Source organism: Lactuca virosa, chromosome 5 (genome assembly GCF_052849685.1).
Source record: "Lactuca virosa cultivar CGN04683 chromosome 5, Lactuca_virosa_CGN04683_v6, whole genome shotgun sequence".
Lineage (NCBI taxonomy): Eukaryota > Viridiplantae > Streptophyta > Magnoliopsida > Asterales > Asteraceae > Lactuca > Lactuca virosa.
This window is the reverse complement of record NC_136430.1, coordinates 279,005,116-279,149,294: the sequence shown is the minus strand read 5'-3', so window position 1 is coordinate 279,149,294 and position 144,179 is coordinate 279,005,116. Positions and strand designations below refer to the sequence as shown.

At 36.8% G+C, this 144,179-nt stretch overlaps 7 protein-coding genes across 11 annotated transcripts; 1 reads left to right on the top strand and 6 right to left on the bottom strand.

Annotated features, from left to right (window-relative positions):
• Positions 1-64,877: 64,877 nt before the first annotated feature.
• Positions 64,878-66,819, bottom strand: LOC145117363 (uncharacterized). The gene is made up of 3 exons (XM_079053659.1): positions 66,376-66,819; positions 65,798-65,821; positions 64,878-65,339 (listed from the first exon to the last, which is right to left on the bottom strand). Exons 1-3 carry the CDS (start codon positions 66,569-66,571, stop codon positions 65,038-65,040), a joined length of 522 nt encoding a protein of 173 aa, XP_078909785.1. The 5' UTR covers positions 66,572-66,819; the 3' UTR covers positions 64,878-65,037.
• A 15,539-nt stretch (positions 66,820-82,358) lies between these two features.
• LOC145111562 (VAMP-like protein YKT61) lies at positions 82,359-84,297 on the top strand. Of its 2 annotated transcripts, XM_079047830.1 has the most exons (7): positions 82,359-82,510; positions 82,682-82,896; positions 83,220-83,317; positions 83,423-83,527; positions 83,633-83,698; positions 83,771-83,857; positions 84,035-84,297. In XM_079047830.1, exons 2-7 carry the CDS (start codon positions 82,698-82,700, stop codon positions 84,083-84,085), a joined length of 606 nt encoding a protein of 201 aa, XP_078903956.1. In that variant the 5' UTR covers positions 82,359-82,510; positions 82,682-82,697; the 3' UTR covers positions 84,086-84,297. The 2 variants fall into 2 exon arrangements, with proteins under 2 accessions (XP_078903956.1, XP_078903957.1); XM_079047831.1 differs by lacking the exon at positions 82,359-82,510 and having other exon boundaries at positions 82,517-82,896.
• A 5,058-nt stretch (positions 84,298-89,355) lies between these two features.
• On the bottom strand, positions 89,356-95,171 carry LOC145115829 (glycerophosphodiester phosphodiesterase GDPDL7-like). 2 transcript variants are annotated; one of them, XM_079052184.1, is made up of 8 exons: positions 93,528-95,171; positions 93,107-93,403; positions 92,747-92,859; positions 92,138-92,645; positions 91,592-91,912; positions 91,373-91,512; positions 90,045-90,525; positions 89,356-89,857 (listed from the first exon to the last, which is right to left on the bottom strand). In XM_079052184.1, the coding sequence occupies exons 1-8, from the start codon at positions 93,685-93,687 to the stop codon at positions 89,547-89,549; spliced, it is 2,331 nt and encodes a 776-aa protein (XP_078908310.1). In that variant the 5' UTR covers positions 93,688-95,171; the 3' UTR covers positions 89,356-89,546. The 2 variants fall into 2 exon arrangements, with proteins under 2 accessions (XP_078908310.1, XP_078908311.1); XM_079052185.1 differs by lacking the exon at positions 93,528-95,171 and having other exon boundaries at positions 93,107-93,214; positions 93,295-93,341.
• A 4,181-nt stretch (positions 95,172-99,352) lies between these two features.
• Positions 99,353-100,216, bottom strand: LOC145112795 (uncharacterized). The gene has a single exon (XM_079048916.1). It carries the CDS (start codon positions 100,214-100,216, stop codon positions 99,353-99,355), a length of 864 nt encoding a protein of 287 aa, XP_078905042.1.
• A 3,640-nt stretch (positions 100,217-103,856) lies between these two features.
• Positions 103,857-118,129, bottom strand: ABCI1 (non-intrinsic ABC protein 10). Of its 3 annotated transcripts, none has more exons than XM_079053510.1 (3): positions 117,973-118,129; positions 117,001-117,695; positions 103,857-104,420 (listed from the first exon to the last, which is right to left on the bottom strand). In XM_079053510.1, the coding sequence occupies exon 2, from the start codon at positions 117,677-117,679 to the stop codon at positions 117,002-117,004; it is 678 nt and encodes a 225-aa protein (XP_078909636.1). In that variant the 5' UTR covers positions 117,680-117,695; positions 117,973-118,129; the 3' UTR covers positions 103,857-104,420; position 117,001. The 3 variants fall into 3 exon arrangements, with proteins under 3 accessions (XP_078909636.1, XP_078909638.1, XP_078909637.1); XM_079053512.1 differs by lacking the exon at positions 103,857-104,420 and adding an exon at positions 115,967-116,516; XM_079053511.1 differs by lacking the exon at positions 103,857-104,420 and having other exon boundaries at positions 116,804-117,695.
• Positions 118,130-118,758: 629 nt separating this feature from the next.
• On the bottom strand, positions 118,759-121,849 carry LOC145115173 (actin-interacting protein 1-2-like). Its single transcript, XM_079051397.1, has 6 exons — positions 121,307-121,849; positions 120,811-120,972; positions 120,478-120,664; positions 119,945-120,370; positions 119,470-119,877; positions 118,759-119,370 (listed from the first exon to the last, which is right to left on the bottom strand). The coding sequence occupies exons 1-6, from the start codon at positions 121,696-121,698 to the stop codon at positions 119,113-119,115; spliced, it is 1,833 nt and encodes a 610-aa protein (XP_078907523.1). The 5' UTR covers positions 121,699-121,849; the 3' UTR covers positions 118,759-119,112.
• A 13,826-nt stretch (positions 121,850-135,675) lies between these two features.
• Positions 135,676-141,174, bottom strand: FIP1[V] (FIP1[V]-like protein). Its single transcript, XM_079054042.1, has 8 exons — positions 140,056-141,174; positions 139,474-139,733; positions 139,240-139,366; positions 139,063-139,131; positions 138,827-138,958; positions 138,603-138,704; positions 137,092-138,516; positions 135,676-136,341 (listed from the first exon to the last, which is right to left on the bottom strand). Exons 1-8 carry the CDS (start codon positions 140,938-140,940, stop codon positions 135,847-135,849), a joined length of 3,495 nt encoding a protein of 1,164 aa, XP_078910168.1. The 5' UTR covers positions 140,941-141,174; the 3' UTR covers positions 135,676-135,846.
• Between the last annotated feature and the right edge of the window lie 3,005 nt (positions 141,175-144,179).

Below are 144,179 nucleotides of genomic sequence, written 5' to 3'. Positions count from 1 at the left end.
ATCACATGTGATTATATGAATATAATCACATATGATTTATGTCGCTAAGATTCATTTTCGCGTTCTCGATTCAATAACTGTTTTGTCCACTTTACTCATATGTGATTAAATACATTTAATAAGATGTGATTATATGTTTCTAATCACATATTATATAAATCATATGTGATTAGATACATATAATCACATGTGATTATATACACGATAACAAATATTGAATCAAGAATGCGAAAACAAATCTTTATCCACATTAATCATATTGATTAAATACATCTAATCACATGTGATTATATGAATCTAATCACATATGATTTATATGGACACAATTCATTTTCGTTTTTTCGATTCAATAGTTGTTCTCATGTATTTTATCATATGTGATTATATGTATAATCGTATGTGATTAAGTAGAGGAGCACACCTATTGAATCGAGAAGGAAAAAATGAATCTTTGTGTGGGTATTGAGTATGCTGCTATGCTATAGAAATCAGTAGGTCTGTCCCCAAGTATTGGACATGCTGATGGAGTATGATGAAGAATTTACATGGTCCGTGTTAGTTACATGATCAGGTTTTGAGTATATATGTATTACGGGGTAGCAACTTGTTCTGCAAGTGGATAGTGTCAGGTGAGGTTCAGCATTGTGACACTTGTTGGTGTTGTGAAGGACATTGTTTAGGCCTTCTTGGGAAATAGCGGAGGTGAGTACCTCCAGGATGGAGAGTTGGACATCCGTAGTGACGAAAACGATGTCGATAGGTTATCAGGAGCATTCCAGTCATGAGCTGAGGGCCGGGGAGGGCATACCAGACTCATGATGTGGGCTCAGAGGTAATCAAGACCTATGCTGAGGACTGAGTAAGGGTATTCCAGTCATAGGCTGTGGGCGTAGGGATTGTGTTGGTTATCTCTCTGGTAGGAGCGCACTCGGTTGTGACGAATCAGAGGATTTTGGATGAGACGCGAGGATAGATCCTTGGATTCCAAGTATGGTTGTAGACATGGGTTATGTATGTAGTGGTATTACAATCCAGGGTATTCCATCATGAGGATGACCGGACCCTATGATTGATTGGACCTGATGTGTTTGGTATTCCAACCTGAGGGTTGATTGGGCCAAACAGGCGTGAGGATACGAGGGTATACCATCCTAGGGATGACTGGACCCGTAGTAGGCGTACCTGGTATTCCAGCCCAAGGCTGATTGGGCTAGGTATGAGTGTTTATGTGATATAGCTGGTTGTTCATGGGAGTTGCCCGGAAGCTGAAGGATGCATCATCCTGTCAGCGCGAAAAAGGACTAGATTCAGGAAGGAGACAGGGTGAGTTTCCAATATTGCAAGTTACTCGGGTTATCGCCAGTTTTGAAAAGGGGAAGATAGATTAGTTTTGTGAGAGAGCCCAGTGAATTATAGTAGTGTCTAACTTTCGCAAGTCACGAAAGTGTGTTCATGACAGGTAGGTGGCAGTATCATCGGGTGATACTTAGATTGATGTGTGCTAATATTAAGGAGAAGAGGCCGGTGGCCGGCTTGGAGCGTTAGGCAGGGATCCTGCACAGGAAGGAGTTACCGTAGAAAAGATGCGGTGGTAGAGTCTGAAGAGACCTGAGTTGGCTGGGGGGTCGGAGGCTGCAATGCAGGAGTGTTATCCCAAAAACTATGTACTGCAGCAGGCTTCGAGGACGAAGCCTAATTTAAGTGGGGGAGAGTTGTAACATCCCAAACTTTAGAAGTATGATTTAGCGGCTTATGTGTAATTTTAGGAGCCTACTCGGCGAGTAGGTATGCCTACTCATCGAGTCAGAGCGGGTTTTGGCCACGTGTTAAGTGACCAACTCGCCGAGTCGGCGGCTGGACTCGACGAGTTGGTGCTGGGTAGAGAAAACCCTAATTTTAGGGTTTGCACCCTATTTAAAGGACCTTAAGTCCTTACCTCAGCCCCCTTATCACCCCTTGAGAGCTAGAAACCCTAATTTCCGTGAGTGAGAGCTTGGAGAGTGTTTTGGAGCTTTGAGAGGTGACTTTTATGAAGGAAACTTGTAGATCAAGAGGCTAGCATCAAGGATTTTGTGTGGATCCAGAGTCTACTTCAGTTTGGGGCACGCCTTGAAGGTAATAAGCTGTTACCTTAATCTCTTTTCTTCTAAAATCATTCATATGTGAAAACTAGGGCTTTCTTTAGTTATTCATGAAGGGATTTTGGTATGGGAGCTAGATCTGAAGTTGAAACTTCAGATCTGAACCTCTTTTGAGTCCTAAGTCCATAAAGTTTCCAGCTCTTGCAAGGATGAGACTCTCCTAAGGTGTAAAGCTCCATTAGAATCTTAGATTGGTCATTTAGAGCCTTTAGGGCCTTGCATGCGCATAAAGTTTGCAACTTTACGTGATAAACATGTCTTAGAAGCTTGGATCTGTAATCTGGAACCTTGTTATGGCTTAAAAGTGTCTGCATGGATGAAGGTCTGCAAGGACTCGACGAGTTGCATAGTCAACTCAGCGAGTCATATGAAGATGGTCATGAACTCGTCGAGTTGATGAACAAACTCGGCGAGTCCGTTGAAGATTACCTTGAACTCGGCGAGTCGTTCGAAGACTCGGCGAGTCGGCTAGGGTTTCTCCCAATTCTTGGACACGTATGAACTCGGCGAGTTAAAGGGGAACTCGACGAGCCAATCAAGGATTTCACGACTTCTCGAGTTCAGGAAGGACTCGACGAGTCGGTGAACTACACTCGACGAGTCGAGTCAACATGGACTGTTGACTTTGACTGTGGACTTTGACTTTGACCAAGAGTTGACCAGTTGACTTCTGAGGGTATTTTGGTAATTTGGAGATTTATGAAAAAGGGTTTCATGGTAACTATAGGTGGTAGAGTTCGTGTTGGTGATCCGGGAGTTGAGCTTTCTAGTTCAGTCGATAGTTGCGAGGTGAGTTATCCTCACTATACTAAGGGGTCTAAGGCACCAAGGCCGGCCCATTGGATATGTTATCATAGCAGTGTTAGATGTTGAGTATGAGTTAGTGTTGCATGCTAGTGATTATGCCAGTTAGGTAGACCTTTAGGACTACCTGTGATGTTATATAATTATTGCATGCTCAGTGGTTATGTTGTATGTTATATGTTATGTGGGATGGGTTGAGGTTGTACTGCTTCGTGCAGTAGCGAACAAACCTTAGGAGCATTCCAGTTACAGGCTAAGGGAGACTCGTACTGTGGGCTCGATGGCAAGCCAGATGTGAGCTGTGGGCCCGTAAGACAATCCAGACTCACACTGTGGGCCCAGGGGTAATCCAGTCTGTAAGGCTGTGGACCCATTACATGTTGTTTATTATGTTATGATATGTTATTGCTGACATGGTTATGTGGACTGTTTGTGTATCGGTATTTTGGGGGAACTCACTAAGCTCTCGGGCTTACTGTTTCAGTTTATTGTTTTAGGTACATCAGGGGATCGCGGCAAGGCGAAGGCGTGATCGTACAGCTCCTCATGTTTTGTCTATGTTTCTGGGAAAACTCTGATATTATACATTTTTGAAAACAAAGTTGTAATGATTTTTAATGGTTTGAAATGTTTTTAAAAGTTTAAATTGGTTTGGATTTTTGGGTGTTACAAGTTGGTATCAGAGCCTTGGTTTGAGTGAATTGGAGGAACATTCGTGTGAATCCAGTCTCAAACCAAGGAAAAGATTTTCAAAATGATTTCTTAAAAAAAATTTCAAAATAAGAAAGGAGGATGCGAAGTGTACGATCAGCCGGAGCCAGTAAATAGACCCCAAAATACCATACAAGTTATTGATCTTATGTGTTAGAACAGCATGATAGTAATAAGATAGGGATCCTCAGGAATCGTATGATAGAATTTCCTGATCTTTGATGCCTTATCTTATGTAGAGTACCTCAGTTGATTGTTTGTGACTCTTTCGCGTGTGAACTAACTATTGGGTGAATACTCTAAGTCACATGCTACATGGGTTAAATGGTATTAGGGTGAGGGATTTGGTCCTGCTGCGCAGCTCTTGTCTGAGTCCAACCGTTGTGGGATTAAATCTTTTAGCCTAAGATTGTTTAAGCCATGCGGTATGTGATTGTATTCACGCAATAGTTAACTGGCACCAAAGGAGGGTCATGTGGCAGTTGGTGGATGGGTGGGTAGTGAGAGGCCGGGAGGCCAGTTATGAGATATTTATCATTCCTCTAGGAGTGAGGACTTAGCGCTCGTTATGTATATGTACATGGTAGGGTGTTGTGGTGATACTTGAGACAAATATGGGTAGGCGTGGAAGGTAGTATGGGCTATGGGCCCGTACTACTGAAAGCACAGGACCCATACACGTGTCAAGGAAGTCACAAGCCCTAGGGTTTGGTGGGAGTAGGTTCCCCGTCATGTATGCGGATTATCTGATATTTTCCTGGTATATGTTTAGTATGGTGATGGCAAATCGATTTGAGGCGGGATCCGGATCAGGATCGGGAGCGAGTGGCCAGGATAGGCCAGTATTGTCCGTCGATCAGATACGGGAGATGGTTTCTGTGGAGGTTTCTCAGGTTTTGCGAGAAGAGTTATTCAGTGTCGTGGACCGGGTCACCGCCAAGGTGATCGCCAAGTTCGAGGAGCAAGTTGCAGCGTTGCAATCTGTGAGAGATGTTGCTACCGGGATGACTACTGGGGGAGTGCCGGTGGTGGGGTCACAACTAGGAAAGAGGAGGAGGGACTGTTCAGTAGAGGACGAAGAGTTGGAGACAGCTAACTTGAGTACTGGAAGTCAGGAGGATCACGAGGTGTGTGGCAAGTGTGGGGGAACCCACGTATTTGCTTGTCACAAATTCAGGTGCTACAAGTGCGGGGAGAGAGGGCATGTGCAACGGGATTGCAAGAAGGATCAGATATGCTTTCACTGTCACCAGCCAGGTCATTTCAGGTCCAGCTGTCCTACGCTAAGGACAGAACGAATTCAGATTCCAGCGATCATCGTTCCTCAGGAGGTCAAGGTCGAGCCGCAAGAAGTCTCTGGTATGTAATTGGAAAAAAAACCCATTATGTAATAATATTGTGGTCAAGTCGTCTGTGATCGGTGTTTATTCTGTCTTGGAATTTGTTGAGTGTAGATAAGCAGTAATTTCGGGTTAGTTGCCTGTTCTGTCTGAACTATGTGTTGTGGAGTTTCATGAGTTGTTAGGCCATTGGAGATGTCAGGAGAAATTTATTATCAAAGGATTGTAGGTGATTAGAGTTCAGGGATTCATTAGAGGATGGGAAGTAGAGTGGTTGATTAGAATTCTTTTTTCATCTATGGCAAGGGTTGTGCCCTTTCAGTTTTTCGAGCTCAAAGGAGTGAGCAGGCTTGTATTCCAGCTCGGGGTCAGTTGGTTGCAGGGATTGGCGATATTAATTCAGCGTAGATGGGTCGATGTGACATAAGTATTTTGTGAGGTCCGGTTTACCTTGGATTTCTTGTATCAGATGGTAAGGATTGATAGTGCGACCTATTGTAACCTTGGGATTATAGACTATGTCTTGGGAATCTTTGCAGCCCGATTTAGGGAAGAGGTTGCTTCAGCTACTGCAGTTCAGCTGTGAATGTTTGAACGGGAAACATGTTTGGAACATCTTTGGAAAAAGGGGGCATTACGTGGGAGGTCTGCGAAGGGATCCCACAGAATGGTTATTCAACATTGTCAGGATTCAGTGGTTTTAGTAACCGCCATGGGTTGACGGACGAAAGCACCACGGGAAGTAGCTTGTCGCCGAGGTATTAGTTGGAGCATATATCTTGTGGTCTTCAGGACTTGAGTGTGAGGTCATTTAAGCATTAGTGACAGTCAGTCTCACTGGGATTCAGGAAGTGTTCATCTAGTTCTTAGAAGTGTGTGATCAATTGGATTGGCTAGTAATGGAGCACCAGCGAGAAGGAGTTAATTGTCATCGGGTCGATCGTTGGGAAGTGAGAAGGATTGAGAATCCTCCAATTTTCATGTATTATGAAGGCTTAGTCGAATCTAAGTGGGGGAGAGTTACCCCAGGATGCAGAGCGGGAGAGGTTTTGAAATGGGGATAAGTTTCACAACCTGACGGGAAGAATGGAGGCCCTAGTGGCTGCTTGGTTTGAGGGTTGTGTTGATTTGGGATTCGGCAAAACTTCCCATCATTAGAAACACGTCTTGTTAAGTGCTTGATAACATAAGTTGGGGAACCAGGTTGGAGCTCTAGTCAGGAATTGAGTTCAGTTCGAGTATTCGGACGAGGGTGTGCTCGACTCTGAGGGTTTTTGGATTGGTAGATTGAGGATTTTGCTAGCTGTCAGGGCTCGGCGGTGCATTCAGCACGGGAGTGTAGGTATTTAGCGTATGAGGTAGACGCGCGGGTCAGGAAACAGACCACAGATTTCCGAGAGGGTGGACGATTGACATTAGGCCTAGGGTTAGGCTGGGGTTAGAGTCCACGGAATGGATCAGGAGTTCGGAACCCTAAGTGGGTGAGAACAGTCTGCATGAGAGAGATCACCAGGATGGGTGGTCTAGGGAGATGCTCAACAGGTTAGAGCGGTCCGGATAGACTGAAGGCCGGTGGGGCGTACCAGTCAGGCCGAAGGCTCGGGGAACGGTCCAGACACTCTGAAGGCCCAGAGAGGCGGTCCAGACATGCTGAAGGTTCCGAGAGTGGTCCAGGTAGACTGAGGGTCTGGTGAGGCGGTCCAGTCATGCTGAAGATGTTGGATATAATGTCTAAGTCCATAACTATATTTGGTATGTACTTGACCCGACCCAACATGGTCCATTTGGGTTGCACTTCACCCGAACAATTTATGGATAATCGTTTGAGAATAGTATAAGTTATGATTTATTAATATATTATAAGTCCTAATATATTAATATAAAATCATATTATTTAATTAGTATTGATCTATAATTAATTTAGAATTAATTTAGAGATCAAAAGTATGACTAATTAAATATGGGCTCTTGTATTTATATAGTGTGGGCTAATGCTTATTTGGAATGGGCTAGGCTTGCATGGAAAGTCCATGGATAGTCCATGGAGCTTTAACCCATGGATCTCATGGAAATGAAAAGACATGGGTATTAGGGTTTACATGGATGTAACCCTAATCCACCACACTATATAAAGGAGGCTTTGGTTCTTGAAATTGCACTGGTTGATGTGTGTAAACTAAGAGGGCCGATTTCAAGAAGTTTGTGACTATTCTCTCAAGTTTCCAAGTTTGTGGTGATTTGTGACTTCCATTTTAGGCATCCACATTATTGGTGCTAGGCTCTCAAACTCCAAGCAATCAACTACTACTACAAGGTAAGTAATTCTACTAGTTTTATTTGATTCAAGTACCCCATGCCATGCTAGTTAGGATAAGAACCTTGGAAAAATAATTATTTGCATGTATCTTAGTCAAACATAGATCCAATGCATGTACACCATAGGAGTGTTAGAATGCTCAAAAACCCATCAGTGGTATCAGAGCCTGGTTTGTTTATTTGATACTTGATGCAAAAAAAAAAAAAAAAACTTGAAAATCGAAGGTTTGTTCAAAAGCTCGTATCAAAATTTTAAGTTTTGTATATGTACTTACGATTCTTGAAATTTTTGATATAAAAATTCATAAACATATGAGTTTAGAAGATCATAGAAATTATGTGCTAATAATTGATTAGATTAATTCTTGATCTTTATGTGTTTTAATGAAGTCCATAACTAGTTCTTAAGTTATGGATAACCAAAAGTCACATTTATAAATAACCATTAAAAGAACACATAGGTTACAAAAAATGAAGAGTCTTCATTTTTAATAACCATTAACTCATAAGTTATGAGAAATAAAAAGTTTTGAAAGTTTACAAAACTTGCCCTCAAGTTTTGGAACATGTAAAGTCATATTAAAAACTTTAGTTCCAACCCCTAGAATTTGAAAAGTTAAAATTCAACCCTTATACTTTATAATATTATAAGTTTAATAATATTTATATATGTATAAGATCAAGTCGTCTTACCGCTAGTACGCCTCATTCACGAAACCGGTCTACAAGGTGGGTATAAGGTTGTTGCCTATAAAATGGCAACTTAATGGGTGTCCACTCTCACCCACCGCTTCCTTGATCGGTGGAGGGTCGTTAGCCGAACGGGTAGGACAAGGACTTATAAATTCTCATTAAAAGTATAATGATAATACTAAAGTAACTAAACTTTATTGAATTCCCAATCTTAGTTATTTTAGGAAAATGTGAATAAGGTGCTAATCCATGAAATTACACTTTACACTTTGTTTAAGTCGTTAGTGGAGCGTGTGTGGTTAACCGGCACACTAACTTGAACTTAACAAGGTAGGTAAAGGGTGACTTAATGTTTATCATAGTATCGATGGAGCGTGTGTGGTTAACCGGCACATCGATTGAGGGGTAATACATTAAGGGTACCAAGTAATTTGCATGGTTACTTCACACCTTGTTTTGTGATCCTCGGCATCCCAGTCACAAAACTTGAAGGGCACACTCGAGATTGAAACATGCCATTGAAGAAAGTTCAATGAATCTCAAAGAATCTAGGAGTTTCTAAACCAATTAAAACCTAATTAAATATTTCGTTTTTCATGGTGGAAATTGGTGAATCGTCATTCACCTACCTTCAAATATCTTATGGCTTAGATTACAGCATCCCTCTTCTAAGTTATAAAATATTGTGTTGGGTCCTAGCCTTAATATTACATTTGGGTGTTTTGTTAAGGACTATATCTATATCTAATCTAATCTATTCCCTCTTCTTTTCAGATGTCTTCCAATAACAATGCTTCTGGCTCAAACCCTACTAGCTCCTTCTCTCTCATGAATCTTTGTCGGAGAGTCATCTTTGATGGGTCTAACTTTACAGATTGGATCAGAAACATCAGGATGGTCACTCGGTATGAGAACAAAGGATATGTTCTCGACAAGGAGCTGAAGGTACCCGAGCCAACTGCTACTCCTGAAGAGCTTGCTGAATATGAGGTACATGAAAGAGATGCTACAAAAGTGGCATGCATCATGATGGCCACCATGACAGCCGAGCTCCAAAAGTCCTATGAGGACTATTATCCTTTTGAGATGCACCAGGACTTGATGGACCGCTACCATCAAAGTGCTCGTCAAGAGCGATATGAAATAATATCCTCCATGATAACAACCCGAATGAAGGATGGTGAACCCATCACGGGCCACATGCAGAAAATGCAAAGGTATGTGGACCGTTTACTGAAGCTGAATGTGAACTTCCCTGAGGAGTTAGCAATAGACATCATTTTGCACTCCTTGCCATCGTGTTATGATCAATTCTGCATGACATATCACATGAACAAGGAAGAAGTCACCCTCAGCAAACTTCAAGGACTCTTGAAGACCGCCGAAAGTGGTCTAAAGGGTAAGTCGGTTGTTACTACTCCTACTCCTACTCCAACTGCGGCCAATGTCTTGGCAATCGGGCATGGCAAAGGTAAGAAGAGAAAGAACCCTTCTAAGGGTACCAAGGGTAAGACCCTTGAAGGCTCCTCTTCAAGCAAAACCAAGAAAGGTTTTGTCACTCCTTCTGCTAACCCTAATGAGGCTGAATGCTTCTATTGCCATGAAAAGTCGCACTGGAAGCGAAACTGCCCAAAGTACCAGCAAGATTTGAAGGATGGGAAAGTAAAACCCAACCATGCAGGTATATACACTTTATTGTCTAATAACTCACCTCATTCTAAGTCTTGGGTCCTTGATACAGGTTGTGGTATTCACATATGTTGTGATTTGCAGGGACTAAAAAGTAGTGAGAATGTGGAGCAGGGAAAGATAAACTTGATCATGGGAAGCAGGAAAGCTTCACCTGTCACCAAGATAGGAGTTTATTCCTTAGTGCTAAATAGTGGGTTTACATTAGATTTGAATAAATGTTATTATTCGCCAGAAATGGCAAGAAATGTTATTTCCTTTCATGCATTGTATAAACAAGGTTTTACCTTTTATTTTGATAATAATAATGGTAGTATTGATGCTTTCTTTAATAATGTTCTTTATTTTAAAGCATTACCTTGTGATGGCGTATATGAAACTGTATCCGTTGTAGATAATCTAGGAAATAATGTATTGTGTATTAACTCTTCCACTAGCTTAAATAAAGCATCCTTATCGCATTGTCGTTTTGGACATGTAAGCAAGAAACGCATAGGCCAACTCCAAAATGATGGAGTCTTGGAGTCATTTGACCTAAAGTCAGATGATAGTTGTGAATCTTGTTTGCTTGGTAAAATAACAAAGTCACCTTTTACTGGCACTTGTGCTAGGGGTGAAGGTTTGTTGGACCTCATACACACGGATGTGTGTGGACCCTTTAGAACCACCACAAGAGATGCTAATCGCTTCTATGTGACTTTTACTGATGATTTTATTAGATATGGATATGTCTACCTAATCAAGCATAAGTCAGAAACCTTTGAGAAATTCAAAGAGTTTAAGCAAGAAGTGGATAATCAGTTGGGCAGGAACATTAAGATGCTTTGATCCGATCGTGGTGGTGAGTATCTTAGTACTGAGTTCCTTGACTATATTAAGGAATGTGGGATTGTCTCACAATTGACACCTCCTAGGACACCACAGTTGAATGGTGTAGCTGAGAGGCGTAATCGGACCTTGTTGGACATGGTTCGTTCCATGATGAGTCGAGCTTCGCTAACAATCTCATTTTGGGGGTATGCCTTAGAGACTGCCGCCCATATCCTTAATCTAGTCCCTACAAAGAAGGTTGCCAAAACACCTCACGAGGTGTGGACTGGAAAAGTTCCCAATCTAGACCACAACAAGATTTGGGGTTGCGAGGCTTTCGTGAGACGCGAGACTCACGATAAGCTCGAACCCCGAAGCGAAAGGTGTATTTTCATCGGCTACCCACAGAAATCCTTTGGTTACATCTTCTACAGACCCAGTGATAATGTGGTCTTTGTAGCAAGAAGAGGATTCTTTCGAGAGAGAGAGAGAATTCATGAGCCAAGGAGACAGTGGGAGGCAAATTGACCTTGAGGAAATTCAAGAGTCAAGTGGTGAAGGAACCTCAAACCCTAGCCCTCAACCTGAGGAGGAAACTCCTGTTGAGCCGATTGAAAAATCTATACCTCTGAGGCGTTCCACCAGAGTTAGGAATGCACCTGAGCATTATTATGGTTTTCATATTACTGCAGAAGGTGAGACACTTATCAGTGATAACACACTGGTAAATCTGGATGAGCCTAACAGCTACACGGAAGCCATGGCAGGCCCTGAGGCTGCTAAATGGAAAGAGGCTATGGATAGCGAGATACAGTCCATGTATGACAATCAAGTTTGGAACTTGGTTGACAATGTACCTGATCGTAAGATAGTTGGGTGCAAATGGATCTTCAAGAAGAAGACCGACATGGATGGTAATGTACACACTTATAAGGCACGACTGGTTGCAAAGGGTTATTCTCAAACTCCGGGAGTTGATTATGATGAGACCTTTTCACCAATGGCCAAGATTAAGTCTATTAGGGTTCTGTTAGCCATTGCTGCATTTCATGATTATGAAATATGGCAAATGGATGTCAAAACCGCTTTCCTTAATGGAAAGTTGGCTGAAGATGTTTACATGGTTCAGCCAGAGGGTTTTGTCAGTACAGAGTACCCCAGTAGAGTGTGTAAGCTCGAGAAATCCATTTATGGATTAAAACACGCACCTCGCAGATGGAATCTTTGCTTTGATGAGAAAGTCAAAGAATTTAGCTTTTCAAGGAGTGAAGATGAATCTTGTGTCTATATCAAGGCTAGTGGGAGTATAGTCAGCTTTTTGGTACTGTATGTGGATGACATACTACTCATAGGAAATGACATGCCAACCCTGCAGGAAGTAAAGTCCTGGCTTGAGAAGTGTTTCGCTATGAAGGACCTTGGAGAAGCTGCCTATATCCTAGGGATAAGGATTTTGAGAAACGGGAGTAAAAGACTAATTGGACTTAGTCAAAGCACCTATGTGGACAAAGTGTTGAAAATGTTCAACATGCATAAGTCCAAGAAAGGAGAGTTACCCATCCAGAGTAACGCCAGATTGAGTAAGACACAAAGCCCTAGTACTGAGACTGAGATAGCAGAAATGAGTCGAATACCTTATGCTTCAGCTGTAGGATCGATCATGTATGCTATGACGTGTACTCGACCTGATGTAGCCTTTGCTTTGAGCATGGTTAGCAGGTATCAGGGGAACCCTGGCAAGGCACACTGGACTGCGGTAAAGAATATCCTCAAGTACCTACGGAGGACTAAGGACTGGGTCCTTACCATCGGTGGCAGTGAGGACTTGAGAGTTGTAGGGTACAGTGATGCTAGCTTTCAGACTGACAGGGATAATTTCCGCTCTCAGTCGGGCTGGGTCTTTACTCTAAACGGAGGGGCAATTGCTTGGAAAAGTTCCAAGCAGGAGACAGTGGCTGATTCCACTTGTGAATCAGAGTATATAGCAGCAAGCGAGGCAGCAAAGGAGGCTATATGACTAAATAACTTTATCGGAGACCTTGGAGTTGTACCAGCTATAAAGGAGCCAATGGAGATTTTATGTGACAGCAATAGTGCGGTTGCCTTAGCCAAGGAACCAAGAGATCATGGGAGATCCAGACACATTGATAGAAAATATCACTTCATCAGACATCGAATAGAAGAAGGAATCCTCGTGGCAAAGAGGGTATCATCAGATGAGAACCCAGCAGATCCCCTCACGAAGGGACTGACTCGGGCTAAGCATCTCCAGCATGCTCGGAGCATAGGGCTGAAGGATGATATTAGTTTTAGTAGTTAGATAATCTTGAAATTTGTAAAATGTAATTGACATTTGATGATAAATAAAAGTTGTTATTTATGAGTAAAGTGTTGCTATCTCTTGTCAATCGTTTACTATTATTTCTTTTTGCATGTTTTGACTTCCAAAATAATTATGTTATGGTTTATATCATATTATTCAAACTCTCCACAGTCGGTCATATGTTGGAAGTAGATATGAATCAAGACTGGCATGGGTTGGCTTGTAAAGGTCTAAGATGTTAGACAAAGCGGGGCTACAACACTCATGAGTGCTCATAAGTTCTGAGTATTGGACTCAACCCACGCTCACTTGTATCACTTCATGGAATTTATCTCGAGTGATCGTGAGACGGTAATATCATATAAGTCTTCAAACCTAGAGATATGATTTGTTGCCTATGAGTTGGTTATGCATTGATTGCACGAAAACGCATTGGTAACTCGATGTTATAAACCGTGCTTTTGTGTGTAATTCAACAAGTAGTAGAGCAAACATATGAGTCGAAGTTTATCTGTTCCTTCTAGGATTAGAAGCGATATCTGGGCCCCTCGATGATTTTGTTTTGACATATGTACCGGGCCCGGTCAGAACTAAATTGATGTGTTCAGTTAAGTTCTATGTCAAACAAATCGGAAATCGGGAAACAAATGCTGGACAATAAGCAAGACCATGTTCCATGTATTTGTCCGGCTGATATCTAGAACAGGGATTATATGATCACTTATCTAAAATGGCGCTTCATAGTTCAACAGAGTTTAAAGAGCTACGATTGCTGATCGGTTCCTGAAGTCATACTTGCAACTATAGTTATTAGACTTATCCAAGTGGGAGACTGTTGGATATAGTGTCTAAGTCCATAACTATATTTGGTATGTACTTGACCCGACCCGGCATGGTACATTTGGGTTGCACTTCACCCGAACAATTTATGGATAATCGTTTGAGAATAGTATAAGTTATGATTTATTAATATATTATAAGTCCTAATATATTAATATAAAATCATATTATTTAATTAGTATTGATCTATAATTAATTTAGAATTAATTTAGAGATCAAAAGTATGACTAATTAAATATGGGCTCTTGTATTTATATAGTGTGGGCTAATGCTTATTTGGAATGGGCTAGGCTTGCATGGAAAGTCCATGGATACTCCATGGAACTTTAACCCATGGATCTCATGGAAATGAAAAGACATGGATATTAAGGTTTACATGGATGTAACCCTAATCCACCACACTATATAAAGGAGGCTTTGGTTCTTGAAATTGCACTGGTTGATGTGTGTAAACTAAGAGGGCCGATTTCAAGAAGTTTGTGACTATTCTCTCAAGTTTCCAAGTTTGTGGAGATTTGTGACTTCCATTTTAGGCATCCACATTATTGGTGCTAGGCTCTCAAACTCCAAGCAATCAACTACTACTACAAGGTAAGTAATTCTACTAGTTTTATTTGATTCAAGTACCCCATGCCATGCTAGTTAGGATAAGAACCTTGGAAAAATAATTATTTGCATGTATCTTAGTCAAACATAGATCCAAGGTTTCTAGGGTTGCATGTACACCATAGGAGTGTTAGAATGCTCAAAAACCCATCAGAAGACTCTGTATGTGTTTGTAGATCTATGTGTGGGTATTGAGTATGCTGCTATGCTATAGAAATCAGTAGGTATGTACCCAAGTATTGGACATGCTGATGGAGTATGATGAAGAATTTACATGGTCCGTGTTAGTTACATGATCAGGTTTTGAGTATATATGTATTACGGGGTAGCAACTTGTTCTGCAAGTGGATAGTGTCAGGTGAGGTTCAGCATTGTGACACTTGTTGGTGTTGTGAAGGACATTGTTCAGGCCTTCTTGGGAAATAGCGGAGGTGAGTACCTCCAGGATGGAGAGTTGGACATCCGTAGTGACGAAAACGATGTCGATAGGTTATCAGGAGCATTCCAGTCATGAGCTGAGGGTCGGGGAGGGCATACCAGACTCATGATGTGGGCTCAGAGGTAATCAAGACCTATGCTGAGGACTGAGTAAGGGTATTCCAGTCATAGGCTGTGGGCGTAGGGATTGTGTTGGTTATCTCTCTGGTAGGAGCGCACTCGGTTGTGACGAATAAGAGGATTTTGGATGAGACGCGAGGATAGATCCTTGGATTCCAAGTATGGTTGTAGACATGGGTTATGTATGTAGTGGTATTACAATCCAGGGTATTCCATCATGAGGATGACCGGACCCTATGATTGATTGGACCTGATGTGTTTGGTATTCCAACCTGAGGGTTGATTGGGCCAAAAAGGCGTGAGGATACGAGGGTATACCATCCTAGGGATGACTGGACCCGTAGTAGGCGTACCTGGTATTCCAGCCCAAGGCTGATTGGGCCAGGTATGAGTGTTTATGTGATATAGCTGGTTGTTCATGGGAGTTGCCCGGAAGCTGAAGGATGCATCATCCTGTCAGCGCGAAAAAGGACTAGATTCAGGAAGGGGACAGGGTGAGTTTCCAATATTGCAAGTTACTCGGGTTATCGCCAGTTTTGAAAAGGGGAAGATAGATTAGTTTTGTGAGAGAGCCCAGTGAATTATAGTAGTGTCTAACTTTCGCAAGTCACGAAAGTGTGTTCATGACAGGAAGGTGGCAGTATCATCGGGTGATACTTAGATTGATGTGTGCTAATATTAAGGAGAAGAGGCAGTTGGCCGGCTTGGAGCGTTAGGCAGGGATCCTGCACAGGAAGGAGTTGCCGTAGAAAAGATGCGGTGGTAGAGTCTGAAGAGACCTGAGTTGGCTGGGGGGTCGGAGGCTGCAATGCAGGAGTGTTATCCCAAAAATTGTGTACTGCAGCAGGCTTCGAGGACGAAGCCTAATTTAAGTGGGGGAGAGTTGTAACATCCCAAACTTTAGAAGTATGATTTAGCGGCTTATGTGTAATTTTAGGAGCCTACTCGGCGAGTAGGTATGCCTACTCGTCGAGTCAGAGCGGGTTTTGGCCACGTGTTAAGTGACCAACTCGCCGAGTCGGTGGCTGGACTCGACGAGTTGGTGCTGGGTAGAGAAAACCCTAATTTTAGGGTTTGCACCCTATTTAAAGGACCTTAAGTCCTTACCTCAGCCCCCTTATCACCCCTTGAGAGCTAGAAACCCTAATTTTCGTGAGTGAGAGCTTGGAGAGTGTTTTGGAGCTTTGAGAGGTGACTTTTATGAAGGAAACTTGTAGATCAAGAGGCTAGCATCAAGGATTTTGTGTGGATCCAGAGTCTACTTCAGTTTGGGGCACGCCTTGAAGGTAATAAGCTGTTACCTTAATCTATTTTCTTCTAAAATCATTCATATGTGAAAACTAGGGCTTTCTTTAGTTATTCATGAAGGGATTTTGGTATGGGAGCTAGATCTGAAGTTGAAACTTCAGATCTGAACCTCTTTTGAGTCCTAAGTCCATAAAGTTTCCAGCTCTTGCAAGGATGAGACTCTCCTAAGGTGTAAAGCTCCATTAGAATCTTAGATTGGTCATTTAGAGCCTTTAGGGCCTTGCATGCGCGTAAAGTTTGCAACTTTACGTGATAAACATGTCTTAGACGCTTGGATCTATAATCTGGAACCTTGGTATGGCTTAAAAAATGTCTGCATGGATGAAGGTCTACAAGGACTCGACGGGTTGCATAGTCAACTCGGCGAGTCATATGAAGATGGTCATGAACTCGTCGAGTTGATGAACAAACTCGGCGACTCCGTTGAAGATTGCCTTGAACTCGGCGAGTCGTTCCAAGACTCGACGAGTAGGCTAGGGTTTCTCCCAATTCTTGGACACGTATGAACTCGGCGAGTTAAAGGGGAACTCGAGGAGCCAATCAAGGATTTCACGACTTCTCGAGTTCAGGAAGGACTCGACGAGTCGAAGAACTACACTCGACGAGTCGAGTCAACATGGACTGTTGACTTTGACTGTGGACTTTGACTTTGACCAAGAGTTGACCAGTTGACTTCTGAGGGTATTCTGGTAATTTGGAGATTTATGAAAAAGGGTTTCATGGTAACTATAGGTGGTGGTGTTCGTGTTGGTGATCCGGGAGTTGAGCTTTCTAGTTCAATCGACAGTTGCGAGGTGAGTTATCCTCACTATACTAAGGGGTCTAAGGCACCAAGGCCAACCCATTGGATATGTTATCCTAGCAGTGTTAGATGTTGAGTATGAGTTAGTGTTGCATGTTAGTGATTATGCCAGTTAGGTAGACCTGTAGGACTACCTGTGATGTTATATAATTATTGCATGCTCAGTGGTTATGTTGTATGTTATATGTGATGTGGGATGGGTTGAGGTTGTACTGCTTCGTGCGGTAGCCAACAAACCTTAGGAGCTTTCCAGTTACGGGCTAAGGGAGACTCGTACTGCGGGCTCGGGAGCATTCCAGTTACGGGCTAAGGGAGACTCATACTGTGGGCTCGATGGCAAGCCAGATGTGAGCTGTGGGCCCGTAAGGCAATCCAGACTCATACTGTGGGCCCAGGGGTAATCCAGTCTGTAAGGCTGTGGACCCATTACATGCTGTTCATTATGTTATGATATGTTATTGCTGACATGGTTATGTGGATTGTTTGTGTATCGGTATTTTGGGGGAACTCACTAAGCTCTCGGGCTTACAGTTTCAGTTTATTGTTTCATGTACATCAAGGGATCGCGGCAAGGCGAAGGCGTGATCGTACAGCTCCTCATGTTTTGTCTACGTTTATGGGAAAACTCTGATATTATACATTTTTGAAAACAAAGTTGTAATGATTTTTAATGGTTTGAAATGTTTTTAAAAGTTTAAATTGGTTTGGATTTTTGGGTGTTACAATATGTGATTACATACATATAATAAGATGGTGGATTGTAGGTGGTGGTGTTAGTGGGTTGTGGGGTGTGATGATGGGTGGTGGTGGTGTTTAGTGAGTGGTGATAGGTGATAAGTTATGGTGGTGGTTGGTGGGTGTTAGTAGGTGGTGGTGGGTGGTGGGGTGGTATTGGCGGTAGTGTGTAGTGATGTTTGGTGGTGGTAGGTGGCTGTTGTGGGGGAGACATATAGGTAGTGGGTGGTGGTAGGGGTGGTGATTATAGTATGTGGTGGGTGGTGGTGGGTGGTGGGCGGTGGGTGGTGGTGGTGACAGGTGATGGTGGTGTCTGGTGGTTTTGGTGGGTGATCGGTGGGATGATGGTGGTAGCTGGTGGTGATGGGTGGTGGAAGTGGGTACTGGTGATGAGTGGTGGTGGTCGGTGGTGATGATGATAGGTAGTGGTGCTCTTGGTGGGTGGTGGTGATGTGTGGTGGAGGCGGGTGGTGGTGGTGGTGGGTGGTGGAGGCGGGTGGTGGTCATAATTATGGGTGATGGGTGGGTGGTACTAATGGGTTGTGGAGGTGGGTGAGTGGTGGTTGTGGTGGTTTTGGTGAGTGGTGGCTGGGGGTGATGATGGCGGGTGGTGGTTGTCACACCCCCAAACCAAGGATGGTGGAAACGTCCGGGGGTGGAGGACTTCATGTATAGTATCATAACAACAATTTCAATAGTGATCAAAGTAAACATAACCAACATAAATATAATTAAAACAGTTACATCATTGTATGAATTACATGTTTATGAATCAATTACATTATGTTGATAAAATATGAAATGTTTGACGCCTTAACGTCCCATCCTCAAAAGCACTTGTTTACCTGTTTAGTGATTTCCTGAGAATACAAGTAGTTTTGAAAGAGTGTCAACAATTAAGTTGGTGAGTGCATAAGCTTTTGTATGTAGTTATGAAACCTTTTCTTGTAAAAGTAGTGTTCGTTCCAGAAAATCCAATATTTTCCTTAATTTGTAAATGTAGTCTTAAAACCCAAAGACCGAAATGTACAAGTAATTTGTCATATTTATAGTAAAACAATGCAAGTTTAAATCGACATAAACTCGTTTGATTTTAGTGAAATCCCCGTAAATTCTATGTTTGTTTATATTTAATGTGAGTTTATGAAAGCCTTTTCTTGTAAAAGTAGTGTTCGTTCCAGAAAATCCAATATTTTCCTTAATGTGTAAATGTAGTCTTAAAACCCAAAGACCGAAATGTACAAGTAGTGTTCGTTCCTTATAGTAAAACAATGCAAGTTTAAATCGACATAAACTCGTTTGATTTTAGTGAAATCCCCGTAAATTCTATGTTTGTTAATATTTAATGTGAGTTTATGAAAGCCTTTTCTTGTAAAAGTAGTGTTCGTTCCAGAAAATCCAATATTTTCCTTAATGTGTAAATGTAGTCTTAAAACCCAAAGACCGAAATGTACAAGTAGTGTTCGTTCCTTATAGTAAAACAATGCAAGTTTAAATCGACATAAACTCGTTTGATTTTAGTGAAATCCCCGTAAATTCTATGTTTGTTAATACCACATGTGAGTTCTTATAACCATGCTATGACCTAGTTGGCCTGAAACGACGTTCTTCAGGCGTCGGAAATGTTATGACATTTGTCACCCCAGACCTATCGGTCTAACTGTTGCATGCAGTTTAGGTGTGGGTTTGTCAAACCCAATATAGATCTATACACAAGTATCACGCTCTCCCTCGAGGAGACTCTGGTTATAATACAGGACTTATTTGTAAATTGAATCGAATGTCTCACAGAAGTCATTAACGAATTTACGTGTAGTGTAATGAAAACTGGGTACCGTATGGCCGTACCTTGCTTAATGAAAATATCCTTTGTATAAATGTACCATTTTTAAATGTATGTGTTATGTAATGTTTCATAAAGTCATTAACGGAATTACGTGTTATGAAAACTTGGTACCGTATGGCCGTACCTTGCTTAATGAAAATATCCTTTGTATAAATGTACCCTTTTTAAATGTATGTGTTATGTAATGTATCATAAACTATACCTATTATAGTTTATCAACCAAGGGTAGTACGTAGTAATGTATGCAAACTATATTCAAAATAGTTTATTAAATGTTTGAATGTATCGGTTGTACTTTGATTATAATCACTTGTTATTCTTTATATTTTATATGTAAAAATCCATTTGTAAACTGATGTGTGTCTAAATATTAAGATAAAATGTCATATATTGCAATAACATATAATCACATAAAGATATACACCTTGCTCAACATGTTACAAGGTGAAATGAAATTGACAGCAACTTTTTGTTGTATACAGTTTCTGTTACTGTTCTTAGAAAATTTATAAAAAAATCATCAAAGCTCTAAATCCAAATCCGCAAATTCTGAGAGTTTGGAATATGAGTCTAGTTTGTTCGTAAATTTTATCATGATTTTTAGTGATCTCTAACAGAGATGAAAATGTTCATAATCACAGACTGGTCCGGGTTTGCCTCTGAAATGATAGGCAGTTTTGTAAAAATCACCATAAATTGTAGAAAAATCATATGGAGATGTGCAAGTAGCCATTTTAAAGCTAAGAGTTTGAACTACTTGAAACTGGAACAGTTTTGAAAACTAAAATATTTAAGTTAACCAAAACAGTCCGTGATCGAAGTTCATCTTTTCTGATGTAATCTGATAGAAAAAGTTTAATTGTGTTCTTGATGATTTTACTTGTATTCCCCCCTTAAAACTTAAGAAAAACATGTAAATGTAGGGGTATGAACTCACCCTATGTGGTTTCAGTAGATGAAAGTAAGAGAGAGGAAGTGTTCAACCCAAGAACACTAAGAAGATGTCTTGATGATTCGAGAATCTAACACCGAATAAGATGGAATTTGTGTAAGATATCAATGATTTGAGTAGAATGGAGTGTAATAATTATATGAATGATGAAGATACTTACTAATTGAAGAAAGAAATCCCTGGAGAAAGCCTTGAAGTTCTTGAAGTTGAGAGAAAAGATGAGAGAATTTTGGAGAGTGTTCTTTGGTTGCTAAGTGTAGAATGAAAGAAGTTAATGAGAATGAGGAGAGATGACCAATTCTCCAGCTCTTAGAACGTGGGAAGAGCTGGAGATTGGGTGCAAAGGTCCACCAAGGTGACAAGGGGTAGTGGGAAAGAGTGGCTGATCATAGAGTGAGGTGGTGGTGGTTTGCTTTTGTCATAAAATAAGGAAAAGCAAATATTCCCTCAATAATTAGTTCAACCACTAATTCTTTTAATATATTTTTATAAAAACCCTGGGGATTTATATATTTTGGGGCCTTAGTTTATAAAATAAAGTTTTAGGTGAAAATCCCACGTTAAAATAATGAAAAACGGAGTTAAAACGAAGTCGTAGTCGAAAAACCGGTAAAAATAGGCTGTCTGCGAGATCTCTCGGATGGGGGCCGAGACTTCGGATTTGGACAAGGACTTCGGTCCTGGGGCTTCGGCCTGAGAGCTTCGGATCCTGCGAGCTTCGGATCCTGATCCCTTCGGATGAGAGGCTTCGGTCATGAAGTTTCCGTTTTGGGTCCTTAAGGCTATTTTACCTGTTTTTACCCCGTTTCAAGTGGTTTTTGACCCGGTTAAGGGTCGGGATGTCATCGTCAATACAGAAACATAAGCATAAAAAGAACTTACATTCATTATCACTAGTGATTTATATCTCCTTAATCCCTCAGTATAATGTAACCTCATATCGACACCTGTGATACAAATAAACTGAGTGGGTCAGGTTGGGAAACCTGGTGAGTACATAGGGTTTTCAACCCACAATAATATAATTATTATGTTTAATCATCAAACAATTAACCCAATTACCCATCCCCATTATCTTCTTTACTCTTAAGGATTTACCCTAAGAATCAGCTATTCCTCGTTCATTCTTTCCTAAGGATTATCCTAAGGAATCGGCACGAAGTCCATCGTCGCCACGGTTTATCCAATAGGCACTAAGTCCATAGTCACCAGGGTTTAGGCACTAAGTCTGCATAGTCGTCAGGGTTTATACAACAGGCACTAAGTCCATAGTCGCCAGGGTTTAGGCACTAAGTCTACATAGTCGCCAGGGTTTAGGCACTAAGTTTGCATAGTCGCTAGGGTTTATCTCGTTTATTGACAGTACTATTTTCGAGAGTCCACTCGCAATACATGTCAATGGTTTTTTTAGAGTACACCGGGTGAACACATCGTTCACAACACCTACAGGTTGCGAGCCTGCTAGTGTTCCACTGGACTGTCTAGAATATTCCGTGGTTGTCATCCATACTCTGCTAGATGACGGGGACAATGCTTGGGGAAAAGGATTATCTCATTTTTCACCTCTCACCCTTATCTCATGGTCTATATCACCTCTCATCTCATCCTCCAACTCATATTTCATTACCCATGTTTTACCCAACATATTTTGTAGATATAAAATACATATACAGTTTAAATCATACAAAACATGTATAAAAATTTTCATCCAGCATAGACAACAAGTATTCAGACAATATGCACACTTAGCACGTAATTTATATAAAATACTTCATATCTATGTGTAAGATGAAAGTAACTATGCACTCACTTGTTAAAGTGATGATTCCAAACTCGGACAGCGCTTCGCTTCTTAACAATATAATTTCATTCGACGAAACCTAGTATTATTACCACTAGATTTTAGTCTAATATTTACCGTGACTAATTATTATTCTAGATTCGTCATTAACTCAGAGTCTACTTCGTGATCTATCAAGTAAGTAACAACCAGGTAGAATCATATCGGAGGTAGGGTCCGTTTGGTATGCGGAGTATACTGTTTGGAAATCCCACTTTAAACACCTCACTAAATCACAGCTTAGACATCATCCCCGTAAGTAGATCAATCACTATAATGACTTTGAATCATTGATAAATCTTATTTATAGGTTCATAATAACGATATTATATTTATATATAAGCTATATTTAAAGTATGGTAGGCGTATCTCACTTACAACGGGTTTTTATTAAAAACCGGGTTTCGCTGGGGCAGCATTTCCGAGCTGAAAAGCTCTTTTCTTGGAGCCTTCGGGGTGCTCCGGGGATTCCTTCGGGTGATAGGGGGTTTCCTAGGCTTTAGGGGGGTTTTAGGAGGCTAGAGAGAGAGAGAGAGAGTATAGAGAGAGAAAGAAGCGGGAAAAGGTGTGAGAATGAAGGCTGTCCCGTACCTCTATTTATAGGCTGAAAATCTGATCAACTCTCCGAGTTGGAATACCTACTCGCCGAGTCCATGCCACATGTCACCATCTGGTGGCTAGCCGTGAGGAGGAAGCTACGGCCAGGATTGCGCCACGTCACCCGATTTCGCACAGCTCATTCCCGACTTAGAAATATCATAACTTTCGCATACGAGCTCCGTTTTCGACGTTCTTTATATCCACGCATAGGTGGGATCATACTCTACAACTTTTGTTTAGACTCCGTTGGCTAATTTTGATTTAATTTTTACAGTTATATTTTTAACAGGCCGGGACAGGAAAGGTCCGTTAAAAATTCATAACTTCTTTATCCGACGTCCGTTTTCGTCTGTCTTTTTACCATTGCACTACTAATAATGAGATCTTCAATTCTCATTTAGGTTGCATTGGCCAAAAATCGATCGATCTAAAATTCGAAATTTCAGGCTGTGCACTACTATGCCAAATCTTAGAAAAATCATAACTTCCTCATACGAAGTCAGATTTGGGCGTTCTTTTTATGTATGTTCTCGGTTTAACGTATACTACAACTTTCATTTAGAACTCTAAGGCTAAAAAGTAGTTTATCAAAAAATCACTTTTTACGATTCCCGGTGCCGTGCCGGTTTTGCCGTAAAACTTCGACATGTCATACTTCTTCGTTATAACTCGGATTTCGGCGTTATTTATATGTACGGAACCCTTGTGACATATACTATAACTTGGTTAAGATTATTTATTCTAAATACTCTTCTATTAAAAAGTCATCTTTGAGGCTTATCTTCTCTAAATTGACTAGCCCGAATCTGCGGACGTTACAATTATCTCCCCCTTAGGATGATTACGTCCCAGAATCATCAACGAAATAGGGCTTCTATAATGACTCCACACGTTATCTCTTCATCCTTGGTGATAACTGTAACTTCTATGTTCCTTCAAATTAATATCTAACTCTCGGACTTCTTTAACTCCAGGCGGTGCTCGATCTCGAACCCGCTCTCTACCTCATGTTAGACTTTCAATAATGACCTTCAAGTCACAATCTTGATCCTTATTGGAGTCTCCTTCTTTTTCTTAACAAACTTGAGATAAGTTCTTTGATTACCACAATGGACCAATGGATCATGTTCTAATGACCTCTCATCGTATGATGCGACGCTTAGACTCAGGTCTTTTAGAGTCGAATTCCAGACTTGAAGACAACTTCCTTCATGTTCTAATGTTATATAATCACATTCTAACATGTAGCACTTATAGCTACAAGCTCTTACAACGATCGTGATACTTCTATTAACTTTCACTTCAACTGTCTGGCTTAAGTCAGATGCTACATCGAACTTGGTTCTCTGAACTGGGTAACATACTTATCTTAGACGGACTCAATTTCTCAAGACCACTAAGGTCGGAATAACAATCATCTTCTTAGTCATTACCAAAACAATGGTAACGACCTACATGAACAAAACGGAATCAATTATTGGCTTCTTGGTAACCTTGTTACTTTCTCTGGTCCACACGTGAGTCCTGTGCTTCTGGTAGTATAGGCCTCTACTACCATTCACACCTAGTCATACTCGTCCCAAGTATTGTCTCTCAGTTTTCCAAGTCACCATACAAGAAAATCACATAACCACTTAACATACTAGATAACAAAACGAAAGTTTTATATTATTCCTTGAAATGATTACATAGGTCTTCAAGTTCGCCCTAGACTATGCCTCTAATAGGCTACACCATACGATACTATGGTTACCGCATAACTCGATCTTCGGATATGAAGTCCTCATCCTCGATTCCTCGCGTTGTTATCTGCTTCGTCGAGGATCATGTGGAATGCCCTTGGCCTTGGTGGTGTATCTGGCCTTGCTGCCTCGTTTTTCTTTGGGCAGTCTCTAGAAATATGCCCTTCTTTGTTACATCCGTAGCACACCCTCTTGTTGGATGCACAGTTGCTGGCGTAATGCACCGTCTTTCCACATTTGTAGCAATTCACCTCCTAGCTACATTCCCCCGAAGTGTTTCTTTTTACACTTCTCGCACCACTTAGCTTCACCACCACTCCCTCCTCCAGATTTTGAGAATTTGCTCTCATTGTTGGGCTTTGAAGATCCTTCATACTTCCTCTTCTCGCCAACTTCAGCTTTCTCCAGACCCTTTTCCCTTATTTGGGTCTCAACATTCTTGGCTGCCCAGATGGCGGCTTTCAAAGTGGTTGCTTGCTTGACCATTGGACCAAAGTCTGCTGGTAATCCATGGGCAAACTTGTTGACCTTGGAGAGTTCTGTTGGAACTAGGTAAGGAACAAGCTTCATCTTCTCCGTAAAACTTGCAGCATACTCGGTAATGCTCATTCTTCCTTTCTTTAGGTTCTGAAACTCGTTGTTGATCTCCAGTAGATCCTGCTCAGAGTAGTACTGCATCTTTAGTTGTACCAAAAAGTCTTCGCAAGACATCTTGCTAGCTTCTCCCTTGGGCATCGTACTAGCTAGTAGCTTCCACCAGCTCAGTACTCCAGACTTTAACAGGGGAACCGCGAGAGCGGTCTTCTGTCTGTTGCTACATTCGCAACTCTCAAACATTGTCTCCATCTCGGAGATCCAGTCCATAACTTTCACCGGTGTTGGGCTTCCAGAAAGACTCAGTGGTTTGGATGCCATGAAATCCTTGTACTTGCATCCCCGTCCGTCGTTTCCTCCGTCTTGGATATTCCTTCTAACCATTGGCTGTTCAACTTGACCAACGGTCCCACTGTAGTTTCCTTCCTCCGACTGTCCATCATTCAGCTCGGGCTGTTCAACAGGCACCGTAGGTTCCTCCCGATTTTGTTGAAGTAAACGCGTTGTTTCTTCCATTTGACGATACAACATCATCTGGATCATTGCTTGCACTCCAGCCATCGTGATTGGCTCAGGCGCAACTACCACTACAAGTACTTGCCCAATTACTTAGGGTTGAGGTTGCTGATTCCTATTTCCGTTCGCGTTTCCGACTCCGCTTCGGGTTCTTGCCATTTTGATCTATACACCAAATCAGACGTTTGGTGTGTAATGACGAGAATTAAGATAGGAGAGATTTTATTTACGATCGACGTGTAAACCTCCCTATCACTCCAAAAAGTTACATGCCAGTTCTAATACCGTATTTAAACGTTTAGAAATCTGAACACATAAAATTTCCAGATCCGGTCGGCAACAGACCATAGATCCGATCAGACGATAGCATCATAAAACATCACAATTCATTTAGCACATAAAAGCATGTGATGCATTTTCTCTAAATTAGCCAGTGCTTGTGTCTATTCAGGTATATTACCTAAAATATATTAGACACACTCCTCACGATCATCGCTTAGCATTCTAATTTTAAGTCTAGAAATAAATCCTTATTCCTAGTTCGCTTAAACTAATGCTCTGATACCAACTGTGACATCCCAATTTTCACGGTCAGAAAAGACCGATTTGTTTATGCTTACTTTGAAAATCAGAGTAACCTTTTAAAGAAAAGTTTTGCGGAATTTGTTACCAGAAAAACATGATAAATACGTTATCAAAGCATTTCCGAAGAAATGTATTTTTATTCGTTTTAAAACATTGGGATGTCATCGTCAATACATAAACATAAGCATAAACAGAACTTACATTCATTATCACTAGTGATTTATATCTTCTTAATCCCTCAGTATAATGTAGCCTCATATCGACACCTATGATACAAATAAACTGAGGGGGTCAGGTTGGGAAACCTGGTGAGTACATAGGGTTTTCAACCCACAATAAGATAATTATTATGTTTAATCATCAAACAATTAACCCAATTACCCATCCCTATTATTATGTTGAATCAGCTATTCCTCGTTCATTCTTTCCTAAGGATTATCCTAAGGAATCGGCACGAAGTCCATCGTCGCCACGGTTTATCCAACAGGCACTAAGTCCATAGTCACCAGGGTTTAGGCACTAAGTCTGCATAGTCGCCAGGGTTTATACAACAGGCAGTAAGTCCATAGTCGCCACGGTTTAGGCACTAAGTCTGCATAGTCGCCAGGGTTTAGGCGCTAAGTCTGCATAGTCGCCAGGGTTTATCTCGTTTATTGACAGTACTATTTTAGAGAGTCCACTCGCAATACATGTCAATGGTTTTTTTTAGAGTACACCGGGTGAACACATCATTCACAACACCTACAGGTTGCGAGTCTGCTAGTGTTCCACTGGACTGTCTAGAATATTCTGTGGTTGTCATCCATACTCTGCTAGATGACGTGGACAACGCTTGGGTAAAAGGATTCTCTCATTGTTCACCTCTCACCCTTATCTCATGGTCTATATCACCTCTCATCTCATCAGCCAACTCATATTTCATCTACCCATGTTTTACCCAACATGTTTTGTAGATATAAAATACATATACAGTTTAATTCATACAAAACATGTATAAAATTGTTCATCCAGCATAGACAACAAGTATTCAGACAATATGCACACTTAGCACGTAATTTATATAAAATACTTCATATCTATGTGTAAGATGAAAGTAACTATGCACTCACTTGTTAAAGTGATGATTCCAAACTCGGACAGGGCTTCGCTTCTTAACAATATAATTTCATTCGACGAAACCTAGTATTATTACCACTAGATTTTAGTCTAATATTTACCGTGACTAATTATTAGTCTAGATTCATCATTAACTCAGAGTCTACTTCATGATCTATCAAGTAAGGAACAACCATGTAGGATCATATCGGAGGTAGGGTCCGTTTGGTATACGAAGTATACTGTTTGGAAATCCCACTTTAAACATCTCACTAAATCACAGCCTAGACATCTTCCCCGTAAGTAGATCAATCAGTATAATGACTTTGAATCACTGATAAATCTTATTTATAGGTTCATAATAACGATATTATATTTATATATAAGCTATATTTAAAGTATGGTAGACGTATCTCACTTACAGCGGGTTTTTATTAAAAACCGGGCTTCGCTGGGGCAGCGTTTCCGAGCTGAAAAGCTCTTTTCTTGGAGCCTTCGGGAGCTCCGGGGCTTCCTTCGGGTGCTAGGGTGTTTTCCTAGGCTTTAGGGGGGGGGGGGAGGGGTTAGGAGGCTAGAGAGAGAGTATAGAGAGAGAGAAGTGGGAAAAGGTGTGAGAATGAAGGCTGCCCCGCACCTCTATTTATAGGCTGGAAATCTGATCAACTCGCCGAGTTGGAATACCTACTCGCCGAGTCCATGCCACATGTCACCATCTGGTGGCTAGCCGTGGGGAGGAAGCTACGGCCAGGATTGCGCCACGTCACCCGATTTCGCATAACTCATTCTCGACTTAGAAAATTCATAACTTTCGCATACGAGCTCCGTTTTTGACGTTCTTTATGTCCACACGTAGGTGGGATCAATATATACAACTTTTGTTTAGACTCCGTCGGCTAATTTTGATTTAATTTTTACAGTTATATTTTTAACAGGCCGGGACAGGAAAGGTCCGTTAAAAATTCATAACTTCTTTATCCGACGTCCGTTTTCGTCTGTCTTTTTACCGTTGCGCTACTAATAATGAGATCTTCAATTCTCATTTAGGTTGCATTGGCTAAAAATCGATCGATCTAAAATTCGAAATTTCAGGCTGTGCACTACTATGCCAAATCTTAGAAAAATCATAACTTCCTCATACGAAGTCAGATTTGGGCGTTCTTTTTATGTATGTTCTCGGTTTAACGTATACTACAACTTTCATTTAGAACTCTAAGGCTAAAAAGTAGTTTATCAAAAAAATCACTTTTTACGATTCCCGGTGCCGTGCCGGTTTTGCCGTAAAACTTCGACATGTCATACTTCTTCGTTATAACTCGGATTTCGGCGTTATTTATATGTACGGAACCCTTGTGACATATACTATAACTTGGTTAAGATTATTTATTCTAAATACTCTTCTATTAAAAAGTCATATTTGACGTTTATCTTCTCTAAATTGACTAGCCCGAAATCTGCGGGCGTTACAGTGATGATGGTGGTGGATGGGGTTGGTGGTGGCAGGTGGTGGTCATGGGTGGTGGTGGTGGGTGGTGGTGATGGGTGATGGTGGTGGTGGTCGTGGTTCGCTATGGCGGGTGGTGGTGATGGTGTTGGGTGGTGGTTTTCGTGGGTGGTAGGTGGGGTGGTGGAGGTGGGTGGCGGTGACGGGTGGTGGTGGATGGTAATTTTTGGGTGGTGAGTGGTGTTGGTTATTGGGTTTTTTAATTTTTTTTTACTTATTTTTTTATTTATATTAATATTATTTGATGATTTTAATCTAAAAAAAAATTGTGTGGTCCAAATTTGTTCTCAAATGTTCTCCCAATAAGAAATGTTCTCGCTTGAACGCTCCCCTATATATATATATATATATATATATATATATATATATATATATATATATATATATATATATATATATATATATATATATATATATATATATATATATATATATATATATATATATATATATATATATGGCTTATGAACAGTGCAAGTTTAGAGCCGGTGGTTTTTTGGTTTGGCGTATGTAGCTAGTTTTGGTTTTCATCTACTTTGGCTAAAAATATCTTAGTCATCGGCTTCTTCTACACTCGAACTCTTCTGCTTTACCACCGCAACTTCCACTTTTCCTCCACTGAAAATCACCGCTTTTAATCTTCTCTAAACCTCTCTCTATACATCTCGCCATCACCACTTTTAATCTTATCCAAACCTCTCTCTATCCCTTTCGCCATTTTTTCTTCCCCAGGGTTTTTTGTGGGTATTGTTTTGTGTTTTTCTATGTATTTTTATCCACCCTTGTATTTTCGTCTTCAACTATGAGCTTAGGTTACATCATCGACTCTATTGCTACCTGTTGCTCTTGTGTAGAATTTAGCCCCTCCACAGCCATCATCTACCGATTTCTCATGCCTATTGTACTCGATTACGGTTCCATATTTGCATACCAATAGAATTTAGCCCCTCCACATCCAACACAGAGGAGATGGTTTCATCCGAAGTGGCTAAATACATCTGTAGTGTCTCCCCTGGTAATGGACAAGCGAGAGCTGGTAGTTGGTGTAGGGCATCTTTCAGGCGCTACAATGCTTCATCTGCTTTTTTCGTCCATTTGAACTGCTTTTTATCTAAGCACCCTTTGAGATTTTGGTATAGAGGAAGTGCCTTTTCCACTGATTTGGCAATGAATCTTCCCAATGCGGTCAGCCTACCGTTGATCTCTTGTACCCCCTTGAGATTGTGAGGAGTTTTTGACTCAAAGAACTCTTGGATCTTGGTGGGATTGGGCAGAATCCCTTTCAATTTTTTTTTTCATTTTTTAAGTAATCAAATCATTTCCAATAAACTACAAAATCTCAAGAACAATTGTTTTCAAATTCATAACATTAACATTTTATTTCAAACATCAGAGTATCCCATCAAATCAAATGCCGGAGAGTGCATGTCGCGCCATCAAGCCTTGCCCTTGCCCTTGGGCTCAGAAGTACCTGAAACAAATCAACAAACTGTAAGCTAATGCTTAGTGAGTTCCCCAGAGCATACCCCACACAATCCACATAATCACATAATCCATATTAGCTATAAAAGCTACATAAACCATATAAGCCATGCATACAACATATAGGGATGTCGTGGGCTCCCCCCAGGGTCTTACTACAGGATGCCATGGGCTCCCCACATGGTCTTACACCTAAGTGCCATGGGCTCCCCCATGGTCTTTAATAGGAAAGTCATGGGCTCTCCACATGGTCTTACATCTAAGTGTCATGGGCTCTCCCATGGTCTTTAATAGGAAAGCCATGGGCTCTTCACATGGTCTTATATCCAAGTGTCATGGGCTCTCTCATGGTCTTCCATACAAGCATACCACATATACAACTAGCATACCTCCTAGCACATAACCAACTAACATGCCACATAACACTACTTCAACTAGTGTACCACATATCATAAAATGGGCCGGCCTTGGTGCCTTCGACCCATTGGTATGGTGAGGAGACTCACCTTCTCAAAGTCCAAACCAATAGTCAAGGTCAACAGTCCATGTTGATCCTAACTCTTCGAGTGTATCTAGCAACTCGTCGAGTTCCTTCAGAGTCCAGAAAACCAGGATAAACCCTAGCCAACTCGCCGAGTTGTCTCATCAACTCGGCGAGTTCACTCAATATCCGGTAGACGGGGAAACCCAATCCAACTCATCGAGTTGCCAGGGCAACTCGTCGAGTTTTTGCCCCTGTTTACTTATTCGGATTAAACGTTGATTGCAGGGACTCCAGGGCTTAGATCTGAACCCTAAAGGCATCTAGAAGGATAAAGTTTCGAACTTTATCCTCTAGAATCACTCAAAATGCTCTAAAGCCCTTAACAAAGGTTGGGAAGCTCAAAAGCTTAGCCATGTGGTTCAAGACTCTAGGGATCTATAGTCCATCCTTTCCAGAAGAGGTTCTAATCCTCAAAACGTTCCAAAGATGGAGACTTTATGGACATACATGTCCACTTCATGTCTTGAAGTCAAAAGGGCCGAAGAGGGAAAATTGTTGGATTAGGTGTCTAAGCCTATAAGTATAATTGGTATGTACTTGACCCGATAGTAGCATGGTCAATTTCGGGTTGCCTTCACCAGAACAATTTGATAGATGGATATTTGAGTAAGAGGTTATTTATGATTTATTAATATATTATAAGTATGATATATTAATTGAGGAATCATATTATTTAATTAGTATTGATCAAGAATTAATTTAATGATTAAAAGAGACTAATTAAATTGAAACATATGAGTTGGGCTAATAATCTATGGTTTAGTTTGTGATGGGCTTATGGATTAATTCATGGAGCATTTATTCAAATCAATTGGATGGGTCATGGGCTAATGTGTATGGATTAGGGTTACACATGACCCTTCATATTCTACATATATATATATATATATATATATATATATATATATATATATATGTTGTGCTAAGAAGAAAATTGACCACTACTTGCATTCCAAGAAGAGAAGTCGATTTCTAGTCTCCTTAGCCTCTCTCATATCCATCTAATTGTAATTACTTAGTGTCTGTGACTTGTTTGAGGCACAACACTTGGGGTGCTAAGTTCTCTCAAGGCCAAAGTCTTACTAGCTACATCAAGAGGTAACTTTCTAACTTGTTATATGATTCATATGTTAAATTTTTGTATGCTAGTTTAGGCTCTATGCTTTGGAAATCAATGTTGCATGTATAATTATAGAAAACTTAGATCCAAAGCATTTGGTTTGCATGTGCACCATAGGAATGTTAGATTACATAAAACCCAACAGTGGTATCAGAGCCTAGGATGTTTTCTATTGTATTGATGCAACTGTGTAATTTTCAAAGCTGAAAAAAACTGCATTTCGGGATTCTGCCAGGGCCAACTTGCCGAGTCCATCATTGAAATCGACGAGTTGGATGATGATTGCCTTGCACTCGATGATTCCTTTATGTTACTCGATGAGTTAATGCATCTGTTGGCAGAATCTTCGAGTTTTTGGCCTGTTTTGGATTAGGAACATTACCACAAACTGTTTTGGTTTATAAAATTCGATTTTAATGATATGGTAATGTTAATCCCCATCCAATAACATGATGTTTGTCAAATTCTAAGATAACTACTTGATTTTTTTGAAATACTAGTTATTTGTAAAATTTGAAACTATCTTGAATATGAATCAAATTAGGTCAAATTGGTAAATGTTCTTCCTATCATAATTGGATTAGTTAATTTGATCTATATGTGTTCTTGAAGAAGTTCCATAACTTATCCTCAAGTTATTGAATATGAAAAGTCTTCATTTATGAAACCATTAACTAATGTAAGTTATAGAATTCTATGAGTCGGCTCATGTTCTTTTTGATTCGGGGGCTACCCGATCATTTGTATCTCTTGCACTCAGCAAGAAGTTTCGGGATGCTCCGGGGACTTTGGATTCCCCACTCGAGGTGGAGATTGCAGATGATTGTATCGTAAGCGTTGTGAGGGTATTTCAGAGGAGTATTATGAATATGTTCAATAAGAGGTTTCCTATTGATTTGGTCCCGATTCCTTTGAGAGGACTGAAAGTAATCATCAGGACGGACTGGTTGGGGCCCAATAGGGCCATGATAGATTGCAAGCGCCAGCTGGTGAGAGATCGAACCCCAAGTGGAGGAGAACTAGTTATTCATGGAGAAAGAACCTCGCATGGGCTAACCCTCTATTCGGCTCCGAAGGCTAGGAGACTCCTTCAGCAGGGTTATTCTGGGTTTTTGGCTTATGTCTTAGATACGAGGGTGGAGGCTACGACATAAATGAGCAGGGTACCTATTCTACGCGATTTCCCTGATTTATTTCCAGAGGGGTTACATGGGGTGCCTCCCGAGAGGCAAGTGGAGTTTCGTATTTATTTGGTGCCTGGTGCGGCTCCGATGGCCAAGGCCTCATATCGTCTAGCTCCGCCTGAGATGCAGGAGTTGTCTACACAGCTACAAGAGCTGCTAGACAGGGGATTTATTCATCCGAGTAGTTCCCTGTGGGGAGCACCGATCATGTTTGTGAAAAAGAAGGATAGGTCGCGCAGGGTGTGCATTGATTATCGGGAGCTGAACAAGCTAACAGTGAAGAACCATTATCCGCTTCCGAGGATTGATGACTTATTTGATCAGCTTCAGGGTGCATCTTGGTTTTCCAAGATTGATCTTCGGTCAGGGTATCATCAGATGAGGATCAGGGATGAGGATATACCGAAGACGGCTTTCAAAACTCGTTATGGTCATTACGAGTTTGTGGTGATGCCATTTGGGCTCACCAATGCTCCAGCGGCGTTCATGGATCTCATAAATTGGGTTTGTAGGCTGGTGTTGGACCGGTCTGCGATCGTTTTTATTGATGATATCCTGGTCTATTCTAAGACCAAGGAGCAGCACGAGCAACATTTGAGGGAGGTGTTGGAGACCTTGAGGAGGGAGAGGCTATACAACAAGTTCTCTAAATGCGAGTTTTGGTTGCGTGAGGTGCTGTTTCTATGGCACATCACCAACCAAGAGGGTATTTTGGTGGATCCGGCCAAGATTGAGGCGGTGATGCGTTGGGAGGTTCTGAAAAATGCATCCGAGATCCCGAGTTTCTTGGGTTTAGCGGGGTACTATCGGAGATTTATCCAGGATTTCTCCAAGATTGCCATACCTTTGACCCTCTTGACCAAGAAGAGTGTGACCTTTTGGTGGGGTCCAGATCAGCAAATGGCATTCGAGACTTTGAGACAAAAATTATGTGAGGCCCTGATTCTGGCACTACCCGAGCGATTGGATGATTTTGTGGTGTATTGTGACGCTTCTATTTCGGGTTTGGGAGCTGTTCTGATGCAGAGGGTGTTGGGTTTTGAGCATTCTAACACTCCTATGGTGTACATGCAACCCTATAAACCTTGTATCTATGTTTTCTCTATTATACATGCAAATATTAACTATTCCAAGGTTTCATCCTAACTAGCATATTATGAAGCACTTATACTACAAAGTTCTAGTTAGATGAAATACCTTTTGATGTAGCTTGATGTCTTCAAGCTTTAAGAGCTTAGCCCCAATAGTGTGGAAGCCTCAAATGGAATCACAAATCACCAAAACACCTTGGAAGAACTTGAGAGAATATGTATGCACACTAAAATCGGCCCACTCTTATTTTCACACACTTGTGCCAATTTTGTGAGCCAAGGACCCCTTTATATATTATGGAGGATTAGGGTTACATCCATGTAAACCCTAATACCCATGACCTTTCATTTACATAGGATCCATGGGTTAAAAGCTCCATGGACCATCCATGAAAGCTTAGCCCAACCTAAATGAACTTGGCCCATTCCATATATATAAGAGTCCATATTTAATTAGTTCTTTTTGATCACTTAATTAATTCTAAATTAATTCTTGATCAATACTAATTAAATAATATGATTCCATATTAATATATTAGAACTTATAATATATTAATATAAATCATAAATATACTATTCTCAAAAGACTATCCATATAAATTGTGCCGGTGAAGTGCAACCCAAATGGACCATGCCGGGTCGGGTCAAGTACATACCAAATATAGTTATGGACTTATACATTAATCCAACAGTCTCCCACTTGGATAAGTCTAAAACTATTATTGAGTATGACTTCAAAACCTAACTGGAAATCGTAGCTCTTAAAGCCGCTGTCGAACTCTGACCTTGTCAATGACTTGTCCATTAGATAAGGGATCATATATTCCTCCATTCTAGATATCATATGGACTGAGACATGGATTATAATCATTATCTCTGTCCATTTATTGTTTCCCGATTTTCGATTTATGATGACTGACTGATTGAACAAATCAAATCAGTCCTGGCTTGGCCAAGCACTCACATGTGTCATCACTAAATCATCGAGGGGCCCATAGATATCGCTTTTATCCCGAAGGTAAAAGGAATGGATAAAATTCGACTCATATGGCTTGTTCTACTACTTGTTGAATCATACAAAAAGGCACGTTTTATAACATCGAGTTACCAAATGCGTTTTCGTGCAATCAATACTTTATTGACTTTCTTACCAAAGTTCAGATTTCTGATACGAGATGCTTTGATAAAACTTTATCAAAATCATACACCTTTCCTTAGATAGCATGCATGTGTGTCTAAACAATTTCAGAACTATGAAAAGGGATGCCGTAATCATAGTCTCAATTGTTTAGACCTTTTGCCATCTGCTTCAAATCTACTTGGTGGAAGTGTTTCCTCACCATCATTTTCATGAATCGGAGAGAAACCTTATGACCCTTAGATTTTATGGTGTATGTGTTCTTATCCATGTGAATCGTCAAAACCATAGTCACAAGACAAGGATAATGACAAATCCAAACTCATATGGACTGAACTTATGCAATCTTAACTTCTTGCCACCTGGCAGTACAGGGCCTGCCATTGCTTCCAGGTTGTTATGCAACCAATTGAGAACTTTCAGAACTCCTATGCAAAGCCAACTTTAACTGGAATGGGCACAGAATATGTCAACACGATAGGTTATAAACCTCAAGTCGTGTGCTAGTGAAGAACCTCAGGTTTTATTCTTGATTAGTTCTTGAAATTCTTTTTAGGATCTTTAAGACTCCCACTATCATCTTGACATATAAGACTATCTTGCCAAATATTCAAGAGATAGTGCGGATTCTTTATCAAGACAAACACTTCACACAATTGGCCTTAGTTGGTCTTTGTTTTATCCAAAACATCACAACTTACCAATTTCAAATGTACAAGAGTAGGACACTTTTACTCTTACATTTGACAAGTGTTTTAAACCTTTCTTTAAGATATGTCACTCAAGTTACAATCTTGGAGTATGACTCTAAGAATTGTTTTGGAACGAAGTATGACTCATCTTCCTGATCTAACCATTTCAACATTCATGACTCCTCTTCTTAGTTATAAGAATGCACTAAGATGACCTTTAGAGGACTAATTGTGATATGATTTCTAAATCATTAAGATGATCACAAACATGATACTAAAGTACTCTCCCATCTTTTCAGATTTGAGAAACTTTTATCTTTCTGCCTAATTTGATTCTTTCCATTCGTTCTGCCATACATTGAGACTTTTCCAATGTTTCAGAATTATACTTAAACTTGTAAGTATAGCCATATTTACTAAACTTTAGTAAATCAAATAGTCTTAACGAGCTTTGTGGTGGACATGACCAGTGCACAAGAATGTTTACTCGATCCCTTTAGTCCTTCACTTGACTCACACATCCATGTGAACAAGTAATTAGTCTTGATTTTCCAATGCTTGAAAGTTCTCATTCGCCATACTATTCAACTTGCATGATTCCAAGTTTTGGTCCAATTGAAACTTGGGCGATGAGGAACTTTCCTGATTTGGTAAATTTAGACACTACCACAAATGAAAGAATCAAATCCATTTTCCAATATTGCTGTCAGTGGAATCATATAAGCAACAATTTTCCACAAATGCCATTGTAAGGATACTTCAAATAAATAAAATTAAACAATTTTCTTTTATTTTAAAACTTTGCGGAAAAACTTATCCTTACAATCCACATGGAAAATTGTTGTTATCTATTCCTTAGCAATATATCATAACTTCTTAAGCAACTGCTCAAAATTCTGATGCGATCAAAATCCACCTTCGCGATCACATCATGTAATGAGGATCTCAGAATAGAACTTAACAGAGTTAGATAATGGGCTCTACCTGATGTAGAGTCAAACTTATTGACTTTAACATCCTTAGGTAAATTTGGCAGCTTTGCAATCAACGCCCCTTCCTTTGGCAAAATAAACATATGGACCCTTTGGTAATGGGACTATCTCAGACTTAGCCTTTCTCTTTACCATTTGGTCAACCGGGTTGACTATGGCCAATCCCTTTCAATTGGGAAGAGAATGCTTTTTCTGGATTTCTAGTGTCACCATTGTCACTGTCCATAAAGTTTTTGGGAAGTTGATCTTCTAATCAAATTTGCTTTACTATCGTTCCAAATCATTGCTGATTCAGCAGCACCAAGCAAATAGATATGATCATTAGGGTTCATGTCATAGTCTGTTTCATAGTAGTCCTAAAGGAACTCACTATGTGACTTAGAAAGTGATTGAACGTCCAACTTTCCCAAGACTTTGACACCCAACTCTCCCGGCTTGTCAATATGTGACTTCATCTCTAAGATGTGATCACACATAGACCTTGCTTGCCATTAGGGCTTGAGTGACCTTGAACTTGTGGGTTAGGGAGAATAATTGGAGGAGGTGAAGGAAGAGAAGTATGACTTCCATGAGCCAAACTCGGGAAGTCATATTCATTAGGAAAGCTTGGTTTGGGAAGATCATTGTTGTCTAAACCAGACATCAACAATGGGAGAAATTCATGTAAAGTTGATTTAAGTCCTTAATATAACACCCAATATGATATATTAAGGCTAGGACCCAACAAACTATTTTATAACTTGGAAGAGGGATGTCGTAATCCAAACTATAAAATATTTGAAGGTAGGTGAATGACGATTCACCAATTTCCACTAAGATAAACGAAATGTATTATTAGGTTTTAATTGGTTTTGAAACTCCTAGATTCTTTTGAGATTCATTGAACTTTTCAATGGCATGTTTCAATCTCGAGTGTGCCCTTCAGGTTTTGTGACTGGGATGCCGAGGATCACAAAACAAGGTGTGAAGTAACCATGCAAATATACTTGGTACCCTTAATATTTACCCCTCAATCGACGTGCCGGTTAACCACACGAGCTCCACCGATACTATGATAAATATTAAGTTACCCTTTGCCTACTTTGTTAAATCCAGGTTAGTGTGCCGGTTAACCACACACGCTCCACTAACGGTTTAAACAAAGTGCAAAGTGTAATTTCATGGATTAGCACCTTATTCACATTTTCCTAAGTAACTAAGATTGGGAATTTATAAGTGTTTAGTTACTTAGTATTTATCATTATACTTATAATGAAGGGAGAATTATAGTCCTTGTCCTACCTGTTCGGGTAACGACCCTCCACGTGGACACCCATTAAACTGCCATTTTATAGGCAGTAACCTTATACCCCCCTTATAGACCGGCTTCGTGAATGAGGCCTACTAATGGTAAGACGACTTGCTCTTATACATATAATATATTAAACTTTTAATATTATAATAGTATAAGGGTGTATTTTAGACATTTAAAATACTTGGTGGTTTAATCTATTAATTAAACTAGACTTTTAATTTAATTAAACTCAAACCATATATTTATGGATTAATAATACGCTTTTAATTAAACGCTTTAATTAACTATTAATAAAGTCCATAAGAGTTAATTTGAACTATTCAACAAAACATCATAATTCCAATTATTAAACTCAAAATTAAAACCATTTAATTAATTGTTTAAGTTATGAACCCAAGAGTTTTAGAATTCAATTCTTTTTTTCATAAAAACTTTTCTCAAATTCCAAAACTTGAGGGCAAGTTTTGTAATTCTTGAAAACCTTTGAATTCCATAACTTATGGAATTAATGGTGTTTTATGATGAAACTTTCCATGTTCCATAACTTAAGAACAAGTTATGGAATTCTTTAAAACATTAACACCAAATTTTGTAATTCCATAAAAACTTTGAATCAAATTTTTTTTTTTAAAAAAAAACTTTCATATCCATAACTTATGGAAGTTTCAAAAACCCTTAAGATCACAACTTTAAAAAAAACTTTTGAGCTCCAAAATTTTATGACAAAATATATAACTCCTTAAAACATTTAGATCAAACTTTTAAAACTAATAAAATAATCATATCATTTTATCTTTTACTAAATTTGACCTAATTCAACTCATATAACAAATGATTCAAATTTTACAAATAATTCGTTTTTCACAAAACCAGTAATTATCTTAAAATTTGACAAACGTCATGTTTTTTTTTCCTTTTTTTTTCCAACTTGAAAATAAAACATTTGCATTAATATAACAAAAAACAACCCATGGCTCTGATACCACTGTTGGGTTTTGAGCATTCTAACACTCCTATGGTGTACATGCAACCCTATAAACCTTGGATCTATGTTTTCTCTATTATACATGCAAATATTAACTATTCCAATGTTTCATCCTAACTAGCATATTATGAAGCACTTATACTACAAAGTTCTAGTTAGATGACATACCTTTTGATGTAGCTTGATGTCTTCAAGCTTTAAGAGCTTAGCCCCAATAGTGTGGAAGCCTCAAATGGAATCACAAATCACCAAAACACCTTGGAAGAACTTGAGAGAATATGTATGCACACTAAAATCGGCCCACTCTTATTTTCACACACTTGTGCCAATTTTGTGAGCCAAGGACCCCTTTATATTTTATGGAGGATTAGGGTTACATCCATGTAAACCCTAATACCCATGACCTTTCATTTACATAGGATCCATGGGTTAAAAGCTCCATGGACCATCCATGAAAGCTTAGCCCAACCTAAATGAACTTGGCCCATTCCATATATATAAGAGTCCATATTTAATTAGTTCTTTTTGATCACTTAATTAATTCTAAATTAATTCTTGATCAATAGTAATTAAATAATATGATTCCATATTAATATATTAGAACTTATAATATATTAATATAAATCATAAATATACTATTCTCAAAAGACTATCCATATAAATTGTGCCGGTGAAGTGCAACCCAAATGGACCATACCGGGTCGGGTCAAGTACATACTAAATATAGTTATGGACTTAGACATTAATCCAACAGAGGGGGCATGTAATTGCTTAAGCCTTGAGGCAGGTGAAGCCTCATGAGGAGAATTACCCCACTCATGACATGGAATTGGGGGAGGTGGTGTTTGCCTTCAAGATTTGGAGGCATTATTTATATGGAGTCCGATGCACCATCTTCATTGATCACAAAAGTTTGAAATATTTGATGGATCAACAGAATCTGAATATGACGCAGAGAGATGGTTAGATGTGGTAAAAGATTATGACTACGAGATTTTGTATCATCCCGGGATGGCCAATGTAGTGGCCGATGCTTTGAGTCGCAAGGCGACAAGTGCTCTGATCCTAGATGTTTGCTTGAGGATGATGATTATCTCAACTATGATGGATATGATCAAGGGGGAACAGGTAGAGGGGCTGAAGAAAGAGAATTGGAAGACCGAGCGGATCAGGGGCCAGATTCCTTTGTTTGTTCGAGGCAGCCGGGGATTATTGACTCAGTGTGGCAGGGTTTGGGTTCCGGCATTTGGGGGAGTGAGGCAAAAGATTTTAGAGGAGGCGCATAGGTCTAAGTTTTCTATCCACCCGGGGGCCACGAAAATGTACCGAGACCTGAGATTGAGCTATTGGTGGCTATGCATGAATCGGGAAGTTGTGTGGTTTGTTGAGCAGTGTTTGACCTGCAGGAAGGTCAAAGCCGAGCATCAGAGACCTCACGGAAAGGTTCAGCCGCTACCCATCCCCATGTGGAAATGGGAGGAGATCACCATGGATTTTATCACGAAATTTCCCAGGACAGGGCGGGGTGTTGATTCTATATGGGTTATTTCATGGGTTTTGAGCATTCTAACACTCCTATGGTGTGCATGCAACCCTATATGCTTTGGATCTATGTTTTCTCTATTATACATGCAAATATACAAAATTCCAAAGCATCATCCTAACTAGCATATTATGGAGCAACTATACTACAAAAGTCTAGTTAGATGACATACCTTTTGATGGAGCTTGAAGTCTTGAACCTTTAAGAGCTTAGTGCCCCAAGTGTTGCACCTCAAATGGTTCACACAACACCACCACCAATTGGAATAACTTGAGAAGAAGGTTACTTTGGTTCACTCTTAGAAATCGGCTTTGCTCTATTGTGTACACACTAGTGCAAATTTCATTAACCATGGGGTCCTTTATATAGTGTGGCTCATTTAGGGTTACACCATGTAACTCATGACTTTCCATTTCCTTCATGATCCATGGGTTTTAACCTCCATCGAGTACCCATGGGTTACCACATGGGTTAAGCCCAACATGAAGGACAATGGATCACATCCCACATATATAACAATGAATGATTTACATAATCAATCCCCATATATTTAATTAGTCTCTTTTGATCACAAAACTAATTCCAAATTAATTCTTGATCAATAATAATTAAATAATATGATTTAATATTAATATATTAGAACTTATAATATATTAATATAAATCATAAATAACATTTTTCTCATTTTGTCTATCCAATTGTTCCGATGCCATGCAACCCAAATGAACCATGCTACTCTCGGGTCGAATACATACCAATAATAGTTATGGGCTTAGACATCTAATCCAACAGTCTCCCACTTGGATAAGTCTAAGGTGTTGTTTGTTTTTTGTCTGCAGATCTGCGTGACCACTTCTGTCTGCGCCGCGCAGACATATGACCTCGCAGACCGTTTGTTTTTCGAAAGTGCGCAGACCTAAAAACGTCTGCGCGAGGTCTTCTTGGCACATACATGGACTAATGTCTTCTAACGTCTTCACAAGTCCAATAAACCTAAACCAAAACAAACAAAAAAACATTTGCATTTTTTTTTCTTCCGGCGCCTCCCAAATCCATCATATTGAAAGAAAACACATTTTAGATTTATTCCTTGCCATTATAACTTTTTTATTTTATGTTTATTTAATTATTAATGTATACATTTGCTTATTGATTTTTTTCAATAATTAAAAGAAAAAAATAGAACACAAAAACCATGTTTCTACTTTTATGATGTGCGACCAAAATTAAAAAAAAAAATGTGATATGCCTATTGTTTAAGACCAAAAAACTGAGTTATATTAAAGTATTTATAAAAGCATTGCATTTCGATTCTAATATAAATTATATAAGCCATTCATAATCTTTGTATATTATATAACTTTTGTATATTAATAATTCCGATTCTAATATGAATTGTATAATATATTACTAATTTTCGCACTTCATAATTTTATAAGGAAAAAAAGACCGAGTGATGAGTATTTTCGCAAAATACGATGAGTCCAATGTCTTGTTTCGAAATAACAATGTGGTCGTTAATGCACAATATATATTGAATTGTTTTAAATGAAATTGTTATTGTAAAACCAAACTTTTTTTTATTGTAAGACTAATTTAGTTGTATGAATCTTATTTTCGGTGTTGTATAACTATTATTATTAAAATTTTGGTGTTGAAAAATCATTTTAAGTTTGTAAAATCATTTTATTTAAAATTCAGTTTATTTTAGCACCCTGCAGACGTTAAAAAACAAACAGTCTTTTTTATTGCAGACTGTAGACGTTTGGTCCATCTCTTATGCTGTAGAGGCTTGCAGATGTGGTCCGCAGACTGCAGACTTTTTGGCTTCAGAAAAACAAACAGCACCTAAAACTATTATTGCGTATGACTCCAAGACCTCGACTAGCAATCGTAGCTCTTAAAGCCGCTATCGAACTCTGACCTAGTCAAATGATGTGTCCATTAGATAAGGGATCATATATTCCTCCATTCTAAATATCATATGGACTGAGACATGGATTATAATCATTCTCTCTGTCCATCTGTTGTTTCCCGATTTCCGATTTATGACGACTGACTCATTTAACAAATCAAATCAGTCCAGGCTTGGCCAAGCACTTAGGGGTATCATCACTAAGTCATCGAGGGCCCCACATATATCACTTTTATCCCTTTAAGGGTAAAAGGAATGGATAAAATTCGACCCAAATGCTCGCTTGTACTTACTCATCAAATCACACACAGCAATATGTTTTATAACAACCAAGTTACTGGTTGTGTTTACATATGTCAATGTGCAACCAACTCGCAACTACAACTCACACGTCTCCGTTTGAAGAATATAAGATATTATCGTCTCATCATCACTCGTGATAAAATCCATGAAGTGATTCAAATGAGCGTGGGTTGAATCCAATACTCGAATCTCATTCCAGGAGCACTCATGAACACTGCAGCCACTTTGTCCCAGACAAACTACAGACCCATTCATGACAGTCTTGCCTCAATACCTGCTTCCAAAGTATGATCGACTGTAAATGGTTTGAATAACCTAGTTATTCGGGAAGTCAAAACATGCAAAGTGAAACACAAGAATAATACTAATCCTATATGGCCCCAATACTTGTGAGAGTAAATAAAACACCTTTTATTTAATCACCATATTGATTACTCATTATTCATTGTATAATGTTTCGAATAATCAACTTAATACTTGAATTAAAAACAATAGTTGTACCATGCTCCAAGCATGCACACTATGTTTTCTAAACAATAGTTATGCCATACTCCAAGTATGCACGCTATGTTTGTCTATGATCATTACTTTGTGAAATAGATCAATTGAACATGATTCCAATGATGCTCATTTCACAATCCCAAATCCTTACCGTAAATGTAAGAATATCAAATTCTTGTCATTTACTGTAATCTGTTAGATTTTAAACTCATATGCATTGATCCTCTTGTAATGACTATGCACAAAAGTCACAAAGACTTGGCAACAGTCATTACAAAGTATTCCAATGGAGATCAATTCCATGGAAACGAAGTCTCACATTCAAAGTACAATCCTTTGAACATCCTTCCTGCATTAAGTTTTCTAATCTTACACAAATTTATTGAGTAACTTCCACTTATGGAAACATTTCCATATTCCTATTTTGACTATCACTTATGAACAAGAGTTGCCTCCTTCCAGAATATGTCAATATGGTCCTTCCAAAATTAACACTTATACTTCCAATTGTCCATGAGCTACCAATCTTTGGAAAACCTCAGATTGTCCTCGACAAATGCTTAATCATTTTAGTCATATCCAGTTCTATTACTTTTTCCCTCTAAATGCCCTAGGCATTTGGAAAAAATTAGAACAGATGAATATTACAGCACATGTAATCGATCCTATATCCGAAGCATATGGGACACGATTCATGATGTCTCACATAAGTACATGATACTAGACCAGTCTTTTGCTATAATATTTCTATTTCTATTTGCCATGTTCTCATAATTCATATTATGAAAAGGGTTGCCGTAATCATAATCGAATTTTAGAACGCAAATAATGTAATTATGACTAAACTTGATTAAAAACTCAATCTAAACTTTTAGACTTGAAATGAAGTATAAATTCCTCTCCCTTAATTATAGCAAAACAACCTTTTCAACCACTGCAACTTCACGAATTGAAACTTTTGTTTTCTATAATTAACATTGCTAACTTGCAATACTAAACATAATAATCATGTATCCAGAAATCAGTTGGACTTCTAGAAATCAATACTTGATTGACTTTCTTACCAAAGTTTAGATTTCTGATACGAGATGCTTTGATAAGACTTTATCAAAATCATACACCTTTTCTTAGATAGCTCACACGTGTGTCTAAACAATTTTAGAACTATAAAAAGGGATGTTGTAATCATAGTCTCAATTGTTTAGACCTTTTCCATTTCTCACAAGTCCATGTTAGTGTGCCGGTTAACTACACACGCTCCACTAACGACTTTGAGAATGCAAATTGCTATCTCCTTAAAATCTTCTTAGTGAAAGCGTTTCCTCACCATCATTTTCATGAATCGGAGAGAAACCTTATGAAACTTAGATTTTATGGTGTATGTGTTCCTATCCATGTGAATTTGTCAAAACCATAATCACAAGACAAGGTTAGTGACAAATTCAAACTCATATGGACTGAACTTGTTCAATCTTAATTTCTTGCCACCTGGCAGTACAAGGGCCTACCATATCTTCCAAGTTGTTATGCAAGCAACTGATAACTCATAGTACTCACATGAATAGTCAACTTTAACCAGGATGAGCATAGAAACAAGGATTATGTCAGCACGATAGGTTACAAACCTCAAGTCGTGTGCTAGTGATAAACTACAGGTTGTATCCTTGATTAGTTCTTGAGACTTTCAAGACCTTTAAGACTCCCACTGACCTCTTGACATATAAGACTCTCTTGCCAAGAACCATTCCTTGACAAACAAATATTCAAGAGATAGTGTGGATTCTTATCAAGACAAACACTTCACACAATTGGTCACAGTTGGTCTTTGTCTTTTCCAAGACATCACAAGTTGCCAATTTCAAATGTCCAAGAGTAAGAAACATTTTACTCTACATTTGACAAGTGTTATAAACCTTTCTTTATATCACTCAAGGTTACAATTTTGGAGCATCACTCTAAGAATTGTTTTGGAACGACGTACGACTCATCTTCTTGATTTTAACCATTCCAACAATTCATGATTCCTCTTCTTAGCCATAGGAATGCACTAAGATGTCCTTAGATGATCAATTGTGATATGGTTTTACATAATCATTAAGATGATCATAAAACATGATACTAAAGTACTCTCCCATTTTTTCAGATTTGAGAAACTCTTATCTTTCTGCCTAATTTGATTCTTCTCATTCGTTCTGCCATACATTGAACCTTTTTCCAATGTTTCAGAATTATACTTAAACTTGTAAGCATGACCATGTTTACTAAACCTTAGTAAATCATGACGAATAGTCTTATCGATCTTTGTGGTAGATCTTGATCAGCGCACACCCAGTGTACTCGATCCCCTAGTCCTTCACTTAACTCACACATACATGTGAACAATGAATTAGTCTTAATTTTCCAAAGATGAAAATTCTCATTCATCATACAATACAACTTGCATGATTCCAAGTTCCTGTCCAATTGAAACTTGGGTGATGAGAATCTTTCCTTATTTGGTAAATTATGACACTACCACGAAGGAATCAAATTCATTCTCCAATATTGCTCTTAATGGAATCATATAAACAACAATTTTCCATAAATTCTATTGTATGGAAACTTAAAATAAATAAAATCAAAAAAAAATTCTTTTATTTTAAAACTTGCGGAAAAACTTATCCTTACAATGTATTTACAAATGAAAAACATGTTGTTATCTATTCCTAAGCAATTTATCATAACTCTTAAGCAGCAGCTCAAATTTTGATCTTCGAACCATGCGATCGAAATCCATCTTCGCGATCAGAATCAGCTTACTCTTCTTTTAAGCTTCCTCTCTTTTCCTTCGATTCTACAAAACATCAAAATGTGACCTAGTCACATCATGTATTAAGAATCTCCAAATAGGAACTGAATTGAGTTAGATAGTGGACTTTACCTGAAGTAGAGTCAAAACCTTTTGGCTTTACTATCCTTATGATCTTTTAGGTAAATAGGGAAGCTTCGCAACCAATGCCCCTTCTTTTGGCAAAGGAAATATATGGATTCTTAGGAAATGATACACGAGACTATCTCAGACTTAGTCTTTCTTTTTACCATTAGGCCAAATGACTTGACCATGGCCGACCCCTTTCCATTGGGAAGAGAAAGCTTTTCTGGAATTCTAATGTTACCATTTTCGACGTCCGTGGAAGTTTGGGAAGCTGATCTTCCAATCAAATTTGCTTTACCAGTGCTCCAAATCATTGTTGATTCAGCAGCAACAAGCAAATAGGTAAGATCATTAAGGGTCATGTCATGGTCTGTCATACAACAATCCTTAAGGAACTCACTATGTGACTTAGGAAGTGATTGAAGAACCTACTCAACAACCAACTTCCTCAAGACTTTGACACCCAACTCTCCCGGCTTGTCAATATGTGACTTCATCTCCAAGATGTGAGCACACATAGACTTTCCATCTTGCCAATAGGGCTTGAGTGACCTAGAACTTGTGGGTTAGGGAGAATTATTGGAGGAGGTGGAGGAAGTGAAGTATGATTTTCTTGTCCCGTTAATGCGCAACAAAGGGATTAATCTTTCACCTTTGATTGTCATGTGGGATATCATATTCATTAGGAAAGCTTGTTTCAAGAGATTTGGGAAGATCATAATTGTCTAATCTAGACATCTACAACGGGAGAAATTCAAGTTACTTGATTTAAGTCCTTAATATAACACCCAATATGAAATATTAAGGCTAGGACCCAACACAATATTTTATAACTTAGAAGAGGGATGCCGCAATCCAAGCTATAAAATATTTGAAGGTAGGTAAATGACAATTTACCAATTTTCACCATGAAAAACGAAATTGTTCATTAAGTTTTAATGGGTTGAAACTCCTAGATCTTTTGAGATTCATTGAACTTTTCAATGGCATGTTTAGATCTCGATTGTGCCCTCTCAAGTTTGTGACTGGGATGCCGAGGATCACAAACAAGGTGTGAATAACCATGCAAATTAGCTTGGTACACCCAATGTTACAACCACCTAATCAATGTGCCGGTTAACCACACACACTCCATTGATCTATGATTAACATCAAGCTACCCTTTGCTACGCACTGTCAGTCCCGATTAGTGTGCCGGTTAACCACACACGCTCCACTAACGGCTTAACAAGGTGCAAAGTGCAATTTCATGGGTTAGCACCATATTCACATTTTCCTAAAGTAACTAAGATTGGGAATTTATAAGTGTTTAGTTAATTTATATTTATCATTATACTTTTAATGAAGGGAGAATTAGAGTCCTATCCTACCCGTTTGGCTAACGACCCTCCACCAGTCAAGGAAGCGGTGGGTGAGAGTGGACACCCATTAAACTGCCATTTTATAGGCAGTAACCTTATACCCCCTTATAGACCGGCTTCGTGAATGAGGCCTACTAGTGGTAAGATTGACTTTAATCTTATACATATATATATATATATATATATATATATATATATATATATATATATATATATATATATTGTGACAACTCGAAACTTTTATCCTGTACAATTGATCTTTATATCAATATTAAACTCGATTTTATCATCTTTTAACGCCATTTAAGGGTCCGTTTAAGTGTTCTAAGCTTGAGTGCACTTGAGAATGAGATTAGAAATGAGTCAACATGTCGTTTAGAAGCAAAAACCGGGCCATACACCCTCCTGAGAGGTGTATACGGCCGCACACCCACCCTCCAGCCGCACACTCCCCCTCATATATAAGGAGACCCCCTACACTCATTTCTTTCCTTTAGCTGCACTCTACTTTCTCTCACTAAAACAGTGAGTTCATACCCCTACGCTTTTTTCGAAGTTTTTCATGTTTTCAGGGGGGGATACAAGCAAAAGTACAAGGAGACTTGTGCTCGAATTATCTCATTTTATAAAACATGATCTTATGTCAGTATGCTTTTAACTCAGAAAACCGTTTTACCAATCGATTAAGGAAATCAACTCGTAGAAACAGTTTTCAAATCTAAAGCAAGAAACCTGTGAATCATGTTATAATATGTACCATCTTATAAAGGATTCATATAAATCATAAACCGGATTTTCGTACTATTACTTGTAAATTTGTTAGGCTAAGTTTGAGATTTGTCCTTGGTAACACTCCCTCGGATTCGTGAGTGGAGGACTACGACTTATAACCAGAATCTCTTGGAGGAAGAACGTGACTATTGTGTATAGATCTATATGGGACTGACTATCCCGCACCCTCGCTGCTAGCTACAGCGGAACCGTTAGGTTCAGGGGTGACAAAGTCATAAAAGATAATGGCCCCGTTTCGTGCCTTATCCAGTCTAAGTACGGTTATGGCACTCACAACTTAGGTAGCGGAAATTTACTTATGTAATACGGCTAATATACTCCTCTGGGTGTAACCAGAGTTTCGATAATACGGCTAATATACCCCTCTGGGTGTGACCAGAGCTTCGAAAATACGGCTAATATACTCCTCTGGGTGTAACCAGAGCTTCGAAAATACGGCTAATATACTCCTCTGGGTGTAACCAGAGCTTCGATAATACCGCTAATATACTCCTCTGGGTGTACCAGAGTTTTGAAAAGAAAACTGCTGTCCGAGTATGGTAAATACTCGCATATGGGATAACTTAACCTTTCATAAACAAGACTGTTTAACGTGTAATCAATGGATAATCAAACCTCTTTCATAAGAAAATATAGGATTTTCTTGGGAAAACAACTTTTCAAAGGATCAAAGAAACATTTCTTTCACCAGAATTAAACACTTATGAACTCACCAGCTTTATGATGATATTCTTTAAAACTGCTTGTATTCTCAGGGCATCGATAGACAGGTACTCTTGTCAACTTTTGGAGAAGACGGAACATTCTGAAGACACGTCTTTTACTTTTGCTATATACTGTTATGTATAAACCATGATTTTGAACAATGTAAATATTCATATTATAATGTAATGGTTGTGTTTACTTCGCTTACTATGATACAACTGTTGTGATACTACGCATGACGTCCTCCGCCCCGGAACGTTTCCGCCATCGGTTTCGGGGTGTGATAGATATATATATATATATATATATATATATATATATATATATATATATATATATATATATATATATATATATATATATATATTAAACCTATAATATTATAATAGTATAAGGGTTGAATTTTAAACAATTTAAAATTCTAGGGTTTGGAACTAAAGTATTCAAAAGTGCAACTTTACAAATTCCAAAACTTAAGGGCAAGTTTTGAACAATTCAAGAAACTTTTGGAATCCATAACATATGAGTTTAATATAGGTTTTAAAGACTTTAATGAAGAGACTCTTGAACATCCATAGCTTGAGGACAAGTTATGGAGTCCATAAAACTATTTATGAGAAAAGACTCTTCAAATATGTAACCTATAGCTTTAATGAAGATTTAACACAAAAACTTTTGGTTATCCATAACTTGAGGACAAGTTATGGAATCCATTAAAAAATCAGTAAGATCATCAATTCAACTAACAAGCATGTCAAGAAAAACTATGATCTAGATTAAACTCATATGAACAAGACAATTCAAATCAAACAATTTTCATGTAATTAGCCTAACCATTAAACTAATACAAAACATGAAACTTTTGATAATTATATTTTGAATTGGATTAGAATGATCATTACCACATCAAAAACAGGTTTATAAGTTCAAAAACAGCCTAGGGTAATGATTCTAGTCCAATTCCAGCCTTAAAAGTCGAAATCTGCACTCTGGGCCTCCTACTCGTCGAGTGTATGAACCTACTCGATGAGTAGGATGATTTTTTTCATGTACTCGGCGATTCCCCCAGTGGACTCGGCGACTCCACAGTCCAGATAGCTAGAAAATCGATTTTTTCAGCAATTTGCATCAAGTATAAATGAAAACAAGCATTGTCTCTGATACCACTGATGGGTTTTGAGCATTCTAACACTCATATGGTGTGCATGCAACCCTATATGCTTTGGATCTATGTTTTCTCTATTATACATGCAAATATACAAAATTCCAAAGCATCATCCTAACTAGCATATTATGGAGCAACTATACTACAAAAGTCTAGTTAGATGATATACCTTTGATGGAGCTTGAAGTCTTGAACCTTTAAGAGCTTAGTGCCCCAAGTGTTGCACCTCAAATGGTTCACACAACACCACCAACAATTGGAATAACTTGAGAAGAAGGTTACTTTGGTTCACTCTTAGAAATCGGATTTGTCCTCTTGTGTACACACTAGTGCAAATTTCATGAACCATGGGGTCCTTTATATAGTGTGGCTCATTTAGGGTTACACCATATAACTCATGACTTTCCATTTCCTTCATGATCCATGGGTTTTAACCTCCATGGAGTATCCATGGGTTACCACATGGGTTAAGCCCAACATGAAGGACGATGGATCACAAGCCCACATATATAAGAATGAATGATTTACATAATCAATCCCCATATATTTAATTAGTCTCTTTTGATCATAAAATTAATTCCAAATTAATTATTGATCAATACTAATTAAATAATATGATTTCATATTAATATATTAGAACTTATAACATATTAATATAAATCATAAATAACCTTTTTCTCATTTTGTCTATCCAATTGTTTTGATGTCATGCAACCCAAATGGACCATGCTACTCTCGGGTCGAATACATACCAATAATAGTTATGGGCTTAGACATCTAATCCAACATTATTGTGGACAGGTTAACCAAGAGTGATCACCTTATTCCTATTTCCGAGAGTATCTCTACTGAGAAATTAGCAGATATTTATGTGCGGGAGGTGGTGATCAGGCACAAAGTGCCGGTATCAGTGGTCTCAGACCGCAATGTTCGATTCACCTCCAGATTCTGGAGGAAGTTGTTGGGTTTTTATTCAAAAACTAGTTTCAAAAACATAATTTTAGCAACGGTGGACTTTATAATTTGAATAACATAAAACAAGTTTATACCCACCAAGGATCTCCTTGCAAAGTTTATAAAGAAAACAAGCACCAAAGAGGAAGAATTGTTTAACAACCTTTATAGACTTTGAATCCTCAAGGTGAGTCTTGGAAGTTGATGGAGAATGTGAAACCTTTGAGACACCAACAAGTTACCAACTTGATTTAAGATTCTAGTCTTGTAAAAACTCATATAACTCTTAAGCTTGAATTTCATATCCAAATATGAACTTAAAGAGAGCAAAAATGCAAGTATTCTTCAAGTAAATGAACCAAAAACTAGAGAGAATGAGCAAGGGAGAGTGAGCTATGCTTTTGGCTCAAAATAATAAACAAAATGAAAGCCTCATATGTGGTATTTAAAGTTGAATCAATATCCAAGAGTCCTTATCCCATTAAGCACTTTATGACATTAGACCATCTTGTTCCCCATACTTGCAAGCCATGCTTTACTTTCCTTTAAAATAATCAAAAGACCATGACTAGTCTAACTAGTTAGAGGATTTATAAAAGAAAGTCAAAGTTTTATAACTTTTATAAACTCTTTTATAAAATATAAAATTTAACTTTTGGGATAAAGACAAAAAGTCTTTCTAGTCCAAAAAGATGTACATGACTTAATAAATCATACCATATGATATATATTATGTTACTTGCTAATGAAATTAAATATTTCCATGAAATAAATAATTTCCAATTAATTATAAGAGTTTGTTGAATATTTATTAAAACCTATTCTTAATAAATAATCAAGTATATCAAGTTGTTGTTAGTGTGACCCTTAGGATCATATGTTAAATAACAATATCACTTTAATATGATTCTTGAGCATACTAGATCTTTCAATCTCCCACTTGCGCACGATTCATATTAGACTGATATAGACAGTGGTGAACGTCTAGCAACAATTCATTGCCCCCATCAACATACGACTTTGTGCCATTCTATCAACGCCCAATTCCCAAAAGGCTCAAAGCTACAATTTGTGTATAAGGTAATTTTATCAGTTATCCCTTCGCTACAGACATCATGTTGAACATGAGATACAGATCGCGATCAATCTCATTAATTGTTCAAATTTTGGTAAGGCGCCTTAGATGTCTAACTCTCAACACATAAGATGAACAAATCCCATCTTGACTACATAAGCCTCTGACATAGTTCACATTATGCCTGAAAATGACTTTTATAACCGCCCGGTTAAGGAACAACATTTAACCATATCAAAGCATAGTACTCCCTACACTTAAGTCCCACTATGTATCTCAGGTGTTAAGGATACAAAGATAGTACCTTTTAATCAAGTATCATTCATGATAGCGATCCATGAGATGATCTTGATGCGAGTCAGATCAATACTAGTTCTCTGACAAGTACTTATGAAACTTGGTTACAACCACTTGCCTACTTTCATCTAGTGAGAGTAAACCAATCCAATTCATATTAGTCTTACTTCATAATTGCTCCCACAATTATAACCGACTATGAACTTTTAGAATAATAACATTATTCACGGATTAAACATTTTAATATAGAACACAACAAGTATTAATGTGATGATTATATCCCAATATATCATAAAATTATCTAATAGTTGTTGTTATAACGTTCCAATATCCAAATACTAAATCCAAATCAAAAACCCATTTCTAGAATAATAAATTCTTATAGCTGAAGTGTGACCATTCATACTTAGCTCAAAAGAATGACCTTATCAATGGATCTGACAAAATTTAATATGTGTGAATGCTGTGAATATTATCATCTCCATACTTAACTTTACTCTAAGTGTAGTTAAATATCTTGGAGAATATGATTGGTGTTCTTTCATGACATAGAGTATCTTAGCTTGATTAAGTATACTCTCTAAGTCACAAAGTTTCTATGTGATCCTTCAATGGAAGAAATCAACATAGTTTTTCAATGATCCCATTCATCTAATCATATTTGAATTTAACTTCTAAAGTACCGTATTCTTATTTTGTAGTAGATTGTGTCATTATGATTTGCTTGGACCTCATTCCAATAAAACTTACCCTTCATTCCATAATGAAGTCAAAATCCAATTATAATTCCTAATTATTTTTATCTGTTTAGAAATCAACATCTTGTGTAGCTCTTTCCACAAAGATCCTTTCTAAACTAATTTTCTCACATACATTCTCTTAGTTCTTCTAAATTACTCTTAGAATGCTCTCTTAGTCATCGAGTGACTTAACCATGTATTCAATTAGTATCCTATGACATGCTTATAGCATGATCAAATACCATGTCCTATGCATAATATGGCGTAAATGATGAATTTATTTTCCAGGCATATAGAATATAAATCATTTCATCTTGTTCAAGCCTATGAGCTATGTAATTTTGAGGCTAGCTCAAAATGGTGCCATATGACAATGCCAAGAATTCTCTAAAAGAATCTTGTTTCTTGATCCCTTTCAAGATATTGTCAATATATGTATAAGGAGATGAAACTTTTTAACATTCAGTTTATCTATCCCTTATAGATTTTACATTCCAAGAATGTATCTTCTCCTTCCTAAGTCTTTCATTTTAGAAACACTTTCCGAGTTAAGGTGAAAACGATCTTGCTTAGCCAGAAAGTGATTTCAAATAAGTATGTCTCATTCATACAAGATTAGGAATTTCACTATGTTCCCACTAGTTCTTACTAAACACACATGTTCTATCCATTTTGATGTAAAAACATACATTATGGTTTTACATTAAAGTGATGATTGCAACATTGAGATGTTTGCTTTATATCCACCAGTGGATCTTAAGCTCTACACATTTTGTTTAGGACAACATGGATTAAGAAAACCATCAGGCTAAGCTATATAGATATCTTCTAGTAGATGTCTATTAAGAAAAGCAGTCTTTCTTGAAATCTATTTGTTATATCTCATATTAAGAATATGAATTTATAGTAAATAATATCCTTGTTGATCTAATCATAGCTACTTGTGAAAAAGGTTTGATCACATTCAATGTCATGAGTATGATGAGGATCATAGTCAATAACATGAGTATGAGAGAATCATTTTACTACAATTCTTGCTTTAAATGTGTATGGTTATCCATGTAATTTATTCTTTCTATAAGAATCATTTACTCCTTCTAGCCTTGCTATAGGGATAATTTTTAATCAAGCCCATACTTGATTCTCATACATGGATTACATCTCATGTTTATGACTCTAAGTCATTTATCAGATTCGAGATCTGACATAGCATCTTGGTATTTGATGGATTTTCCAGAAACCATAAAATCTCATCAATGAGAGATTCCACATTTCTCAAGTCATAGATGATTTCTACCACTAATGCGAACAATTTGTGTTTGTAAATAGCTATTATTCAAGTTTAACAATCCTTGTTAAAACTAGTGTCAAGTTTTACTACATAAGGTTATGGTTCTTGAGCTGCTTCAAGTTCCATGTACCTCCCACTTGCTTTGTCATTAGAAGCTTTTTTTCTACTAACTTAGCTTTCACAAGAATAAGAGAACCTATTCTTGGTAGGATTACATATAACAATCTAAGCCATATTTAGAGTAATATATATATATATATATATATATATATATATATATATATATATATATATACAAATATGTATTTAGTAGATTTTCGGTTTAGAAGCTTTAGTCTAACATCGACTACAAATCCATAAAACATTAAGTAAGATGAGGATGGAGCCTTTCCATACTAAGTCTTATAAAGTGTTTAATCTACTTATTAGTTGGTATTTGTATTCAAGATACAATTAATAGTGATTGAAGTATTATCCCAAAAAGATTAAAGGAGGATATTTCTACCGACTAGAAAGTAAATCATACCAAGTAAGATTTAATTCATCCTTTATTATCATTAAGGCCTTGGATGGTTCTTACAAGTTATATCTCAACATTTGAATCCTTCAACAAAGATTTCACAATTATGCTTTACCACGTAAAATATATGTAACACCGTAAATTTTCGAACAAATTTTCATTTAAAAATCACATAAATCTCATCAACATGTATCACAAAATCCACAAAATGTCAAATTAACAAAAACACATGTTTATAGTCGTTTAAATAAAATACAGGATCCTCAGAAACATAACTCCATCCCGTGTGTACAATCAAGCTGACGCCTTCCTGTGATCCTGAGAAGTACCTGAAACACATAACACATAACACGGTAAGCACGAAGCTTAGTGAGTCCCCAAAATACCACACACATTTCATTAGCCTCTCATGGCTATATCTTGAATAAGACCCTCCGGTCAATGTGTCTCAGTGGAACCCTCCGGTTCCACAACTCGGGTGGACCCTCTGGTCCTATCCCAATAATGCACAGAATAATACACGACATAAATCACAAAACAGAATGCATGATATCACATATCTCAGTATAAGCACATAAGATCAACATATACACAGATTACTATAACAACATAAGTCACAAAGACAGTATGCACGATAACACATATAGACCCTCCGGTCTATAATGTACTAAGACCCTCCGGTCTACAATGTACTGAGACCCTCTGGTCAATGATATACTAAGACCCTCCGATCAATAGTGTAATTAAGACCCTCCGGTAAATAACACGAATAAAACCCTCCGGTCACACATAAATTACCACACAGGTAAGTACAGTGAGAAGACTCACCTCGGTTGGCGAACAGATCCTAAAAATGCTGCTGTTGTACTCCGGCCTCTAACACTGAACCAAACCCACAATTAACCCCATTAGGATCTAAGACCAAACCTTCACATATTAGGTCTAAATATGGTCCACCAACCCGACCCATAAATAAGCTCAAGCCCATTGGGCCCACCAAGGCCCAATACCAAAATGGGTCCACAAAGGTCCACTAACGGCTCAACTATGACCCAATTTTCCAAATTGGGCCCAAATCCTCATATGGGCCTTACCCTAAAGCCCATATAAATATTCTAGTCCACATGATTGTTCTTGGATGGCCCATCAATAGCCCAATCACCAAAACCCAATAGAAAGGCCCAACTCAAGGCCCAAGAAAAATTAGGGTTTTCACATAAAAGGACAATTAGGGTTAAGTGTTTCTCACTTAACCCATTAAGTCCATCACTCCACTAAGCCATCATACCACGAAAATTGACATGAGTCATAACTCCAGTCCACTGGTCCAAACGCGGGTCCCAATAGGTCCAAACCAACAAACCCAAAATTAGGGTTTTCTAAACCCTAATCAGGGTTTCTAGCCCAATCACGAAGTAGCCCGGTCCAAGATTAAGTGTTTAGGTTCATTAGGGTTCCACCATGTCGGGCACCACCCACAGCCACCTTGGGCAGTGGTGGTCGGCGGTGGCTCACGATGGCAGCCACCATTTCCAATGGTGGTGGTGGTGGTTCTTGCCCAAAAAGTGCATAAATAACCTCACACATGATATACACACACAACCACCTCCCACAATGGCTGGTGGCGGCAAAGGGTGGCAGAAATATGGAAATAGGTGGCAGTCACCACCTCACGGTGGTGGTTGCAGGCCCTCCTTGGTTTCCAGCCGAGCAAATCCACGCCCAACCTCACAAACACAACCTGAACACGTAAACACATCCAACTCAGCCACCATGGGCGGCAGACGACGACCAGAAGCATGGGAACAACGACCTAAGGCCACCGACGACCACATCCGGCGTTCATGATGTAGCATTCGCAACGAAGAACGAAAGAGAGAGGAAGTAGGTTTGCAGTTGGACTTACTGAGCGCTTCTGGTGGCTCCCGACTCACACACGACGTACACAACGTGCCTCACAGTCCTCGACGGTTCTTTAGTTGCCCAAGACGTCTCCGGCAGTCAGGGTTGTTACGGCGGCGATCATCGGCGAGACAGCAGGTGGAAAAAGGTGGCGGTAGGGCTTGGTGGTGCGCAGCGGCTGATGAGTCTTCACCTTGGTGGCGGCTGAGGAGTCATGCATGGCGGCGGGCTAATAGGTTTAGGGTTTCCTGTTGCGACGAGGGGATGACACGGGTTTAATCATGTGTCCAATTCAAACTATGCTAGCCAACATACACTTTTGGTCCCTCCCCACTAAATTATTTTCAATGTAAATCCAAAAGTTACCCTTTAGCCCCTGATTCTATAAATTCCTTTCATTTTAGGTCCAAAACTTACCATTCAGCCCCTAAGCCTCTCAAATCTCTTCAAATTAAGTCCCAATAATTTACCAACCAGTCTCTGCCTTCATAATTATTTACAAACCACTCCGGAGCTTACACTTTTAACCCCCAACTTCTAAAATTGTATCAATTGGCTCCCCAACACCACACCCCGCTAAATATTATTTACTTTAGGACTATTATTCATTTATAAATCTTTATCTACTTATTTATTCAATAAACGGGATGTTACAATATAATTAAAACTACTATAGTTGTTAATAAAGTTGATTTGGTATCTAGTGCTTAATCTCAGACATTCATTATAAAGGAAGTCATACACCAAAGTGTATAGTATTATTTTCTATACACTTTAGTGAAAATATCATTAGGAATCCTTTATATATAAATAAGGATCACATATGTCAAATAAACTAAATTATTTGCCTTCAAATATCCCTTTCTTGAAGTTGGAATATGTGAAAGTCATTTATATAATAAAGATAACAATGTCAAAGATGAGTTTGATTTAAAACAAGTCTAAGTCAAAAGTGTTTGCATATTGAACTTAATTTAATTTATTAAATGTTGATATTTACTTTATAATTTTATTAAGAGATATTGTCTCATAAACAGAAGTTAATCATTTCAGAATATGAATATTATCGTTATGACAAACGATTAAGTAAAGATCAAACATTTGAATATAATAACTGAGACATAAATTTAGACATGCTAAATTAAAACATTCATTGCTCCAAAACAAATATAGTTTAATTTACATTACAAGTAATTTATGTTCTAAGCATAAATAATAAACTAAAATCTGAGAGTGTAGTTCCAACTTGGTTGTGCTCAGTTGGTTACTCTTCAGTAACTATCTGCAAGCCATTTACAAATATTAGATTAACATTTAAGTACCAAGTACCTAAGTGTTATATGAAAATATGAGTTCTATCTAGTAGATACAAGAAGTACTAGTCTCTTCTAGACTTTCTTTCCAAATAAGAGGAGCAAATCCTCTTCGAGTGTCCAGTTTCTTCACAAAAGAAACAAGATCCATCTATGTGGGCTTTAGTAGATTTCTTGGGCTTAAAGGTGTTCAGTCCATAAAACATGGGCCTCCTGGATCACACTAGGTGACTCTTTTAGCCTTGCATTATTTCAATGTTTAAACTAGCTTTAAATAAAATATCATTGTATTTATTGGAATATTGCTTGACATGTTATATCATCAGATATATGTTTAAATATCCAAGACTTCCTAGAAGTCCGGAATAACTATTCCTAGCTTGATGTTAGAAGCATCTTCAGCATCATAGTGATGTCTTTACTAGGTATCATGTCCAGGTATATTGCTCAAAGCAAATAGTTTAGGACTAGGACCTTTAAGTGTATACAATTTCATATCTCTCACGAGATTGTCTCTTAAGACATGAACTCATTCATTGAAGTTGTATCTAGTGAATGTTATTGTTTTATTAAGTCATTAAAGAAAATGACAATTCATGATAATGAGAGTGGATTATTTAACTACAAAATTTTAACAAAATTCATTTAGTATTTTCAATATTTTAATCTTCAATAATTAACTAGTGGGGAATCACTTGCGCCTTTGGCGTTGTGTTAAAAGTGGTTTTCTTACGATTTACGTATAAAGAATCACATAGAAGAATATTTAAAGCAAGAGGCATCGAAGAAGTAAATATATTGTAACTACGAACGTTTGCTGTCAGGGAGGTTTTCTACGTCCCGTTTTTTTTTTAACTTATTTGAAGTTGTATAATGTAGCAGAATATAGTATTATATTAATGCAAACATATCAATGATAGAGAAGTGGTTTTCATACCATTTACATACAAACAACTACAAAAGGAAGATAGTTTGATACACCAAAAGATTATTTAAAGTGAAAGCCATTAAACAAACAAACATATTAAAGGTAGGGATGTTTGTCGCCAGGGAGATTTGGACCTCCTTTTTCAGGTTTTCAAGAAGAGTTTCATATTTGTTTTTCATCTCCTGCATGGCCTTCAGCAGTTTTGTGGTTTCATAATTGTTGTCAAATAAGATCTGCCGCATCTTGAGGTAGTTATCAAATGATGGTTTAGCGTCCATGTGCTCAATCAGCTCCTTCTTGTAGTTTTGGTGCTCAAAGGACCTAAACCCAAACTTGTAATCTTTCTTTCCATTGTCACGCTGCATAACATAATCAACAAACAAATTACTTCATGTGTTAAAATAAGGTTGAGAAAGGGTATTTAAGACATTTTATTAACAATCACCTGATTAAGGACAAAATTGTAATTTACTAAAAAAGAAAGATTTTATTTTACCTTAACCAAATGACGGAGACTTGGTTTACAATTTCCATATATTCCTATGACAGAATCTGCATACACCTAGTACTTCTCCAACACCTATAACAAAATATCACCCTGATGGAAAATAACAATGTATCTTAGTGTCAATTAATTCGAATATGTGGTGTGCATATGTTTACAAGTTTGTTGTCATTTTCATATATATGTATATATATATATATATATATATATATATATATATATATATATATATATATATATGTTCTTTTCTGGTTATTTATACCGGTTAACATAAACTTCTAATAAACTTATAGTTAAGTATAAAATGACAACTTTGACCTTTTTGTTCAAGTTGACCCTCTAGACATTTTTTTTATAGTAAAAACATTAAGCCATAAGGGTAAAATGGTAATTTTCAAAAAAACATAAGGGAAAGGAGAGAATAGTAACTGGTGAAAATAGATAACCAATGGCATCAACTTCACTGAGGTCGGTTCCAGCTGGCACGTTATGGCTTTTGAGTGTATTATTAAGGAATTTCAGTAGTCATAAATAAAAGATACATTTTATTATAAATTTATTATAATTAGTTTACTTTCACTACCAATATGGGCAATATACTTTATTTATTACCTTATAATAGGTCAAGAAATGTAAATATGTTGCTTTTATAGGTGAAAAAGAGTAAAGTATGTTGCTATTTTCGGAATTTTTTGTTTTTTTTATAATACAATTTTGTGAAATTAAATATTAAAGGATACAATGAGAAAGGCTTTAGAAAGGTAACATGTTGACCATCATTCAATATGACTTTGGCATTGTTACCCTTTACTGATAGACTTTATAAATAAAAGTTTATTTATTTGGAAACTGTATTTTATGTTCAATATAAATGAATCAAAAGGAATAATAACTGAAGATCCTGTTTGAAAGATAAACATGAAGGGAATTTGCATACGAGGGATTTTCACTCTGCCATTAATGGTATAACCACCTTCATTCCTCTCAATCAACATAAGCAAACATAATTATAAATATTAAAAAAAATCACTTAAGAGTTATGATCATCATCATACACTATACAGACAGTATATTAAAGAGAAAATAGTTATCACATCAGGTGTAGAAAATGAGTCGACAATTGAACATTTGTCTACAAAGGTTGGGTTTTTCCATTACCATTGTGATGTTAAAGGTTAAAACAAACCCCTGCACAGCTAAATGTTTATACTAACTACAAAAAGTCGAACCAATTATAGTAGACTTGACAAACTCAAAAATAAAAATAATTTAAATGTACGACTTATAGAAGCAATCACGTTGACCTATAAAAATTTTTTTGTCACTTATTTAAAAAAAAGCGAAATATTATGTAGGATTTTGATATTCAATATGCATTATGCAGTTTTTTTTTGTTTTGATCATATCAACATACAACATACTACCTTTACATTGAGTAGATTTTACAAAAGAAGACTCACCATAACACCTCAACCCCCTCCTGGAAGTATGATTGACATGTGGCCGGAGTAAAACGAACCAATAATAGGAACCCAAATACAGGAACATGATGTGTGTAATATTTTAACCAATCTTTAGTCTGAGGATCTACATGTAGGATACCCATATCCAAATTTCTTATGCATGTTTTCAGCAGTTTCATCAAAGTCCTAATTTTGCAATGCTCGGTCCCTCTTCACCTGAATCTATACAAAGTCAATAGACGGGAATCTGGTAGAGAGCTTAACTTTATACTTTTAGGGTCTCCTATTGTATCAATATAAACCTGTAATAACAATGATTAGTTTTCATGAAATTTGCTGACAGTTAAATTTTAACTACATATGTGTATACCTTAGTTAGATGATACCCCATGTCCAATATAATCTTGAACAACACCATGGCAGACTCATGTGATATCTCATTGAGACTAATATAATTTCTATTAATAAAGAGTTAATGAAATCAATTAGAATAGACATTAACTTAGAGATCTTATTTACAGGAGGAAGTTGGATACTGATACATACGACATTGAAAATTGATATTTAAAACTGAAAGCAGAAAAGAACAGGCAGAGAACAAACCAAATCAATAGGACATAGAAGGAAGCCGACGATGGCAGTGGCAGTAGTAGAAACGGCAGCAAAGCAGGAGGAACCGACAAACAGAACACACACAAAACACAGAAATAGTGGAATGATTTCAGATCGATATTATGTAAGTATCCGAATTTTTGATTTGGGTTTTAGGGTATTTTACCTGGCCGGACGACCGCCCGTATCCGGTGTACATAACAACAGAATTCAGGGTTGTAAGCAGGAACTCCATCGTTGTAGATCCCTCTGATGTAAATAGCAGTCAGAATCGAGCTGTTGATAGGACAAAAAAACAAAAAAAACAAGTGATGAATAACAAATCAAAGCATGTTTTGAACAGACCTTAGGCTTGAAGCAGAAGAAGAAAGGAAATCAGCCGAAAAGCCCTACTTTTTAGATAGACGAAGAGATGATTTATGTATGTATCCTATCACAACATCTAGAGTTAAAAGATATTGTCTATGACAGATAAATTAATAGCTCATATATACTATACTTCATAAATATTAAAGGGTGGAATGGAGAACAACCTTTGAAGAAACCATAACAGCAGGGCATTGTAGGACTCATTTTTCTGTCATTAGACAATCAAAAATACAATTAACATATGCTAAATAGATTTTGATTCAATAGATATGCGCAAATCAGATGAAGAATTTATAGATATGCACAAATTAGATGAAAAATCTATTCGAAATCAATTAACTCTATCATGCATCGGTACCCTCATCGCAAAAATATTTGATTAGGCTTTGTAAATAGATCAAAAACAGATAAAGTAATTGATCAAAACTGATGTAGGCGATTGTGGGAATTTAGAAAAGAAAAATAATCAAATTGTCTAAGGATTGAAAATATGCTTTACCCGGGGATCTTGTCGACCTCAAATTCGACGCCGTTTGTAATTAAGACGAACATTGACGAAAACCACATGCATCCCGTTGCCATATAGATTAGGGTTAAGCGCCATCGATGAGTGTATCGGAGGCCCACGTTCGCTGATTTTTGTCGTCGTCTAGGGCTTGGATCACATGAACCACTCCTGGATGCCTTAATCTACCTAATCTGGACGCATCAGCTCTGATGATATCGAAGAAGGAGTATTCAGCTGCTTGGAAAGTCCAGAAATCGCAAGAGACATGGAAGCCTTTCCGGATGAAATTGGGAGGAAATTCATAAGCAAAGAAGAATATAAACAAAAAACAAACGAACCTTGTTGGAGGAGAAAGGCGGCAACCGACGCTGACGAGAAGAAGATAAGCATGAAACAAAGTAGAAGTTCCAACTGAGGAAAAGAAGATAATCACCAGCAAAACCCGAAATTCCAATGGCAAAATAAGAAAGGATAAGAGTTTCGTGTGCAAATAAGAAAGAGAGGAAAAGTAACTGTAGCTAACGTTTTAGGAATTGATAGTAATACCCTTTTAGTTTCCAAAAACATTAATTATCAAAGTCAAGGATCCAAGTTGCAAAACAAATAAATGGTTAGGTATCTTTTATCCCATCCATTTGAATTCAACCCGGTAGATATCGATTATCAATTATATCTTGCCATATAATTCCTAGATTTATGGGATCTCTAATAACAAATTTAATTAGACATGTTTGATCCCATCTATGTCTCAGATTTCTCTTGCTTAGGGTATACTTTATCACAAAAGATTTCCGATCAAATCGTCCAATTTAAAAAACTTGTGTAATCGGCCTATAACTTGGTTATAGAAATCGCGAAGACACCCCGGCCATCAAAAGACAACACTAAGTGGTTAGGTATCCTTTATCACACTAGTGCATACAAGAGATGTATGAGTGTTCTTCAAAATGATTGCATAGATTTGAGGTTTGTAAAAAAAAGGTCTTTTATATGTTTTATAATTCTAATTTAAAAACATTGATATCATGGTTATTACATGCATATAATAAACCATGGTATCAATTTTTCAAAAGAAATTCACTTTTAAAGGTTATATATAAAAAACTAGTTTTTATATAATTTGACGCAATTCAATTTTAATAACCGGTATTAATTTTGAGTGCATTTGAACCTTATATATCTTTAATAAAACTTCATATTATTACTTATATATATGGAGTTTGTATAAGTTACAAAAATCACCATTTTAAAACTTATAATGGAGTATTTCAAAATTTACCGTTATTAACGATTTTATAAAACCGGATTTTTTTTTAAAAATAATAACTTGTTACACTACCACTATAATTAACTTCATATTCAACATAACCAATTAATCATAAATTAGTTAAAAGCAATATTTATTTATGGGAGCTGATTCGTACACAACAATTTTTCTCCATACACAACAATTTGTGTTTTAAAATGTTGTATTGTACAACTCAATAATGCATAAATTGTTGTGTATGGCAAAAAACGGTTGTGTACGAATCACTTCCCTTTATTTATAGGAGGTAAAATATAAAAAACTAAAATACAATTAAGAGTAACCGATATGATCATTAATTAAAAATCTTAAATTGTGATAATAAGTTGAATAGTTTTGGAAATTTCAAATGCATACGATTCACAAGCCTCTTTTATAATAAAGATATAGAGAATATAAAGAAGATTCAAGATCAAGACAACCAAATAAGAATCATTCAATTTATATGATTACTCAAGGGCAAATTGATCACCCTTGCAACAAAATTACTATAAGTAGCTATAAAGATTCACAAAGTACAACATTTTTATAGATCCAAAAACCACATTCAAGTAAAAAAAAAATCCGCAAAAAATTGGCAATGAAGTTATTCGCCTTCCCAACCAAGTTGCCTTGCTCTTCTCTCCCATAAAGAAGTTATCTTCTTTTCTTGTCTCATTTTTGCCTCGGCTTGCTCTCTTGCTTGTTCACATGTTTCAGTAGCCGTGTTGCATTTTTCTGCTTCTTTTTGGTATTGGGCTGCCACTCTTCTTGCTTCACCAAATGTTATGTTCATATGCCTCATGTGTTCTTCACTAACTATTTCTTGAAGTTTTAGCTCTTCTGATAGTAAATCCACAAATTGTTTTTCCATTTCTTCCTTCAAATCTGGATCATCTTTCCCACAATCTGAATGTTGGGTAACAAAATCGTCATATATATATATATATATATATATATATATATATATATATATATATAGTTTATTGAGACCCTATTTGACATAACATGACATGACATGAAACGAAAGGATGTTGCTGCTTCTTGCATTTTAACCATATAAACTATCATCAAGAACTATTGTATATGAAAGTTTAAGTGAACTACACAATGTGTTGTTGAATGATGAGCACAGACTCATATAATCCATGATATTTAGAACCCGAAATACAATTGAAAACCATTTTCATTACATGATAAACACCTTTAAATACAATTATCTCTATGCATCATCATTGTGGTAAATATTGTTGTTGATATCCTAAATGTTGTTTCTTTTTTACTTAATAGATTTAATGTGATAAGCTATATATGGTATGCGTTTGTCTTTTTAACTTAATGCAGAAAATTGAAGGACAAACAGTTACCTCTAACTGATAGATTAGCCAAACCTGAAATATATGACAAGAAATAAGAATCAGTAGTTGAAATCAAGTTTGAATATTATATCTCTATACTGATAATAATCAAAGTTCAGTGAATGTTTGGCATTTCACAAAATTCTAGCTTTCTACAATGGCAGGAAGATATGAATCATATTGATTACGAAATAATGAAGTCCATAGTCCTCAAAGTTTTTACTCCATTCAACAAGAAATAAAGAATCTACAGCATTGAAAACAGAGATCTTCATCTGGATATGAACTGGATATACTTTGATTCCACTAGAACTCCAAATATATAGAAACCGCAGATCAAAAACAGTCTAATTGAACAAAAAATGATGAGAAATAGATCAAAAGAGGGAAATCTGGGATTAAGTGGTAGGAAAACGGAGACGAGTGTAATCCTAATTACCTAATTACATGAACAACTACACAAATGATGAATTGGATATTCGCTAATTTCTGTAGAAATTAAAGGTCCTAAATCAAAATACACTCTAATTACTGATAAAACCATGATAATCAGATAATAAAAGTAGCACAATTGATAGTTTAATTACCAGGAGCAAGGTTGAGAAGGGAGAGAGGAGCAGGGCAATCGCAGACGCATGGAGCACAAGAAATCGAAGAACCTCCTTTCAAATTAAAACCCTTTATAAGCCTCGAATAAAGAGCTGGACCAGATACACAAAGTGCAGATGCTACTGCGAAAATCACCAGACAACACCTTAAACATGATCCAGATCTCCTTGTCATCTCTCTCTCTCTCTCTCGCTCTCTCTCGCTCTATAGATCGCTAATCTTCTATGGGTGCGAGTAATGGGTGAGTAGTGAGTAGTTATGTCATATGTGAGATCTAATGGGGCGTATCATGGTTTTTTTAACAGCTTGATGAGAATCTACTGTGTGAGGGAATTTTGTGTTCGGTTGAAGATTTGGGATCTCGCATTCATGAGTGTGTGTACAAAAGTCAAAATTATCGATGTGCGTTTACACATGGAAGTTACGGGTGCAATCAAATAAGTATGAATTAAGATCGCCGACAACATACCCCTGACCCGACCCGATTCGATGAATATGGTGAAAACATAAATTTAGGTTGGCTAACAATTCATGAGATGCCATCGTAAATCCACTAAACTTGTCTTTTTATTATGTCTCTTTCTTTATTTATGCATATCATTATTTCTAGTCATGTCTTGTCTACACTCGATTTATGAGCGTCTTTTGTTTTTATTTTTTTATTTTTTTAGGCGAATTGGCTAAATTTGGTATGTATAATGTGACCAAGCTAGGTAGTTGATTATGGAATATAAAAGTTACTTAAAAACAAGTTTGCCCTTGCTCCTTTTTATTTATTTATTTATTTATTTTGATAAGAAAGAAGACGATGATGACTACGGCAATAACAAATTATAGATTTATTTTCACAAGACATACATTCGATACAATGGATGTTTTTAATAAAAACTCATATTTCTCCATCTTCAATTTTATTTGATTTTTGATGGATTCATAAGTGAGTTATCTAGCTAGTTTTTTTTTTTGGTTTTGATACGAGTTTGAGATACAAAGTTCAAATTATCAAGATACAATCAGAAGTCAATTTTTTTTAAATATAAATTATGTTATCAATGTAATACCATTTTCAAGTGCAATATCAAATAGGCGTGTTCGGTATGCAACTTTTAGCTTTTAAAAAAAAACCCTAAAAAATTTCATTCGACAGTAATAGCTCTAACTCTTAGCTAAAACAAAAAACTGAAATACAAAAGCTACTTCAATATTGTTTAACCAAAAACTATTTTATAATTCTGCAAATTGATTTAATTACATTAAAAAAAATCGATGACGTGTTTTGGATAAGTCATTTTATGTAATTTTATATATTTTAAAAGCTTCCAACTATTTTTTCCGAACATTCGTATACAAATAAAAGTTACAACTTTCAGTTAGCAGTTAGTAGATTCCAACTAGTTTTTTCGAACACTCTTGTAGTAAAAATGATGCAAATAATATTTAATCTTTACAACCACTTAAACATATAAGAAACAGATCATAAAGTCACTTCTCTCATCTACTGGTGTCTTTTTTTATGCTTCAAAGTAAACTTCAAGCCTACTATGGCGGTCTAAAAAAACGCTTAAAGTTGTTGTATCTTTGGAAACAAACACTTAATAACAAACAAATTTGTTTTGAGGACACTTATTTCACCGCAATCATTGACAACACTTAACAATTTTTTGTTGTTTCATGCATTACCGTTATATTTTTGCTAAAATATTCTTTGTAATTTGGTAAGTCTAAGTTGATTTTCTCATCCATGAAGCTTGGCGTGTCCATAGCATGCTACTTGCAAAAAAATGAAAGTCGCCATAGTACATGAAAAAGGAAGATGCTCCTGTTGGTTTTTGAGCATAACATCAATCATATGGTGTTCATGCAACCCTAATTGCTTGGATCTAGGTTTTCTACTTTGAACATGCAATAAACTTCCAAGACTTACAAACCCTAGATCTATCATATAAGAACTGAAATAAGGGTTTAGTAATTACCTTTGATTGTTATATAGTAATAACAATCAATCTTTGCTTTGATTGGCTTCAGAAAGCTTAGTGCCTCAAGTGTTGCACCTCTAATGGAGTCACAAACACCACTAAGCAACAAGGATGAAGAAGGAGGAGAGAGTAGACACCAAAAACGGCTGGAAACCCTAATCCAAGTGTTAGCCACGTTTTTGGTGCCCAAGGGTTCCTTATATACTTAGGCTATTAGGGTTATCCAACAAGGAAACCCTAATTTGACTGCTTAAGCCCTAAGCAGCCCATGAACCCCTTCTGGAACATGCCTTGGACGATTTCTAATGGGCTTCCCCATAGAATTCGTCCAACCTATTATTCCAAGGTGATCCATAGCCCAATTGCAATTATCCTATAATTACAATTCCAGTCCCCTAAGTTTAATTAATCTCTTTTAGCCACAAAATTAATTCTTAATTAATTCTTGACTAATATTAATTAAACAATATGATTTCTCTTTTAATATATTATTCTTATAATATATTAATAAATCATAATTAAACCTTTCTCTCCTTAATTCATCCTACATATTGCTATGGTGAAGGCAACCCAAAATGACCATGCTCATAATCGGGTCAAGTACATACCAAAATAGTTATGGACTTAGACACTAATCCAACAGTCTCCCACTTGGATAAGTCTAATAACTATTTTGCATAACTTCAGAACCTGATCAGCAATTGTAGCTTTCAAAAGCCGCTGTCAACTCTGATCTTATCAGATACGCGTGTCCTTTAGACAAGGGATCATATATTCCTCCATTCTCAAGATATCGTATAGACGCGAGACATGGATTTAAATCATTCTCTCTATCTATGTATTGTTTCCCGACATCTGATTTATGACGACTGACAACAGACTACAATTGAACACATCAACTTAGTCCCGGATTGGCCAAGCGCTTAGGGTGTCATCACTAAATCATCGAGGGGCCCACAGATATCGCTTTTATCCCACTTTGGGTAAAAGGAATGGATAAACTTCGACTCAAATGCTTGTTTGCACCTACTAATCGAATCACACACAACAATAAGTTTTATAACACCAAGTTACTGGTGTGTTTACTTATCATCAATGTGCAACCGACCAGCAAATAACAACTCACACGTCTCGATTTCAAGAATATACAATGTTATCGTCTCACTAATCACCCGTGATAAATCCAAGAAGTGATTCAAGTGAGCGTGGGTTTAATCCAATACTTTAATCTTATTAAAGCACTCATGAACTCTGCAACAAACTTATGCTATGTCTAAACACTGTAGACAATCTACAGACAAATTCATGACAGTCTTGCTTCATACCTACTTCCAACGTATGACCGACTGTGGAGGTTTGAATAACCCAGTTATTCTGTAAGTCAAAACATGCAGAGTGAAACGCAATAATAATATTAATCCTATATGGCCCCAAAACTTTTGAGCGTAAATAAAACACTTTTATTTAAACACCATATTGATTACTCATTATTCATTGCTTACTGTTTCAGAAAATCAACTTATTACTCGAATTATAACCACAATTGTCCCATGCTCCAAGCATGCACACTTTGGTTTCCTATGTTCCATACTTTGTAAAAATAGATCAATTGAAAAACTTTTCTAATGAAACTCATTTCACAATCCCTAATCCTTATCATTAGTGTAAGAATACAAGGTTCTTGCCACTATTAGAATATGTTAGATTCTAACATTTTATGCAACGACCCTTTCGTAAAGTCATAGCACAAAAGTCATCAAGACTTGGCCAATGAAATCACAAAGTACTCTATCAGAGATTGTTACAAAACAATTCTATAGATGTGATGTCTCTCACTCAAAGTACATTCCTTTGAACATCCTTTTGCATAAAAGTTTCTAATCTACATAGATTCTTAATTTCCAACTCCCATTTATGGAAACATTTCCATATTTGCCATATGACAACTCATTCTAAATAGAATCTTATCTATTCATAATAATGTCAATATATTCCATCCAGTACTATACTTCCAACTACCCACAAGCGACAAATCCTCAGTGAACCTCAGATCGTCCTTTGATAGTTGTTTAATTATTTTAGTCAAAACCGATTCTAGTCCTTTTTCCCTCTTAATGCCCTAGGCATTTGGAAAATTTTAGAATGGTCAAATATTATAGCATATGCAATCGATCCTATACCCGAAGCGTATTGGACACAATACATAATGTCTCACATAAAGACATGATACTTTATCAGCCTTCTGCCATAATATTTATGTGCCCTGTTCCCACAATTCGAACTATGAAGAGGGATGTCGTAATCATAATTGAATTTTGAGAATGCACTATGTATCCTTGACTAAATTTATTAACATTTCTCGATCTAAGCTTTAGAATTTTGAAACGAAGTATAATATTATCTCCCTTAATTATAGCAAAACAACTTTTCAACCCTTGCGACTTTGCAAAGTATAACTCTTGTTTTCTATAATTAATATTGCTAACTTTCAATACTTACCTTAATAACCATGCTCCCACTAACATGATGATTATTTTCTTACCAGCATAACACTTATGCTCCCACTAGCTTTGACATGTATTCAGAAAACAACTGAACCTCCAGAAAACAATGCTTATTGAATTCCTTAAGTTCATATTTCTAATACCTAATGCTTTGATAAGCCTTTATCTAAGCTTTTTAAGATCATACATCTTTGCCTTAGATAGCTTACATGTGTGTCTAAACAACTTCAGAGCTTATGTTACTAAGTCCCAAATGTTCAGACTAATTGCCAAATCTCACAATTCGAACTATGAAGAGGGATGTCGTAATCATAATCGAATTTGAGAATACAATTTTCACAATTGCAATCTTCTTAAAATCTCTCTTAGTGAAAGCATTTCCTCACAATCATTTCCATGAAGGAGGGAAACCTTATGACACTTAGATTTTATGATGTATGTGTTCCTATCCATGTGAATTTGTCAAAACGAAGGTTAGCGACAAATCCAAAACCATATGGACTGAACTTGTTTAATCTTGATTTCTTGCCTCATGGTAACACGAGTGTCCACCATGTCTTCCAATTGGTTTAGCAACTCACCCTTACATATCAATGTACTTTCCATTGATCAAGGTGCTTTGTCTTTATGCATTCAAATGAGAACTCATAGAACTCACATACATATTTAGCTTAATTGGAATGGCACATAAACAAAATAATGTTAACACAATAGGTTATAAACCTCAAGTCGTGCGCTAGTGATGATTAACTAGGTTTACTCTTGATTTGTTCTTGAAACTTTTCAAGACCATTAAGACTCCCACTGACTCTTTGACATATAAGATTCTCTTGTCAAGAAACATTTCTTGACAAACAAATATTTAAGAGTTAATGTTGCCTTTTGTCAAGTTTAACACTTCACACAATTGGTCCTAGTTGGTCTCTTATCCAAGACATCACAACTTATCAATTTCAAATGTACAAGAATAAGAAACTTTCTTATTCTTCATTTGATAAGTGTTACAAACCTACTTAAGACTTGTCACTCAAGTCACAATCTTGGAGTATGACTCTTAAGACTTGATATTAGAACGAAGTATGATTGACTTATTGATTTAACTATTTCCATAATTCTCGATTCCTCTTCTTAGACATACAAATGCACTAAGACTCACTTAGAGGACCAATTGAGAAATAGTTCTTAATCATTAAGACTTATCATAAAACACAATAAAAGGTACTCTCTCTTCTTCTTAGAATAGAGAAACTTTTATCTTTCTTCCTACTTGATTCTTTTTATTCGTTCTGCTATTGATTGAAACTCTTTCAATTAACTCAGAATTATACTTAATCTTATAAGTATAACCATATTTACTAAACTTTAGTAAATCATGACGAATATCTTTATCACTCTTGTGGGGGACTTTATCAACACACAACCTAGTGTACTCGATCTCCTAGTCCTTTTCTTGACACTTTGTCAAACAATTAGTCTAATTTCCAAATATGAAGTTTCTCATTCATTACGCAACCAAGTTGTATGATTCCAAGTTTCTGTCCAATTGAAACTTGGGCGATGAGAATCTTCCTTTATTTGGCAAATTCTCGACATTTCCACAAATAACATAATTAAGAATCAAATCCATTATTGCTAATAATAGAAAAAATTAAACATCAATTTTTCATACACACAATTGCAAGGATAAATAAATAAGATAAAATCAAAATTTATTTTATTGCGGAAAAATCTGTCCTTACAATGCAATTCAACTGAAAAACTATGCTATTACATATTTCTTATCAATCTATCCTAACTCTAGAGTAGCAGCTCAAAAATCTGATCTTCGAATCCATGCGATCGAAATCCATTTCTTCATGATCAGATTCAGCACGCTTCTTCCTTAAGCTTCCTCTCTTTTCTTTGATCCTGCAAAACTTCAAAATGTAATCTTATCACATCACATATTAAGAATCAAAGAATAGGAACTTATAGAGTTAGTTAATGGATTTTACCTGAAGTAGAGCCATACATCTTGACTCTCCCATCTCTCAGATCTCTCAGGTAAATAGGGCAGCTTCGTCTCCAATGCCCCTTCTCTTGGCAATAGAAGCAAATGGACTCCTTTGGTACATAGCAAGGGACAATCTCAACCTTTTCTGGACTTCCAATGTAGCTAGTGTCCAATGAAGCATGGGAGTTTGATCGACCAATCAAGTTTGCTTGACCAGTGCGCCAAATCATCGCTGATTCAGCAGCAATAAGCAAATAGGTTAAATCAATGAGGGTCACGTCGTGAACCATCGTATAGTGCTATCTTATGAACTCACTATACAATTCAGGAAGCGACTGAAGAACCCAATCAACAGCCAACTCACCTGAAATATCGACACCCAACATCCTTAACCTGTCAATGTGTGACTTCATCTCCAAGACGTGTGCACACACCGGTTTCCCATCTTCGTGTTTACTTGCCAATAGGGCTTGAGTGAGCTTGAACTTTTCAAGCCTTCGAACTTGTGGGTTAGGAAGAATGATTGGAGGAGGTGGAGGAAGTGAAGCATGACTTTCATTTCCTTGATCGTATCGTGGAACGTCATCTTCATTTGGAAAGCTTGTTCCAAGGGACTTGGGAAGACCATTGTAAGATTTAGACATCTACAAAACGGGAGAAAATTCAAGTTAGTTGATAAGAATCCTTGATGTACCACCCAAATGAAACATCAAGGCTAGGATCCAACACAATACTCTACAACCTAGAAGAGGGATGCCGTAATCTAGTTGCAGAATATTTGAAGGTAGGTAAATGACGATTTACCAATTTCCACCATGAAAAACGAAAAAGAAGTTTAAGTTTTAAATGAATTGAAACTCCTAGATCTTTTGAGATTCATTGAACTTTTCAATGGCATGTTTAATCTCGATTATGCCCTTCAAATTTGCGACTGGGATACCGAGGATCACAAACAAGGTGTGAATAACCATACGAATCTACGTGATGCACTCAATGATACTATCACCTAATCAATGTGCCGGTTAACCACACATGCTCCATTGATCTATGATAAACATCGAGTTACCCTTTACTACCAATGTCAACCCCAAATTAGTGTGCCGGTTAACCACGCACGCTCCACTAACGTTTGACAAGGGTACGAAGTGTAATTCCATGGATTAGCATACAATTTCACATTTTGCCTAAAGTAACTATGATTTGGGAATTTGTAAAAGCATGTAGTTACTTTGTACTTCATTATACTTATAATGGAAGGTTTCGTCCTATCCTACCCGTTCGGCTAACGACCCTCCACTAGTCAAGAGTGCGGTGGGTAAGAGTGGATACCCATTCAATCGCCATTTTATAGGCAATTTCCTTAAACACCCCTTATAGACCAGCTTCGTGAATGAGGCCTACTAACGGTAAGACTGACTGTTTACTCATACATATATATAATATTAGACTTTTAATGTTAAATATAGTATAGGGTGTATTTTACACTTTTAAAATACTAGGTGATCTAATTTAATAAATTATACTTTTAATTTAATTAAATGTAAACCAAAACTTTATGGGTTTATTAAATCTCTTTTAATTATACACCTTAATTAATTAATAAAACCATAAGGGTGTAATTTGAACTTTTTCAAAATACGAGGGTTTTAGAATTTAACATTTCAAAATTAATCTTTTAATCAACTTTTAAATTCCAAAACTTGAGGGCAAGTTTTGAACTTTTCAAAACATTTGGGTTTAAAATTTAAATATTTCAAAAATTAACTTTTAATCAAAAATTTAAATTCCAAAACTTGAGGACAAGTTTTGAAACCTTTCAAAACATTAGGGTTCAACTATTCAAATTTCAAAAACAAAACTTTTAAGTTCAAATTTAAACCATAAAACCTAAAGGGGAAAATTGAAACTTTTCCAAACTTACTAGGTCAAATATTTGTCTAATAATAATCCTATATTATCCATATTTAACCAAATGCATCAATTTTGATAAGGATAAACATTCCAAACATGAAAAATCGATTTTAGGCAATAAAACGAGTTTTGGTAATTATCCTTAACAAAAATCTGCTCAAAAAATCGAAAATACCGTCAACAGCACCCTGGACTCGCCGAGTTCAGCCTACTCGTCGAGTCCACTGATGGACTCGCCGAGTCAGCGGCGCAGACAGCAAATTTTTTTTCGATTTTCTGATCTTTGGCAGTTTAATTTTGCATCTATTCAATAGAAAAACGACCTAGGCTCTGAAACCACTGTTGGTTTTTGAGCATAACATCAATCCTATGGTGTTCATGCAACCCTAATTGCTTGGATCTAGGTTTTCTACTTTGAACATGCAATAAACTTCCAAGACTTACAAACCCTAGATCTATCATATAAGAACTGAAATAAGGGTTTAATAATTACCTTTGATTGTTATATAGCAATAACAATCAATCCTTGCTTTGATTGGCTTCAGAAAGCTTAGTGCCTCAAGTGTTGCACCTCTAATGGAGTCACAAACACCACTAAGCAACAAGGATGAAGAAGGAGGAGAGAGTAGACACCAAAAACGGTTGGAAACCCTAATCCAAGTGTTAGCCACGTTTTTGGTGCCCAAGGGTTCCTTATATACTTAGGCTATTAGGGTTATCCAACAAGGAAACCCTAATTTGACTGCTTAAGCCCTAAGCAGCCCATGGACCCCTTCTGGAACATGCATTGGACGATTTCTAATGGGCTTCCCCATAGAATTCGTCCAAACTATTATTCCAAGGTGATCCATAGCCCAATTGCAATTATCCTATAATTACAATTCCAGTCCCCTAAGTTTAATTAATCTCTTTTAGCCACAAAATTAATTCTTAATTAATTCTTGACTAATATTAATTAAACAATATGATTTCTCTTTTAATATATTATTCTTATAATATATTAATAAATCATAATTAAACCTTTCTATCCTTAATTCATCCTACATATTGCTATGGTGAAGGCAACCCAAAATGATCATGCTTATAATCGGGTCAAGTACATACCAAAATAGTTATGGACTTAGACACTAATCCAACAGCTCCACAGTCTGAACGTATGATCCTTTATATAATCTCTTTACTAGTGACTTGCTAGTTTTTAATAAATCGGTTGTTCCAAAAACATGTAACTAAATGATGTGAAACTGAATTTCCCCCGATAATGACTAATATTTGATGAAACTAAAGCAACCGGTCCACATAATTTATGTAAATTTTTCATCACCATCCCCTAATGTGCATGGATCTCGCCATATAAGTCATGATGAATAATTTTTGAAATTTTTTGCTTTATTGAATAATGATCTTAGTAGTAATCTAAATCTTACTAAAACTGTTAAAAATTTTATTATTTAACTCATGTGAATTGTTTTTTTATTATTGTTTCAAGCAATGTGTTAACACTAAGTATGTACCGATTATACATATTCTGTAATGTTTCATTTGAGAGGATGAAAAAGTTTCAGAATCATATAAGGAAGTAGTACTTTGTTGTCCATAAAATTTCTAAACCTTCAAACTAACTGCTTATAGCATTCTATACTTGTTTAGCAATTTTACAAGTAGAAATGTAATTACAAATGTCACAAGGAATACCATATAACATTTAACGCTTGTCTCTTACATCATTATCTAGATGTACTTAATATCATTTAACTTGAGTTGTTCTTAAGTCTCATTCAAAATTAGCGGAGCACCTGGTCTTGTTGTAGTTCCATATTGTTACAAATACCAAATATATGATTTCAATCCATAGTTGATAGATGTTGAACTTTGTTTTCGGTTTTACAATTGATATTTGGGGGAAAAATTTAAGTCTTGTATTGCTCGATATATATATATATATATATATATATAATTTGTGTGAAGTATTTCCCTTTTAGTAAAAATATATAAAAAAAACAAAGTAATATAAAAGGAGTACTTAAAAATTTATAATCAAAACATATGATACATATGAGATGGAAATAAATTAGAAGTTTAATATAGTCAATTTGAGAAAATGATGATTAATTACTAAAGTTACCAAATCTTGAAAGTTGAAATTGACTATTGATTGACCAAATGGGACTTAGAAGTCATAAGATATATGCGAAGGTTTTTTAAGGAAGTATTGATGTATTAGTTAGCTTTCAAGTCAAAAGGATGGTCTAGGTGCAAGCTAATGAAGTTGAGATCCAACACTATCATCTAAACCAACCTTGAAGGACGAATTGAAATTAATTAAGACCATATTGATAAGAAAGGGAAGATTATAGGGCTAATATGTGAGAATAAAAAGTACCATTAAAATACTAGTCAATGTGGTGCATATTTAAGAGAAATTAAACTCAAGGGTCCATAGTGTAACATAGGTGAGTGCATAACACTTGAGGGTTTTCTCCTATGGCGGGGAGAATCACGATCGAAGGAGGGAAGAGGGATGTTATGGCCGAATTCTAAGAAACTCATGGTGGTTTTGAAGGATCAATTAAAGGAGAAGCAAACAACTGAGAGCTAATGATCATTTAAGATGTTGAGAGGTAGTTTTCTTCTCACTTTCCTCCCTAATTTGATATAGGGTTCAATTCTAAACCCAATTCCAAAAATTAGACTATATTATATTGATTAATGGTTGAATATAATGTTAGTTGTTTTATTATCATAATACTCTACATATAATTTTGCTACAAAAGACTTTGGACTATTGAGTTACATTCTTGTTATTGTTAAATTCATCATGCATGCAATTTGTTCTTATCATAAGAGAATTATGAAGAAAAGAATCATAATCTCATTCATTCAAACTCTGTTTAAAACGTATGTTATATCAAAATGTAACTATCACATAGGAGTACATAAAGCCACAAACCATTTACAAAGTTAGTGGTTGTTTGTTTGGTTCTTATTGCCTCTTAATAAAAAGTAACTCTGAATATGTTTGATTTAGAGTGTTTGTTTACCACTTATTTTAGCAACTGAATCTGAATATTTTCTCTTATTCGGTCAGACATACACCCATATATGAAATAGAAAACACACAAGTTCCTTCTTTTCCCTTTTCCTTATTCCCTCTTCCTTCCATCAAACATATATGTCGAACTTCAATCAAACACAGACGCTGACCTTGCTTCCCTTAGACCTCCTTTGACGTCTCTTCCCTCTCTGACGACATACAACACTGACACCCCCTCACACAGTACCGCCGCTTTGCCGTAACATTGGCGCCCTATTTTCATGTCTCCTACGCTATAACTTCAACCACTACTCTGTCCTTCAGTTTACTCCATCCTCCTGTCTTTGTCGTCGTCGTCTATTGTCCGTAGTGTTATCACTGTTGTCGTCCTACGCTAGCGCAACACCCTACGGTAAGCTTCTTTACTGAAATTGATTTCCCCTGTAATCGTTTTTATGGTTGTTGCCTTTGCTCATAAAAGTTGTGTTTTTAGTCAATGAAACCAATCAAGTTTTTTGAGGTTCTTTGTTTAAGTTGTGGTAGATATAGATTGAGGTCGAAGGTTGATATCGAGTATATGGGAGAATCCTTCTATTGTTGACAGCGATATGGTGTGGATCTCTATAAGAGGCAATGACACAAAGATCCCGATTGGATTGTAATTGCAAGTGTAACGCCCGGTTCCTGGAGTTGGAAGAACTAGAAGTCATTAAGCTTGAAGAGGAGCATTAGATCTGGGATTTCGTCCATCTTTGGCAGCATTTTGAGGTAAAAAGTCATCACCTTGATGATTCATAGTTTAGATCTCTTTTAGTTTTGCTTTATGGGTCCTTTGGACCCCATTGTGGGAATCATGATACCCTTCATGGATCTTATGCTAAGGATTCCCATTTCCAGTGTTATTTGACCCTTAGAATCATAAAAAGGGTCTTAAACCCGTCCTTGTCCAAGAAAAGGCCATGTTCATGAAAGTAGGTTGCTATATCTCGAGTTTGGGTCTATCTGAGGCATGCAAAGTCATCAAGTTGTCAACTTTACAGAAATGGATTATGGAAACAATATGGATCTGTATTATGGAACCTTAGATCTGAGAAAAGGACTTAATAGACTAGAAATGCAAGGAACTCGACGAGTTCATATAGGAACTCGATGAGTTTGGTCGAACGTTCCTAAATATGTCCATGGAACTCGGCGAGTCCACAAGGGAACTCGACGAGTTGTGTTAGGAAGTCCCGTTTCTGTTGAGAAAGAGGAACTCAGCGAGTTGGAGGAAAACTCGACGAGTTGGATCGCGATTTCAGAGTTTATGATTTATGGAACTCGGCGAGTTGATGGACCAACTCGGCGAGTTGAGTCAACCCAGAATGTTGACTTTGACCAGAACGTTGACTTTGACCAGAATGTTCACTTTGACTTGGACTTTGACCAAGGTTGACCCAAAAGGGGTTATGAGTATGAAAGGGTAATTTAAGGAAATCTTTTATGTGTAGGAGTTTGAGTGGGGTTGATTTTAGAGCCGATGACAGTTCAGCTATTCTACAGCAGTTGAGGTGAGTTACCTTCCAGTAGAAGTGGGTCTAAGACACCAATGTCGGCCCACTAGTAGGTGATTATAGTAGAGATGAGTATCTTTGTGATAATTGTCTGGTATGCCACTATCTGTTATGCTTTATGTGCCAGTATGCTATGATATTATGCGATAGTGGTAGGAGGGGTGGGATAGACCCCGTTACCGGTCGAAAGGACCGAAGGGATAGGCCAACACCCTGATATGCTAGGCAGTATGTGACTTATGTGTTTATGTACTAGAATGATATATGGTAGTAGTAGGGGGTGAAATAGTCCCCGTTACCGGTCGAAAGGACTGAAGGGGTAGGCAAGCACCCTGATATGCTAGGAACTTATCGGTCGAAAGGACTGAAGGGGTAGGCCAACACCTTGATATGCTAGGCAGTTACCGGTTGAAAGAGACCGACGGGGTAGGCCAGCACCCTGATATCCTAGGCAGTTACCGATTGAAAGAGACCGAAGGGGTAGGCCAACACCCTGATATGCTGACAGTATGTTATTGTTTGGTATGTGGTATGATGGGGGAACTCACTAAGCTTTGTGCTTACGGTTTACAGTTTTGGTTTCAGGTACTTCCTCTTCGAAGGGAAAGGAGCTGGCATGATCGCATCGCATCACACTACATTTTCCGCACATAAGATTCTTGGGAGTTATACTCTGATGTCGTGATGTCATGACATGATTTGATTATTGATACATTGGTTTTGGATATGAGTTGTTTCTATAATGTTTTCAGTTAAATGGTTTTATAATTATTAAATTAAAAATGAAATTTTTGGTCTTGAATTTTGGGATGTTACAGCAACACCTATGGTGAAGGCTAATACAAGACCGGAAGAAGAAAAGGCACATTTGGTTTGGTTTGCTTCCCGGATAATTTTGTGTAGTCCACCCTTTGAAACGCAAATGCAAATGCAATTGTTGAGATTAAATGTTTTAGGTACGCCATGTGAGTTACTTGATCTTATGAAAAAGCTCTTTAATTAATGAATTCATGTCTTCACAATTTGTGTTTTCTTTCATTTTGGTTTGTTTCATTTTCATTTGGTTTTGTCTTATGGAGTTCTATTGTTTCATGTTTAACTTCTTCTACAGATCACGTTGTTATGCACATCTTGGTGTTTGTTTTTTGTGCAAGAAAATGTTGGTTGCTATTATTAAGAATCATTGGTATAGTTGGTTTCTATTATATGGGTAATCGATCACATAAGATAGTGAATTCATGTTATTCACTCTTGGATCTAGATCTCATGGTATTGCCCCCGATAATGTTGTTGAATATTTTATTGAGAGCCATTAGAAGGTTGGATGTTGTATTGATGATTTACACATAGTGGTTGCTATCTTTCATTATTATATATATTTTTTGTTCAAAAAAAAATATTGATTCAATTGTTATGGTTTCTTATTTATTATTTTATTTGTTTATTGATTATTGATTCAATTTTTATAGTTTCTTCTTTATTATTTATGGTTCGATTATTTATTGCTTGTTGTTTGATTTGGATTTATGTTTAATGTGGATTTTGTATGATGTTTATATATATATATATATATATATATATATATATATATATATATATATATATATATATATATATATATATATATATATATATTTGTAATTATTCAAGAAGTTGGTTCAATTATTTTATAAAACAGAAATGTTGAATTCAACAAAAAAAATACTACATAAGGGTAGAATGATTATTTTTATCATTCAACACAGCAATTTAGATGTTCCAATTAGGGATGAGCATTTTGATCGAAAACTCAAATCGAACTGAACCAAATTAGGTCTGAATAAGCAATTCGGTTCGGGTTTCAGGTATCTATATTAGGCTTATTTTGTTCTCGGGCTTTTTTCGGTCCGAGTTACTCATATAAGAGCTTATTCGGTATTAAATACCCGACCGAAAATTTCAGCATGTTTGCAGAAATTTAGGCAACTTTGAACTGTAATAGTGTCATCGTTATTTGACCGATTTGCATGATTTTTTTTCCAGCTTGTTGTTCACAATTTTAATTACTGTTTATATAGTTTATATGCTATTTTTGGTTATATATTCAATGAGCAACAAACCCCTAAACATAGAGTATTGAAACTTAGTTTTCTGTTTCAACATGTTTGTAGAAATTTAGACAACTGTGAACTGTCATAGTGTCTTCGTTATTTGTCCGATTTGCCTGATTTTGGTGTTTGGATTTTACATTTTTATATCTCAAGAGTAGTTAATTAATGCTTACAATAAATTTAAAGAAAAAGTAAAATCATTTTCAATGTATATCAAATATTTGGTCCGTTAATTTAGGAACAAAACACTACAATAATATAATTTGTATTTACTTGTAAGCCTACAATTATATGTTTGTCCTTACTGTGCATGCTTACTACGCAAATTTTAACATATTTTTGTACCTTTGAAACAATTATGTATACGTTCATTATTTTTAATCAACAAATTTGTTTCTTTAAAAGTTTTGTTATGGAATCATAAGCTACAAAAGTAATAAAATATACAGTTTTTATAGTCATAATGTAAATATTATTCGGGCTATGAAATCATAATACAGTTTATTTGTTCAATATGATATGATTCCCACCAAAAAGGCCTTGGTGCAAGAAATCTAACTTTTTTTTTATTCTTTATTTATTATTATTATTATTTTACGGGTCCAAAGTGAGCACACAACCTACTTTTAAAGTTATAATGGGTGAACATGATATTAAACAAGTTTAAATAAATAACTAACATTTATTATAATCTTATTAAAGGAGTACAATATTTTAATTGTAAAATTGATCAAAGTTGTTGTAAAATATCAAAATAATAATCAAAATTAAAACCGAAAAAATCAAGTAACATCATAAACCAAAAATATAAATTTCTTCTTGCTTATGTGTAGGAAATTGAGTTATGAAAATAATCATATTTTCGTTTGATTTATCGTAGAACATAATACTTTTTTGTCAAAACATTAGTGACAGCTGGAAGTTATGGCGACGGAATATTTACAAGTAAAGGTGGGTAGGCATTGTCATGGTTCGAAATTCGATCCCAAAACGCCTTCTGAATTCTGATTCTTTATAAAGCAAAAGCGTGGAAATTTTCTTCGATCGCAAGGGTAATGCACTTCACTGATTACGGAACAGTGGTTAATTTTATTGATCATCGTCTTTTTGGCCTAGAATTCATCCATTTCGTTCGTTTCCAATTCGTACAAGCATCATCAAGAATTTGTCGTCGGAAACCTAACCCTAATCTCTAATTTTTACTGTTTTTTGAGATTGAATAGGAGGGGGGAGAAGAGGATGAAGATCACGGCGTTACTCGTGCTGAAATGCCACCCGATTCCAGACGGTTCGGATCCGGTGATTCTAGCGAACGCGACGGACGTGACTCATTTTGGGTATTTCCAGAGGGTCACCGTCCGGCAGTTCATCGTGTTTGTTGGTAGGACCGTCGCCAAACGAACTCCGCCTGACCAACGCCACTCCGTCCAACACGAAGGTTACATAAACCACCTCTGTTTTCCTTCTATCATTTTTCCTTGAATCGTGTCATTGATTTCAAAATCTTATCACCGCGGTGATTATTGGAGATGGGGTTTCAATCGTAAATTTTAAACGAATTACATTGGGAACGATTCGAATTTCATATCTTGAAACGAATCATCGTTTATTCAAATGACCATAGATTGAAGCATAAGTTATTGATGTTCATATGACACCATCTAAGATTGTGAAATTTTTCCCTAAATTAAAGTGATAGAATGTTATCCGTGCATACATGTTATGCTTCTAGCTAATCACATTTCTTTTTGTTGGTGATAGAGTATAAGGTGCATTCATATAACAGAAATGGTCTCTGTGTGGTGGGCTTCATGGATGATCACTATCCAGTTAGGAGCGCCTTCTCTGTGCTGAATCAGGTAAGCTCATATTATTAAGAACTTTAACAAACAAATGATCATATGATCAATCATATCATAGCCTTAAAGCTTTCTATAAGTGACATGATGCTACATTTTGATTAGGTGATTGATGAGTACCAAAAGAAGCATGGAAACTCATGGCACAACATACAAGCAGATATCACTGATCAATGGCCATATCTTAATGATGCTTTAACCAGGTTTCAGGTACGAGTTAAAATCTAACCTTCATTGACATTGTTGTGCACTTGATGTGATCTTTTATTCTAATATCTGAAATCATTATTGAATCTTTTTTTTGAAATTATAAAGGATCCTGCTCAGGCTGACAAGCTGTTGAAAATTCAAAGGGAGTTGGATGAAACCAAAATTATCCTTGTAAGCATCAAATTCCGTAATTTGGAAATGAATTTTTGTTATTAACTGTGGTAAATAATTTTATGTTCACAGCATAAAACCATTGATAGTGTCCTTGAAAGAGGCGAAAAGCTGGATAGCTTAGTTGAGAAGAGTTCAGATCTTAGTGCAGCTTCACAGGTTCATCTTTAATCTTTTCCCATCATTATGCATGATTTTAAAGAGGGAAAATTTGTAAAAAGTTAGGACTTGATGGGAAAGTCTAATTTTCTTGACTTTTTTGTGTTAAAGTCATTTTTTTTGCATCAAGTAAAAAAGAAGCATCTGACAAAATTCTAATGAATGATTGTGAAACAGATGTTCTATAAGCAAGCAAAGAAATCCAATCAATGCTGTACTATTTTGTGAAAGCTGCATAAAGTTTTTACAGAATATATATGATTCAACAAAGATATGAATTTTCGGGGATTTATACATGCTTTAGATAGACAACAAGGCGCATGCTTGTTTGTTATTTTCATGTATCTAATTTGGTTTTTATTGTTATTTAGAATATTGTCTTGTAACTAAAGATGATTTATCACACAAGTAATTAAACATCACGTCATAATTTTAATACACTACTTTGATGTTCAAGATTTGTGATGATATACGACTTCTAAAAATGTGATAAAGAGGTCATGCTCTAGATACACATTAAAATATAATACCATTTTGCATAAAGGAAACTCAATGATAGTGGGATGATGTAAAAATAGAAATGACAAGTTTTTCGAAAAAATAAGACAAAGTAAATCGTGGGTTTCAATTGACGTTTCAACTTTCAATTCTGAATTTTGTACCGTTTCTATTTTATTTTACCTTTTTCTCTTTTTTTCTTTGCTTGATTGTTAGGCTAGAGGGAGTGGTAACACTCTTAGCATCTTGCCATATCATTTTTTTGTCTGCCACATCAACTTTTTGTCTTAGCATCTAAATCTTAACATGTCATAGGGAGTGGTAACACTCCTAACACTCTATTTTTTTTTCTTTTTCAAAGTTAATTAAATTATATTTTTTAAAGGGTGCTAATTATTATTTTTTAATTTATTTCAATTAATTTTCTCCTTAACTTTAATTGATACTGAGAAATCACTCATCTACCTAACTTTAATTAATATTGAAAAAATCCTTCTGTGAAAAGTCTTTTCTCATACTCACAACTTCTCTATTCATTTATCTCTCTTCAAATTAACGTTTCCTTCAAGAAACTTTTTTTCAAAATCATCCTCATTGCTAAACGATTTCATCATCTTCAGAAAATTTAGATACACTGTGACAATGATATTTTCCATCACCGGCAATTCAAGACCCACCAACGAGGTCTCCATCTCCGTCGAGTTCTCCCTCCCCGACCACCTGCAACTTCCTTTTTGATTTAGATTTCTTGGATTTGGGTTTCTGTTGTTTGAATGGGGTTTGAATCGTCGAAGATTGAGAACTTGTCGTCGGTGGGCCTTGAATCACCAGAAATTGAATCACATTCTTGATCGTTTTTGTGGAAAGATTCTGGATCGTTTTTACCAATCACAGTCTCCCTTTTCTTTCTCTCTCATCTCGTCAAGGATGTAATGAGAATGGCTTAGCGAGTCCCTTAGCGCTGGCTAAGGGGCGGTGTTTCAACGAGCTTAGCGAACCTAGCGACCGATTTTAACGTCTCCACTCCGTTCAGTCTTAGAGAAAGTTTCATGTCAATAACAACATTTACAATCAATAAACATGCATTGTTATAAACATTCACCGCCGGCTTATAAAAAAATATCATTTATTGTTTATATTAACAATTATTGTATACATTTACGAAGCTGAAATCCAAAATATTCCAGTGGAGAAAAAAAAAAAACCTTTTTTCTAAACATTTACAAAGTTAAGAAACCATTCAAAGCGTGTCAAATTTACGATAAAACTTCCATGCTCTTAATAGATGTTCCTTTGGGTTAAGACATAAAATGTTTATAAACCATCAGTCATTAGCAAGTTGTTAAATATCAAAATTGTTACAACATTCAAAACGTCAAGAACACAGAACATCCTTTTGGATCAATCTAATTCTAAATCATCCAATTTTTGCAAGACCTAAAATACAGATGGTGATTATTTCACTTCCTAACTATAGAAGCTCTCTGATTATTTGAGGGTGGCAAACTCTCCTCACTTTTTGCGGCTCGTTTTGACGATGACCGGAGTTTTTCAAAATCAATACCAGGCTTTTCAACTTCAACTGATGTTCCCAACTCGATGCCGATGCTACAAAAAAAATATAAATAAAGTTTAGCATGTAAGACCCGAGAGTGTGGATGGGAAACTCTCCTCACTTTTTGTGGGGCACAACATCTTTTCTTTCACTTTCCTTTCCTTCACCTAAACCGGAGGAACGGGTGGGAAACTTCCATTGCTATTTGTTTTTTTTATTTTTTTAAATAAAATTAATTTATTTTTATGATTTATAATTTTTAAATTAATAATAAACATAAATTTTAATTAAAAATAAAAGGCATTTCATTAATTAAAATAAAAATTACATTAGACCTAATATTTAAATAAGTAGAAAATTTAAAAAAAAAAAGAGTAAATTACATGAATGGTCCCTATGGTTTGGGGTAATTTGCGTGTTTGGTCCCTAACTTATTTTTTTAGCTCGGAAGGTCCCTACTATGTGTTTTTGTTACGCGCTTGGTCCCTGTCTTACCTAAAAAAACTATTATTTAAATAGGAAAAAATGGTGGGGTAGGTAAGGTAAGGTGAGAGAGGTGGGGTTGGGGGTGCGTTTATTTAAATAAATTAAAAAAACAAGGGCAAAATAGTCTTTTTAGGTAAGACAGGGACCAAGCGCGTAACAAAAACAAACAGTAGGGACCTTCCGAGTTAAAAAAATAAGTTAGGGACCAAACGCGCAAATTATCCTAAACCATAGAGACCATTCATGTAATTTACTCAAAAAAAAACACAACAAAAAATCAAACAAACCACAACATAGAAAACATAATTAATATCCTAATTTAAAAAAAACAAAATACGTCATTCGGAATCATCGTCCTCGTCATCGACCTCATCGTCTTCATCATTCTCCTGAACGTCACTCTCGTCATCGGAATCTTCGCTCTCGACGAACATATCAGAATCCTTGTCTGATTCCTCAAACAAATCATCGTGACAATACTCTATCGCGGGCTGAATATGAGCCCTATAAACGTGCTCCACCAAATCAGCACGAAGGGCATGATGAATGTCGCGATTGTGTACTTCTTTTCTATTTGCCCTATACTCTTGTGTACCAACGGCTACTCCTTCGACATTTGGAAAAATTTTATTTTCGTTGTACCGACATATCGCTCTTCCTTCGTCTTCAAGAATCATATTATGCAATATGATACATGCATACATTACGTGATGTAACCTTCTCACTTCATATGACCTTGTCCCGACTGCTAGTACTTGCCAACGCCTCTTAAGTACACCAAATGTTCGCTCCACATCCTTCCTAGCTGACTCTTGCGTCTCTTTAAACTTTTTCCTTTTCGGGTCGTTAGGACATGTAAACGATTTCACAAAAACAAACAATGGATGATATATACTGTCAGTAAGATAGTATCCACGCTTATATGCTACCCCATTTGCTTGAAAAGGTACATCGTGAGACTTTCCAAGGTAGATATCGTTGAATACCGGCGACTGGTCTAGCACATTGATGTCATTGTTTGCACCAGCTGGACCAAAGAATGCATGCCATATCCAAAGATCATGTGATGCGATAGCCTCTAGAATGATCGTCGGCTCTTTGTGGTCGCCTCTCATGTACTGACCACGGCATGCGTTGGGGCATAATGACCAACTCCAATGCATGCAATCGATACTACCTAGCATTCCAGGGAATCCATGCTTGCCTTCATGCACCGTGTACAATTGGTGGATATCGTTCATAGTTGGTTTGTGCAAATATCGTTTCCCATAAACCAAACAGATCGCTTTGCAGAACTTGTACATACACTCCCGCACGGTACGCTTGGACATCCTAAAATACTCGTTCCATTTGTCTGCACCCATGTCGTATGCTAACTGACGAATTGAAGCCGTGCATTTTTGAATTGGAGAGAAACCTTTTATCCGTCTCGCATCCATTTTCCAATGGAAATATGGAAAACGGCCTTCCAAATCGGCAACAATACATAAGAATAGTTCCTTCCTCATCCAGAACCGACGTCAAAACTTTACAGCATAGATGGCGTCATTTGCAAAGTAGTCTTCTATAAGACGACCGTGTCCGGCTTCGCGATTTCTACGCAACGGCGGGTTTCTTGGTTTAGATCGTGCACGTGATGTTTCGCCTGGTCGGTTTTGAAAGTATGCAACCGTTTTCGCCATGACGGAACCAATAAGCTTAGCCTCCTCTTGAGCCGTCGAATCGGATGATGAAGATGATGACATTTTGATTAATATTTTTTGGAGAGAGTAAGAAGGTATGAGTTAAAAAAATGTTGGGTGTTGTGGTATTTATAGTGGGGGAATAGAATATATATATATATATATATATATATATATATATATATATATATATATATATATATATATATATATATATATATGAGAGATAACTTCGTTAAAACATGAGAGGTATATTTATCAGCATAAACATTTACCTCAATGTATATTATGGTGATGTGTCTGTAAAAGCTGCATGATATTGTACATATTGATGTTGTATCTTATCTCATGAATTCGATTTTAAATCTAAGCAAACTCAAAAATCACAACACTTGCGATTCCACTTGTTTGTAGACTTGTCTAGAATCCAGGATACGATAAATCATTTGATTGGAAATGTAAATGTACTCATGAAATGCACCTGCTTAGTCAAGATTCCCCTAATAAATATTCAAGTGCATTACAAAGTTGTACATGTATGAATAATGTTCTTTTGTGGGTTATGTTTTGAAGAGAAACAAGAATGAATCTCATACAGTCATTAATATTAGCAGGAGATGACGTGGGATTTGTTGTAAATGAGGAAATGGAAAATGAATCAGGAGGGTAACGAACTGTTTTGTTCTCATTTGGTCCCTTTCCTTTTTTTGTATTCAATATACCATCGAACTTGTTGTTTGTGTTCACCATAAGTCCATAACCTTTTGAGCGGCTATCATAAGTCAAAAGTCGGTCAAAAGGGTTATGGTGAACACAAACAACAAGTTCGATGGTATATTGAGTACAAAACAAAAGGAAAATGACCAAATGAGAACAAACGCAACAGTTAATTAGCCTCAAGAGTCATTTTCCCATAATAGATGTATTGTGCAAACTCGCTTCGGTATGATTCACATAGCTACTGTTTGTTTGTTTCAACAAAATTCAGTCACATGAGTTAGAATCATAAATAATGCAATCATACAATCAACCAACCGTATGTGTAACAAAATGGGAATGTGTTTGAAGTTGTAATCAGCTTTGGCAAATTTTGATTATGATTTGAAGAATTAATTAAAAGATAAATTTTTTAGATGTTATCTATTATCTGTTCATGTTCGGTTGCTTGAATACCTTGATTTTTTGGGAGCAAAGGGTTTGGGCATCTTAGGGGGTGATTTGGCATTGATTAGAATGTTGATTAACCCATTGTTTGGTCATTTTTAACAACGTATAAATGCAATTGAAACATATTTTAAAAAAGTATCAGATACATAATTTACCAAATCTAAGATAAAACTATATTAATTTATCTACCAAAAATGAATAAAGTAATTAACACTAACGAGTTCTTACAACAATTTGGTAGTTTCCCGTGGTACAAATACAACTCTCGTTTAATCCCAAACCAAACCAAATATTACCAAAATCAACACCCCATTAGAAAGAACACCACAATCAACAATAACATTGTTGCCACCACATCCACGGCCATTCTCCGTTGGCCAGATTCCGATCCACCACCACCATCACCGCCACTCTTGTCAGAGTCAGCTTCTTTGCGTGCAGCAGCATTCACGGGAGGCAATGGCGGGTCGACAACATCCGTCACCCGAAGAGGAGGAATTGGCGTTGATGCTGGTGGCAAAACCGTGGGTTCAACTTGAGCGAGATAATCACCGGGTCTAATCGGTTGGAAAACAAATGGGGCCTTGCTGTTTGGGTCAACACATGGACTCCCTGCCACATTAGCCACAATAAGATATAAATTATTGATATTAACGATGCATTTGACACAATTTATTTATAGTTTTTATCCTATTGACATCGGTCATCACAATATCACAATGACTCCTATGCATGTCAAATGTGGTATATGTCATGTATAACCAACAGTGCCTAAAAGAAGTGTATTAGCTAAACTTACTCAAGAATGCACTTGCAGTTTTCGGGTTATCGGTGATCACACCATCAATACCCTCTGCAATGAATGAAACAAGCTCAATGTACGGATCGCTATAGAAATCGAGTTGCATACTTAAAGTTTCCGTTGAGAATCCCGAGACGTACACCGAGATGTTTGCAGCATGCATTTGTTCTACAATTTTTGTGGCTCCGTTTGTAATGTAAATCTTGCTCTCTGGCATTATTGACTTCTTCACTACATTGACTGCATCGGCATATTTCTTGATGTTATCAGTAACCGGCTTTGGTGCATCGCTGATCGGCTTGCTGAACAATAGAACTCGTTGGTAAGTCGGGTTTGAGTTCTTGAACTTTTCCAGGATAGAGGTGTCATCTGATTGGATTAAAATTTGTTGTTTCGGGTTCAATTTCGCGTTCTTGAGGGCATCATTGACTGATTGGAGGATGTCAAGACCCTTCTTGGATGCTAGGTAAGCAGCATTCTGGGATATGATCGAGTAATGATGTTATTGGAAGGAACACCTATAGGTGCACATGGACCGGGTTCAAGGCACCCGGCCCTATCAAAGTCTAAGTCAACGTCAGTTTGAAAGAAGCCCGGTCTAGGTTTGAGATTATATATGGACCAATGAAAGACTATGTTCCATACTGGTCGCCACTATATCTGGTTGTTACAGTCTGTTTTTTTTATGACATAAATATTATTAGCTTATAAACATTATGTGTTACAAAGTACCATTAAAATGGAAAAAATTATATTGTATCAATTTGTAAACGTTATAAATTGTAAAAATCCTTTGCTTTATATTATAAATCTACAAAATGGCTACCTAAATAATTATAAAAACAAAAAGAAATAAATAATATAATATAATTTTAGAAAAATGCGTTGTGTTAAAATAGTCCAAACAATGTCGGACTGTTCCATTTGTGCACCTCTAAGAATACCAATAGACATCGGGTAAATCTAAGAATTAATATCATAAAATAGTCATCAATAACCCTTGATTTGCTCTTTTAAGTCATTCGCTATTCTAACTATACTCAACATGCCAATAAACATTTTATCGAGTCTCGATAGGTCATAGCTGGGATAAAATGACAACATGAACGTAAATTAACAAACTCTACAATATTGGATGGCTTATGTGGATGTCACATAAGCTATTGACCGGGTTGAAATCCACTATGATAGTGTAATGCAACATACAAAAAAAGTTTATTGGTCTAGCTAGTACATTTAAAATATTCAAGGCTTAAATTTATGAGTTATTGGTGACCATTTTGTGACCTTAACCCTAAATCTAATAAGTAAAACATGGAACTCACTTGGATTCCGATCAGAATACCGGTCGATGCATTCTTCTTGGCAAGCTCCAAAAACTCGGGGACTTTTAAAAATGTTCCGGCATTCTTTGATTTAGGATTTCGTAACAATCCGCCAGACTGAAACGGGTTCTGAATTAATGCTACAACCAAGTGAAAATAAGTAAAAGAAACAAAACTTGCATTCGGTCATAGCCCAAGACAAAGGACGGATAAACTTACGCTTAACAGATTTGATCTCAGTCCACGTCACATCAAATGTAAAAACACCATTTTTCGGTTGGATTTCTGGCACTGAGGTAGACCGATCCATGAAAGCCATTGCCGCGTTAGTTTTTCCCAAGAGATCAGCCGAATCAAGGCAAAACGCAACACCATCTTTTGTCATTTGGACATTGCAATCGATTATATCCGCCCCATCATCGATAGCCTTCTTATACGCGAGATCAGTGCACCCCGCGTAATCGATACTTGCTCCATTGTGAGATATGATCAAAGCATCCACCACCTTCTTGGTCGGTTTTGGACTTTGAGCTAAGCATGCTGCAATCATTTGGCATTTCAGCTCATGTAACCGCATTAAGTTTTCTTACAATTTAGAAAAGAATAGGGACAAAAATTTTGTCGCTAAATGCCACAAATGCAGTCATCCGATATCACTATATCGGATCACTGATATCAGCAACGGAAATATGAATATTTCCGTTGCGCTAAGACATTGGTGACAAAATTTATTTGTCACTAATGCCGAGGATCATGACTTCTTACCAATGGCGTTCGAAGCAGATCCTGGGAATTCCGTAACAACCCCATCAACCGAAAACTGTGAATTATCGACGAATTGCAAGTACTCAGCCTCAGGATCATAGCTGTAATTATAACTCGAAAATGTATCGGATGCAAACCCTGCGACATACACTTCAAGGCCTTCCCGATGAGCATCGGCAACGAGAGTGGTTGTGGGTTGTAGGTATCCATCTTTACCGACGGGCCATACGTAGTTTTTTGGGACAAAAATCCCCGATGCAAATGTCTTGATCATAGCTAGCTTCTTTAGGAGCGCACCATACGTTTCTTTGTAAGTAGGCTCGACCTCGGCAAGAGTTAGGAACCGGAAAACAAGTTTTGTTTTTATCCGATCGAATGTTTTGCTTGCTGCCACGGCTTTCAAGAAACCGATCTCCGGTGACGAGATATAATCCGCCACAAAGTATTGTTTGGACTCATCGATGTATCGTATTACGTTTAACTGATGTGAGCTCCAGAACGCATCGTTCTACGATACAAGAATATGAAAACAATGAACTAAATTGTGTTTAAATTAAGAAGATGGGCCGGACCCATGTAAGTGTGGGGGGTCCCACGTACGTAACACACCTGAACATTCAACCAGAGGTGGCCTTTCGGCTCCATGCCGAAAACACTATCGGGTTGCAGCAAAGGGTATACAAAATCGAAAACACTTGCTCTTGAGTAAATATTCTGTATCACTGCGACAAAACATCAGCAAGAAACAAAAGAACTAACATTTTGCACTAAAGGCCTAATTTAACTTTTACGTGTTTTTTTCTAAGTTAATTAACTTAAACCAGTGAAAATACTAAGTCTCCTCTCTTTACTAACCTATTTTTCTTCCATTCATCAATATATGTCGTCATTATCCTTTTTTTTTTTTTTTAAATCATCTATAAAATTAAAAGACAGAATGACAAATAGACCGTTACCCGTGCCACTTACAACGTATCTCCTTCATTATCTCGTCGATAGTGAAATCCAGAGGGAACCAACCATCAATATCGCGCCCATTCACGCTATACCTTCGTTGGTGCTTTGGGAACCTGGTAGCTGCATTGGTGCAGTTATCAAGCTTTACATTCGGAAGACAAACTCCTAAATTATCTTTGGTTAGTTGCAAGTTACAATACTTTAGGGTTCCAATAACGCCCATTGCTATAGCCGCAGCATAACCCGCCCCAGAAGAGTCCGGGAATAAACCAGGAAACCCACCTTGGGCTATCACCAATGGCTCCCTACCTAAACATAGATACATAACCCAATGCAAAACCATCATTTTTTTTATATATAACACATATAATCATGATGTTATAATGATGTGTTATTATGGCATAAAAAGGAAGTAAATCAATCAAAATAATACCATGCAATGTTAGCCATTTCTTGCCGGGATCAGGACCAGGACCAGTGATAGCTTGTAACCGGGTCCGTCGTGTGGGTTTGCTATTGCCGGGATGAACATGTAAATGTTTGGCGAGAGATGAATGAATCAACAGGAAACCAAAGAGTAACTCCCTGATCATATCTTGTTTAATCTTGCATGGAAGAAATCAATCAACAACACGTATATCAAGGAATATGTGTCGTTTTATGGGTTAGATTCTTTGAAACACATTAAAAGAAGGATTTTTTGCATGGCTTCTTTTCAAATAGGTTTTGACTTGAATAAACCGTATGAAAAAGACTTATTTGATAAAAGAAATTTGATTTAAAACATGATTTCCCTTGTGGAGTTTCAGAAATCAAGAAACTCTCTAAGGGAGTGGGAAGAAGGTAATGGAAGAAAATGGAGGTATAGAAAATGGAAAGAGAAGACGATTGCTAATAAATTGTACCCACAGATTAAACGAATTTATAGGTAGCAAATATTGCAATTATATCCGGAGATGGAATTTAACTTGATTTTTAAGAGCATCTAATAAGTTGCCATAATTAGGCATGCTTGTCATGCCTGAGCCGTAATTGAAAATTTATAGATAATGGAACAGAAAAATTGGACCTAAACTGATACAGGGCATCCCGACTGAGGAAGGGCCAAAGGACTAAGAATAATACAAAGTAACAGTGGGACTCTGTGCACAATATATAACTATACATTAATATTCCCGCAATGTTTGAACTTTGAACGTGGGGAAGGGACCAAACGCTCAAAATGGATCGGTGGTCTAAATAAACGTGAGGAAAGGCCTTTGGTGAAGATATCAACATATTTCATGGAGGGCAGAACTTGAAGTACTCGAATATCACCGATATCAAAATTGTCTCGAACAAAATGGGTGTCGATACAAAATGGATGTCGATCTCTATGTGTTTCATCTGCTGATGTTGAATCGGGCTGAAGGAGAGATAAACCGTACTAATATTATCGCAATATATGATGATGGATTTAGAGATCGGAGAGAGGAATTCACAAATAAGATTTCTAATCCAAGAAGTCTTAGCAACAACCCACTCTATATTCGCCCTAAACACTTGATCGCCACCAAGGTAAACACGATACACCTATGTAGATATTTCCGTGGATGAACAGGACATATGCCCGAATCGCGTCCGCGTCCGCGTCCGCGTATGTAATCCATCTTTCAAGCTACGAAAAAGAGTGGCAATCTTGCCAAGAGGGTTGTCAAGGCTGAGTTTGAGATGTGCGTAAATCGGAGTTGTAATCGACTTCTAAGCATTCATATAATCCCGGTCGAGAATTTCGAGGGTGTACTTTTTTTGAAATAAAACATGTAGCGAGTCATTCTAGTAGTGAAGATGCCAAGAAAATATGCCAACCGGCCAAGAACAGTCATGGCGAACTCACCACTGATAGATTGAATCATGTGCTACAAAAGAGCAGGAGACAAGACAATGAGAACAATATCATCCATGTAGAGAAGAAGGTGGGAAACTCACAAGCCAAGTTTATAGATTAAAAGGGAAGAAGCATATATTTCGTGTTTAAACCCGATTCATGACACAAAGATGGGAAACTTGTGAAACCATGCTCGAGTGGCCTACTTTAGTCCCTAGAGGGACTTGCTTGGGTGACACGTGAAATCAAGGTGGGAGGCGTTAAGAAAACCGAAAGGCTAGTGCATGTAAACCATCTCGCTAAGATTCCCGTGAAGAAAATAATTATTGACATCCAACTAGTGGACCACCCAATGGCAATATATGACCAAACTAAAGATCACACAAATGGTTGTCAGTTTAACAATAGGAATAAATGTTTCATAGCAATCAATTCCCAAGCGTTAAATGCTCATGTTGGCAACAAGTCTCACTTTGTAGCAAGCGAGAGAGTCATCCGCATTAACTTTCTGTTTAAATAAGCAACTGGAGCAAACAATATTATTGTTATGGGTTGATGTACAAGTACCCATGTACTATTGTTAATAAGGGCATTATATTCTTCTTTTATGGAAGTTGACCAATTTGGATCTTCGAAGGCTTAAAGGTAGGACTTTGGAATAAGTGAATCGACTTTAGTATAATGTTAAGTTGTTGAATTGGTTTATAAATGCCGTGCTTTGAACATGTTTGCGTGGGATGAGTGGGTGTGGGATTGAGGCTGACGTAGGTTAAAAAGTTACAGACTGGGGACATAAAGGGAGTCGATTTGTAATTTGGAGACAGATAGGCTAAAATAGAATGGGGGTTGTGTTTGGATCGTAAGAGATGAGGGATGGGTTGTTGGGCCAAGGCAGGCAAATGGGTCAAACGAGAAGGGTGGTTGATGGTAGGCTCAAACGCGTTCGAGAAAACGAGTAAAAATGAGGCAATTTGATTTGTGATGGGCCATATGAGGGAGAGTGATGGGGGCATGGAGCCAAAGAGGGACATGGTTTTCTCAATGACAACATGTCACGAGAGAATGATTTTCTTGGATTAGAGATGAAGTCATCGGAAGACTTTGTGTTGGGAAAGGTAGCCAAGAAAGACACATGGGGTGGAACACGGGGCAAGTTTATGTGGGTTCGAGAGGTGAGGGTAGCATAGGCACCTAAAAACTAATAAGTGAGAGCATTATGGTTTACCTTTGGTGAGGCGGTGAAACGGGATGGATTTATTAATGGTAGAAGAGGGTAAGATGTTTAGTAAGTATGTGGTCATATGGAGTGCCTTGACCTAATATTCGAGAGGCATGTGTGCATGGAACAACATGATACAGATCAATAAAGGAAGCTATGGGATTGAATTTACCATTTTGTTGAGAGGTTTGAGGACATGAAAAACAAAATTGAATACAGTTGGCGTAAAAAAAACAAAATAACAAATTGTTAAATTCACCACCATGGTCACACATTGGAACTTTTAAATGTCAAGGTTAAATTGTTTTTGGATATCATTGGCGTAAAAAAAACCAAAAACAAAATAACAAATTCTTAAATTCATCACCATGGTCACACATTGGAACTTTTAAATCTCAAGGTTAAATTGTTTTTGGACAAATTGGCGATAATGTATATATTTGTGGTGTATATAGTTTATCGCGTGATGGGTATACCCACAAAAAAAATGGGAGACGTGAATAAGAAATAGAACATAATTTTAATGCCACTAAGACTAAGAATCCATGGAGTCCATAATCGAATGAATAGCATCAAAGGGAACATGAATAAGAATCATAATTAGAAACAGCTCAAGTGACCCAATGTCCATATTCTTGGACTGATTCAAGCGATCAATCCAAAACAGGATCCTCCAAACCACAAGCATAGTTTGGATATAAGAAATTTGGGTAGTCGAAAAGAAATCACGAACGATACCAATAAAAGGATAAGTTAAACCTAGAGTAAACGGGTATTCGGGAAAACAAACCCACGTCGGGGAAACATAATCTGGTTGAACGTTGGCCTCAAAAGGTCGAAAAACTACGTCGGAAGGAAAAGCCCCAATGGCTTTCAACGACTCCATATCCTCATCGTTGAAGGAGAAAACCTCATCATAAGACCAGATTGCCTTATCATTGAAGTCATTCTCGGGAGAAGTAACGGTGCTAGTTCGAGAACGGCTAGTTTTCTTAGCCATAACAAGGAAAATCAGAGCAACAGGAAACAAATGAGAGGAAAATTTTACCTTCACAATGAGACGATAACGACTTGAGAGAATAAAAAAGAAATTACCGGAAGCCCACATTTATAGCACAAAAGAGATAAGAAAGATGATTTGACTGCTTCTCGATTACCTGGAGACGGATAAAACTTATCCATTAAGGGATAAAAATTTTAAACTCTTCTTTATCTCTTTATCTCTTTAATTAAGTTATTCCTTTAATATTTTCGAAATTAACTCCTACATTTTCAGGAATAACTTGGGGGCAATTGTTAGGGCTAGGATCCTCAAAGTATTCAGGATCCTCAAGCCTTATCATATATTCTGGATCCTCAACTATCTTAGGATCCCGACTATTATCGTTATTATTATTTATTAACATTTATAACGGTTATATTTCATTCATAACTAACACATGTGCATAAATAGTCAAGAGAAGACTTATTCTCAACAGAGAATCGTCTCAACTATGCTAAAGACCCGTAATACCAAGTCAAATAACGTTCACAAAGCTCGTCATAGAGGATCCCGGAAATATCGGACATCTTGTTAGCTAGTTTAGACTATGAATTGACATATGTATATCTCACACACGACAATGATATTGCTCTCAGTTGACACTACGAACTATTTCACTTGTTCTTATTGAAATACTCTCTGTAATCATTATTTTATATTAATAAAATCATCAATGTAGGTGATCGTTATCACCTCCCAAGGTTTTGTGTCGGAGATCCTAGCAAGGATCAAGGACTTTCCTTGTAAACAATTGTGTCATTCTTTTCATCTTTTTTCTACTGCACAATTCGAACATCATAGCCTCTAATTCAATTTGGTTGATCAATACTTGTGTAATTTTTGACCAAAACAGTTACCCCGACTTTTTTCGGGACTACCTTAGCGGCGCTCACCCATTTGCTATCAGAGATAGGATAGATCATAGCTGCATCCAAGAGCTTCATGATTTCTTTCTTTACTACCTCAATCATGGGGGTCCAATCTTCTTTGTGCCTCTCGGGTTGGTTTGAAGTCTTCCTCCATGAGAATATTATGGATGCATAAGGAGGGACTCAACCCCTTTATGTCAGCAATTGTCCACCCAATAGCCTTCTTATACTTTTTCAACAAAGTCACCAATTTATCTTCTTTTGCAATGGACAGCTTGTTGGAGATAATGACAAGCAAAGTTTCCTCTTCTACAAGATATGCATACTTCAAATGATCTGGAAGAGTCTTCAATTCTAGCTTAGGTGTCTGCACAATAGAAGGAAGAAGTTTTGTGTTAGAAATGGGCAATTTAACATTGGTATTATCATACCTCATTTTCTTCCTTTCTTCCATAAACTCCACAATTTCCAGCAACTCCTCATCAAGCTTGAAATTTGTTGCAATCTCTTTGACTAAATTGTTATCAAAATTCATGCTCAAAACTAACTCCAACGAATCATGGTTAGTCAACTCAAAACACTTTTCAGTTAAAGGTTGGATCATATCAACAAAATTTATACAATGAACATCACTTGGATACCGCATTTGCTTCATAGATGTTAGAATTGGGGTATAGAAAAGGCTTGGAAATTCTGAGAATTGTGTATACACTTTCAGATTAAAGTATTTGGGTGGTACTCCCAACCTTTAATCGGATAAGACTCGAATATGAGAGCAAGAACAGAAAATATGGTTGTTATGAATTTCGTGATTGTTGTTGTACCAGGAAAAATGATGACAAAAAAGATTAAGTAGTTCATTTGTCTGAAAACTGCGAAGGTGGTTTTCTTTGTCCAAAAACTACTCCAACTGTCAAAACCAATAACAGTCACCAAAAACGGATTTTTAATAAAGGTCAAAATGAAGTCAAAAACCGGGTTCATTTACAGAAAATTCAGATTTCTAAGGCATTTTTATATAGCAATATAACTCATATAAAAGCCAGGGGCTCTGCCCCTTGGACCCCGCTCCCAGGGGTGCTGCCCCCGGACCCCCGTTCGTTTAGGAGCTTCGCCCCTAAATGACAGTCTACTTTGAATCTTGAATAAATTTAAACAAGTGTGCACTCCGCACCTTCCTTACTTGTTTAATATTCATCAAGATTGAGTTTTGGTCAACAAGTCAATCCATTACACTTAAATACACATTGATGATACAAAATCACCAATAATAGATATTGAAGTTAATGACCTCCCCATCAAATTCCATAGACAATGTACCATTGTAGACATCAATTTTTGTTTTCGCTGTTTTTAAGAATGGTCTACCTAAAAGTATGGAACTCGAGGTTTGGTCATCATCTCCCATATCAAGCACATAAAAATCAGCGGGAAATACAAGTTCATTGACTTGCACTAACACGTCCTCCAATACACCTTTTGGGTGTACTAAAGACCGATCGACAAGTTGAATTATGACTCCTGTTTTTGTTAAGGGTCCAATTCTCATTGTTTTATAGCTTGAATAAGGTAAGACATTAATTGATGCTCCAAGATCTAGCATGGCACGTAACACAAAAAGGTTACCCATTTTACAAGGAACTATGAATACACCCGGATCCTTGCATTTCTTTGGTAGCCGCTTTTGTAACACGGCAGACACGTTTTCTCCTACTTTCACCGTTTGATTTCCTTTGAGATTTTTCTTAGATGTGCAAAGTTCCTTAAGGAACTTAGCATATCTAGGAATTTGTGTAATAGCATCTAAAAGAGGGATGTTGATTTCAACCTTTTGGAACATTGACATGATCTCGTCATCTTCCCGTTCTCTTTTTGTGTTTTTTAACCTTGAAGGAAATGGTGCTAGAGTGACTTTCACCTCAATGTCTATTGGCCTCTTTGACTTTGAAGTATCTTTCATTTCATCTTCTTTGACAGCTTTCTCTACTTCAATCTCCTTTTCTTCCTCTTCTTCATCCGGCATTCTTGGGCTTTCATAATTTTTTCCACCTCTCAAAGTAATGGCACATGCATTGGGTTTCGGGTTCTTCTCGGTTTGAGATGGTAGCTTGCCTTGTGATTCCATTCTACTCACGAATTGAGCAAGTTGTGAAACTTGTTGCTCCAAGCTTTTTAGGCTAGCTTTAGTTTCTTGTTGGAAGCTTTAAGTGCTAGTAGCAAGGCTTTTGACAATATCCTCCATTGACATGCTTGATGAACCCGCTTATGGAGGTGATTGTTGTGGCGGCCTTGGCTGGAAATTTTGAGGTTGAAAACTCAGCATTTGTTGATGTTGAGGAAATGGTGGTCTTTGTTGGTAACTCACATGTTGATTTCCTCCCCAACCTTGATTGTTGTTCCATCTTTAATCACCCTGTGACTGCTCATATCCTCTTTCATTTGACCCGGAATACCCTCCAACGACATTTGTTTCTTCATAATCTTCCTCTTGAAGTTGAGAGCACATGTCGGTCGGGTGCCCCACTTAGGTGCAAATTCCGCAAGGGCGGGGTATGGGGTGTACACCCTTGTCTTTAGCTAACATCATTACCACTTTTGTAAGCTCGGACAATTGAACTTCAATTTGAGAAGTTTGGACTTCTTTTACACCTCGGGGTGCATCCGTATACCATTCTTCATCATGACTTGAATGCTTAGAGTCTTCTGCCATGTTCTTGATTAGGTTGCGGATTTCGGTTGGAGTCTTGTCGGGTAAAGATCCGCCACTTGACGCATTGAGCAACCTTCTTTCCATTGGATTCATGCCTTCAATAAAGTATTGAAGGAGTTGATATTCAGTGATTCCATGCTTTGGATAACGGGCACATAACTTTTTGAATTTGTCCCAATATGTGTGGAAGGCTTCTCTCTTATGCTGCTTGATTCCAATGATTTCCCTTCGTAGGGTTGAAGCTTTCATTTCCGGGAAGTATTTGTCCAAGAAAAGGCGTGCAAGATCTACCCAAGTAGTAACCGTCCCCGTTGGAAGGTCATAGAGTCAGTCTTTTGCTGCATCTTGCACCGCGAAGGGGAATGCCCTAAGCTTGATTTGATCATTCGTGACATTGTGTGGTTTCATGCCCACACACACAACATGGAATTCAGTGAGGAACTTGTGAGGATCTTCATTTTCCAACCCTCTAAAGATTGCGAGTAAGTGGATGAGCCCGGATTTTAGTTCTAGGTTTGTGGCTGTCGGATATGTGATGCAAAGAGGTTGTTGAGTAACCTCTTGCCTCGCCCATTGGGGAAGGGTTTGCTCGGGTGGTGGATTTAGAGGATCTTGATTCCCTCCATGGTTATCTCCCATTGTGTGAGTAGTGGTTGAAGTTTCTGTGGGTGTGGAGTTTGGGATATGATAAGTAGGTGAAGAGGGTGGAGTTATACTTTTGGGTGAGATGGTTGATATGTGCATATTTGGCTATATATTTAGTATAGATTTTTGTTATTTATTGGCTAATTTATTGTAATTTATGGACAAAAGGTACTTAATTGTGTTTAAATTGTATTTTCAGTCCAAAAGACATGCTCGAATGCTCAGGAATTGAAGATCTAAAGAAAAAGAGTCAAATCCTAAAGGACTCGGCGAGTCTGGACATCTACTCGACGAGTACCCACGAATGTTCGCGAAGCAAAACACAAAGTCCTTGTCGTATACAGACTCTACAGAGGGGACTCGGCGAGTCGGTTACCTACTCGACGAGTAGACCCTATTTTCTGAAAACTATAAATAGAAGTCACATTCCCGAATTGAGGCTCTCTGGAATTTTTGGGAGAATTACTTGACGACCAAGAAGGCATCTGGAGTTCTGGAAATCGTGAGAGAAATCCTAATCTTCAATTCTAAGGAGATTCAAGGCGACATAAGTTTACTTTTCACTTTATTCTTGAATTAAACTATGGTTGAATTGCTAGACTTTGTTTTTGGATTGCTATCTACTGTAATTATGAGCTAAATCTTATAGTTTCTGTTTAGGGTAGATAAGTTTATAACTATGGATTGATTTATGGTAGGATTAATTATTTATTGGTGAATTTTATTAAATTAAGCTTGTTAAAGAACCTTATGCATTAACCATAACTATTTTTAGTTAATTGACAAGTAATTAAGCCGCATGAACATTTCTTAATTGCTTACCTCATGTGATTTATGTGAAAACATTATTATGTGCCTAGGAATAGTGAATGTGAAACTAGGGTTAACTAGAGAATGGGTAAATTAATGTGTGAGCTTGTGTGATAAACCATCAACAAGAGGTTAATTGAATTATTAATTTGATTAGCTAATTACAAGTCTTATTTAATCCGAATAATTAAACTAGGAAATTCATTAGTTTAATCACTTGATCACTGCTTAAGTTAATTTGTTTCCTAAGGATTGGTAATAGCGAATGTGAATCTAATCACCTTATTCGGTAACCAATAACAATTAATCCATTGCACTTGTCATAAATCAACCATAGGAGTAAACGAATCGAACCTAAACAGAAACCTTTCTATCATTGAATTTAGTTAGTTTTTACTTGTTTTTAGCTGATTAATTGCTAAATCTGTGTGTTAGTTAGTGTGTTAAAGTTTCTAGTCTTGTAAAACTAGAGAAAACCTTTTACTTCTATTACTTGTGTAGTTAATTCTAGTTATTAGTTTAATTTCCGTTCCTCGAGTTCGATACCCTACTTGCTCATCTATACCACTAAAAGACAGGTTCACTGCCTTTGTGTGTTTAAATTACATCTTAAAAGTAGGACTAAAACCAGTGCATTTTTATACACATCAATGGTTGTGGTGAGAGTGAGAGAGTTTCTGTTTCGGATGCGGATACACTTGAGAGGGGTATATCCTCCCAAATGTTAATGATTGGAGGGGTAAATGATGAACAAGTCCCGGAACTCGGTCGCTTCTTACGAAGCTTGGCTTGCTTCCGTAACCTCTTTGCAGTCTTCTCTATCTCCGAGTTAATTGGCAGTGGTGTACCTGTACGGAAAGATCTAGGCATAAACAATTAGTAACACCGTGTCCCCGACAACGACGCCAATTTGTTAGGTGTGTCAAACCCAACAAATAAAGGGGTACAAAATGACTCCAAGAACACTGTTACTTTGCACTAAAAATGTAATACAAGATAAGCAGGGTCGATCCACAGAGACACGGAACAAGTGCTTATACCTTTTTTGCGTAAGGTACAAATGTGGTCACAAAAGTGAGGGGGGTTTTTTGCACTGATTTAAGCAAGAGACTAAAGTAATAAATAATGATTGATTAAATAAGATAAATTCAGGATTTGTAAGTACTCCAACTCTATGCAAGACAAATTAGTAATGTGATTCCATGGATGAAATGATATTTGTTCAATTTTATCTAAGTTGGTACTTGGAAATGCTAACAAGCTCTAGCACTTCCCATTTACCACATTGATTAACCAAAATAAGTTTTTTGATCAATCCTAACATTACCAATCTAATCTAAACAAGCTTTCAGAGTTAGGTTGAAAGATTGCATTAAACTTTATATGAATGTTCCCAACAACATTCAATACTCCTTATAAGCTCGGGAGCATAAGAATGTGTGAATAAGATTTACACTAAATTCATTTAATAGAAATCAATTTTGTGCTTGTTACCTAGTCCAATTTACAAAACAATTACGGATTTTGCAATTAGATAACTTGAATGACTTAATCCTAATTCAAATGGCCAAGAAGAATCACAATTAAATCAAACATTCGATTAAAATGAAACCAAATTCACTAGATAAGAATTAAAAACAAACATCAAGTCACATGATTGAAATCACTCCTAAATGTCAAGACATAAAGATGGAGAATCTAGGGTTCTAGCCACACATGACGAGAACAAGAACACAAATCTAGAAAATGAAGTTAAAGTTCTTACAAAATGAAATCCAAGTGTTTCCAAGTGTTAATTGACTCCAAAATCCTTCGGAAAATCGCCAACAAAGCTCCCAAAATCGACAGGACCAAGTATGAAATCGGTTACACCTTTTAAGAGAGAAGAAAAACTGTTTTTTAACCCACAACCACGTTTACACGGCCCGTGTAAATCAACATTGTCGTTTACACGGCCCGTGTAATTGCAAAAGTATACTACTTAGTTTGGCTGGGCCTTCAAAGTGCGTTGCTGAAGAATCTTCGTTTACACGGCCCGCGTAATTCCTTGCATTGCCAAAATTTTCAATTTTTCAATATCTTCATCCCCGGTGCTCTGCAAGTTGTGAAATTTTGTCTACATCTCTTATTTATTTCCCCAAACAAGATCCTACCCCAAAAGTCCCTGAAATATCACAAAAGTGTGTGAGTGAAATAATATCATGGAAAATCCAGAAAAACATATAAATGCATGAGTTTAGCTTAGATGCAGTTCATTTTTTATGAAGTAAAACTACAAAATGGGTGCATGAAATGCACCTAACAAATCTCCCAAAGCTTGAACATTTCTTGTCCCCAAGAAAGAACAAGAAAAGTTTAGACCGGATAGAACAAAAGAACGAAGAACAAAAAATCAAAATCCAAAACTTTTGAAATTTAATGCAATAACCAAAACAAACATGAAAGGAATCCAACCCAATTAACCACATTTTTGTAGCATAGTTGAGAATGTACATGTCGTGCCTTGAGTCAACTTGGCATTAATCCCAAAATATTATATAATAGTAAAAACAAAACATTTGGCCACTCCCTAATACAACTCAACACAATCAAAAGTCACAACACTTGTTCACTCTTACTAGAATTGAGTCAGCACATGAAACAAATTATGGTCTTACTCTCGTGAAAACACATGTGATGAAAAGTATGCTCAACCATCTTTATTTTACAAAATATGTCAATGACCAACTCCAACTATTTGTTGATTAACAACAATTTTTTTCTAAAAAATTCCCTAAATTTTACCCAGATTGGTTACATATTTCAAACCACTTACACCAGCCAAAGTAGATAACATTCAGTCTCAATGTCATAAGTTCAAGTCCAAGTCCAAGGAAATCTTTTGGCAGTCAAGCATTTTTCCTAACTTGAGTACATATAATAATGCATATTATTCAATTAAACTATAAACTTAAATATATACATTCCATCTAATTATATTTCCTACAAATAAAGCTCATGACTTTCTTTGAAATCCATGTAACGGGCTTCAAACCAACACATCCAGACCAAATGACCTTAGTGTGCTAGATTTAAAGAAATCCCTCGGGTTTACTTGCCCGAACCTCAAAGGCCACAGAGTAGCTTTATTTGAATATATATATATATATATATATATATATATATATATATATATATATATATATATTAAGTACATAACTTTCTATGGAACCCGTGTAACAAACTTTCAACTCAATCAGTCCCAAACAATTCAGCTTTAGGCGATTAGGTGTAGAACACCCCTCGTAGTTTACTCATTCGAGTCCCAAAGGTCACATATTAACTTAATAATTTTTTTTAGATAATTAAAAGTTAAGACAACACATAATACTCTTTTTAGTTTATTTGCTAGGCTTATTTCTTTATATGTCCGTCCTTGACTTTTCTATTGTTGAAACATCTCACGTTCTATTACCGTGAGGGGCTTCTAAGTCATTTTTTTTCGGGGGACTGATGTCAACTCGCAAAGGCCCATAAGTATAGTTGGAAATTATGTCCCCAAGCAGGGTATTTAAGAGGGAATAGACAGAAAGGACTTTTTTGAGTGCTGGGAGGCTCGGGTCACTGAAATTTTATATTCTTTTTATGATTTCCTGAATTTGGCATTTTGGGTCCAATTGAGCACTTATTATTCATAAGACCAGTCACATGTCCCAAAGGTTGACTCATAGATGTCGTTATGCTCCGGTGTTGAAAACCTTTTCATTTTCTGTTTTGCACGAGTAGCTTCGGGAGTTGTGTTCGTGTGTGATTAGCTTGCTTTGAGATTTTCAATAAAAAGAGCAAGTCTAATATCAAGGCATACGACTCACTTACCAACTCAACTGTTTTAAGAAGATTCGGCTGCTTTTGATGGGATCAAAACGAACATAGAATTTTATTTTTTATTTTTATTTTGTTTTTATTTTATTTTTGAAAATTATGCAATGCAAAAAAGAAAAAAAAATGAGATGCAAGAATATTAAAAACATAATAGAAAGAAAATCTTTTTGGTTTTGAAAATTTCAGATGCAAAAAACGAGAGAATTAAAATGAAATAGTAAAAATATATGTAATATGTACAAAACTGCATGATAGTTTCATTTTATTTACTTCTTTTTATAGTTTATTTTAGCATATTTCATCCATAATTTAGTTAATTTCCATGCATATTTTCTTTTTTGTTATTTTATGACCATTTCGGGTATTTTCTAGTTTCGTGAGCATAATTACAGATTTTAAGGAGACTAGCGGTGCGAAATCTTTGGGAGGAGATTAGATTTGGAAGACAACAAGAATTTAGGGCTTGGTGATAATGGAGATGATGCATGGAGCGGGCTTGATGATTAATTGAAGACTTGGAAGAAATAAAGTTTAAATTTGCAAGATGCGGGAGAATATTCAAGCGTGCGTAGATTATTAATCGGGCGAGTTTACGAGCTATGGATCATTTGGAGAAGTCAAATTGGGCTTAAATTGAAGAAAACTTGAAGAAAAATGGGTTAGGAGTTGATTGGACTCGAACTGGGCCAAGTGGGCTAAGTTATGGAGGCCCAAACCTCAAAGAGGCCACCTTCAGGAACCACCCGTGCAACCCACCCGCGCAACAGCACGCGGGTCGCGCACAGCACTGCAGGGGCAAATTCGGAATTTCATTTGGAAGGCTATTTGAGGAAGGTTGGTGCCCATCTTTTGGAGACACTTGCACATCCGATTTTGGAGCATTTTCTCTGGAGTTTTGAAGATTTTTGAAGGCCAAGAACACCTCAAGAACATCATCTTTTCACCTCTTGATTCTTGTTTAATGTTTGGTACAATCTTCTCTAACTTTGTTTCTTTGAGTTTAGCCATGCTTGGCTAAACTAATCTTGGTTGACTTTTGTTGAATCCTTTGAACTTTTGTTGAATGTTGAAGAATCCATGAACTTGTTCTTAAATCTTTATGGGAATGTTTTGTGTTTTAACATCTTATCACTACTTGTATGTTTTTATTCATGAGTTTAAATGTGTTTATGGTGATTAGTTGGCTAATTTTTTGATTAAGTAAAGGATGCTCAAATTAGAAAGCAACAAATGATTTTTGTGTTGTTTTTGCTTCACACAATCATAAAAACATTTCCTCCAACATGGTAGTGAAAGCATTTGACTCCTCTTGGATTTAGTGACTTTTTGGTTCTTAATGCTAGTTGACTTTCACTAATTACATGCTTAATGGAAATTGTGACTTTGACTAAGGAAATTGTTATGAGCTTCTCTAACCATTTTAACAACTAAGAAAAGTCTAGGTAATCTCAAGCTTCTTGGATTACTATAGCCAAATTAAGGATTTAAATCAAGTATTGCACCATTGGATTCTAATGATGTGTTCATCAAAAGTCAAAGAAAGCGAGGAAACCTTAAGTCAACCATCCTTCTCTTATTGATTTTACATCAAATTCTTATTTTTGTTGAAATTGTCTATTTAAATCTTAGTTTAATTCTAGTTTATTTCAAGTACTTCGAAAGACCAAACCCCCCATTTTTAATTTATTGTCATTTTACAAGTATTTTTACAAAGAGGTTTTTCATAGAGTTATAAAATTGAACCAATCTCCGTGGATTCGATCCCTGTACCACTATACACTATTTTAGTGTGTAATATTTAGGGTATTAATTTTGTTGGCCTCGACAACCACCACTGCAACCTACATGCAACGAGATCTATTTGCATGGATGGATGCCCCTCCCCAAGCTTAAAATATAGCATTGTCCTCGATGCTTGGAGAGAGGTATAGCCGGCCTATTGAGGGCCGGGCGGTGGAGGATAATGCGGGAACTGTGGAGGGTAATAGGGCTGGTAATCAGCAGGATAGTATGGGGGCCACTGGGGCTGGGATGGTGGTGGATGTGGTTGCGGTGGAATAACAAGGGCGTGGTGGAGATCGCTCATCAAGTAGCGCATGTTGCGGTTGTGTTGCTCTTGAGCGGCCCATCGCTGATCAAACTCGACCCATCGCTGCTCCTGTTGGGCCCATCGCTCTTCCTGTAAATTGTGGTAGTCCTGGAATTCGGAGGTGTGCTCAGCGACACCCGTGTAAATCTCGCTTACCTCCTGTTGAAGGCTCGAGTAGTGATTATCTAATCGTGCAAACTCGCCCATATAAATGTTGCGTTCGGGAAAGGGAATGGGGCGAGCCGAGCTGGAGGCACCTGAGGCTGGGACAGGGGGATGGGATGTTGTGGTTGGGAGCCCACGAATTACAGTAACACCCAAATTGGACCGAAGGCCCCAACTTGTAGATGGAATGTTGTTGGCTAGGGCGAGTATCTTTTTGTTTCTGTTGTCAATACGTAGATACTTTTGACCATCTACGGTCCAGTGAACACCCTCGTTTGGCTTACGGTGGAAGAGGTGCATATTCCCCATGACATCAATGGGATAAGCGAGTGCGGCCCGGGATTATGTCAATGGGGTTATTGGGGAGGCGGAGACCAAGATGTTTGGCTATTATCGAAACCATTCCTCCACAGTGAAGTTGGCCACCATTGCTCATGGAGAAGATAAAAGTTCCAACATGGGTGTTTGGTAACTCACTGCGTGGAGATTCAAGAGACCTTCCCAACCTATGTTTTTCAAAAGTTTGTGGACTCCTTTATAGATGTGGAGGTCTTTTAGAGCTTGGATATCCACAAAATTTTGGGCCCCTTTTTCCCTACGCATAAGGCTTGAGTACACGATTTCTTGCGGATTTGACTCAAAAATAAGACCAAATTGGTATGGATTTTCCATGGGACTTTGGTCTTGTTCATCATGAGCCTCTTGATCACCTATGTTGGAGGTCCCAACTCTAGCCCTTTTGCCACGGGATGTCATTGTCCAATGAAATCAACAAACTTTTTCACACAATGTATGATATATGGACAACTGTAAACACTAGAGCATGCACAAAAACTAACAATTCCACCAAATTCCACTCCAAAAACGTGAACTTAATGATATGCACAAAGAAAAGAGTTTGGAACAATTATACCAAACTCCATTTACAAGCACAAATTTGGTATAATTGTTCCAAACCCTTTTCTTTGTGCATATCATTAAGTTCACATTTTTGGAGTGGGATTTGGTGGAATTGTTAGTTTTTGTGCATGCTCTAGTGTTTACAATTGTCCATATATCATACATTGTGTGAAAAAGTTTGTTGATTTCATTGGACAATGACATCCCATGGCAAAAGGGCTAGAGTTGGGACCTCCAACATAGGTGGTCAAGAGGCTCATGATGAACAAGACCAAAGTCCCATGGAAAATCCATACCAATTTGGTCTTACTTTTTAGTCAAATCCGCAAGAAATCGTGTACTCAAGCCTTATCCGTAGGGAAAAAAGGGGCCAAAATTTTGTGGATATCCAAGCTCTAAAAGACCTCCACATCTATAAAGGAGTCCACAAACTTTTGAAAAACATAGGTTGGGAAGGTCTCTTGAATCTCCACGCAGTGAGTTACCAAACACCCATGTTGGAGCTTTTATCTTCTATCACTTTCGATTACCAAACGCACTTCCTATCCTTCCGTCTACTCAACCAATCCCATCGGATTCACGTAGACACTCTTTGTGACATTATCAGTGCACCAAAAGCAAAAAAATATATGTATTGGGCAAAAGGTAGGATGAATGCCATGTTTGAACGAAGCTTTAGAGGATTTTGGAGTGACATCTCTTGTGAACACGAATTTCAATCGGGTAGTGCACAAGCTTCTATCATCAAACATCCGATCCTTAAAGTCACACACTGGATCATTGCTTCTCTCTTGTTCCCTCAAGAAGAGATTAGCAAGGCAAATAAGAAGGAATTAGAAGTCTTATGGTGCATGATTCACAAACCCGAAGAAGTTCCTCACTTCGGGTGTTGGATAATTCACAAGATGCTCAAAAACTCCATGAGCAATGGTGGCCAACTTCACTGTGGAGGAATGGTTTCGATAATAGTTGAACATCTTGGTCTCCGCCTCCCCAATAACCCCATTGACATAATCTCGGGCCGCACTCGCCTATCCATTGATGTCATGGAGAATATGCACCTCTTCCACCGTAAGCCAAACGGGGATGTTCACTGGACTGTAGATGGTCAAGAGTATCTACGTATTGATAGTCGAAACAAGAAGATACTCGCCCTAGCCAACAATATTCCATCTACAAATTGGGGTCGCTGGTCCAATTTGGGTGTTACTGTAATCTGTGGGCTCCCAACCACCACATCCCATCCCCCTGCTCCACCCTCAGGTGCCTCCAGCCCGGCTCGCCCCATTCCTTTTCCCGAACACAACATTTATATGGACGAGTTTGCACGATTAGACAATCACTACACGAGCCTTCAACAGGAGGTAAGCGAGATTTACACGGGTGTCGTTGAGCACACCTCCGAATTCCAGGACTACCGCAATTTACAGGGGGGGGGGGGGGTGTTGGGCCCAACAGGAGCTGCGATGGGCCGAGTTTGATCAGCGATGGGCCGCTCAAGAGCAACACAACCGCAACATGCACTACTTGATGAGCGATCTCCACCGCGCCCTCGTTCTTCCACCGCAACCACATTCACCACTATCCCAGCCCCAGTGGCCCCCATACTATCTTGCTGATTACCAGCCCTATTACCCTCCACAGTTCCCGCCTTATCCTCCACCGCCCTGCCCTCAATAGGCCGGCTATGCCTCTCTCCAAGCATCGATGACGATGCTATATTTTAAGCTTGGGGAGGGGCATCCATCCATGCAAATAGATACAGTTGCATGTAGGTTGCAGTTTTGTACATATTACATAATTTTTTACTATTTCATTTTATTTTTCTCTCGTTTTCTGCATCTAAAATTTTTCAAAACCAAAAAGATTTTCTTTCTATTCTGTTTTTAATATTCTTGCATCTCATTTTTTTTTCTTTTTTGCATTGCATAATTTTCAAATAAAATAAAATAAAATAAAATAAAATAAAATAAAAAAATTCTATGTTCGTTTTGATCCAATCCAAAGCAGCCGAATCTTCTTAAAACAGTTGAGTTGGTAAGTGAGTCGTATGCCTTGATATTAGACTTGCTCTTTTTATTGAAAATCTCAAAGCAAGTGAATCACACATGAACACAACTCCTGAAGCTACTCGTGCAAAACAGAAAATGAAAAGATTTTCAACACCGGAGCATAACGACAGGTATGAGTCAACCTTTGGGACACGTGACTGGACTTATGAATAGTAAGTGCTCAATTGGACCCAAAATGCCAAATTCAATAAATCATAAAAAGAATATAATTTCCAGCGGCCCGAGCCTCCCAGCACTCTAAAAAGTCCTTTATGGGCCTTTGTGTGTTAACATCAGTCCCCCAAAAAAAATTCTTAGAAGCCCCTCACGGTAATAGACCGTGAGATGTTCCAACAATAGAAAAGTCAAGGACGGAAATATAAAGAAATAAGCCTAGCAAATAAACTAAAAAGAGTATTATGTGTTGTCTTAGCTTTTAATTATCTAAAAAAATTATTAAGTTAATCTGTGACCTATGGTACTCGAATGAGTAAACTACGAGGGGTGTTCTACACCTAATCGCCTAAAGCTGAATTGTTTGGGACTGATTGGGTTGAAAGTTCGTTACACGAGTTCCATAGAAAGTAAACCCGATGGATCTCTTTAAATCTAGTACACTAAGGTCATATGGTCTGGATGTGTTGGTTGGAAGCCCATTACATGGATTTCAAAGAAAGCCATGAGCTTTATTTGTAGGAAATATAATTAGATGGAATGTATATATTTAAGTGTATGGTTTAATTGAATAATATGCATTGTTATATGTACTCAAGTTAGGAAAAATGATTGGCTGCCAAAAGATTCCCTTATACTTGGACTTGAACTTATGACATTGGGACTGAATGTTATCTACTTTGGCTGGTGTAAGTGGTTTGAAATATGTAACCAATCTAGGTAAATTTTAGGGAATTTTTTAGAAAAAAATTGTTGTTAATCAACAAATAGCTGGAGTTGGTCATTGACATATTTTGTAAAATAAAGATGGTTGAGCATACTTTTCATCACATGTGTTTTCATGAGAGTAAGACCATAATTTGTTTCATGTGCTGACTCAATTCTAGTAAGAGTGAACAAGTGTTGTGACTTTTGATTTTGTTGAGTTGCATTAGGGAGTGGTCAAAAGTTTTGTTTTTACTGTTATAAAATATTGTGGGATTAATGCCAAGTTGACTCAAGTCACGACAGGTACATTCTCAACTATGCTACAAAAATGAGGTTATTTGGATTGGATTCCTTTCATGTTTGTTTTGGTTATTGCATTAAGTTTCAAAAGTTTTGGATTTTGATTTTTTGTTCTTCGTTCTTTTGTTCTCTCCGGTCTAAACTTTTCTTGTTCTTTCTTGGGGACAAGAAAGGTTCAAGCTTGGGGAGATTTGTTAAGTGCATTTCATGCACCCGTTTTGTAGTTTTACTTCATAAAAAGTGCATTGCATCTAAGCTAAACTCATGCATTTATATGTTTTTCGGGATTTTCCATGACATTATTTCACTCACACACTTTTGTGATATTTCAGGGACTTTTGGGGTAGGATCTTGTTTAGGGAGATAAATAAGAGATGTAGACAAAATTCCACAACTTGCGGAGCACCGGGGATGAAGATATTGAAGAATTGAAAATTTTAGCAATGTAGGGAATTACGCGGGTCGTGTAAACTATAGCCTTGAGTTTACACGGGCCGTGTAAACGAAGATTCTTCAGCAACGCACTTTGAAGGCCCAACCAAACTAAGCAGTCTACTTTTGCAATTACACGGGTCGTGTAAACGACAATGTTAATTTACACGGGTCGTGTAAACGTGGTTGTGGGTTAAAAAGCAGTTTTTCTTCTCTCTTAAAAGGTGTAACCGATTTCATACTTGGTCCTGTCGATTTTGGGAGCTTTGTGGGCGATTTTCTGGTGGATTTTGGAGTCAATTAACACTTGGAAACACTTGGATTTTATTTGGATTTCATTTTGTAAGAACTTTAACTTCATTTTCTAGATTTGTGTTCTTGTTCTAGTCATGTGTGGCTAGAACCCTAGATTCTCCATCTTTATGTCTTTACATTTTGGAGTGATTTCAATCATGTGACTTGATGTTTGTTTTTACTTTTTATCTAGTGAATTTGGTTTCATTTCAATCGAATGTTTGATTTAATTGTGATTCTTATTGGCAATTTGAATTAGGATTAGGTCATTCAAGTTATCTAATTGCAAAATCCGTAATTGTTTTGTAATTGGACTAGGTAACAAGCACTAAATTGATTTCTATTAAATGAATTTAGTGTAAATCTTATTCACACATTCTTATGATCCCGAGCTTGTGAGAAGTATTGAATGTTGTTGGGAACATTCACATAAAGTTTAATGCAATCTTTCAACCTAACTCTAAGAGCTTGTTTAGATTAGATTGGTAAGGTTAGGATTGATCAAAGAGCTTATTTTGGTTAATCAATGTGGTAAATGGGAAGTGCTAGAGCTTGTTAGCATTTCCAAGTACCAACTTAGATCAAATTGAACAAATATCATTTCATCCATTGAATCACATTACTAATTTTTCTTGCATAGAGTTGGAGTACTTACAAATCCTGAATTTATCAATCATTTACTTATTACTTTAGTCTCTTGCTTAAATCAGTGCATAAAAACCCCCCTCACTTTTGTGACCACATTTGTACCTTACGCAAAAAATGTATAAGCACTTGTTTCGTGTCTCTGTAGATCGATCTTGCTTATCTTGTATTACATTTTAAGTGCAAAGTAATAGTGTTCTTGGAGTCATTTTGTACCCATTTATTTGTTGGGTTTGACACACCTAACAGGAGTAAAAGAGATTCTGGTATGTTACTACGTGAAGTGTTTCCGGTGATTGGGGAGGTGAAGGGTGAAGCATTGGTGAGTATACCTGGCAAACGTGTTGTAACGTGTTGGGTTTGTTTTGTGTTGAAACAGTAAACGAGTTGAATGAACTTAACTCTAACCCGACTCGTTTAATTAACGTGGCTCGTTTAATTAACGCGTTGTGTCATGTCAACCCGTTTATTTCTGTCGAGTTCGTGTCGGGTTCCGAGTTAGGGGTATACCTTGAAATGTGTTGTGTCATGTGAGGTTGAAACACTAAACATGTTGATTGTTGAAAAAGTAAGAGGTAATAGTTGGGAGGCGGAATGACTAAATTCATAGTAAGTTTAGAAGGCAAAATAGGAGTAAGAGTTTAGGGAGGCGTAGGGCATGATCATTTGGAGAAGGTAGTGGTCAAGGGGACTGTGTAGTTTGGGAGAGAAAAAAAAACTGAAAATTATGTTTTGACCTAGACAACTAAGTCATTTCTACTTTACAAGGCGACTAAACCCAAAGGTTTTCTTTTACTTATGGTTTTGGTTTTGGGGTCTTTATAGTTTATTTAAAAAATTCAAAAAACTTGCATATAAATAATCGGGTCATTTTCAAGTTGAAATTCTCAACTCTAACATTACCCATTAAATTTTTGTGTTGTTTCGTGTCAACCCGTTTAATTAAACAGGTTGAAACATCTTACCTAAACCCATTTGTTTAGTGTCGGGTTAGCATGACGTGTCAGTTTTTACCACCTCTATCGGCAAGTATACGAGGGAACCAGGAGAAAGAACTTGGATTTGGTTGAGGTGGTGAATATTTTTGTAATTCATCAGTGTGAAGAACCCTAATTTACTTATATATATATATATATATATATATATATATATATATATATATATATATATATATATATAGGTTAAGGTACATTTGAGACCATGTTAATTTTGTGAGACCGTGAGACGCAATCTAAAAACAAATTTAAAATGCAAAATAAAAGGAAAAATCCGAAAATTCTTTTTTTAATTATTATTTTCGTCATTTTATTTATCTAAAAAAATAAATAAATAAATAAATTACCGTTTTTTTTTTAATACGTGAAATATTCAAATAGAATATTACACTGTAAATATTCTAATGTGATTTTTAAAATGTTAGAATATTCTAGTATTCTACTAAATTTTTCAGATATGTAAAATATTCTAATATTCTACAAGATTATGTAAAAAAACGGTAACTTTTTTATTTTTTTAATTTTTTTTTTTTTGGAAAATATAAATGACGAAAATAATATTTAAAAAAAAATCAAAAATTTTCAATTATTTTGCATTTAAAAATGTTTTTTTTATCTACAAAATGAGTGGCTACGATTGCGTCTCACGGTCTCACAAAATTAGACCGTCTCACATTAACCTATATATATATATATATATATATATATATATATATATATATATATATATATATATATATATATATAATCTTAATTAAAGTACATGATTTCATGGAAACAAATAAAAATAAAATTACTTTAATACCCTTAACAATTAACATTAATTTAAAAATAAGAAATTAATTATTTTAGTTTTAAAATTTACTTAGATGACATCTTAAAAATAGCCCGGTTCTTCAAATTTAGACTGTTGTGATCCTTTCTCGCATTTTCAACTTTATGGTGTTCTTGAATGAACCTACATTTATGTCTACTTGTGTAAGTCTAACTTCATCATTACTCATCATGTTTCCCAAGCCTAATACACTATTTTGATATGTGCTCTAGTTAGTAGCAATCTTATAGTGTCAACTTGGAGAAGATTATTTTAGGATATGTTTGATATAGTTTAGACAACTTATTTATTTTTCTTTTTTTGGATTGTGATGCCCTTGAATACTCTTTTGACAACTTATTTTCAATTTGTTAATAGACTTTGAAGTTTATGGGACTTTATCCACAATTTACTATGTAAATGGTTTTCAAAACTATGTTTAAGCAGGGTATATGTGTTCTTAATCGCCACATGAACGATCCCCAAGCAAAAATGAATCCTTCCTCCACCATGAACTCAAAATCGTAAGCTTTCTTCTATCCCTCTAAGTTTGATTTTGACAAAGGAAGCTAATTAGGGTTTTAATGTCTTTAATTATAACAACTTCTATCACCAATTAATTTATTTCATAATATAGTTGCTTAAATCCTCAGTTTTCACCAAAACCCATCCAAATGGTCATAACTGCCATTTAACTCCAATGACATATAAATTCACCAATTAAGGACAAAAACTCTAAAATAGCAAGGACTCTAGGTTTTTCGTCATGCCTTATAAAAGTTTAAGACTAGGGATATTATCCACTCAAATCACCAACGTCATGATTAATTACCTACATCCGAAAACCCAAATAACACCATAAATTAATTTAATAAAAAGAATAGATATTTATTCGCTGTAGGCTAAAACATATAATCTTGATTTATGGATGTTAAAAAAGACAATTAACCCAAAAGGTTTCATAGTAAAGAAAAAACAATAGCATTTGAAATCATCCTAATCAAATAATAATAAGAAACCTTTCATTATATAATATAATGGAACCTTTCCTAATTGCTTAATTTAAGTCACAACATTATCAACCATTTAAATTTTAAAGATAATGCTAGAAGCCATATGAGACTCTAAAATCGATTGCTCTTCATCTATCATTAAGAAACACAAGAGTCATGGAGGATCAATAGTGCTTTTTCAGTTTCTACTTTATGAAATCAAATAATAGAGGCATCAAGAAAAGCAATTGACCTATGATATCATTATGAGAAACAATTACAGGAAATAATGTAAAGCTCAAAAGGGTAAATTCATCAACTCACCTCAATGAGGAAGCATGTCTACTAAAGTTATCCTTCTTGGAAACCTGGGAGGCAATCTCAAGATCATAGCATCTTGAATCTCAATCGGGAGATGTGTAGCTACAATGACTATTCCACCCTGGCTCCTATGATCTGCAATCATCTGTTCCAAAAGCTTCACACCTTCATCATCTAAAGCAACAGAAGGTTCATCAAGCAGCCAAATCGGTCTATCCATGGCCATAACTCTTGCAAGCTGCAATCTTTTTCTTTGACCCATTGAAAGCATCCGTGCTTTCTCATTGACAAGTCTACCAAGCCCCATGAACTCAAGAGCAGGTAAAGATTTTCCTTGTTTACTTTCAAGAACTTCAAACCATTGAACATTGTCAAGAACAGTGAAGTTGGATTTAATGGCTTCTTTGAGTGAGAGCCAGTTGAGTTGAAGTTTATATTGGTGGAAAACTCCTGACTCAGTTATGTCATGGCCATTCCATAGGATCTCACCAGCTGATGGTTTGGAGAATCCGGCGAGCATTCGTAAGAAGGTAGACTTGCCGGAGCCGTTTGCTCCGGTGAGTACTAGGGCTCCACCATCGTGAATTGAGATGTTTGTATGGCGTAAGATTTGTTGAGCGTTTCTCATGCAAGAAACGTTGTTGAGAAGTAATCGAGGAAGTGGAGGTCTGCGTAAAGACATTGAAGGTCCTTCAAACCTGCCATGGATGAATCAAAGCGTTGCTATTTTCTTAGATCGAAAAGCTGCATAAGCTACGAAAAGTTCTCAGAGGCATTTGATCAAACAGATAGACTGCATGACTTTACACAGTAAGAACACACATCGATTTTTCTTAGTAGACAAATAGTTTTCTTTAGCTTTTTTTACTTCTTATTGTTTGTGCAGTTTCAATCAATCAAGTATCCAGATAGCAATTAGTGAAAGGTCAACAGATAACGACATCGAAATCATGAAACAGAGAACAGTAAGCACACCTTATTCTTCAGAAGTCAAGCTGAAACGGAGGAGTTTCTGATGAACAGTGACTCCGGCAGCGTCCCGGTGGAAGAAGGCCGCAGCGGAGACGGGAAATCAAACAATTAACGGATGGATCAACATGATTTCCGAGATACAGAGTTTAGAGAAAATGGGGAATTTACTTTTAAAGGTTGATACTTTACGAACCCTGTACTTTCAAGTATCTCATTTTCTACCTCCAACTTGCAATTTTGCTACTTGAGACAGTGACTTGGTGACTATTAGGATTTGGGTCATGGACTTCATGTTTACAACTTACTCAAATTTACTACTCCATTTAAAAGTGGAGCATGTGATTATATATTTATATTATTAAACTAAAATATTTGATTATTAACTAAATGTTTAATTTGTATTTTAATAAAGACAAAATCAAAAAATGTTACAAACAAAATGTCTTGTAGCTCTCGTACAAGTGATGGTGACGTTTTATATGGGCTGTAGAATACATGCGATAAACTACATACTGAATCCGAATGAAAGTAAATTGGGTCCAAATTCATGTATGTGTGTGTATTCTATATAAACAATTTATCATTTATGTCATGGGTTTATTATGGAAGTGTATACCATAATGAAAGTTGAAAAGATGAAACACAATGTTAAGGTTGTGTTAACGAGTATCCATCACCTACATTCATGATGCAAAGGTAAACACTTTTGATTCTCTGTTTTCAATTGGTGGAAAAGTGGAAACTCAAAACACCAAATGATATTTCATAAACAAAGTGGAAACTCAAGTCTCAAAACACAACTTAACCACTTGAGAATCAAACCAAAAGGTTTCATCATTCATCATAAAAAAACACACCAAAAACACATTTATTACATTTAAAAAAAAAAAAAAAAAAAAAAAAACCAACAAGATTTCGATCATCAAGCTTCCAAGAAGCATCTCTTTTCCAATTGACCCAGTCCTCCATTCCCCTGAAATCTCAGCAAAATACACGAATTTGTGCACCAAAACCTTACTTTTAATCCAATAAGTCCTCCACAAAAACATCACTAAAAACCTTGGGCTAATTGCAAAACCAGCTTCACAAAAAGTAGAAGAAAAAGACATCAAGAAACGTTTGTTTGTAAATTTTGATTGTTATTTATTGTGGAGTTATCTCCCATAAACGAATACACGCGTCTTCACCAGAACTTATGACAGTTTTTTCATCAACAAATGCCACTGAGTAGACCCCACCAAGGTTAGCTCCTTTTACAGTTGTTCTGCTTGAAGCTGGCTTATCTATTTCATACACAATTACACACGTGTCAAGAGATCCTGTTGCCACCATTTTGTTATCAGGAGACCATGCTAAGCTGTTTATACGAGCTGTATGATATAGCATGTTCTTCAGCTTCACCTATTTATAACAACATCATAAGTTAACAATAAATCATAAAAGTTTTTTTTTTTCTTTCAATTTAGTAAATTAGAATTTGTAAATTGGAATTTCTAGTACCTCTCTGGAGGCCCGATCCCATACAACAGCTTCTCTATTTGCATCAGCAGACCCAAACATGGAAACATCAGGAGAGTAACGAATCACAGTAATAGCACCTCGATGTTTCTCAAGAACAGCTTCCTCTGAAAGAGTATCTCCCTTCACTGAATACATGTGCAATTTACCATCTTGCCCTCCCACAATCGCTTCGTCTCCATCAGGTGAAATAGCACATGCACTCACAGTAAATCCAAGCTCAACACTTGCTAACAGCTGCGTACCTTTCAGAAGAACGACACCTGTCTCAATTGAAATCAATGCAAGTTCATGATTATTAATAGCCAAACTCAAATCCTTCGGTTGACTCCCAATGTCAATAATATCTGCTTCTGAACATTCTTCTCCATTTAACGGAATCCTCCATATCTGTTTATTACAAGATCTTGTCAGATAACAAACCCTAAACCCTAAATCGTGAAAGAAATTGAATTACCTTATTGTCGAATCCAGAAGACATGATTTCTTCATCAACAGCAGCGAGACATTTGATTTGATTTTTGTCACCTCTTTCTAACTTACCATTGTAGCCAAATCCTCGAAGCCATTTGAATATTAAGCCATCATAGCTGCTAGAAAGAATGGCTTTTTCTGGCCCTTTTGTAAGCACAGCTAGTGAATTAACATTCTTCATGTGTCCACACAGAATCGTTGGATCTTTATCAAGATCACTTGCAGAGTATATATATATGGTCCCACCAAGAGAAACAGTAACTATATAATCATTTTGCCATAGACACCCAACTAACATGTCCTCAACTCCACCAGATCCTGGACAAGTTAAAGTCTTTGAAAGTGTTCCATTGAAATCATCTGATATTGTCCATATTTTTGCAGTTTTGTCAGCAGATACAGTTAGCACCTACAAATAAAAAGGAAAAAAAGAGAACCCTAAATTTGAACTCAAAAGCATTACATAGAAAAATAACATTTTTTGTGGAGTTTAGAAAAGAAAAGGAGATTAACTACCTGTTTACTATCGGGACTCCAGCTTACAGCATATATACTACCTGTGTGGGCGTCCTCTTTAGACAATTCACCCTTGACCTCTGCAGTTTTTCCATCATATAACAGGCCTCTTTTGTCAGAGCTTACAGTGATGAATTTGTTGCCATCAGGTGAAAACCTTACACAGTTGACAAAATTTGAGTGATCCCTGCATGTGAGAATACCGATGAACACTAGAATTGTACTAAATGTGACATAAGGATTTGTGTCATGTGATACTGTAAGTTTATTTGAGTAGAAAGTTTATGTGTTTGATGGAATCTGTTATCTGTTGTTGTAATACAAAGTACAGACCTATGTGATTGCTTGAACTTAAATGGTGGTCCTTCATAGAAGTTGACCAAGAAGTCCTCTCCACATGAGACTATGCGAAATGGTCTTGTGGGTTTGAATGCACAGCTTAGAACTCTCCTTGAATGCCCATCAAACTCTCCAACATTGCTTCCAGAATCCCACCTGTATAAGACTGTTGAAATGAGTATCTATAATGGTAGAAGATCAAAAGGTTGACATTTTCATAATTTTTCCAGATAAAGAAAGATGTCGATTTTGAATAATTGGACTTAGGGGTGACAATGAAGCAAGGATGTCATGGGGCCCTGCCTCACCCCCAAATGATTTCTGATTTGAAAATGACGAGGCATCATCAAAATCAAAAGTGTTTGTATGATTTGGACAGATTTAAGACCAATACCCCCAAATTGTGTAAATAAGGTAAAGAAGGGAAAAGTTGAAAAGATGTGATTGGCGCATTTCAACAAACAGTTGTGATCGAGAAAAACAAACCCACATGAAAGCTCGAACGAACGACTTGCCCTTGCCATCACCCGAAGCCACGATCCTCATCCCATCAGCAGACCACTGGATATCATCAATTCGACCCGACAAGACCCGAAACTCATTTTTCAACACGAATCCATTGTGGGTACCGTAGATCCTTATCGTCCCGGACACGTCAGCGGAGGCGATCCACTCTCCGTTAGGCGAGAACCTCGCAACGGTGGTTTGATAAGCATGTTCTGCGTACACCTCGACATCCAATGGTCTGTCGAGATACCGGATAATCACCGATCGGCCATTACAGTACATAAATGCATTTGTTTTCGGATCACCGGATATTAATATTCCTCGGCCGCGCTCCGTCGATGGGACGCAGGCGTACGTCTCTATAAGCTTTGCCATTTTTGATCAATTCTTTTCAGGTTTTTTGGGATGTGAAAGGGGTGATTGAAGGAGGTAAGAGGAATGAAACTTTTTGCAGGGGAACTTGGGAATTTCGTGTTCCAAGTGTCTAATGAGTGATGACTTTGCGAAAAGAACGTGGGGTGTCGAATGAGTGAGATTATAAACATATATTTTCTTAGGATAATTTACAACAATATATTCATATATAATATTAAAAATAATGCTATAAGCCTATAACTTATACAACGGCTTAAAACAAATAAAGGATATTCTTTTTTCTAATACGTAATTCATCCCCAATTGCTAGCTAGGTTTTTTTATTATAACAATCCTAGTTTTATTAGTTAGAAAAATTGAGGAGATCTTATCAAATCTATATCTATATCTATATCTATCTATCTATCTATATCTATATATCTATTTATATATCTTATAAAGCTAGCATTTTTTCTTCCACCACATTCATTTGAAACTCTCATGTATTTTTTCTTTCACTACATTCATTTGAAACTCTCATGACTTTTCAATTTCTTCATAATAATGGTTATAAATTGGTTAGTAAGATTAAATAAATATCAAACATAAAGTGTAATCATATTAAATTTCAATATTAAAAGAATATCTTTACTTCTACTTATAAAGTTATGTTTTTTAACTTTTAACATATTATACTTAATTTATTAGTTTTAATATATTGTTGGGTGTAACCATTATCATTTTAATGCTACATCTTTTGAACAATTTGTATAAAATACTTAAATTATAAATTTAAATATAACATTACATGATCAACTTAAATATAAATTTCAGTTTAACTTAAATAACTCAAATAATATTTTGTAAATAGTTAAAAATGATAAATTATAGTGTCTTTCTAAAAATGATTATAAGTTGCTTAATAAGGTTAAATAAAGATCAAACCTAAAGTGAATAGTTATAAAGTTATGTCTTTACTTCTACTTATAAAGTTATGTCTTTAAACTTTCACAGATTATACTTAATTTATTAGATTAAGATGTTGTTGTATGTAAACCATTATCAATTTAAAGCTACAACTATTGAACAGTTTGGATAAAATACTTAAATTGTTAATTTAAATATAACATTACAATGTCAACTTAAATATAAATTTCAGTTCCGCTTAAAAAACTCAATAAATATTTTGTGAATAGTTAAAAGTGATAAATTGTAGTGTTAAATGCAAAAACTGAATTATAATCTCAATTTAACTAAAATAATTCCTAAAGATATTTATATAATCGTTAAAAGTTTTCAAATAAGTAGCTTAAAATAACTTACAATAACAACAGTTAAATATAACTCTATATAAATGATTATATTGTTACCTTTAAAATAAAAAACAATGTTTGATGTTTTAAATAATTATAATGATAGAAATTAAAACATTAAACAAATAAATTTCAAAAACTGATTAACATTAACAACAACTATAAATAATATTAAACCATATATTATATTTAATTATATTCATGATTAACTCGCGCGTAGAAGTCATTCAAACGGTTGAGATTATGCAGTTATAATAGATGTATATATTATCATATAATTGAAAATAATCAATATATTATATTCATTTAGTATACATATTATTATATCAAATTTAACAACAACGTTATTGCTATATTTAAAAAAACATATATTTGTAAATATTTCAACTATATAGGTGTTTATGCGCAACGCGCGGGCATTCGTCTAGTCAATATTATATAAGTGTTCATTATTCGTTAGAGTTTCTAACAGTGAAGATTAAATGTTAAAAATTATTAACTATTTTGGTGGGTATTATATGATTTATAAGTTATATGTATGACATTAGTGTAACATTATCATATTATTAGTTATATTTGACAAACTAATTGATAGCTTAAAATAGCTGCTAGTTGATAAATTAATTAAAATCACATTTACTAAAAAAAATAGACAAGTTAGCTGTAAAATATAAATGACATAAAAAGACTTGAAAAAATGATTAAATATTATAATAAAAATATGTAATAAATTCCATTAATAAGTAAATAACCTTTTGGCAATCTCTAAATAATTCAAATGTATGAATAATTTAGAGGCTTGAATGAATACATGTTGTTTGGTTAGACCTTTAAATGTTTTGTTGAATAACAAAAAGGACCATTTTACACTTAATCGCATAACAACATCAATTCATGTTCTTAAAATTGTAAAGCAAGATCAAAATAAACTGAAAATTTTAAAAATGTAAAGTAAGGTCAAAATCCTATCTCATGATCTCTATCTATTTTAGTCAAAAATAATATAACAAGATGATAATAATAATAATAATAATAATAATAATAATAATAATAAGTATTATTTACCTCAATGCTAATAGGTACGTAGTTTACATTGATACGATCATCGGAGGGTGGAGTCGACAGAGGGCATGAGTGGTTAGAAGGTGAGGGTTCAAAGCCATATGATGTATCGGTGGAAAGGAAAAGAGGCGAGAGAGGATTCAAGGATTGATTTACTTAAGAGTCGTGTGCGACTATGTTTTCGTCAGATTTTGCATTGGTAGCAGCTTATGATGTGAAAGGAATTGAGTGTGGTAAAAGAGTATGGCAGCGTCATGATCGGTTAACGACAAGAGGGATGTTGGTTGGGTTCCTGCAACATGGTGGATTGAGGTTAGGTATCTTTAGGTCGTGGTGATGGTCGTGAGTTTCAGGTGAGTGATGGAATGACAGCAAGATCGGTGTGGTACCGTAAGCCTATCGTTTTAGTGGTGAGAAGGTGTCACGATGTATCATGAACCAGTCGTTGTATGTTCCATGTGGGCGGGACCCGGTAGTCAATTGGTTAAGACCCGTAGGTCTCAAGATCGTTAGTTATCTGGAAAGCCAAAATAGCAGGAGCATTTCAGGCATAAGCTGTGGACCTAGTGATCATGTTTGTTTATTTTTCGCATGTAGTGCTTTGGATGTTAGTGCATTGTTGAGAGTCGGGAGACTCAGGAACCAGCTGGTTTGGATCATGTGGCCGGTAAAAGTTTGTTTGGTTGATGTGTTGGTTGTGCACCGGAAGTCGCTTGATAAATGTTTGCAATGGTGGACCCTGTTCCTTGTAGGTTGTTTATTAGAAGTTTGGTTACCGGTGTTAGGTATTGGTTCTGAAATCTTGAGTCATGAAGTTCGTTGTAGATGTCTCGAGTGATCTGTCAGGTGGAGGTACACCTGAGCTGATAAGGGATTTGGATGCAACGTGAAATTCTTGGATGAGTCATCATTATGCTCGGGGGAGCAGTGGGTTAGTGATGACTTGTTAGGAAGTCAAGTGTGTATTTAAGGTTTTTGGGTAAAACTTCTAGATTTGAGGATTTGTTGGAAATTTGTGACAACCCGAAAATTTTTGCCTTGTAAAGCTCAGCCAGTCAACTCAGCTGAGTGTCAGACTCGTTTCTGCTATCATTTAGCCTTGTTTAGAGTCCGTTTAAAGGTTCAAAGCTCAGTACATTCAAGCATTGAGTATAGGAATGGATCGCGTACACTTCTAGCACCAAAATCGAGCCTTACACTCCAACATAAGGAGTGTACAGCCGCACACTTGGGTGTGCGGCCGCACACCCCTCTCCTGGCAGCACACTCACGTGCATAAGGTTGGGACTTAGCCTTCATTCATCCCTTTTCACTCTCCCAAGCCAAGAACACGATTTCTCTCTCAACTACCATCCGATTTTCAGCCTAGATCTTCGAGATTGTAAGTGTTCTTCCCTTGATTTGTTGTTAATCCTTTTAAACTAGTAACATCCTTTGATTTCATCCATTGGAAATCATATTTTGGCTAGATCTTCAAATCTTCAACCATTTCACCAAGAACACCAAGAACACACACTTGTTCTTGGTGATTTTGAGCCTTCTCGAGCCTCCGGATCATAAGTACTCTTTTGTTAAGCTTAGATCTTGTTAAGAATACTAGATTAAGGCCTTGAAAATTCCCAGAACTCAAGAACACATGGTGTGTGTGGCCGCACACCCAGGTGTGGCCGTACACCCCTCAAAACACCCTTAAAGGGCCTCCAAAATGCATTTCCAGCTTCACCACTTGTTGAGCAATTGTCCCACAAGCCTACCTACCCTTGGAAAACGTTTTTGTGCACTCTTTACCATGAGTGTGCGGCCTCACACTCCCTGGCCGCACACCCATGGCCGCACACTCCTTCATGTGGCCGTACACTCCCTTTAAGTGAATCACATGTGATTCCAACACTTGGACAAAGTGTTTCCTAGTCCCTTAAGGCGTTTCCTTGCATTTGGTTGCTTCTAAACACTATATTTATGTCAATATATGCCATTATATGTCATTTAGGACTTGTTAAGTCTCGGGACTTCATTCGTGGAACTTCTCATCCTTACGCGCATATTCGTTTGAATCACCCACATAGGGTGAGTTCATACCCCGTAATCAACCTTTTAAACTGTTTTAAATGCTTTTAAGGGGGAATACAAGTTAAACACAATGATAATTGTGTATTTTGTTTATTATAAACATCTTCAAAAAGATTGCTTATGTCATTTATAAGTGGTCAAAACATTTCAAAAACTCTTTTAAAGTTATGGTACTTTATAGTTTAACAAAACTCCATTTTTAAAGTACCAGCATAACTTAGTAGAAAAATGAGTCTTTTCAATATCAGTTCAAGTAAAATACTAGTAAACTATAAGGGGTATAGTTTAGGGGTTCAGTTCATACTAGATATTAGAGAATACTAAGATACTATAACAAGAGAATACTAAGATACTATAACAAGAGGATACTAAGATACCATAACGAGAAGATACTAAGATACTATAACAAGAGAATACTAAGATACTATAACAAGAGGATACTAAGATACTATAACGAGAAGATACTAAGATACTATAACGAGAGGATACTAAGATACTATAACGAACTTACTAAGATACCATAATTATAATGTGAGATACTACTTCATGGCGCGACATACAGTGCAGTGTCATGTTTTGTACCAGAGTCTCTTGGAGGGAGAGCGTGAATTTGTGTATAGATCTATATGGGATTGACCATCCCACACCTTGCTGCTAGCTACAGTGGGACCTGCAGGTCTACGGGTGACGAATGTCATATCATTTCGATGTCTCGAACGTCGTGTTATACTAGTCAAATCAAGCATGGTAACAATAATATCACATTTTACCTTAATTAAACTAATAAGTTAAAGGTAAACGGTATTGCAGGATGTCAGTTCATAAGACAACTGAGTACTTATATTTTCCTATTACTTTCATATTGTGACAGTTCCACTTGGAAGTTAATACAAACTATTTTCGAGTCAAGATAGTTATAAACTAGGGAAAACTTACATTTTACAACCAACACACAAAACAGTCGAGTCTAGTACATTCAGTAGAAGGAGGCCTATAATGCTAACTTTATGATTCCTTAGTGTATGCATTCAGAAATATATATATATATATATATATATATATATTAATCGGGTCCGACAGGTAGTAGGATGTGTGCTTTCCGCTTCATTTCCTGTTCCTTGTTTGGTTGTGGGCTTAGAGCAGATTCACCCAACCTACTATCTATCCGATCTTAGATATATATATATATATATATATATATATATATATATATATATATATATATATATATGTTTCCGTATACACTAAGTAATCATAAGGGGTACCAGGTATGGGCCAGGTCATAGGACACTAATTCAATGCACTGTTTTCTAGTACAAATCATACTTTTCAAGTAAAGAACTTTTGATATACAAAACTAGAAACTTACCAGTAAAGGGTTTAATCCATTTTATTAAACCATTATAACTTAAAGGACCTTAGGTGGTTAATTCTATAATACCTTAGTTTATACATCAGGGTTATATATAATTAATATCCAATAGGTAGTTGGATGTGTGCTTTCCGCCCCATTCCCTGTTCCTTGTTTGGTTGTGGGCTTAGGGCAGATTCACACAATTAACTATCTGTTCGATATTAGATTATATATATATCTAGTATAAACTAAGTGATTATAGGAGGAACTATTGTGGTTACCATTTTTACTAAAAGAAATAAGGGTTTTCTTAAGGAATCTTTTCATCAAATATAAAGGAACTATTACAGTTAACTCCGTGAGTACCAAGTGGATACGCCAGGGTTATATACAACGAAGATCTAACAAACAATGGGATGTGTGTCTTCCGCCTCATTTCCTGTTCCTTGTTTGGTTGTGGGCCTAGGGCAGATACACACAACCGATTGTTTGGTTACTCTGTATTCATTTAATACCCATAGAAAGGACTGTAGAGTCATTTTTACTTATCTTTCATCAAAGCAGGAAATATAGGATTTCCTGGAGGAACAGGCAAACTTTTCTAAACAGAACTTACCACAACTTACTACAACTTTGTACAACTTTCTTACTACTCACTTACATCACCTAAATCTTATGAACTCGCCAGCTTAAATGCTGATCTACGCTTTCAAAATAACTTGTATTCTCAGGAGACCAGTAGACAGGTTCGCACACTGGGATTCAGAAGATGGAGCAGTACAGCTTCATGTCTTTTTGTTATTTGCTATGTATTCTATATTATGTGAATCACATACTTTGTAAACACCTTCTTTCTAATGAAATGGTTGTTTATTACTTTGCTTACTATGATGCATGTCTTGTGATACTAAACATGATGTCCTCCACCCCATAACGTTTCCGTCGTTCCGGTTTTGTGGTATGACAAAATTCACGATCGATGTCTTCTAAGTATTCTATCTACATGAGTTTGTGGTGTTCCTAGTTAGGGACTAGGAGTATGTACAACATATGGTTGATCATCAGTCTTAAGGTATGGTTTCTGAAGTTTGGACTGATGGGTTTACGGTTCATAGAAGTATATTGATGGAGTTGACTTGTGGTTGTAGTTTTGAGAGTTCCCAGTATGAGTGGTTTTCTCTGGACGTTGGGTCTTACAGTCTTGGTTGGAAATGAGTATTTTCAGGTTATTTTGTTATTGGTTGGTAGCTGCGAGTTCCGAGTGGTTTCTCGAGTTTTTCTTATATGAAGCCTTGACTTTGAAGTGGTTAAAGGGAGTTATGGAATATGTCGACGATGTGTGTGTATGTGTGTTTCTCTACAACAGATTTTTAGCAGAGACTCGTGTTGGGAGTCGCTTCGTTATCAAGTGGAGGGTTTAACAGCAGTGAATAATTAGTCAAGGCTTTAGATTCCGAATTTCGGGAGAGTGGTAATGATTATTCTTCAAGGGTTAAGGTGGGTCAAGGATTCACTATGAGCCAGGGTATGTAGTTCTTCTAAGACTGTGTTTCGATTATTGTATGGGAAGGCAGTTGCTTGTAGGAGACGAATTCACAGTTCAGATATGGGTCATGGAAGAATTGTCCAAATTGCCGGGTATGTCTGAGGGATGATAAGGAGTGACTTCGAGGACGACGTCTAATTTAAGTGGGGGAGAATTGTAACATCCCGATTTCCAAGAATTTGCATTTTCACCATTGGTATGAGAATTATTTGTAAATTGGTCCTAAATGGCATTTTTGTAATTTTTGGAGTTGCATGCGTACGCGGGGATTTTTTGAGCTGCATGTGTATGTTGGGCGTACCCAAGCGTACGCGGGGCGTACGTGGCCTGGACCTAAAAACCCTAATATTTAGGGTTTGTGCACTATTTATTCATCCTTTACTCTCAAGGATCCTTTCATCCACCAGCCTCCAGCCTCATTTCGACCCCTATGCAACCCTACTCCATTTGAGAGCACTTTTGAGCCTTGAGTGTACATTTTGGCGTTCTTGAAGGAGGAAGGAGGAAGAAGGAAGAGGAAACCATCCTAGAAGAGTAGAGCACTTTGGATCCAGAATCACATCACCATTTGGCATCATTTGAAGGTAAAAAGCTATGAACTTGATGAAGTGTTGATTAGATCTTGTGTAGCTATGGATTTGTATTCTTTTGGTCCCATAAACTTGGTATTATGAGTATGATTTACTCTAATTCATATAAGTTGTCCTTTCAGACGTTTTGGAGTGTTTAGAAGCATAAAAACGTGATCTTGGTCATATTTTCCTTCCATGCAAGAACTAGGATGTCTTAATGGGTTAAGAAGTTAGGATTTTTGGTATTGAGCACTTAATAGCCATGCAAGACCATAAAGTTGGAAACTTTATGGTTAAGGACATCATTTAAGGACTATATCTGAATTTTGGGCAAAAGGGGCTTAAGGTTAAGCTCTTAATCGAAGGTGTGGTTGGATGGTGCGTACGCTGGAGTACGCAGCGCGTATGTGGTCAACATCCTGACCTTGTTCAAGCCTTGCGTACGGTGAGCGTACAAGCTTAGTACGTTGTACGTACTCAGTTGAGTCAACTCGGCTGATTTTGTTGACTTTCGACTTTGACCTAGTTTGACGTAGGGGTATTCTGGGTATTTTGAATTTTAATTGAGTTGGTCATTTTCATGAATAGATAACTGGTTGAGTTGATATTCAGAGCAGTGTCCTGTTCAACTATATTTTCAGACTGAGAGGTGAGTCTTCCTCAGTGTACTTGCGGGTCGAAGGCACCAAGGCCGGCCTAATGGATTGATATCCTGTTAGATACTGATTGATGATATGTTGAGTATGCGATAGATTTGTATGATTATCTGATAGTTGTTGATATGCGTTAGACTGGTAGATCTGTAGGACTACTTGTGATTACTGGTTGTATAATTATATGTCTGCTGAATATGTATATTATATATTATATGTTGACATGTTACGTTGGGGTTGAGACTACTGCTTTGTGTTGTCAGTCAACAGACCGGTGCAATCCAACCCGGAGGTTGTGGGCCAGGGCATTCCAACCGGGAGGTTGTGGGCCAAGGGTAATCCAACCAGGAGTTTGTAGACCCAATACATGTGTAACGCCCGCAGATCCGGGCTAGTCAATTTAGAAATAATAGGGGTCGAAAACGATTTTTTGACAAAAGATTATTTAGAATAAATAATCTTAACCAATTTGTAGAATATGTCTCAAGGGTTCTGTACATATAAAGAACGCCGAAATCCGAGTTATAACGAAGAAGTTATGGCCCGTCGAAGTTTTTCGGCAAAACCGGCACGGCACCGGGAGACGTAAATAATGAATTTAAGATAGAGGACTTTTTGGCCTTAGTAATCTAAACCAAAGTTGTAGTATATGTTAAACCGATAAAATCCATAAAAAGAACGCCCAAATCTGACTTCGTATGAGGAAGTTATGATTTTTCAAAGTTTCGGCTTAGCAGTGTACAACCCGAAACTCGAATTTTAGTTCGAGCAGTTTTTGGCTTACGCGACCTAAATGAGAGTTGAAGATCTCATTAATAGGAACTCAACGGTAAAAAGACAGACGAAAACGGAGTTCGTATGAAGGAGTTACGAATTCTTCGCGGTCATTTAACAGTCTAATCTCCTCCTACTGTTAAATTTAAGATCGGTCGAGACTTAGCCGACAAAGTCTAAATGAAAGTTGTAGATCTTGTTTTTACCTACGTGTGGAAAAAAAGAACGTCAAAAACGGAGCTCGTATGCGAGAGTTATGATTTTTCTAAGTCGGGAGGCTGCTGTGCGAAATCGGGTGACGTGGCGCAATCCTGGCCATTGCTTCCTCCCCAAGGCTAGCCACCAGATGGTGACACCTAGCCTGGAACTCGACGAGTTGGAGGCCAACTCGACGAGTTTTTGGCATTTCCAGCCTATAAAAAGGGAGCCGGGGCACCCTCATTTCTCACACCTTCCAACTTCACTTTCTCTCTCTAGCCTCCCTTAAGCCCCCTAAAGTCTAGGTAAACCCCCTAGCACCCGAAGGAAGCCCCGAGGCTCCCGAAGTCCCGAGAAAAGAGCCTTTCGGCTCGGAAACGCTGCTCCAGCGAAGCCCGATTTTGAGAAAAAAAACCCGCTGTAAGTGAGCTACGCCTAACCTATCTTTAGTATAGCTTATGTTTTGATATAGTAATGTTATTAGGACCTTATAATAAGTACTTGGGCTATTATTATGAATTATATTGAGTGTTATTTAAAGCTTATATAATAATAATAATAGGTAGACTATTAATTAGTCGCGGTTAACGTTAGACTAAACCCTAGTGGTATTGATACTAGGTTTTGTCGAGGGAAATTGTTTTAAGAAGTAACGAAGCGTTGTTCGAGTGCAGAGACACCACCTTCCAAGTGAGTGCATAGTTACTTTCATCTTACACATAGATATGAAGTATTTTATATAAATTACGTGCTATGTGTGCATATTATCTGTATACTTGCTATCTATGCTGGATGAACGATTTTATACATGTTTTAAATGATTTAAACTGTATATATATATCTACGAGAATATGTTGGGTAAAACATGGGTAGATGTAATAGATGGAATATGAGTTGGATGATGAGTTGAGAGGTGTTATAGACCACGAGGTGAGTGTGAGAGGTGGACGATGTGAGAAGCCTTTCCCAAATGATGGCCCCGTCATCTAGCAGAGTATGGATGACAACCACAGACTATTCTAGACAGTCCAGTGGAACACTGGCAGGCTCGCAACCTGTAGGTGTTGTGAACGACGTGTTCACCGGTGTACTCTAAAAAAACCCATTGACATGTATTGTGAGTGGACTCTCGAAAACGATACTGTCAATAAACGAGATAACCCTAGTAGCTGTGCTCGAAGGACAATACTGGCAGCTGCGCCTCATATAGAATATCACAATTATGGAAGCTGCGCCTAAGTGATAGAACTAGCAGCTGTGCTTGACAGCTGTGTCATTGACAACGATGGACTTCGTACCTATTCCTTAGGATAATCCTTAGGAATGAATGAATGAGAAATAGATGATTCTTAGGGTAGACCCTTAAGAGTAAAGAAGATAATGGGGATGGGTAATTGGGTTAACTGTTTGATGATTAAACATAATAATTATATTACTGTGGGTTGAAAACCCTATGTACTCACCAGGTTTCCCAACCTGACCCACTCAGTTTATTTATATCACAGGTGTTGATATGAAGTCACATTACACTGAGAGATTAAGGAGATATAGATCACTAGTGATAATGAATGTAAGTTTTGTTTATGCTTATGTTTCTGTATTAACGATGACATCCCAAATGTTTTAAAATGAATAAAAATACATTTCTTCGGAAATGCTTTGATAACGTATTTATCATGTTTTTCTGGGAACAAATTCCGCAAGATTTTTATTAAAAGAAGTACTCTGATTTTTATAAAGCATAAACAAAATCGGTCTTTTCTGGACGTGAAAATGGGGATGTCACAACATGATATGCAAGGTAATCCCATCGGGTGGTTGGGGACCCAGTATGGGGCATGCAGGGCAATCCAACTGGGAGGTTATGGACCCAGCATGCTAATTTGTGTATATTATATGTTGTGTGGTGGTACTTTGGGGGAACTCGCTAAGCGTTGACTTACAGTTTCAGTTTATTGTTTCAGGTACTTCAGATGACTGTGACAAGGCGAATGCGTGATCGTGCACATCCTTTGGGTTTTTTATGTTGTTTGGATTTTGGGATACTCTGATTACCATAACACATTTTTGAAACAATGATTTTGTAAACATTTATGGTTATGGGTTGTTTTTGAAAAGTTGAAATTTATTGTGGTTTTTGGGATGTTACATTACAACTGACATTAAAGGTTAAAGCGGTATATGTGAAGATAAGATGACACAATCTTGTTGAAAATACTATGTTAGACTTTATTTCTCATTTTAAACATACAGGAGACCTATTGTGAAACATAAAGATCCCATTGTCTCCATCGACAGTCACTAGTTTACCGCATGATAATGCTCTTGGTTAAAATATCTAAAGATAGAGAAAAGTTCATCAAGTTAAGGGAAATAATTGAATACACACGTGTGTTGACTCCACCTATAGAAGAGCAAATTATATCGACTGATAATTTCATGAACTTTATTGAATGTTGACAAGTTTAATGTTTACTCTCAGGTCGATTTGTTGGAAATTTTCCAAGTCCTTCATTGAGTTATGTAACATGTTTGATGTACTTCTAATAAGACATTATGCAATGAATTTTGAACACTATTATGTAATTTTCTTTAGTTTCCATTCCTCGTTTGTACCATAATGATACAAAACGACAAAAATACCTTATAACCCTATTATAATGACATTCAGCTACTTAGGGTAATTATCTCACATGATTAGCCTAAAACAACATCAAAATAACCAAAACACTAAACCCCATGAAATTCGCACACACAATTAGAACCTTAGTTAGATTCATCAAACTATTTTTGGTTGCTTTAATTGATCTTTGTGTATTGAGTACACTAGGATGATGCTTATTTATCTTACTCAACTACTTCTACATTTAGGTAAACTCTCTTTGTACCAATTGCTAGGTAATTTTTCATCACACCACTCAAAATACCCTCAATCTTGATCTTTATATGAAAAATAGGGACAATAAAAGTAATGCCTAAATGGGTTATATCAATCCAAAAAACTAAAAACTTAGCTTGAATGGCATAGTCCCATATATGAAAGGGTTGATTTATTTGTTTAAATGTGTGAGTTTAGGAGCTTGAGCCACTTGAACAATAGTTCATCGCCATTATTCTTCTGAATAAGTGTTCGAGATTGGTTGTCCGCAACCGAAAATGTAATTTTTGTTAGGTATATGTACTTTAAAGATACATAAAGTTCATCTAAAATTTTTCATTTCATAGATACATGATGGTCATGTTTTAAAATGTCTCAAACTTGTTTATAAAAACAAAAGCTGTCATTTCTGATGGTCATTTTTGTGCATATTCTTTTTATTTTTCCATGTAATACTCTTTCTTTAGTATTTATGTATTTGACTATGAATATCAACTTTTGGAAATGATGACTTTTTTTGAATGACGAGATACTCCAAGGTTGAATTTTATGCGCTCCGAGCCTAATATCACTCCATTTTGAAGTGTTTACATGAGGAATTTTATTTATGATGTAATAAACAAGATTGGTTGAGGTTCTCTTTCAAAAAAAAATATATAATAATAATAATAATAAAATAAAATTGGTTAAGGTTGTTAAACAATTTTCCTTTGTAGTTACTCTTATATATTTGAAGGATAAGTTTTTTAATTCAGGTCGTATTAGTTGTACATATCCGAAAAAATTTTAAAATTTGTATAATATAAAATTATGGATATTACCATCAATATACAAGATTTGTTATTATTTTTTCAAGATATTCACAAATTTGACCAACTGTTAAATTGATGATTTCACAAAATAACTCGACATTTTGCACTTCCATCCATTCCTTGACAGGTTGTTTCAGACCCAAGATCCAATATGTACCCATTCGTTTAAGTTTTTCCTACTTAAAGAAAATCTGAAATATGGTGCCCATATCCCGGAATAACATAACATTTCGGACTCTCTTAAAGCAAAGCAACTTGGATTCAAATATGAAAGAGATCTAGATGTATTTGGTATTTTCTTTCTAACATGTACATCTTGATTACATTTTATACTATAAAAAATGGAAAACGTTAGTTTGAAATGAAAACCCTTGTCTGAAATTCGATGGATGAAAGTTTTCTTTCAACTAGGTAGTTAATGTTTGTTTTCTAATAGTTAGGCCTCGTTACTCACTATTATCCAAGTTAGTAAGTAGTGGTGGTTTTCAACTGCCAGTTTCTGAACAGTTTCAAGTCAAAACAACCAGATCCATAAAAATATCACATGGATTCAAATTCTCTATCAAATAACTTCAAATCGAAACTATTAAAACTAAATGTTCCTGCAACAAAAAAGGTAAAACCTATACGTATTTCGGAGGCTTTTACTTGATCAAGAATTCAATTCAATATACAACAAGTGTAACAGTAAAACTATAAAAGCAACCGATCACCACCATCTCCTGCCACTGCAGTGGTGGAATAAAGTTGTTGCAAGATCAACAACTATAATAACTGTCACTTGATATAACATGTTCTGTGTCAAACTATATCGTTACAATTTCCGCACCTTTATAACAAAAAACAAAAAAAACAAAAACAAACCATAAATCCCGCTACATCATTGTTACACATTCCGTTACATTCATAAACCAACCAACCAACCCGTAACAGCACTTTAGCCACTTGTCCACCGCCGTTTCCGGGCGGGCCGCTCCGGTTTGGCCTCGGCCTCGAGTCGGGCTTCGGGCGGGCCCGGCCACGGTTCGTTTTCCATCTTTTTAATGGCCAAAGCTTCTTTCTCACTCGGCATCGGGAGCTTAAACCGCTCGCTTCGTTTCTTCAATTTCTCAACCGTGTCCAAATGCTTATTTGGATCCTCGCTCATTTCTTTGTCTTCTTGTGGTTTTGAAGAATTATCGATGGTGGTTTCTTGAGGAGGAGGAGGCTTTGAGGAGGGTATTTCGGGAATTTTTGTGTGGGCCCCGTTGTTGTTGTTGTCGGGTTCTTTTATTACACCGAAATCACGATCTTTGTGGCTTGTCCATCTTTCGAGTTTTGAGCGGCCTTTTCTTGATTCTTGTTGTTCGTCTTCTGATGAGGCGTTGTTGTTGGCGTTGTGTTTTTTTGAAGATCTTCGTGTCACCAATGGTGGGTTTTGCTCAAGCCTCGCCTAATCAAACCAAATGGAAATATAATGTTTGAGCAAAAGATAGTTAAGTTGATAGTGTATGTTTTTTTTTTTACGGTTTTACCCTCTCCTCTTCAACTCCTTTGAAGCACATCGACACACATGTTTGGTAAGTTTAATAATAACTAGCAATTACGAGCCACATCCAGCAAATGGTGGTTAAATCAAATCCTTGAGTGTATACGCACTATGCTCATGTTTACTTTGTGGCATCAAACAAACATAATGTCAACTGAAGCTACTATTAACTATTTAAACAGGTAAGGATGCAATAATTTTGTTAATAAAGGAGAAAGTGAATATGTTGAATAAAACATCAAAGAAATAGGACAGGATTGAATGCTTATGTCAAAAAAATATGAAATGAAATGTAGATTTGATGCCCAAAATGGCTCAAAGAAGTAAAACACTCTGGAAATTTAGATTTCTTTCATTTTTATAAGAAAAGTTTATACATAACGAAAACTGAAACTAGATTATCTAGAAAATATGCAAGTTAATGGAGGGAAAAAATAATAATAATAATAATAATAAGAGAGCAATTTTGTAACTAGTTATGACTTAAAAATATGGATGACACATTTTTGTTGGCTTCCCACAGTCCGAGACAACCAATTAGAGGCTAAGTAACATTAACATAAGGTCCTTTTTATGTTTTTTTTTTTTTTCTAATTTTTCTTTTCTAAAAAAAGTAGGATTTATACTATGGTGTCCAGTGATTTATTTACGTACCCGCTCACTTCTCTGACTGCTATGATCTTCTCGATTCCGTCTCGAACTAGCAACGGAAACGGAATTGTGGATTCCGCCATCACTTTCCTTTCCTTTCCTTACACTTTCCTTCTGTTTCTTATCTTGCACGTCTTTACCAGTATACCCTCTTTCATGCCTTGATATTATTCTTTCCTCATTATTATTATTATTAACTTTATTTCCATGTGCATATGGATCTTCACGTCCCCCACGATGTCTGGAAACACTTTCATTTTCAACGCCTCTATCTCTTCTACTACTTTGTTCTTTGAACTGATAATCTTTTTCTGAACTTCTGTAATCTTCCTTTACTCTGGAATGCCCGATTCCGATTCCTCCTCTATGCCCATCTCTTTCTTTCCACTCGTCTCGTTCCCGTTTTTGCAACCGATTATTAGTATTACCCTCTTCTTTATACCTAAAAGGGTGTTGTTGTTGTGGTTCATCTTCTCTTTTATGTTGATCTAAATTATCATCTCTCTCTCTTTTGCGTCTACTTGTAGTTTCTCTATGAACATGTGAAACTTCTTCTCTTTTGTCTGAAATGTCATGTCGAGTTTTTAATCCGTTTTCTGATGCTTTTCTTGACCGGTGTTCGTTTTTATCATTTTCCCGAACTTTATTCCGGTGTTCATCATGATTCCGTTTCCTTACATCTTCAATTCTCATTCTTCCAATATGTGGATCTTCATCTTGCCATACCCCTCCTCCTTCAGATTCTCTCACTTTTTTCCTATCAAAGTTTTCAGATTTGACGTGTGGCCGATGGGTATTCGGGTCCCACTTTCTATGAGAATACTGATCACTTTGGTGTCTTTCCTTATCTTGTCTTCTAACCATTCGATCATCTCCACCTTGAATGACTTCTTGCTCCACACTATCTCTCATGTTTTGATCTGATCTTGCTTTGCTGTTTTCACTGCTTTTTCCAGCTTTTGAATCGTCTCTTTCAACAGAAGAATGTTTTTGTTTTTTCATTGTACGTCTATTTTTGGTATTATTATCATTCATGTTTGTATCTAAACCTCTTCCTTCTCTTTCCGTTGACTTTCGGTCAACGGCTGCAATCTCATCTTTGATGGCATCGGTTTGGTCAAAACTTGTAGGAGGAGATGAAGGAGGAGAGTTGACCTTCTTGCCTCTTGAATCTTGATGATCTTCAGCTTCTGTTTCTGAGTAATGTGAGGATACCCTTTTATCTACAGCACCTACCATGGAAGGTGGTCTTCCGGAAGCTTCTCGTTTCCTACTGTTATAAGCTTGTGGTTGTGGTCTATTATCAAAATGATCATTTTCAGATACAATGTCATCTTCAACCTCAAGGGATTCTCTGACATCATCTTCTTCAGGCTCATCATCATGTTCTGGAACAGATTCAGGCTCTGGAGATCTCTGCAACACAATCTGTTTACAAACAAAGTCAGATTCAGATTCAGATATTGAGAAATTGAGAAACTGAAAAGTAGATTTGACTAAATTTGACATCTTGCCTCGATGATGGCATCAGAATCACGGACACGTGGTGGCCTTGTATCAATGGATGGAAGTCTTTCTCCAAAACCAGTTTCCACTTGTATTGCTTTTCCAGTTGGCTGTAGTTTCCAACAATATCAATTAGTTATAGACTTCTATTTTTGTTTTATGAAGGTGACATTTTAAAGTATGATCCTTTAAGGATCTTTAATAAGAAAAATCAAAAAATATTAATCCATACCAATTGCATTCGACCACGTGCAGATCCCTTAGCTAAGTCATTTTGTAAATCAGTTTTTCCCATGTTACGGTTTTCAGATATGTCATGACCTGCTGCTGCTGCTAGTTCTGGTGGAAGATCGGGATCATACTCCTAAAAAATCATAAAATAAGATGAAAGAATTGTTTCTTTATTATTTCTTTATCATCATGACTTATATAAATTTCATCTTAGTATGTTACAGAAGAATCACATACCTGTTCAGTCCTCCCACTTTCATAGACACGAATTTTGCTTTGCATTGTAGCCTCCAGCCTATGTTGTTCCTACAAACAAAAATATAACCATTGTTTAAATTATACATTGCATATTAAGCTCCATATATGTTCATGCAACCAAAGCTTTCAGAAAAAATAAAAAGTACAAATACCCACCAGCTGTTTGCAATATTCCTTCCAGCTTTCCTCATTCATGCCAAAGTTGAAAAAATCGGATACATCAATACCTTGAAGTCTCCAAGGCTTTTCCTCAAACCCATCAATGTCCACTTCAAATATAGTCCTAAAGACATAAAAGAAAGGTAGAACTTAGTATAGAAGCATAAACTTATAACTCTAGTTATAACTTATATGTGATGTTTATTCTAAAAGGTTAATATGGTCATTTACTTATGTGAAGGAAGTGTGAAATCGAGTCCACTGCCAAATCCACGCCCTGCTCCTCCATTGTTTCCCCAACCTTGGGCCCCATAACCTGGATGGAAATTTTTCTGCATGGGAGCAGCATTTTTTATGCCAGGTGGACGCCATTCAGCCCTACCTCGACCAGCAAAAGGTAACATATTTGCAGGTGGACGAATTTGCCCTGGGACTCCTCCACTTGCTACAGGACCTGCTCCAGGCATTGGTGCAGCGCCAGGTCTCACATACTACAAATTTTGTGAACAGAAGATTATAATATATCAAGAAATTGACACTCTCTACAGATACTTGCAGTTGCATGGTGATAAACAAGATTAGAATGCATAAAGTATGAAGAAATTTCCATCAAGGAAGAAAGTATTTTCATTGATCAATGTAAAGTGTCAGTACAACAATATAAACCACTTTTAGTGGTAGTCCTGATTTAATCCTTGATACTAATGTGTCAAAAAGAAGTACATTTACCATCTTTTTCTAGCTAAATACAAATCTATGGTACAATAAGTTACATGTGAGGATCACCCTACATGTATTACAGTTATCACTGACCTTGAACTGAGAATGAAACGGATGATACCCATGACTTCCGTATCCAACCTTCTGAGCAGCCGTAGCTCCGCCTACTTCAGGTCTCCCAGCATCACCGCCCAGTAAATCTTTTCTTTCTCCCGCCCCATCAGCAGCCTGACTAGGATCTTCGCCCCAATCTTGGAGATCATCCATTGGTGGATGATGATGATGATTTGGATCAGCATTACCGGTAACAATTACCAAATTGTCTCCGTCTTCATCATCTTCTTCATCTTGACCACCACCGACGTCCATTCCCATGATCCCACCTCCGTTGTTATCGTTCAACACAATTTGTAAATCATCCTCGCTGTCACTATCATCCCAGTCGTCGCCACCGCCCCCTTCTGTGCCACTGCGTTCCAAAACCCTAGCTCCAGAAGATGATAAACCCGGAATCAAAAACTCGTCCTCCTCCCCGGCATCTTCAATCCCAAAATTTTCCTCCAGCCTCTCCTCCTTAATCTGCGAAAATTCGCCTTTAACATCATCCAAAAAATTTGGATCTTGATCAAAACCCTTATCTTCTACTTTCACCAAACCACTACTACCCCCAAAAACCCTACCTCCTGAATCCGCCGGCGGCGCAGCCTCCTCCCCCCAACACTTTTCATTTTTCTCAGCAGCTCCATCTCTTTTATTCAAATTCAGATTTGGACTAGGTTGATCGCATTTCAACTTTCCAGAATTCTTAGCGCCATAGAGAATCTCCTCATCATCGCTGGGAATTCTATCGTTGAGATCGATCGAACGGCTAGGCGGCTGCGGTATTGATTGTATCGGCTGTTGAGGAGGTGCAGACGACATCTGAAGGGGCTGGAGTACATCGGTGTACAGATCCCCGAATTCGTCATCGTCTTCCATTAGATCCTGATAGTACTACCACCACAAGGGTTTCAACAAGATCGTTACAATTCGTCGGGCTTCTTTCACAGAATTAGAATTCTATGTCAATTCAATTCATCGAAATTAATAGTTGGGCACCGAAATAATCACCGTTACGATCGTTTTGTAGGCGCGCGAGAGACGAGACGGAGGGAATAGAGATGCCCTTCTTGCCGCAGTGGAGTTAGGGTTGATTTTTAGGGTTATTTCCAAACCATCATTTTAACGATTTTAGCTTCATATTTATAAACTATTGCCGATATCAAGAAGTAGTATTTTTTATTTTAAAAATACCAAATGATATTTTCATTATCAAACAGGGGATCCGATTTTAAATAAAAATCGATCCGGAAGTTGATTTGTATTTGAAATTTTAAATAAGTGAAAATTATGAGAAAAAAATTTTAAAAAATAAACATACGAAAAATAAATAAATTAAAATTACGTGTTTAGTTGTCAGATCCATGCAGCAGGTTAATTATAACAAAATGTTAAAATATGAAGGTTTAAACGGTAATTTATTAGAAATTAAAATTGAAAATTAATATTTGAAATTAATATATTTATTATGGTATATTTAATTTATGGAGAATAAATTAATGATATATTGAAAATTGGAAAATGAAAAATAAAGTAAATGACAAATGGAAAATAAATATATCTAAATTACCACAAATTGACATTTGACAAATTGAATGAAAGAATGACATATAACAATTGTATTCTTATTTATTAGGTTGGAGGGAGTGGTAACATTCTTAACATGTTGTCACATAAGATTTCTTAGTTTTTTTTATGCCACAAACTTAGCATGTCTAGCATAAAAAAAGTTGGGAGTGGAAGTGACAATTTAATAGGTTTAATTTTAAAGAAAAAAATTAAAATATATAAAGAAATACAAATCAACCGATCACAACACACTTTCATATTTTCTCTCTCCTTTCTCATCTCGCTACACCTATAACAACTCTTTCTTAACACCCTCCTTAGCATAAGGTAGGGAGTGGTGTAGCATCCTTAGCACCTCCATTAACACCTCGACTCCCTATAGCCTTAGGGAGGGTTTGGATATTTAGGCTATGTTTGGCACGCCATACTACTATCTGATAAGCTAACTTATTTTTTGAGTTATTTTAAGATATTATGTTTGACAAGTCAAAAAATAGCTCAAAAGCTAGCTTTTTAAAAACTATTTAGACTAAGTTTTCATAAGTCTTTTTTTTTCTAAATATACCATTAATTAATTATAAACATCATATTTTTTTCAATTACCTTTTATGTCATTTTATATCTTTCAGTCGCTTATCAGCTAGTTTTTATCAAACGTCATTTTTTATCAACTACCTTATAAGCTAGCAACTAGCTCTTCAGCTAACAGTTAGTTTTTCAACTAGTACGCAAACATAGTCTTATAATAAAGTCTTTTATTTCAGTAAAGCCTCATTTTTCATATGAATAGAATAAGCAAGGATATTAAAAAAAAATATTAATACCAATTAGAAGTATCATTTGCAAATATGAACATTAAACACAACGTGAATATTATAAAACACATTATATTTTATATATTTTTTTTCCAATTTTGACTTTCTGTTTTTTTTCTTCCAAATCAAACATCATGTTTCTAATTTTGTTTATTGTTAACCATCTACCCCAATTCTCGGATAACATGACATTCTTTGATTATATCATTGACATTGCATGTTGTTGTGGTATTATGTGTAAAGAAAAAAATGTACTAACTTTTTTGAAAATACATAAAACTTTCAATTTTGCTCATCAAATGATAAGTGGACTCATGGTGGAATCCAATCATGTCCTCATAAATCAATCTATATAACCCTACTAATAATCGCATGCCAACCTTACATTAAGTTCAAGATTTCATATCCTTTATTCCGAGCACATCACAATTGGAACATCACCTCTCATGTTGGCATACACAATAGCTACAAACTCATCCCACATACCATTTTTCATACAAACGAATTATGTCTACCTTATGTTATGAATGTAACATCCGGATTTCCAGGTATCATAATTTAAGTATTTATTTTGAGTTAAGGAGAGGGACTCGACGAGTCAACGCCTAAACTCGTCGAGTAGGATCGTGACTGCTGACTAGGATTAATGAATGGACTCGACGAGTCGGCGAGTCGAGTCCGCGCTGTGGACAGAAACCCTAAATCTTTGGGCATGTGCCCTATTTAAGGGTCCTTATGGCCTTCATTGGCGGCCACACACACACACTTGAGAGGCCTTATTGAACCAGAGAGCACAGAGAGAGAAGAAGGGAGCTAATTACACCATTTTAGTGCATTCTTGCAAGGAAGGAAAGAAGATTCAAGCTAGGCGGATTGGAGGGGGCTCAGATCTGCTATCATTTCATCAAGGGTTGCTGTTGAGGTATGATTTCAGGCCTGTTCTCGTATGTATAGTAAATTCCATGGATCTAGGGTTTCCTTACTCCTTTTTAATTGAGTATTGGAGCATGTGAAGTCCCATTGAGGAATAGACATTGGATCTGGACCTTGAGAGGTCCAGAGAGTCCCAATCATCCAGCTTTATGCAGTCCCATAAGAATCTTGGGTCTAGGTGTCCATTTTAAGTGTTATTTCATCAAATAGGTCCATAAGTGCGATGCATGAACATAAAGTTCAGACCTTTACATGACTTTTGGGTGTTAGAAGGTCAGATCTATAAGTTAGAGAAACAGATCTGACCTCAGAAGGTCGTTTGAGCATTCTCATGTAGGAAACTCGCCGAGTCCATGAGAGGACTCGACGAGTCGGATTGTGTTGCACCACGATTCGTGATCAGTGGTAACCCGTCGAGGGAAAGGTTAACTCGACGAGTCGAGTGAGGCCTTAGGAGGATTCAGAGGACACACATGGACTCGCCGAGTCACCCGAGTGCACTCGATGAGTCTGGTCAAAGTTGGACCATTGATTGGAGTTGACTTTTAGGTTTTGGTCAACATTTGGACATTGGACAATTGGAGGGGTAAAATTGTCTTTTCCCCTCTTGAGGGATCATAGGAAGGGGTTTGTCTAGCCTATGAGAATCGTTGTTAATTAGAGGTAAATTACTTTATGTGATTAGGCGGAGACTAGATCAGTTATTCGAGTTCGAGACTTTCCAAGATTACCCGAGGTGAGTCTTCTCACTATACATTACCTAGAGTGGTATCTATATACAGACCGGAGGGTCTTATGTGC

What these genes read in the sequence shown, in the direction of transcription:
- LOC145117363 (XM_079053659.1), bottom strand. Translation starts at nt 66,571, where the DNA reads ATGACAAGGAGATCTGGATCATGTTTAAGGTGTTGTCTGGTGATTTTC. An exon ending in CCTTCTCAACCTTGCTCCTG is followed by an intron (nt 65,822 to 66,375) that starts GTAATTAAACTA and finishes CATATATTTCAG; the next exon opens with GTTTGGCTAATCTATCAGTT. An exon ending in GGCTAATCTATCAGTTAGAG is followed by an intron (nt 65,340 to 65,797) that starts GTAACTGTTTGT and finishes CCCAACATTCAG; the next exon opens with ATTGTGGGAAAGATGATCCA.
- LOC145111562 (XM_079047830.1), top strand. Translation starts at nt 82,698, where the DNA reads ATGAAGATCACGGCGTTACTCGTGCTGAAATGCCACCCGATTCCAGAC. An exon ending in CCACTCCGTCCAACACGAAG is followed by an intron (nt 82,897 to 83,219) that starts GTTACATAAACC and finishes TGTTGGTGATAG; the next exon opens with AGTATAAGGTGCATTCATAT. An exon ending in ATGCTTTAACCAGGTTTCAG is followed by an intron (nt 83,528 to 83,632) that starts GTACGAGTTAAA and finishes GAAATTATAAAG; the next exon opens with GATCCTGCTCAGGCTGACAA.
- LOC145115829 (XM_079052184.1), bottom strand. Translation starts at nt 93,687, where the DNA reads ATGATCAGGGAGTTACTCTTTGGTTTCCTGTTGATTCATTCATCTCTC. An exon ending in GATAATGAAGGAGATACGTT is followed by an intron (nt 92,860 to 93,106) that starts GTAAGTGGCACG and finishes GTTTTGTCGCAG; the next exon opens with TGATACAGAATATTTACTCA. An exon ending in TGAGATCAAATCTGTTAAGC is followed by an intron (nt 91,513 to 91,591) that starts GTAAGTTTATCC and finishes ACTTGGTTGTAG; the next exon opens with CATTAATTCAGAACCCGTTT.
- LOC145112795 (XM_079048916.1), bottom strand. Translation starts at nt 100,216, where the DNA reads ATGGAATCACAAGGCAAGCTACCATCTCAAACCGAGAAGAACCCGAAA.
- ABCI1 (XM_079053510.1), bottom strand. Translation starts at nt 117,679, where the DNA reads ATGTCTTTACGCAGACCTCCACTTCCTCGATTACTTCTCAACAACGTT.
- LOC145115173 (XM_079051397.1), bottom strand. Translation starts at nt 121,698, where the DNA reads ATGGCAAAGCTTATAGAGACGTACGCCTGCGTCCCATCGACGGAGCGC. An exon ending in TCGTTCGTTCGAGCTTTCAT is followed by an intron (nt 120,973 to 121,306) that starts GTGGGTTTGTTT and finishes AGTCTTATACAG; the next exon opens with GTGGGATTCTGGAAGCAATG. An exon ending in AAGTTCAAGCAATCACATAG is followed by an intron (nt 120,665 to 120,810) that starts GTCTGTACTTTG and finishes TCTCACATGCAG; the next exon opens with GGATCACTCAAATTTTGTCA.